Below are 142,775 nucleotides of genomic sequence, written 5' to 3'. Positions count from 1 at the left end.
CGCCGCCGCTCGAAAAACACTTCACAAACGCGTTCATTTCAGCCTCAAACCGTGAACACCCGTGTTTCAATCCGCTGTAATCTTTCGCTAACTTTTTACTTACCAAGCCTGTCGCCATTACCGAGTATCTCTAGCTAGCATTCTCCGAGGCAGGACTGATTACTTTTAGATCCGCTCGCTCATTGGTCGAGCCGCACGTCAATTATTGCGACTCGAGGCGTGATTGGCCAGTTCCCTCAGCACCGCAGAAGGCGTGCTTTGCTTTGTTATTGTAAACTTAATTGGTGGGTTTTTCTTGCCGTTACCTTCACAGTGTCATTCATTGGCTGTTTCTTCATATTTCCCCCACTGTCTACTTCTCCTTTGTTGCTGGACTCAAGCTTTTGTTTTGCTTTCAGGTTGAACACTCACTGACTCACTCACTCACCAAGAAGAACCCAACAGCACTGTTTTTTCTCTTTCCCCCTTAAAATTACAATTTCAGTTCATCATATAGCTCTTTCCGGACTGGATAAGTTTGTCAGGGGGACCTGGGGTAATTTTCTCTTTTATGGGGGTCCCTCTGTGATTTTATTTCTATTCGGAACTACCATGTATGTGTTTTTCTCAGAGGTCCTCTGAGAAAATTACAGGCTGAATTACCTACTGTTTTTGCTGAACTCCGGTATTTAAAGTCCCGTCCGGACGCACATCTCTAAGTTTCGTCACCTTGCATTAAATAAAATAGCTATTTGTCCACTGCCACGCACCGCAATTACACTTCGGGCGTCTGTTTAAACGGAGATCCACATAAACACAACAGTGAATGGAAATGGAGGAGCTACTCAACGCAATGTCAGGTGACCGTGAAAGCCAAAAAAACTCACTGGTCCTCCTGTTTTGTCAATTGCAGTCCGGATGCAAGTTTTACTTAATAGAAGTGTAAAATATTTTTCACAGACGTCCCCCCCAAAAAACGAATCCTATCCGGATAGGGCTTAAATTTTCTGATACAGTCAGTCCCAAACACAGTCTTCTCCTCTGCATGAAATGAATGAACAACCAATCCAGATTTAATACAAAAGTGTATTTTATTTTGATGGAAAGTCAAATATCACTGACAATAATACTGTGGATACTCTGGCGAGAGTCAAGAGTCTGTAGACCTTAAATCTGAATTTCATGGAATAGTAGTAGAGAGTACTGGCAACACAAAGAGCTACTTGCAGAGGTGGTGAAATCAGACACAGTAACTGATGTTAATAAATATATAAAACACAGGTCAACATTATTCGCAATTGAAAGTCTCTAACAGGTGTACAAGCTGAATTTTATAAAAAATGATGGACCTACACAAACAGCCTACACTAAAAGCGCTCAGTAGAGGCCAGCTACTAGGAAAGGGAGGCTGCAGGCTCCCGCGTGGAGTAATGTTGTGATGTTTGTGTGTGGAGGTAGACAGTAATAAATAAATAATCTTATCAAATGTCATCGGAAGAAAAAGTTCTATAATGGTTAACTTGCCGGTGGAGTAAAGACACTATGATATAAATACAGAGAAAGGGATAGATACAGTAAAACATAATAGCAAAACATGACTGAAAGTGGTGAAGCATATTGCAGATCAGAGGCAAAATATAGAATTTGTAGGGGCAAAATAGCCTAATCGTGTAGATAAAGCGATATGTGCATTTGATCGTGATTATTCTTATTAGTTTTACCAAAAGCAACCACACCCTGGTTTGTAGAAAACAATGGCTAAAAGATGACTCTTTCACAAATGTCAAATACTGTATGTCTAACACTACAGTGATACACTGAGACTGAAAATGTCAAAATTTAAGTATCAAGGTGTAAAATAAATAAGCTACCTTTTTAAAGTATGAATATAAAATGACAACATATTTATGACAGTGACTAAAAACTAAATTTTAAAATACTGTGTACAATATAATGTTTAAATGTGTGCAATTACTTTTTCCCTTCACAGCTAGCTTCAAAGTGCAATATCAGTATACACACACTTTTGTTTCCTTTGTTCTCTTTTACCTCATATTATAAAGCCATCGCATGTTTCCATCAATATCACACTGCTAGCTTTTATTAACACAAATTAACATGTTATGTTTTGGTTTCTATCCCAGTCTTGTGCTCAAATGCAGGGCCCTTTCAAATTTCTTTGTGATTTGCTCATTCTCTGTAGGTACACTACAGAGTTTAAATCATTGACAAGTGCACAAAAAAAATTACAAAATTTAAATAATTTCAAAATATATGAAAAATGATTATAGCAGACTGCAAATGTTCGCTGTTAAATACTGAGAGAGAAAGTAAAATTCACTGTAAAAATAATTCCATCCCAATACGAGTGAACAAAACACAAAACACAAAAGAGAAACTGACATTTTACCCAGTAACTGGATAAATACAGTATAATCCCAGCGTGATAAAACACTGTACTCATGGGAAAAAAACTTTTTTTATAAACCATGTGTAACCTGTTAAGGATCTCCTACATGTTTGGCTTGTCATTTGTAAAAATCACTATCACTGACACACCAGAGCTTCACTTCTGTGAATGCAAAACAAGAACTCAAAACTTCAAAAGTTATGATCATATGGCATCTGAACAAAGGCCTGTAGAAAGGCCTGTACTCACCATTATTTCAACTTTTCTTTATGTTGCATTTCAGTTTTTAAATGTATTTTTTGTTTAATTTCATGCACTTGGCTCCTCTATTTCTGTTTGACTCCCAAAGAGGGTGACCAACTGCTCTTCATAGTTTGCGATGTTGCGTTTCATGATATCCATGCAGGGTCCCAATAACCTCTCGAAAGCCTGGACATCCATTACTGTGACAGACAGCACACACAAAAGTCAATATGACAGGCTGTAAGATGTGCATTGTTCCATAAACAAAGTGAAAAGTTTTGCCATATAATACTATTCAGTTTCAAAAAGTGAAAATAGATAGGTAGATAGGTTTTTGCGATACAGTAATGCATACTATATACACAACAATATTTTGGACATATGACAGATGTAAGGTGCTTCCAACAATTAAATTTATTCTAATACAAATCTTTAATATGTGCATTACCTAAGCACTTGACATTCTCCACAGCATATGCAGAAGCTGCCCTTGGTTTGTTGGTGACAAGAGCTAACTCTCCAAAGTACTGCCCTCTAGTGCACGTGGCGATGTCCACCTCTTCTTCCTCAGAATCTGTTTTCAACTGTAAAAATTCATCACAATAAGAATTATCCTCATCGTTGTTTAAAGACTTATTCAGCTGTTTATGAGCTCAGTATGTATTATGATAAAGAGTGGAATTGGAACTAGGTAGTAATTTTACAACAAGTATAATCAGAAACCTAGACAAAACACCAGGATAATATTGAGCTTTCAAAGCGTTTACTGCAGTTTATGAGAGTAAATTTGACTTAAAAAACTGATATTGGTTATCAAAATTAAATTTATATAAAAAGACTTTGAACAAATACACAATATAATAATAATTTTATTATATATTAATCACTACACTGAGAGCTTTGGAGTTTTTGTTGGAATTTAAAAATGAAAGAAAATGCCACCGTGGTGAAATAATAGACAAATATTGCAGAAGACTTATTGATGAGCAAAAAGACAAGTAACATTAGCAAGATATTTTCTTCTGCTTATCTTACTTACCCGGTTTCTCTTCATGGTGATTCTAACCTCACCTGATTCTACAATGTAGAAAGAGTCTGCTAGGTCACCCTATTAAGAAAACACAGTGTAAGGCACAGTATTTTAGCAGATTTGGTCAAGCAGTTCTGTGCTACTCAATAAAGTAAGCCAGACACTAAATTGTTAATGCAAAGAGCAGGGCTAACCTGTGCAATTATTTGCTCTCCTTTACTGTACACTTTCGATGACAAGACATCCACCACTTTCATTCTTTCTGAAACCTAAAAAGGATTCAAATGGTTAAAAGCTAGCTTGTTGTTGCTGTTGGTAAAGTTTAAATGTGGAAAAGAAGAGAGAATTTTTCAGACCTCCAGAGATGTTAGCAGTGGAAGGGTCTCGATGAAAGCCTCATACATTTTCCTCTTTTTTGCATTGTTTTTTACAATGATCCTTCGAAATGTCAATCGGTCCTGCGACCAAAAACAGCTATTCAGTTATAAAGGCCAGTAATACCTATATATTTGATGAAATATAGAATTTGCTATATGGATCCTTTGTTTCTTTTTATTGTGGTATTTTCTCTTATTACGGCCATTAGGCAACTTTCACTGGCATCATACAGCAATTAATTTTTATAAATGCAACAAAAAATGTTTATTAGTATGAATTTTAGAGATAAGACTAAACACACATTAAATACTACCTTCTAGAAAACTGGAACAAAAACAAATCATTGCAGCAGCCTGTTTTGTGTGGGAGTATGTTAGCACTTAATTTAATAAAACAGTAGAGGGCACTATAATGCAAAACTAACAGAGAAAAAGAGAAGTACTAATCAAAGAATGCAAATACATAACATACATGTTCTAATCAGGTAAATATTTCAGTATATCATTTAAAGGATATGCTACATTATTTTTGAGAACTTTATAGCTTGACTTACTCATTTTTTTACAATGCTGCTAAGTTAGGATATAGGATGCCATAGTTTCAGTCTTTTCATTTTTTGTAATTACAGGGCTTTATTAGGAAAATCTAATAAAATTAATCATAAATCATAGAGTCACTCACTAGGCACCACAGGGCTCCAGGTGAGGTAGCAACAATGGTGGCTGCACGTGGGGTGTTATACATCAGGGCAAGTTCCCCAAAACTCCCACGGTTATCATATGAGCCAACTGTTCTGCTGGTGCCATCTGACTTCACAAGGATGTCAAAAGTCCCTCTGCAAAAATGAAAGAATGAGCAGATTCTGTTTTTAGTTTTCAAAATAATCACAGAAATAGAGGAAACTGATTTTTTTATTAAAATATTTGAATACATTTATTTAGATCAAAATGTTTGTACCGCTCAATGACATAAAAGTTGTCTCCATCGTCATCTTGATCAATGATGTGTTCACCAGAAGTTACTGCCTTATCAAACATGGCATCCAATACTTGGGACATTTGCTCCTAAAATGTTAAAACAGTGGATACTATTACAAATACCAGGAAACTGAAAATTGTTTCAGGAGAAAAAACCTAGAAGAACACATGAACTATATAATTTCCTTGACACTTAACATGCACAGTGATACATTTATAAACGTATATTTCATAAATAATTAGTATACTTTTTACATAAGGATTCTGTTGTGGTAAATGTACAGGATGAATAGATGATTAATACATGCTTCTTCTTGCTTTACAAGTAGACATCAGAACGCCAGTTATGCTAGACTGACTCCTATAACTAGGCAGCAGTCATTGGTTTCATTGTCAGTACTGGATGTAAAAATGACAGCTTTCAAGTTACAGTTTAAAGTGTTTCCAGTGAAAGAAAAAGTAAGTGAAACCCTTTATGAATTATTTGTATTTCTGTATTGGTTACTAATAAACAGTAGGTAGATAACTATGTTATCTATCGTATCTTGTCACAATTTAACTAGACTAATAACCCACAAATAGTGGTACTATTCATGTCTTCTGTTTGTGACATTGAGCAAACATCCACATTGCAGGCAAGAAAAAGTTAGTCAATCTCTTTAATATGAGTTCTTCAAAATCTAGTTGTTTTAATACAGAAAACGAAATTGGAAGCGTGGGTTTTACAAGAAAAATTCCATTTAAAGAGGAACACAATGCCTGTTCTTAAGAAAACATATACGTTTAAAGCATGCCTTGGTGCAAGCAATGTTTATAACACCCATGGGTGGAAAATTCAATGAAAATATTGTTAAGATCATTGCAAGAGCACAACAGGCAATGCAGAATGGGGTAAGAAAGTGTAAGAAAGGAAAATACCTAAAGAAAACTCCAGAAACCTTTGTTCATGTGTCCACTATTAGAAAAACACTGAAGGTGAACAGTGTTCTTAGAAGGACACCACAAAGGCCCATTTTAGGGTTGGGCCAGTCTCAGATTTGCCAAAATCCCACAATTTTCTGTAAAAATGTTTTTGGATTTACTTGTAGCACAAATGCACAACCTTCCATTCGAAGGCAAAAGATCTCTCCACAACAACACCAAAACCTGATCACAAATCTGAAGCATGGTGGAGAGAGCATCATAGATTGGGTTGCATTGCTTTGTTTAGATACAGTACTTCGCAGTCACTGAGATAACAATGAACTCAAATGTGTTTAAAAGCATATTACAGAAAAATGTAATACCAAGTCCTTGAGATGTCAGATGATAAACAAAGGACAATGACCCAAAGCAAATAGTTGAATCAACGTAACAGCATCCAAGAGAAGATTTGTATTTTAGATTACTGTTAAATTAGATAATTAAAGAGTTTGCTTACTTTTTTCTAGCCTGCACTGTGGCTGTTTACTCAGTGTGCTCAATAAAAAGACATAACCGGTATTGTCTGTGTTTCACACATAATGGATAAATGATTAAATAAAGAGTCTTTTACAATTAAAGATTTATGTGATGGGATAAATATGCTGAATGTTTCAAAAGTATGGAAACCCCTTGATTGTTAGGCAGAGCACATTGTATTAGCAATAATTTTTAAATAATTAAGTTAATGCAAAAAAAATCTACAACAAAAAAGACGAATAATAGAGAAAGCACAATATCTATACCTGGTCAAGATTCTTGAAAAGAAGAATGTCTTTGCAGGCCTCTTGTAGTCTGTGCCTCTGTTCATCTGTTTTCGGGTGAGTCACCTGCAAAATACTCCAAGGTCATTTGGGGATACAGGGAAAAGTACAATGACAGAAATGCACAACACAAAAAATATAACAGAGTGGACAAGAGGAAAAACCTGAAACGAATGTCAGATTAACACATAATTAATCCCTCACCCTGGGCTCTTTGTCCTCATCATCCTCATCAGGGTTGAACGCCTCAGCACACACTGTAAACAGAAAAAAAAGAAATATACACTGATACAGCTGCAAATTAAAAAAAAGATTGGACTACCGGCTATGTGGTGGGAAAAAGACATACAACATGGGTCACAGGGTTTCTTGGACAAGCCTATTCATAGAATATATTTTCCCTTCAATAATCCTTAGTTGCTGAATGCATTTACATTTACATTTAAGGTATTTAACAGAAGCCCTTATCCAGAGGGCCTTACAACAGTGCTTTGTTATTTACTTCAAAATATATTAATGCAATCAATTCCTTACAGCAATGCTCCAAAGTCTAGTAAAAAGCCAGCCTTCCCTGAACAGTAGAGACTGTTACTCCAACAAAAATGGGATAAACAAAAACAAACAATCATTTTGCCTATGTATCTATTTTCCAGTGAAAATCATTCAACCAAAATGGTCCAGAGAAAAAAACATTAAGTACGCAACTTATCTGACTGTGCTCACAAATTTGTTCTTAAAATATTAAAGATATCTGCCTAATCCCTTTATTCATATCTATACCCCTAGCTACCTTGATTTTTTTTTCTCTCTCTCTTTTGTCTCCCTCTTTTCTACCATTAAGCTCACAGAGTTGAGATGAGAGGCCCATTTGCACTGCTCTGCCACACGCCCCCGGTGTTCCTACTATTAATACCAGCACAGAGGATGACAGGAGCATCCACTGTCTGGATCGATACCCCTCCCACGGCCGGGCCCGAGTGTGTGCCCCACAGCCAAATCTATACTAAACTCAACCTCACTTCTACAGTTCTCATCCCGCTGCAGCCTGTTTAACTCCAAAGGTCAGTTCAATGAGAGATCCACGTCTTGTGTACACCAATCATTGATTCAGGATAAAAATCCACATTCTACAGATACTCTCAGCACAAGTTCCCAGCGTGGCCATGAATCCAAGAGCTAATCAATCCAGAAATGCTTTAACATGACATGAGGCTCAGAAATAACAAAACTATTCTTACTTAAAACTTTTCTTGCTTAAAAAAAACCTTTAGGATTCGGTTGTGACATCCTAAAACAGTCACTTTTTCTTTAAAAAATCAATTTCATAAGTGAATCCTAGAGAGTTTAGTTCTACTTCATGTGGTATAAAATTCAGGTGGTGTATTACTGCATTGCTCAATACCATTATACTATGGCAAAAATGAGATGCTAAAACTTTTTTATTACATTTTAATGTGCTGAGTTTAACAACCCAGCTAACAATTGTAGGTTAGTTTTCTGAACATTACAGTTAATGTTCTTAGAATGGTTAATCTGTCAAGTTTTTTGGATGTTCGTTTCATATTTTTTTTAACAATCTGCTAATGCACTGCAACATCACTTGTATCATGGTTTTCTTTTTAGTTTTGGGAATGTTACTTTTATTGTTTGCATGTCTGTATTTGTATAGCTGGAAATGTTATGTGAGAAACATTACAATAACTTTGTGATGCAAACCTCTTTTAAAAATGTTAATAAATAAATAAATAAATACGTTTTTTACCTTCTTAACTTGACAGTAGTAATGTTGTTTTTACAACAATAAATAAAAACACTAATATGGCACCAGACTCTGTAAAAAAGCTCAAAATACAGAAGGAAGTTCGCTGCTGCTTTAGTTTTTTTTTTTAAAGATGGCATTGTGCATCGTCACACAGACACTGGGCACTAATTATTTACCACGCGCAAGCAGCATTTTGACGGAACTAAATTATAATTAAGCCATATTGAGACCAAAGAAAACCACAGTGAGCCACATGTACATTAAGAGAAATGTAAAAGTAGTTAAATTACTATGGCTGGGTTACCTCATACTGTGACTATCCTAGCTCTGTACGGCTTATATCTTTTAAGCTACGGGCTGGGTGGAGTGTGGGCCTTCAGCCAGTGATGAAAAAAAAACTACAGGAAACAGCAAGCAAAAGCAAAAGCACAAATTCAAAAACAGGAATCTAGAACATTAGGCCTTCAGAAGTCTTCATTGTAAACGTGCCGTCACTCTAAAGATAAGATATTAATACTTTCACAATATAACCACCTACATTTCAAGGGGGTGAGCTGAGGTAGTGGAAAACATATCAGGTACCATGTACTAAAAAATGACTAAAGTCAAACAGCGTCAAGAAGTGGCAGCACTGCCGAAAGGTGTCTTGGCAACACCTATACCTGGTCTGTTTAAACCGGGTCTGATTCAGTTTTACTGAACGCAAGCGCCTGATGGAGCAATGGAGACTTCAGAAGGGCTCATTCACCGGTAGTAAAAACAAAGAAAAAAAGGAGTAAAGCAAGCTCTGAAGCCAAACAGGAGCACTTTAGAGTCTGCGCTAAAACTACAATTAATTTTGGATTGGCGTTTAAATGGTGGAGAGAGCGCCGTGATAGCGCTCTCTCTCTCTCTCTCTCTGACTGAACATAACCTGGAATCATATTCATCTGCTCTGAAAGGAGGCCGCATCACACCCGCCCAGTTTAAAAAGATTCTTCCGCATGCTCTGTGCAATTATCCATTCTCACCAGAGAGGGCCCTAAATCCCCCAAATCCCAAAACTTATGGACATCAGCTTTAAAAAGAGAAACACCAACAGCTTTTCACAGGCTTCCTTTTCAAAACTAAATATTTTAAATAGTTCCATAAACACACAAAAACCTCCTCTCCAGTATACCTAATCGACCGGTACACGGCCCAGCACAATTTATTGTACAATACATTGTTTTATTTCTGGTTTAATTTATTTAGAATTACTTAAATATTTTAATATGCCAATTTTAACGTATTAATATAGTTACATGGTCTTAACAATGACAATTTTTTTTTAAACACGATTATTGATACCAGATTTTTGTTATGCTTTTGAGACAACTTCAGTTGAAAACAGGGCATTCTAAATACATCTGATTTTATTAGAATATATTATCCAAAAAATGTGTGGGTGATATGCCTAGCCTGGATACACTTAATGTTAATGCCCAAGTAAAGAACTGATTTATGAATAGTTTTCGGAACAATGTAACTGCTGATAAGAAATCGATGTTTGGCATTAGATTGGAAAATCTGTGGATTGTAGATCTGTATTTTTTTTTTAACTACAGTACTGTATGAAGGTTGTGGCAATATCATAGCAATGCTTGAAAATTAAAAGACACTGCAGTCCATGGCTCAATTAATGCCCAACAAGCATGAAAAGCCATGAAATTCCACCTGTTTACCATTTTCTCTCATTTTCATAGCTTGTACTGAGGTCACTGTGGTGCTACTGTGTCAGACTCTGATTGGGGCAGACTGTTTATTAAGACTTGTCAGAGTGGAAGTGTTTAGCTGTACAGTACTGTAAAGACTAAGTGAGGTCTCAGATGGGGGGACTTTTTTCTTTTTTTTTTTACAGTGGAGTAGGCAGTCGCTTGTTTCTGTTTAAGAAGAGCTGTTACATTTATTTAAACCTGACTGTTATAAATTGTACACGCTTGGCAGCTGGGCAAAAACTGGGTTACATTTTTTCTCTAATTGTGGCATGTGCAAACATTTCAGTTTTAAGTTCCATTAACTTAATAATTCATTTGTTGTTAGGTCTTAACTGACTTGTTAAATCAGGCTAGACAGGTTTGATGACAATCCCAGAGTGTAACAAAATCTCTGACACCTTTAAATCTTGTAACAACATAAAAAAATAATGAGCTCCTCTAAGCAGCTGGATAAGGATCTAAAAATAAAGCTAAGTGATGCCTACCAATCAGGGGAGAGCAATATGAAGATCTGTTAAGACCAAGTAAGTTTTCAGATAGAACTGCAGCAGATCAAAATGTCATAAGAAGAAAACCATACCTAAGAATACAAAAAATACGTACAGGTATGCTTATACTGACTATATGGACAAAGTACTAAGACCTGGTTATTCAGTGTTTCTTAGATGGAGCAGTTCCACTGCTCTACAGCTCAGTGCTGGGGGGATTACATCCCTCTATCCCATGGCTGACATTAGGCATAGTGCCAATAGGCCCAGTTTATGGTTAGCACCTCTATACAGTTGCTCACATGCTAAGTGCAGTGTCAACAATGTGTAACAAAGTAAAGGTTAAGTAGCTTTTATTAAAATCTGTGTCCACATACATCATGCAATATAGTGGAAGCAATACTGCACATTGGAATGGTGAAGCACCTTCTTCTGACCTAAAATTACATGACAGTCATACAGAAGGTTTTGATTTGGCTGTTTTACCAGCATATGAGATCAATCACTTTCATTTTCAGATCTTTAGACAGTTGTTTAGAAGAACTAAACAACTAAATTGTGTTAGTATAAGATTACAAGAGTTTATAGTACACAGAATAAAGCTTGAACATTTGATTCAGCTCAGAATTCCTTGTTAAAATTAAAACTTAGCCTTAACTATGCTCAGCGTGTCAATGGCTACAGACTCATTTGGCCAACATAAATCAGTTTTGGGGTTAAAACATTTTTACATCTTTTCATTTAAAATCAAGAAAATATGTAATTTAGCCAGAGATCTTCAAACACATTTACAAAAAGTCTTGAACATTTCTCATTACGTTTTTCTTTCATCTTGCTCTAATGGACAAAGCTTTCTTTTATTGTGACCAAGAGTCTGACACAGGACTGCCCTTCTTGTGGATAACAGATGACTGAGGGAAACTCTTTTAAACACAAGCTTCCCCTGCTGGTTTATGTCATTCCATCGCTTGTGTGTAATAAATGTCAATCTCCTCCGTCTCGTCCTGCAGCTAAAGATGAAGCACTTACTAGGCAGCCCATTCAGGCCCTAGTGATGCGAGATTATATCAGGCCTGAAGTTTGAACTTACGAATCCGCTGTGCTCCTCTCACAGACTGCACAAATCAAGGCTTGATTAAACAACACTTCAGTGTCAGCCAGATCAGTAAACACACATGAACATGACCCAAACCCAATCTTTTCTTTCCAGAAACGTATCTGAAAATAGTGTCATGAATTACACCTCCACTTATTATGTGTATGTGTAATGTGTTGAACAGATACAGATGGTCTTTGTCTCTGAGCGTTGTAGTGTAAAAGTGCTCCACACTATTGGCCAAACACTGAAAATTAAACTAAAATGTCTGTGAATATATTTATGTTTTTTATGTGAGCTGCATGGTGATGGGGATACAGGAGAATATTTGTGTATATTTACAATAACTGGAATTCTCCCAAACTGCCTAAGAGCAAGAATGTAAATAATAAGTGTTTAAACAGAAAAAATCTTGTATTACTTACCAGAGGCTCGTCTTATGAACCTGTTTATCACTGGGGCTGTAAAAAGAGGGCAAAAGTGTTCATAGCAATTAGAGGCATGTTATTAGCAACGAAATGTATTTAAACAACACAGAAACAGAGGCCTGTTTTATTTAGTCTGGAATATATTTTGTAATATTCACATTTTAACCTGGATTCAGAAAGCTTTGAAGTTGGTCTTGCTTTTATTGCCACTCAAATTTAGAGAAATAATAATAAGCATCCTCCCTGGCAATCAAAAGCACCTTGTTCTCACACAATGTACCCTCATGAAAATTGCATGAGGAGGTTTAGCCACCATGCTATTCAGCTAGCTACCTTTGTCCTGAAGAGACTAAACCAGCATCTGGCAATCTTCTCTACTAGCAGTTTACTAACATGAAGAACTACGCTACATGAATCACATGATTTAGCAAGGATTCTATATTTGAGCTGCTTGTGGAGTGTTAGGCCTGTTATGATAGTTATGATAAAGTATGTAAATTACCTCAAGCGTTTTTGCTGACCTCCAAATTGCCTCCATTGTGCTTACTTGTAGTTTTTTTTCATGTCAGAATGGAGATTAGTTATGTTTAGCTAGTTGCACTGGCTAAAATAAGCAGCATTTAAAATATACTGTGAACTTTTTTTTGCAAGCAATACAAATTCCCAAATAGCATGCATTTACCAAACTATTATTAATTAAAAGTTAGGCTGTGTATTGGCAAGAATATGATATGCACCATGATACAAAGGTGATATATTGTGATCTTTTTATCAAATTTTAGGGAAAAAATGTTGGGACTTAAACACAACACGAAATGAACCACTGTCTGCCACCAATTTTTACATCAACAAACTGTGATATGCTGCGATATTGAGGTTTTCTTACAACCCTACTGATAGCTATTGTATATTCTCCGCAAAAAATAATGAGTTAATCGTGACAGGCCTAAGGACGCGTCTAAGGTTCTGCCAAATGTTTCCTAATGAAAAAGGAAAGCAGGATGAGCACAGGACGAGGCTGGGCTGGGCTAAAAAGAGGAGCAGGCCAGGAGGAGCTGGGTGCCTTTTAGCAAGCTCATTCACTCAAAAAGGCCTCAACTCATGATTCATGAATGTGGGCTCTTTATTCGTTAAAGGCCAAAGCTCTTTTGAGGCAGAATAGATGCAGGGCGAGATCAGCATCGTTCAGCGTGTTAGAAGAGGAGATGCTGCTGCTGCTGCTGCCTGTAGTAGCCTTCACCCCCTCCTCTGTCTCTGTCTCTCTCTCTCTCTTCTGTCCCCTCCCTCCCTCCCTCCCTCCATCCCTCCCTCCCTCCATCCCCTCCCCCACCACCACCACCACCACCTCTGCAGAGTGAACACGGTGAGCGCTGCATTTGCCACTCATCATATTTTTTACGCCCTCGACCACCAAACCGGGAACCAGGTGCACTCTGTGCTTTTCACCGGCGTCGACATACAGCGAGCTATCATTATTAAATCAGCAGCCGCCCACCATGAGGCCTGACGGAGGCCATTTGTGCAGTCTAGCCTGTGTGATTCAGTGCCATCCTGCATGGCTGCATTATTAACGTTAGCTACACCTTTAGGTTAGATAGCTAACAATTAGCTAGCTAGCAAGCAAGCTAGAGCATCACCCTGTGTCTATAATGAGCCAACATTTAGCTAAGTTAGCTAGCCTAGCTGACCAACTAGCTAGCATTAGCTAGCTACAAATCACGTGTCAGTGTGTTAGATATTGAGTTTGTATGAATGATAATGGGAATGAATGACATTCTGATATTTTGTTGCCTGATGTAGCTTGTAAATATTTTAGATATTGTAATAATCTAATATTTATACACGAATTTTCATCATATTTCTCTATAAGTCACACTGAGTGATACAGGTCACGTTTTCTGGCTGTTTTAGGCTAAATGCAAAAATAGAGATTTTGATGTAAAAAACTAAATGTTTTTATGTAGTGCAGTATACAAGAAATAAGTTTTCATCCATTTTTCCAATTTTAGTTTTCTTTTTTTTTCTGATTTTTCAGTTTTTGCATTTTGCAAGTTGGATTATACCATCAGATTTGTGTTGTAAGATACAAAACTGGACAAATCTGAAAACGAGAGAAGATTCAACTTTTCATTTTTCTCAAAGTTCTGTTTGCGAAAGGCTGAAATTTAAAACGAGATAATTTAAAAAAGTGGATAAAAACACATTTTGTCTTCACTATACTGAATGGAAAAACTATTAAGCAACAATTAAGTTTTATACCCAATTTTCTATTTTCAAATTTAGCTAGACACGGTCGGAAAATTTAACTGATATGTTGTACTGACTGATCTCATGATATGACTGAATAAATACTAGCTAACGCTCTGGTATATTGAAGATTGCAGTGAAATACATTTTATAATATATAATATATAATCTGCCTCTGGGAAAAGCTAGTATGATATATTGTGATACTCTGATATTTCATTTTTTTAAGATTTTAATCATATTTCTCCATAAGTCATGAGTAATGCAGTTATAACGTTTTATGATATGATTGAATGAATACTAGCTAATGCTCTCTGTTTATTGAAAATTACAGTAAAAATGAATGGTATTTGCCTCTGTTAAAAAGCTAGTATAAAATATCCAACATAGTAAGATAGCTCTATATCATATAACATACACACTTTACTTTTGTAGCTATCAATTAACTTGTGTGCATGTTCTGTATGGTTTAGCTAATTTGCCTTATGTGACATTGCACGTCCTGAGATGTGACTACCGCGCATGCGCACATTGATGCGATGCTGATGCTGAAACGATATATTGTGCAGCCCTCTTCTATGGATATTGTAGCTGCTAGCTAACTACCTAGCTGGATCTATAGCAGACTATAGTATTCCCCCATGTGTGAATGAATGGTAACCAAAAATGAATATATTTCAATGAGCCCAAATCTGTTACCTACGAATTCCTCATCGTCATCCTCATCCTCTTCGTTCTCCGAGTCGATCTGCATGGCCTCCTCGATGAAGTTGACGGCTTTCCCTGCTCGCACGGCCGAGTTTTGCTCATTGCCAAACGCGCCCCCCCTGCTCTCGTTCTCCTTCAGCTGGGTGAAATACTGCAGGGCGAACTCCAACAGATCCCGGGGTTGATTCCTCAGCACCTCCACGGTAAAGCTCTGCAAAAGCTCCGTCAACCCCTCGGGGATTTCTATACTCATTCCTGATACCAGGGCTCCGGAGAAAGCGGTGCAAAACTGCAGTAGTACCGGGGATCACAACCGTCTTGGCAACGTCAGCTGAAATGAACGGTGACCTGCGCTGGATGAACTGGAAACTCAGCCAAAAAAACCAGCAAACACACACATACGAGCAGAGGATCTCTCACAACTCCATGGCAGAGACTTCCATCCGTACTGACAGCGTCCCTAATTTTGAGGCACGAAAATGGCAGAAAATTCAACAGCTCGCATCTTTTTGCTGCTGGCTACAGGAAACGCGCCGTTTATTTATTTAATTGTTTAATTTCGCTTTCCGCCCGCTTCCCCACAAGCCCCGCCCCCTCTGCACCGACTGGCTATTAGCTTATACCCCCGCCCTCGCGAGCCCCTTGCCCACCGCGATTGAGCGCCAGCATGAGTCCCCAACCAATCGTAGCACAGCAGTAGCACAGTGGGCGTGGCCTTCTCCAAAACGGGTGTGTGAAAAAAGAGAATAACGCACAGCAAACCCACGCATGTGACCTGAGAAACCATGGCAACCACCATCCGTGGCTTGCGTATGCAGCAGAAGCAGAGGAAGAGGAGCTCTGTATGGCAACTACCGTGAATCCAATTCAGCTCTCAAAACCTACGAGTTCCTTTAATTATGATCTGCTACAAAGACTGGAGCTGTTGCTGCTGCTGCTGCTGCTGCTGCTGTACATGCACCACCTTATACAAAGCAGTCTGGCCTGTGCATTAAAGTCTCACCTATAGAGAATATGCAGCATTTTAGGGCCTGGAGGAATGTGCACTACACGGCCATTCATGGCCTGAAGTAAAATGTACTATACAGCAGTTCAGTGTCTGGAGGAATATGGACTATATAGTATTTCATAAGAAGTATAGAAATATGGACTGTATATATAACAGTTTGGCACCAGGAGTAATAGGGACACAGTTTAAAGCCTTGTGGAATATGGAGTATATATCAGTTTAAAGTCTGGAGGAATATGGACTATATAGCAGTTTAGAGTCTGGAGGAATATGGACTATATAGCAGTTTAGATTCTGGAGGAATATGAACTCTATAGCAGTTTGAAGTTTATGTCCAATATGGACTAAATAGCAGTTTAGAGTCTGGTCCAATATAGACTATATAGCAGTTTAGAATCTGGTGAAATATGGACTATATAGCAGTTTAGAGTCTGGTGAAATATGGACTATATAGCAGTTTAAGGTCTGTGGGATATGGACTATATTGCACTTTATAACCTGGAGAAATATGGGCTATATAGCAGTTTATCGTCTGGTGCAATATGGACTATATAGCAGTTTAGTGTCTGGTGACACATGGACTAAATAGCAGTTTAAAGTCTGGTGGAATATGGACTTCATAGCAGTTCAGAACCTGGAGGAATATTGACTATATAGTAGTGTAGTGTCTGGTGGAATATGGACTATATAGCAGTTTGAATTCGAGTTCAATATAGACTATATAGCAGTTTAGAGTCTGGTGGAATATGGACTATATATCAGTTTAGAGTCTGGTGGACTATGGACTATATAGCAGTTAAGAGTCTGGTGGAATATGGACTATATAGCAGTTTAGTGTCTGGTGAAATATGGACTATATAGCAGTTTAGTGTCTGGTGAAATATGGACTATATAGCAGTTTAGTGTCTGGTGAAATATGGACTATATAGCAGTTTAGTGTATGGTGGAATGTGAACAATAAAGCTGTAAACAACCAGCAGGGGCATTAACTATATACAAGTATTAGGCTGGAATATTGACTGTATAGCAGTTTGGATCATGGAAAGATGTGTAATGTGGACAAATATGACTGTATAGTACTTTATATCCTAGAGGAATGTGCACTATACAACAGTTTAGATCCTGAAGTAGAATGTACTTTACAGCAATTTAGGGCGTATGGATATGGGTTATACAATCATTTAGAGACAGTGAGAATATGGACTATATAGCAGTTTAGATCCTGAAAGGAATATGAATTGTACATATAGCAGTTTAGATCCTGGATGAATGTAAACCATATAGTGGCTTATACCCTGTAGAACTATGGGTTACATAGTTGTTTAGGACCTGAAGGAATATGTGCTATATACAGTTTAGATCCTGGAGGAATATGGACTATACAGCCATGGTCTGAAATGAATATGTAGATTGCAGCCTGGAGGGTTATGGACTATACAGCAGTTTAGTGTCTAGATAAAATGACCTAAATAGCAGTTTAGATCCTGAACTAGAGAAATGTAGACTATATACATACCTGTCAAGTTTTAGATTTAAAAATAAGGGATATTTTCCTCTGTCCGCATAAAGTCGTCCCACCAGCCCAACGAAGGTTCAGTATCCCTTACATTTTAAGACACATGTGAACCACTTACACACTACAATTAGATTATCAGAATCTGAAATGTTGTGGACATTCCTACATATTTCGTTCTTTTAATACAGCCAAATAAAAAATCCTTTTCTAGATATTAAAAAAAGTTAAGATTTCATGTCTTTTTTGCCATAAATGCACTCTTTTAGATTGTATATCTATTTATTTATTTAATAGATTTAAAATTGAACAAAGGGTGCACAAATTCTGCAAAATGACTGTTATACACCTTCTAAGATGTTGGATGGATTCTAGGAAACTTGGTCTTCACGGTGGATCTGGATGGTGGCTATTGCTGGAATTTTATACTGATTTTAATCACAATTTGTTTTTATTAACATAATCAAGTCAAACGTGTAGGCCTGGGTATGGAAACTGAAGGCCTATTTGTCTGGATGTAATCTATTTTTGGAGATTTTGGAAGGATTCTAGGAAGTAAGGCCTACTGCTGCATGGTGACTATTGTTGAATTTTATATTGGTTTTAATTCAATTTGTTTTTTTTAAATACTCAATTAAGTCAAAACCTTGCAGGCCTGGGTATGGAATTTGAATGCCAATATGCCTGGATGTAATCTATTTTTGGAGATTTTGGATGGATTCTAGGAAACAAGGCCTACTTCTGCATGGAGACCATTGCTGATCTTTACACTGTTTTTTTAACACTGTTTCTGGGACAATGGCTCAGTTTGATTATAGCACTGAAAATTATTTTCTAAAAAGCTTAAGGAAATCTGCTACACCCTTGCCCTCGGATGTTAAGTCTATACTTAAGTATCTGGGAATACTGAGACTAAGATCTCGCCCTAGGGGTAAGAAAGCTGGAAAGAATGTTATTCGACCAATAAAGTCAATTGTGGGGAACCGTCCAAACGACTGTGTAACCGTAATTGGCACCAAGCCGGAGCTGACTTGTCAAAAATTGGTTACATCTACTGGATTCTCTCACCCTAGGAACTTAGTCCACATAAAAATGGCTCATAGTAACCCAAAGCCATCTTTGCCTGGATTTCTTCTATCTAATGTGCGCTCACTGCGCCACAAATGTGACGAGTTGTATACGGTATCAGTAAACAACAATTCAGCTGTTGTTGCTGTATCTGAAACTTGGTTGAATCCTGACATTCCAGACTCTATTATCACTTTGCCTGGATATACTTTACATCGGCGGGATAGGGAGAGCAGTAGGGGAGGGGGGGTAGCCCTGTATGCTAGGAGTGACATCTTACAGAAGAGATTGTCTCACTTGGAGGAAGAGGAGTTTGAAGCCTTATGGGTCTGGATGCGACCTAGGCGTCTACCTCGAGGGCTAAATTGCATCATTGCTGCAGTGTTATATATTCCACCTCACTCTTCAACATCTGCAAAACCAGATTCGTTGATTACATCATATCTTGATCGTTGTCTTGGGAATATTGAATGCCAATATCAGAATGCTGCAGTTGTCATTCTTGGGGACACTAACAGGTATAGGTCCGAAACCATCTGTGTCAGACATGGATTGAAGCAAGTGGTGGCTGGGGCAACAAGGAAGGCCAGCCAGCTTGATGCAATTTTTACCAACATTCCTTCCATGTATGATCTACCAGTGCACTTGCCCCCAGTTGGCACTTCTGACCATCAAACCATCTTGTGGAATGCTGGTGAATGGCCCTCTCAGCCCACGCAGTCCATCATATGCCGTAAACGTACTCCTGAGGCATTGAGGCAGTTGGGCCTTCTCATGAACACTACTGATTTCTCTCCCATTTTTGAGGCCTCAGACCCAGAGGTAAAGGTTAAAGCTTTTTCCTCCATGATTTCCTCTATTCTGGATACAGCTGTCCCACTAAAGAAGGTGGCGATTACTAATAAAGACAAGCCGTGGATGACCGTGCAAATTAAACATCTGATAAAAAAGAGACAGTTTGAGTTTTGCTCTGGAAATAAAACTGCTTATAGAAATCTACAATCAGTCATCGTAAAAAAGATCAAGACAGCAAAGCAGGAGTACTACAAGAAAGAGGTGGAGGAACTGCGGTTTTCCAGTTCTAAACAGTGGTTCAAATCTATTTCAGCACTAATGGGAAAAGAGAATTCTAAGCAGGCTATAATATCACAAGATCCCGAGTCTTTGCAGCAGGAATGTGATATTTTGGTCAACCACTTCACGTCAGTATGGGACCAAGTGGCTCATACTACTCCCTCTGAGGAGGATATTTCCAACAAACTCTTGAATGGCTCCATACCCTTTCTGAGTATTGGTCAGGTCAAAGGTAGACTCCGTAGAGTCAAAGGGGGAAAGGCAGCTGGACCTGACGGTATACCCTCTTGGGTTTTAAAGTCCTTTCATGAAGAATTGGCACCGGTGCTGTGTGATATATTCAATGCATGTATCCAACACAATACATTTCCTAAGCCATGGAAAGAAGCACTGGTCAAAGCTGTGCCTAAAAAAGCTAGGCCTAGCTTTCCAGTTGACTATCGTCAGATATCCTTAGTCAGCTGTGTTGGCAAAGTATATGAAGGAATTCTGAGAGATGTCCTTTTGGAGGACACAGCTTCTAAAATTGCCTCTTCCCAGCATGGTTTCATGACAAAAAGATCAACTGTGACTGCTCTGATTCAGATTCTGCAAAGCTGGCATGAAGCACTTAACAACCAACCTAAGATGGATGTTCATGCTGTGTTTGTTGATTTCTCACGTGCATTTGATACCATAAAGCACTGTCAACTGCTACAGTTACTTGCTAATATGGCTATCAGACGCCCCCTTTGGCTCACTGTGAGGAGTTATCTGACTGACAGAGTGCAGAGGATTCAGTGGGGTTCTTGTATATCTGAGCCCTATGCAATACCTTCTGGTGTCCCACAAGGGGGTCTGTTATCTCCATTGCTCTTTGTTATTTGTATCAACAGCCTGGATTCTCGTCTACCTACTTCTCTTCTTCCGGTGAAATATGCAGATGATCTTACAATCACAGAGCTTCTGATGGGGTCTCTACCAGGCTTGACTCAGAAAGCCCTAGACTCAGTGGCTGACTGGGGACAGGAGTTCTCACTGACAATGAATGGAGCTAAGACCAAGGATATGGTAATCAGTGCTAGACGTCAGGACAATATCCCTTCTCCACCTTCTCCGATCATTTCTGGCCAAAACATTAGTAGAGTCACCACTTTCAAATTGCTTGGAGTTCAGATCTCGTCTGATCTATCCTGGGATGCTCACATTAACTATTTGATTTTAAAGACAAGACCCAGGATACATTATCTTGCTGTTGCCAAAAGAGCTGGTCTTCCTTGTGACGTGCTACAACAGATATACGTGACTTTCATACGCCCAATCCTTGAATATGCTAGCCCAGTTTGGGGTGGGCTGACAAAAAAACTCTCAGAAGAGTTGGAAAGGGTTCAAAAACGGTGCTGCAGAATTATTGGCATCCCATCATCATTTCTTCCACCACTCAGTGAAAGGCGTGATGAGGCTACCCTGCGCGTCCTCACCGACATTCTTAAGGATGAATCATCCCCTCTACATGACTTTTTGCCTTTAGCCCCAACATCTACTTACTCACTTCGTCGGCAGCGGGAATTAGTAGTACCTGTGAGCAAAACTAAAAGACATGAACTCTCTTTTATTCCTCGTGCTCTTAAATTGTATTATAAGTGACTTACTTAGTTTTATGTATTAGACTTTTTATGGTATTGTTCTAAAGTTAATATGTTTCTGTTTTTATACTGATTGTTGAATATTTGACACATTTCAGGTCCCACTGCTTAAAAAATAGTTTTTATGCTGTTGTGTCCTGCCTTGTCAAATTTAATAAATGAAATGAAATGAAAGGTTCAGTATCCCTTACATTTTAAGACACATGTGAACCACTTACACACTACAATTAGATTATCAGAATCTGAAATGTTGTGGACATTCCTACATATTTCGTTCTTTTAATACAGCCAAATAAAAAATCCTTTTCTAGATATTAAAAAAAGTTAAGATTTCATGTCTTTTTTGCCATAAATGCACTCTTTTAGATTGTATATCTATTTATTTATTTAATAGATTTAAAATTGAACAAAGGGTGCACAAATTCTGCAAAATGACTGTAGGTGACCTAAAATAGTATTATGAGCTTTTACTAAAAGGACATGGACCAGATATATTCCATCTGTAAAAATTAGTCCTAAGTGGCCTACACAATTAATAATTTTTAATTAATACTTCTTTCTTTTGATCACTCCACCCCTGATTAGTTCAGTTAATTTCGGTCCTCTCCACATTCCTGGTTAAACTCAAGCTGTAATTGTTTTTATTTTAAAAGGTTTAATCTGTTTGTTTTATTTCGGAGACGAGTATTTTTAAGCAGCTATCAGAAAAATCTCATCACAGTTTCCATGATTAGCCTACCGTTACCTTTCTTTAAGAAAAATCGCTGAATATCCAGATATGTTTTAACCTCTGCTCCGACTAGCTGCCTGAACTCACAGCGACGGGAGGCTTCACCCCACTGACTCTCTCCTTTGCAAGCTGATTGGCTGTTTCTCCTGAAAGGCGGGACTTTCTCCTTGAACCGGCTCCTCGATTGGTTAAGAGACACAGAGCGGTCAGTGCCCTGTCTCCTCAATAATATATATTTTTAATTTTAATATAATACGGGAAATTTACGGGAAAATACTAATACGGGAGGACGGCGGGAAAGAGGAGTAAAATACGGTAGTTTCCCGGCCAAAATGGGAGACTTGACAGGTATGACTATATATCAGTTTAGATTATGGATGAATGTGGAATTTAAGCAGTTTAGATCCTGGAAGAATATGGACTAGCAGTTTTAATCCTGAAGTAATGTAGACTATGTAGCAGTCTAGAGCCTGCAAAAATGTTGACTATATAGCAGTTTAGTTCCTGGAGGGATGTAGACTATATAGCATTTCAAAGGCTTAAGGAATAATGATTATATAGCAGTTTAGGACCAAGAGAAAATAAGCATTGGGTCATGTTTGTAGCCAATGCATTCAAAGTATACGGTTGCTGAAGTAAGGTAGGAGATTCCCGGTAGTAGATCTAAAAGGACAGTAAAAATGCCCTCTACTTCTCTGCCTTTCTCACTCACTGTCCTACAAATGTCAACAGTCATCCTGCAGACCAGGAAGGAAATGGACATGCTGTTTAGATCATGGAGAAAATGGACTATATATCAGTTAAAGCCTGGTGGAAAGGAGGATATATAGAAATGTGGAGCCTGGAGAAAGATGGAATTTACAGCAGTTAAGAACTTGGGGTATAATGGACTATATACCAGTTTAGTGTCTGGAAGAATATGGTTTATATACAGTAGCATAGCCCATGGACTTTATAGTGCCTGGAGTATTGTGGAATATATCGTAGTTTATGTTTAGTGCCAAGATAAATATGGGCTACATAGCAGTTTAGAACCTAGAGGAATGTAAACTAGTTAACTAGTAGTTTAAATTTCTGAGGCAATATGGACTATGTATTAGTTTGGGAGCAAGAGAATTGTAAACATTTTGGAGCTTTATATATGTAATGCATTGATACAGGATGAGGTTACTATAAAAACAGCTGGGGGTTCCTGATGCATCTAATGGATGCTAAAAAAATGCCATTTCTGTCTCTCTTTCTCTTACTAATAATCACGTAATACTAATAATGTCTGGCATAATGTCACTGTAATGATACAATTTGTTCAAAGAGAGTACATAGAGTTGAGAGCAAGAGCAGGGGTCTATTTGTGCATTCACAGTAATAAAAAACATGCTTTATTTCAGCTGATGCAGACTTCCTGACTCAGCAAAAATGAGTGAGAGAGTGATGCTGAATCTCTGTGACAGCTGAGCTTTCATAACCTTGGCAGTGGTCATACTGCTAATCTACAGTGACCTACTATTTCATCATCATTAGGATCCTCCCAGTGAAAAATTGTGCTGATAATATTGCTCCAGATTTGATAATTATAGGGACATTTACAAGGGTGACCTAGAAAGTCCAGAGACATTTAAACACAAACGTTTGGACTGCCATCTGCTGTTCAGAATGAGAATATTCAGAATAAAAGTGGAAACTCCCAAAAAAGCCTTTGTATAGTATTTTTGAATGTAGAAAATAAGCATCATTTTATAGCATGTTTAAACAATGTATTGTCTAATTAATCATTTGCTTAAACATATCTTATGAAGTCTATCAGTGCTCTACTTTAGGCCATATGAATCTATGAAAGTAATTATGGTGATAATGTAGTCAGTAAGGGTGCAGATGTGATGTGCAAGTTTAAATACAGGGTCTAAAGACTTAAACAAAACAAAAAGGTCTGACTGCAGATTTACAAACGTACTGCAGCAGTTAGAGAGTCTACAAATAAAAAAGATTATGTAGCTATAATTGATATAAACACATTATGAACTGTTTTATCTGTTTTGTTCAGTTTTGTTCAATTTAACTTTCATTGCATGGCAGAACTGTTGCTTAGTGGTTAGTAAACTGTTTCAGACCACCTGAAGAAATAACAGTAGAAAACATGAACATGCTATTTCATTGTCTGCTGTTCTTTAGAAATTAAACCCAAATTTTCCACCATGTCCTCAAATTTGCAACTAGAGTGTGTATACTAAAGACCAGAGGTGGAACCAGACTAGACCCAATTTCCTCTGGCCAATCGTAGCCTATGTCAGATCACCTTCACTAAATTTACAATGGAGCCAATAACTAGAACAAAGTGATTTTTTTCTATTAGATACCTAGTTTGTCCAATATATGTTAAAATGTTTTAACAGTAATAGCTCTCTTCCGAACATGGCTGCTAATCACTTTATTCCTAAATTAACCCCACCTTCCTAAAATATGACAGAATAATTTTTAACAAATTCTGCAGGAACAAAAACTATCAATATTTACAGTAAGTAAATTAGAATTAGATACTGGATATTTTTCTGTATGATTTTGAAATATTATATAATTATATAATTATATAATATAATTATAAATATTTTTTTTTCTAGTAATTCCACTTCAGCTTACATACTGAACGAATGTGAAAGAAGAACTGAAATCTCCTATTCTGATGTGAAAGCATGAGCTTGGTGATCTTGCTTGGCTGATTTGACGATCTGATTCCTCATAACTCCCTGCATACAGATTTAATCAGAGCCACTGTAAGGTTGCATGCTTGCTTGTGATTGGACAGAGCTTGCTTGAATGCTTCCATCTGATTGGGCAGAGCGTACTGATGACTCAGCATTAGCCGCTTTGCCAGAAATGACCAGAGTGCTGCTCTCAGGCTGAGTCAGAGCAGGCTCAGACACAATGATGGCGTCCTTCCAGAGCCGAGTTCCAGTTCTGCTGTTGTACTCGTACATCATGTTTTGTGACTAAACAAAAATGAAAAAGCAGAAGAGACTGAAAAAGTCACCATAGATAATTAGATGCCCATGGTTAACATGGCCATGGCCAAGTGCAGTCTCAAGTAGTCTACATTCCAAGCTATGAAAACTCATCTCAGAGAGGCACCCTGCTGCACAACCAAGGAGAGGCCAATCAAGATGCTCTGTATGTCAGACTCACTACATCCATCACTCACTGACTATGTGCGAGCTGTCCGATATACAATGTCCTGATATAGATACTATAAACAGAAGTATGTTACATATATGATGTGTGGCAATGCCACACTGTGTGAACAGCCAGGAATTCTTTGACTTTTATACATCAAGGAGAAGGGAAAAAAGCTGTAAGGAAAAGGAAAATGCCCATGAGTGGACAAGGAAATGGACGACAGTAGTGAATTATCTCTATGGGTAACTGATAAGGCACCTATGCCTCTGTTACAATATATTAGAAGGTTTGTGTCACAACTGCTGTGTTTCTAATAAAATATCATATGCAGTCATATGCGGTCACAGTGTCATGCATATGCAAAAAAAATTGGAAGCTTAAAAATAAAGATTCTAAAGAAGGGACAGAAGATGTTGCAGTAATTCTGGCAGGGATGAAACTGAAACTTGTTTTTACACAAGTGTTATTCACACAGCACAACTGTTCAGACAAATTTCTAATTTAGGTCACATTAAAAATGTTGTGTGAAAAAATCTTTTTCAACCTACAGTGGCTGCGGTGTTGGCTGTGGTCAGGTGTGGGTCCACTACTTGCACATTAATAATGGCCGTGCCAGTCTGAACTGGGGCTGACCCCAGGTTGGCATCAGTAATGAAAGCAGTGAGTGTGTAGCTCCACTGTTTTTCCAGCCCGCTGCTGTCGTCAAACGATTCCCTCAGGATCAGGTGGCTCATGTTTGAGCCTGCACACGGTGTGAAGCCAAAATGATTTGTGATTGTTCACATTACTGGCTCCTAATGCATGAATTGAAGCAAGATAATTACTATAGAGATCCAGACAAATACATAAACCCAGAAGGCACAGGCAAATGCTGATGATAATCTTCAAACATGATAATGAAGCATGTAATTTTGCAGTCCATTTTTTAACCTAATCTGTAGCTGTATCTCTAGCATACAGCTGATTACCACCGACAATAATTTCAGTGCCTTTTTCTGCATTCACTTTATTGACACCTTAATTAATTTTTAGACTGTTTCTATACAGTGACAAATAAGTGGTTTGGGCACCAATTGGTCCAGCGGGCTAAGCGCTGCATCTATGATCGGGAGATCGCTGATTCAAATCCCAGTTATGCAGCTTGCCATTTGCTGCCGGAGCCCTGAGAGAGCACAATTGGTCTTGCTCTCTCTGGGTAGGTAGATTGCGCTCTTTTCCTCAATATCAATCAGCACAAGCGTCTGTGAGTTGATGTATTGGAATTGAGTCACTGCGTTTTCCTACGAGCACACTGTGATGCCACATGGCAATGGTGCATCAGCAGCAGTTCAAAAAAGGGGGTGGCTGACTTCTTATATGTCTGAGGAGGCATGTGCTAGTCTTCACCCTTCTTGTGTTATGGCATCACTAGTGATGGGGAATATACAGCTGACTAGCAGTTGAATGGTGGGACAATTGTCCTAACTAAATTGTTAAATATATATAAAATTATATATATATATTTTATATATATATATATATATATATATATATATATATATATATATATATATATATATATATATATATATATATTTAAAAAAGTATTTCATGGTTTTCTGTATAAATGTGTTATGCTCTGTTCTGCTCATGTCTTCTTTAAGAACAACAATAAAAACCTCATAGTGCTAGTGGAAAAAGAATGTGAACCCCTGTGTGGACTTTCGCAAGCCGTCCCTTGAAGTAACTTCACACTTCAGGATCAGTTTACATGGTGATGTCCCGTGACGTTGGGCATGTCAGTGGAATGTCTATTTCTAAAACCTTTGATTGGCAGTCAAACAAATAGGTGAATTATCATAGATGTCATTAACAGTAACAGTGATGTTGATGGAGTTGGATAAAGGGGGTCCAGGGGAGCTAAAACTGAACATTACAGTCAATGTGGTACTTGCGTTTTCTCCTAGTGGTGCGGAACCCGGACCATTCTGCTTGCAGAGGAGACTAATCCAGTGTCTACACACAGATAAAGATGAATAGGAAAGTTTCACACTCCTGAGCACAAAACACTTAAAAATAAAGGTGCTTTAACAACTTAAATAGACTTCCGATTCACAAATCTCAACACAAACATAGATCTCTAGGGAACCAAAAGTGTTTCTTTTTATGTATCATTCAAAGAACCATTTTAATCCATCCTTAAGCAATTAAAGCTTGGCATCATGCCAAGCCAGGATTTGCTGCCCTACTTTGGATAAGAAATGTAAAAAATGACAACAGATAAAACATACATTTTACACTGTCATCATCATCACCTAGTAGCATGTCCCATGACTTTTGCCTTTCCCATGAAAACTAAAGAATGTTGCACTGACCTGCAAGATATGCATGTGGGGCCTCCTGCATTAAATGTGGAGGTGATTTCTGCCAGAGTCACTTTTCTCTTTGCACAGACAATTCCAGCCAGACACCACAGGCCACAATCATTACCACCCACTGCACTGTTAACTCTGGGAGGTAATGCTATCTATTACATATTCCTAGTACACACATGACACTGTGAGGAATGTTAAATTTCCCAGCAACTTCAGAAATGGAATCTCCCATCCACCTGGCACCCACTGTCAGGCTTGTTTAAAGTGCAATAATTCACTTCCTCTTGACATGAGCATGCTGACCAGTTTTCAACCTCATTTACGCAATAGCACCTCACAACTTAAACAGGTGTGAGATTTTACAAGCAGTAACACTTTCAGATGAACTCACTGTACATATTGTTATCCCATGGCTTTTGTGTAATTTATGCATTTTCTCAACATGTCACCATTTGAACTTCTCACATAATGACACAGAGATAATCCATCTTACATCGCTGATTGAGTAGAAGACGAACTAACTATAAAGAGAGTCATTTGGTACAACTGCACTGATATTGGCCACTGGTCAGGGCTCAGCTCTTCAGGGACTATAAAAGATTTAATGGTGCTGTAAAAAAATATCATTAGGCTGCTGAGACAATAAAGACAAATGTTACAGCCCACCTCACACTGAATGTAAAGTGTGACATGCAAATCACAGTGGGTACAGAACAAGTATGCTAATTTTGCAGATAGGATCTGTAATAATGCTACATGAACTTACCATAGCCAAACATTTTTAAATGATAAGAAAAATAGAAAAAAGTATTGGTATCTTACTCCTCAAATTGTGATTTCTTATCATTGAGGTTCACTATGCTCATGAAGACAGGTTTGGAAGAGGTGTTTTTCTACGGTGGCCGAGAAAGCCCAGCGCAGTGCAAATTGAAAAGCGCTGCAAAAGCACAAAACACATCCATCAAAATTACAACACAGGCGCAGCAAATAGAAAAACGCGCTGCAAATAGAAAAACGCGCTGCAAATAGAACCACAACACAACGGAAGTGAGTCACAACACAACGGAATTTTCCCGGGGGACCTTAAAAGATGCTGTACCAGCTGTATACAAAGGACAATAAGTAGCAAACAAGCTTCTGAAAAGTAAGTTATGTTTATTACCTGTGATTACCACAGTTGTGTGCATATTATTAAAAGTTCTGCTTCACAAAACGCCTTGTTTGCCACTTATTGTCCTTTGTACACATAGTGAAGTCCGAGACGTTACTGAAGACGCAGCTTAGCTGGTACAGCATCTTTTAAGGTCCCCCGGGAAAATTCCGTTGTGTTGTGACTCACTTCCGTTGTGTTGTGGTTCTATTTGCAGCGCGTTTTTCTAGTTGCAGCGCGTTTTTCTATTTGCTGCGCCTGTGTTGTAATTTTGATGGATGTGTTTTGTGCTTTTGCAGCGCTTTTCAATTTGCACTGCGTTGGGCTTTCTCGGCCACCGTATTTTTCTCATGGCTTACAGAGATATTAAAGAAATATCTACACATTGAAGAAATAGTAAAGGAGTAAAAGTCTCTAGTTTGTTATTTAAACTTTAAAGGAAAATACATAAACTTCATGTTTGTGGACATCCCTTCTAATGGGTGCATTCAGCCACTTTAAATTGCACTAAATAATGATGCAAATGAAGAAATTCCCTGTAAAGAAGTACAGACAATAGAATATAAGTTTTTGGATAAAGTCCTTCTCTTTAACATAATAAGCCAATCAGCTTGCTGCTTGTGTGGACAGCGGAGGAAAGTCAGCGTGCTGGTGGGAAAACTCTTCCACTTTCTTGGTGGAGATGTGCACAGGCACAGTAGTTATTAGAAATCGAGGCAAATGTTACAAATTGTTAGTGAGTTTTTTGTCAGATCTTATCAGTGATGTAAAATATGTTTTTGGAAATTGCGATTAGACGTTCAGTTTAGAATATTTTGTTCTCTCCCTATTCAAATAGATGGGAAGCTAGTCTTGCCTGAGGGTATATAAGTGCCAGGCCGTGTTGCCAAGATGGCTGCGGAGTGAACTAACTTAACTATAATACTTGGGAGCCTGACCCTTGATTAGTCTTTAGTCTATTAGATAAGTCTTTTGTCCATTTAGAGTCCGTTTGACATGCCTCACACTACCACACAATTTTTTGTTTCTAAAATGAGTAAAACTGTAGTATTTGATTGGCACTGTATTTTTTTAGTACTTTATGCTGTCAATAGGGAATCCCATATAAAACAAGGTCTTTCCTTCTGGGATTGGTTACATAATCAAACCCTTTGGTTGTAAAAAGAGAGCCCTTGCTGCTTTCAATGCTGAATGCTGCATTAAGGGGATTCAAAGTGAGCTGTAAACAGTTACACATGAAATTACAGTTACATACAAGAGACTTATTAGAAGATACAATCTTTTTAGTGGCTATCATTAAATATGCTAAAAATAAAATCTATAAAACACAAACACAAAAATATTATAAAAATCTGGATATTTCTGTGACCCAGTATTAAGAAACATTGGACATTGTACAGGGAGGTAGAGTCTAAAGGGAGAGAGAGAGAGTACATTAATTTGTAATGTCAAATTATATGTAAATTTAAACAGAGCTAAATGTCTGCATTTACATACAGTCAGGGGCTTGTTTTCAGGATCAAAAACAACAGGCATGTAGATCCAGCCTGATGGAGATCTCTCTATTATGTACCCGATTGAGTCTATAAAGAATGTAAACTGTGCTGACATTTGTTCATTAACTGGACTACAAACACACCAATGAAGAAAAACAAATGCCATACTTTCATAAAAAAAAAAAAAAAACGGGGGCTAGTAATAACACTTAAAATCTGTAGATCCAATAGGCCATTTGTGCCCACCATAAGAATTTGCAAACAAAGTGATCCAGTGACATTTTTGGAGAAATCTTCTACTTCCACTAATTGAATGTATTTTGATGTAATATTGCACTTAATTTTCTGTATAAAACAAAGAATATTCTGTTCCCAATATTCTGTGGTTTCATGTTGGCCACACATATGGATGTAGGCTCCTTCAGAGTGAGTGTTGGAACCAGGACATACTCAACAACGGCCCCAAATAGGTTATACAGTGTACATTCAGCTTTGATGAGACCAATGTGAGTTAAGCTGTAATGATGTAAAAACACACATAGAGCCTCTGCCCTCCTGGAACCGGCCTAACCCATGTTCCACCCATGCAAGCCACAAGAGCATGTTTGCTTGGAGACATACAGTAGATATCTAATGTAAGACTTAATTAATCATCTTGGCTGTTCTGAAACTAAACTAACTTCATTCCCAAATGACAGAGTGAATTAAAAGCACCTTGGTGTGCGTTAAATTCGCTATAGACACCATGAAATCCTGAGTAAGGGGATTAGAATTGAATATCAGAGGGAAGCCGGAGGCTATGCTTGTTACTGTGGCGAGATCAATCTTAAAAGTGTAGACTTCTGTCCCTGCTGAGCTGTTCTCCCTCAGTCTCACTGTAGTGGACATTCCTTCCAGCTTTATGCCAAAAACTGGGTTTAAAACCAACAACCTTATTGAGCAAGGCATGACCAGTAATAAAACAATTAAACATATTGATACTAAATTAATAAACGAAAAAATATTGATAATCTCCAAAATAGATTTTATTTTTACTTAATAAAAATTATATTAATTATATATAATTAATCATTTCTGTTGGTTCATTTATCATGAAATTTGTTTACAATGTGAAGAACAACACTTAAAAATAGCTAAATCAGAGATACAATTTTATTTAACAGCAACATTACATAAATGTATTATAGAGTCTTACCACAAATCACCCATATTACTAAGAAAATCATTTTGTGCAGGTTAAAAATATCCATAGCCAGCATCTCCAGACTTATGTATGTCTTTAGACGTACATGTCAGAACACAGAGCTGGTATATTCAAATTCACAAGTTCTATGATGTAAATGACTTTGACTTTGCCTTATTGTGACTTTGCCTTATTGTGTTGCCTAGTCTCTGTTGGTTGAGGCCTTTAAAGGTCTTTATGGTAATAAATAAAATAAAAAACATGTCAAAACATGCAGTCTGTTAGAATTTTGTGTCTTACTTGATAGCAAACAACACAGTAAAAGCTTACACAGATTAACCACCAAGTATACAGTCCTTTGGAAACCAGTAGCCGAATAAAGGATTTATTTTTTTTAAGTGTTTAAACCTAAAGGTAAAATTCTTACTTTCCAAATAACCTAAATGAGTTATTGATATAAACACTAAGGTGTAATATTGTGTATTTCATCTATTAAATCTGTTTTAAATCCTATTTTGTTGCAATTAAATTGAGGATAACTCTGGTGGATTAATATAACCAACTACTAACTACTATCTGTGTATCTAACACAAACATGCTGCATTAAAACAACTTTTCCAAATAGCAGCGTGAAATTATTAATTATCTTGACTTTTTTTTTTATAGTTTTATAGTATTTTTACTTTTAGACCCCCCCTAGTTAAAGCTTAGCCCCCTGTTTATATATCTGTAGTGACGGCTCTGTTTAATGAACACCCGGCTCTGTCTCAAATGGTCCCTAATCGGGAGATTCGGAGTTCGAGTGCACTTCGTGGAGTATGTAACCTAGCTAGTGTGCAGTGTGCGAAAGGAACAACCCCAAACGAGCTCTGTCGCTTATTGGTGACGACAACTAGGAACCTGGAGTTAAACACGCGTGTTCACTGCAGCCGTACAGAGAAGTGTTTTGATGCCGGTGAGTAATTTTTACATGTTTAAATAGAGGCTGAAGATAGAATTGGTGTTACCAGACTGATAACATGTTTAACTGTCTGAATTCAGATAGATTTCATGATTATTTATGGTGTCTAGTGGCTGTAGCGTTAACCTAACTGACATAACCTAGCCAACGTTAACTATCTACATTAAATATTATATGATCTCGAGTGAAGTAATCAAAAGTGATATGTCGACTGTGTTGTACTGATATCATTTAAATGTTTTCTGAGTTTCATTTGCCATACAGACTCATTTTTAAATGAAAACAGCATACAGAGTATGAAAAAGAAAGACCACAAAACACAAGAGACACATTTTAATAGTTTTCCACACTAAACACATTACAAGTATTGTATTGTGTATTATTATTTAAAGCTTATTTAAGTAATAAATAGTCTTGTCTGGTAAATCCTGCACCTAAAGTCTGGGTTTACACATAGGGCCCATTTCCTGCCCCTAAACTCTACACTCCTACTCATTCACTATTACCTGAACAACACTGGTAACCTTCTCCTCCTCACAGCTAGGTTCCTGCAGCCATTTACAGGGGTCATCAGACAGGCCCCTCCCATTGTCAGTGTTTCGCTAAATTAGACCCAGAAAAACTCCAGAATGCTCTGCAGTGAATTCTGGCCTCCCAGATTCACTCCCCTCCGAGCTTGCTACATAGTTTTACCCACAAACTTGGTACTACTATTCCAACATCACACACACAAAACAGCCTAAATCTACACTCTTAAACACATTGTGGTCATTCCCAACTCATTCCTTCATTCCCTACTACTTCTTACAGTTCCTTCATGACTGCCCTCAGTACACGGCCTCTACATACCATATTTGGGATCATTGTGTAGTCTAGCTTAGTGTTGTGTATTAAAGTAGTTACCTTCTTCATCCAGTGGCATGAAAATAAGTTGACTAAATGTAGGTGAACATCAAACGCTTACTGGAACAGTGCTGTGTAGGGTTTCTGTAGAACTAGCTTATTTATAATAACGCTGAACAGGTAGATCAGTAATTACTGTAAATAAATGAACATCTTTCCATTCCCAGGGGTAAACAAGGCAACACCATGGCCAACACTTTGGGAAAGCTGAGTTTCAACAATAAGATCATTCTAGCCCCAATGGTGCGGGTGGGCACTCTACCTATGAGGCTCTTGGCACTGGACTATGGTGCAGATATTGTCTACTGTGAGGTGAGGGATGATAAACTGGTATACTATCAACAGTTGCTGTGCTGTGTATACTGTCAACAAACACTGAGTGGATAATATACACTAATGTCTCAAGATGTTTTTTTTTATAGATATTTTTCTCTATAGTGGAGAGCAGGGCACAAACTTACAGAGGATAGAATGTATATTAACTTTGCTTTTGTTTATTTACTAGAGGTTTTAGTTAATGTTATTGGAGAAATTTAGAGACCTGCTGACACACAATGCACCCTGATTGGCCTTAGTTCTAAAAGAGTCTCTTTTGTGTTAGCGTAGCACTCAGTATCACTCCTAGACTGAAAAAAGTCCATTAGATTGGACTAAGAATAGTACTGTGGCCACTGATGAAGATTTAAAGGGCGACCAACATAAACTGTGCAGCAAAAATGACCTACCACCCAAATATGGAAATTTTAGCTAAATTGTTCATAAACACAATTTGATTTCTTTGAGATATGTTTTGTTTTTAGATATTGCTGAAATGCATTCAAAAGTATTAAGCTCACCTACTTTACATATGACACATTTCATTCACTAGTATAAAACAATTCCGTTGTGTTTGTATTGACATTGGATGTGTCTTGATTTGTTGAAGGAACTAATTGACATCAAAATGGCTCAGTGTGAAAGGGTAGTGAATGGTAAGTCTTTATATATCACATTCATCACATAATCTTTACATATAATAAAATGTAAATATCTGTAATCACTACTTTAAACTGTGTGCTGTGTCATTGATAGATGTTTTGGACACGGTGGATTTCATTGCTCCAGATGAGAGGGTGATGTTTCGAACCTGCAGTAAAGAAAAGGACAGGGTCGTCTTTCAGATGGTTAGTTTTAGCACAGAAAATCTTCTGTTGCATTCTCTATACATTGTTTATATTTGCTTTTATACACTGTACATTGGCATTTCTTTTAATTCAGGGGACTGCAGATCCAGATAGAGCCCTGGCAGTGGCCCAACTTGTGTGAGTTGTAATGAATATATAAGTTACTGTGTTAGTAGTATGCATTTACAATATAGTTTAGTGGTTAATTATTATTTGCTTTCACTATTTTAATCATAAAAATATAATGTTTACTCACAGTGTACATAATTCTTTGTTTTGTCATTTAATAGCTAAATAATTAATAAATCCCTGCCTTATTTCTAAACAGTGAGAATGATGTGGCAGCTATTGATGTCAATATGGGCTGTCCAAAAGAGTACTCCACCAAGGTGAGCTGGCTAGTACTAGATTTCAGACTGCAGGGACTATTCTACTCTTCTTATATTTACATTTCAGAAATATGTGTAAAATGTGGAAGTGTAAAATATTTGTATAGCAGTTTCTGATATTTCTCTTGTATGCAGGGCGGAATGGGATCTGCTCTCCTCTCTGATCCTGAAAAAATTGAGACTGTAAGTAATCTCTAATCTCCAACTCCAGATGTACGTTACATGAAATATGTTTTAGTCCAGCATGCACAGTGCTCGTCATGTGCTGAAGACTTTGTTGTATTTTGCAGATTCTTACCACTCTTGTGAGAGGAGTTTCAAAGCCTGTAACCTGTAAAATCCGAATTCTTCCCACTGTAAGTATTGTTAAATGAAAAAAATAAATAAATAAATAATAATTAAAAAAAAAAAAAAAAAATATATATATATATATATATTAATTATTATTATTACATGAGCTCATTTATACTAAAATATATTAAATATTTAAAATGTTTCCTCAGCTGGAAGAGACTGTGAGTTTGGTGAAGAGAATTGAAAAAACAGGGGTGGCAGCAATAGCTGTCCATGGCAGGTGAACAAATTTATTTCAGTGTAGTCATGCTATCTGTAGGATGTTATATTGTGATTAACCAGTTGGTCAGTCAGTGTATCCCATGCTTTTCAGGATGAAAGATGAGAGACAGAGACACCCTGTTCACTGTGACTACATTCAAGCGGTAGCTGAAAATGTTTCAATACCTGTCATAGCAAAGTAAGCTTTTTTCTGCTCTTTTTTTATAGAGGAAATTCTCAGTGAACTGCATAACTTAAACCTCTTAGAAATGAGAACTCACCAGTGGGAAAATATTAATTGAAAAAAAAGTCAACAAACAGGCTGCCGTCCCAAATACTTCACACGCTGAATCCGCAATAGACAATCCATAAATAAAGAGGATCGGACAGCACTCGTATGATGTCCAGTATATTTATTTGACTCACAGATAAAACATAAACGTTGCGGCCCTTAGGCCTTCCTCAGCATGCTTACCAGAAACACCAGACCCACTACTAAATATAATTCACTTGAGTATTGTGTTATCATGTTTTACAATACTGTATTTATTTTAAATAAAACACTATAGATACTTAAATAATAGGTTAGTAGGTAAATTCTATACATGCAGTTGTACATTTTTTTACATGGACAAACATATATCATATATCAAACATATCTGCGCACCAGTTTATGTTTGTGCTTCAGAGTGTTCTATTCTATTGGCTATACTATTCTCTCTGTGTATTTTTGCACATTGGTGTCAACAATGGGTGTAACTAAATGCATAGATGCATTAGAAGAGTGCCCACAAACATTTTGACTTATTTCACCTCTCTCTTTTTTTCATCTCTACAGCGGTGGCTCCCAGGATCATGTAAAAACTTATCAGGATATTGAGAAATTCCGAGAAGCATCTGGAGCATCCTCTGTCATGTTGGCTCGAGCTGCAATGTGGAACCCTTCAATCTTCCGCAGCCAGGGGGCGCTGCCAGTGGACGAAGCTATAGAGGAATACATCAAATATGTGAGTGTCAGAAACTTGTGTAATGAACTTTGCCTACAGTTAAATGTTCTTTTCTTTAATCTCTCCATGACGTGGCCTCTCCATGACACTGTTCCCACTCATGGTTCCACAACAATGCATTGAACAGTATTTACAATAGTCTTTTTGTCTCTGTGGTTCTGCAGGCTGTTCGGTATGATAACAACACATTCAACACCAAATACTGTGTGTGCCAGATGTTGAAGGACAGAGTGGAATCCCCAATGGGCAAACAGCTCCATGCTGCACAGACTAACGCAGAAATTTGGTAAAGTATTATAAAGCATGAATGCATTTTTTTAGAAGTATAAATTTATCATAGTTTGATTTGTTTATATTCAAACGAAACTATTTTCTCTGATACATAATCAGTAAATATGTGGCTTTGCAGTGGGTTACAAAAGTGCTCAGAAATAATTTATTAAGCGTTTTTTACCAGCCTGTTATTTTGCATCAGATTAAAAGAAGCTGATTTTACTTGTTTGATGGGCTCACTGGGAAAAGAAAACAACAAAGAAAAAAGATTAAGGGCTGTATTCACAGGCAGCTTTACATCCTTTGTGTATGACAGTCACATAGTTTTCCAAGTAATTTTTATTGATTGTCAACAAAAATAAAAAACTAGAGCTAAAATACTAACATTGTCGTATCAGTTTAAATTTATCACGAACAGATTGAGGAACATCATTAACATTGGATTATAATGTGCTTTTGTTATTATTGGCAAACACTGAGACCTAAAGGTGAGTCAGAAGGAAATTGAACCCCATGAATGAAACATACTATCACGCACAAGAACACTATAGACAAGCTGTTTCACACACAAAGCTTTTTATGACCCTACATGCTAAATCCATGGGTGTTCAGGCTTTATCTGGTGTTTTTTTTTTTTTTTTTTTTTTTAAATAATTAATTTTTTTTTTTTTGATGTCTTAAAAAAACTAAAATTTGACTTTTCATGCAGTGTGATTAGTTATATGCAGAAGTTTTGGGATACCTGCTCATTCATCAAAAGTGTTTGTTAGTTTCTCTTGCTTTTTCTGGAGTTACTACTGTAAAGGGATGGATATTTCATAATATTCTGGTGTATTTTGCGATAATAGTATTCTTGGTGATATATATGTTTTTATCATATTTTTTATTAATTTCAACAATATACTACTGCAACAAAATATTATAACAGTTTAAAGCTCACCTTCCGTCGTTTTTTTTTTCATTTTAAAATGTCTAGTTGTGGTCTCTAGTATGAATGAATGACATGTGAGCCATTTTTGTAAAAAAAAAGTGCTCAGGTGTCTCTGTATAGCTCTTTTTTTAATGGACTGTTTTAGGGGTGTGTCCAAAATGACCGGATTCCAGCTTTGCTCATGAATATTCATACATGCAAACAGCATGCAAATATCTCTCCTCTGATTGGCTAGGAGCACTGCGACGCCCCTCCACCGCTCTGCCGCTCACTGCCTCCCACCTCCTGACTGATGAGCGGTGATGTTGCGTCGCTTCAGCTCCGCCTCTGGGAGTTTCTCGAGCCAAGGTGGGCTGGTCTGTGAGTTTCTGCCTACGTAGGCAGAAAGATAATTCAAAATTCACCCGTTTTTCGGAGGGGGGGGGGGGGGATTTCTTTGCTTAGCTCCTGCAGACAATGGGGGCTGCAAAACAGTTTAATGTGCAGGTGTACACATTCAACTCGGAGAGACCTACTGTATTCCACAAAAAACAAGAAAAATCGGATTTTCGCGGAAGGTGAGCTTTAAAACATTTTGCACAAATCAAAAAACCTCTAAACTTTTGTCTATTTTGTGAACAACAATAACTTAAAGATTTTGTATAAAATAATAATAACGTAACAAATTAAATAATGTAGCCAAGTAAATTTACAATGCATGCATATAAACTGCAAACATAAACAATTATATAAAAAAACTTTAATCTTCAAAACTGAATGCTGCTATTATCATTATTTGAAATCACAATATTACTACATTACAATAAATCGTGTACGATATGAGATGGCTTTCCCCTTTTTCAGAGATCATAGTTGCATGGCTTCACATCTCAGTACTGGTTTAAGTCTTTCTAACACTGCATCCAATTTCTACAGACGTAAAAAAAAATTCACATGAAGTTTAATAAGCTAATTTCTAAGTACATCTGCATCAGAAGGTTAAGTTGAATGCGTTAATTTAAAGTGTTGACCACAAATACACTGAGTGTATTTTTGCTGAAAACAGTGGCTGCAATTGACATGTCAGAGGCATGTAGTTGCTCACCTGCTGAGGGAAATGTGTGAGTGCTTTAATGAGCTTTCAGACTGAGGCCCATTTCAACAAGCAAGGCACAGCTGGGTTCCACCAGTGTGTCCAGGACAGTTAATCTGTCAAGCTTTTGTTGGATTTGTTTTAATCCAAAACATTTTATTGTAAAATGTGCACCTGCTACAGTAAAAAAAAAAACGTATCTTGTGTTTTGCAGTGAGGTGTTTGGAATGACTGATTTCTACAAAAAGGCCCAGGCTGATCTGGAGAGCCGGAAAAAGGACCTTCAGCAGAGCAGCAGCAGTGACCTTTTTGATCAGCCTATGCTGGATGGTGATGTCATCACCATGGCTGTGAAGTTTGAAAGGTTGGTCTTAGAATCTATATATTGACAGAAGAAGTATCTTGCAATTTTTACTGCGTTAATGGGACAGTAGTATGTAAATTGATTCTGTAGTGTTCTCACAAGAGAAGGGGATTGCTTCCCATGACCCTCAGTGTCGTCAGTACTGGGAATATGTTATAGAGTCATTACCACCCATGGTGGACAGTGCAGTGGGTGGTAATGACTCTATAACGTATTTCCCTTACAGAGGACACTAAGGGTTTTGGGAAGCCATCCCCTAAAATAACACTTCATCAATATAAAGTTGTGAAATTCTAGCAGCTTCTGGCTAGAATTGTCAGTGTGATTAGACAAGCGACATTAGAAGAAATCACATCCACATTTTATGCTGGAGGCTTCACCCACATATCCTAAAGGCTACTAGTCCCACGATGTGTGGCTTATTAATGTAAGTTTATGGTTCTAGCAATTTAGGTTAAAGAAAAGTGTCTGTGTGTCTGTCTGTGTTTGGCACAGGAGAGAATATCCCCCACAGATCACACCAAAGATGTATTTGCTGGAATGGAGTCGAAAAGAGAAGATGGAGCAGCCAGTGTATGAAACGGTAAGACTTCAAACTCTTTCTTGTCCTTCAGGCACTCTCTTAAATTAAAAGGTATTAGTTTTTTATTCTTTGAGTAATGCCCTAAAATAACCATTTTGGTTCCATTAATGTTTTTTTTTTTCATATATAAATAAAGTAATATAATTGCATCACTCTTTCAAAATGGTTCTTATGGCATTCCTTTGTAGTACCTTTATTTTTAACATCGCATATCAGAGTGTAACTTAAAACTAGTGCTGGTGTAATAGAGCACTTCAGATGCTGAGTGGCATTACATTGAAAGTATCTTTTGTTCAGCTTCCAGTACAATAAAACAATGAAAGCATTTTATTATACTCTGATTTTAGTAGTATAATCCACGTATTTTCCCCAAATAATCGGTAAACTTGTTATTTCTGTTTGTTTTACTGTAAATCTTGACACATACTTAACAATTATTAATCCCATTGCATTATACTCATGTAAAATATGATTTGTTGAAGTAATATATATCAGGGCATATTTATTCATTAATTTATACATTAATTTGATACTCTATTTTTATTCTCAGGAGCAACGTGTCCAAGACAGAGCTTTTCAGTCCACAGTGTTGGTGGCGAATAAAAAATATCGCTCCACCTTGTGGTGAGTGTTGTTTTGATAAACTACATTTTGCTTGTAGGATATTAAGAATTTGCTTATTTTAGATGTGATTTTTTTTTTTTTCCCTCACCCCAGGGAGAAGTCAAAGAAGTTTGCTGAACAAGCTGCTGCTATCGTATGTCTGCGTACGCTTGGGTTGCCCGAGGGCCGTATCGGAGAAGAGAACTCAGGACTAGTGAACAAAAGAAAGAGAGAGCAGAGAAGCCGTGACGTTTCACAGGACAGTGGTATTACAGACTCAACAAACAGGAAGCGACGGAGCACTGAGCCATCACAGAAAGAGGAACAGGAGTCAAATGACAAGATAACTGTGGTGAATGGCTCCTGTGGTCAGACTGTACCGTGACCATGACGAGACAATCCTTGCTCACTTTATGGACTTATTTTGAGGATCGTGCCTGCTGCTAAGTGGCAGCATTCCATTTACAAGTAATGCAGTATATAGTTTCTGTACACACAGAACCCTACGGTTCTTTTTCTTTTAATAGGGAAACTTATTTGTGTAACTTATGCATGAAAGAGAGATTTTAAAGCATATGTTTAAAAAAAGGACAAAAATGCCTTATTTTTAATCAGATTCTGGCATCTCAGACATTATTCTGAGCCAGCCCATGTTCATGTGGAGCTTGTGTGGGGTGTAACTTGGGCCCCAGGTGGGCATGGGCTTTGAGTGGGTTTGTACATGTGTTGTTGGGTCCCCCATCGTTATAGCCCACCATAACCTCATATGGATCCCATCTAGGCCCCATGAGGAGTGTACTCCATAAATGGCGGGCATCCCTGGGCTAACACGGAACCTGTGGACAAATGTTTTGGTTGCCAGCTGGGCTACCTATAAAGGTCATATATGGGCACTGTATCTGGAAGATATCTGGGTGGGTTCTCATTTCTGGAAAGAGTCTAAAAAGTAAAGGACAGTAGTACTCAGCACCAGATTATATAAACCATTCTTTATAACTAACACAGCTGCTTTTTCATTGACCAAAAGAGGGCAATCAACTAACTTGATTACTCAGCCACTGTGTCTGTATTGTAAAAGCCAAAAATAATTGCCAAAATGTGACTTAGAGAATACTTTTCATCTAATTGTAACTGAGCTAATTTACTATTTTATTTTGAGGGTGATGGAATTGCTTTTTATTTTAATTAAATCTATTTTCAGGCTCACTATTTTGAGAGCCCTTACAGATTATCTACAGATGCTTAAATCATTAGCACATTGTCTGTTTTTTTTTTTTTAATACATCAGGGTAAGGCTTGGTTTCAGGGGTACCCATTCTTGGACCAGATTAAATGCAGCCTTCAGCTTCAACCCTCAACTAATGCCTAACCCCAAGGTTACCACTGCAGGTAATGAAGGCTTTCAGGGGCATCAGAATATTAGAGACAGGTGTTTTGGAGCTGAAAGCTGCAAGGTGGTATATCTCCAGGATCAGGATCTTGCTTTTGGATTCAATTTAGGATTTGACTAAATATAAATGGAGTTCATCTTTGGTCCTGTCCACACATATATGGACATTTTTAGGAACTGTATTGTTTTTGGCAGCCCATCCACAATTTTTTTTTTTTTTTTTTGTTAAACTTCAAAATGTTTTATGTCTCTGAAGTACTATCACACTATAAGGCTTGCATATTTATGCAATAATTTCCATCTCGGTGTGGACAAGATTTTTTTCAAAATCAGAAGGAGGGAAATGTTTTAAAAATATTTGGACAGGACCTTAAAAACAGAATAAAAAAAAAAGAATAGTGTTGATTTGGAAAGTATATTCAAGTGACTTTTTTTCATTGCTGACAAAAAGTGTTGTCAAGAGCTCAGATGTTCCTTTAAAATATTATGCTATTGCAGGTATCTGTATTTAATATAAAGTTTAATACAGACCATACAAATAAATCAATTCTGACATCACAAGTCAATGTTTTAATAATTGGTGTAAAATGAATAATTCAAAATCCTTTTGCTATCTGGGCTCGTCATATTCTTCCCAAAATGATTTTTAGTTGAATCTCAATTATTACCATATTTGTATCTTTTTTTTTCCATTTTCAGCTAAGAATGGAAAATATGCTTCTATGAATGTTCTGTGAATGAGTAATCAGAAACATTTTTTAATTAATTAGATGCCATTTCCTGCATTCTGATGTATTTTAACAGGTTGGTAAAAACCTAATTATCTTAAAATGAGACTTAATTCAATGAATATGTTAGGGTCAGTCGCAGCTCCCATGTCAGCAGCTCTAGCTCTGTGCAGCACACTGGGCTCTCCAAAAACAATGTTTGTGTCTTTACACAGCTAAGCTTAGCCAACCAAAACTTTTATATTTCAAACCACAAGCAGCTAGACATCATACTTTAGCCCTGCTGAGTTAGCTAGCATTTATATGTGTGATCAGAAACACAATTTACCTCATCAAAAATGTTTTAAAATATCACACAGGTCGTTCTCTTTTTTTTCTCGTTCTCTGGCTGCGTCCAGGATCTTTTGTTACTCCTCCTCTCCTACCCTGCAAGAAGGGTAGGAGCAGGACTACATTATATTTTATGTTTACCTTTTGTGGTCACAGATTTTATTTATTTTATGAAAGGAAATAGCACCCACCAATGCTTTAGCATTATTCAAAGAATTTTTTTCTAGTTCCACAATGTTGACTTTGTGTGTAGTAAAACATGATAGAGTATTAACCTTTGTTAAATAGCCCACCTCCGCTCTCCTGCAGTTTTCTGAGATCCAGTAATTTTGTGCTTTGTGCCCAGCACTCTTTACAACAGCTGCTTCGTGGCATATTTTGCCCCTGATAAATCACTTTTTACACTGTTATCCAGGCTCAAAGTAGCTTCACACCTCATTGGTAGAATCTGGAGAGCCCTGATATTTAAAATGAGGTATTAATAACTTAAAAAGTGCACAAGAAGCTTATTAAAAACAACTGTTTACATCCTATAGCGCTAGCTTCAGCTCCAGCTGCCTCCATCACGGTCATGATCATGATTGCATTTAGTAGTACTGAGGAAAGTGTTTAATACACCCATAATAATCACAACTCTACCATTTTCACCGGTTTTTACATGGTTTGGTTTGTTACAAATGAATGTAGTAATGATACAGGACGCTTTTACACATTACAAATATGTGCTTTCATGTGAAATACTTTGTATTATGCTCTTTAACAGAGTCAGGCATATGATATGGCATATTAATAATAATCATAATTATATTATGTTTATGTGTGTATGTATGTACACAGTTATATAAAATCCATTTTTTATACACTTATTAATATGTCATACCATATGTTTGTCTTTGTTAAAGACGTGATACAAGGTATTTCAGCATAGAAACGGTTTGTAAACAGTGGTTTGTAATAAGCCTCTTGTGCACTCTTAAAGTTCTTATTGCCTAGTTTTAAATGTCAGAGCTCTCTCGATTCTACCAATGAGTTGTGGAGCTACTTTGAGTTTGGATAACGGTGTAAACAGTGATTTATCAAGGGCAAAATATGCCCTGAAGTTGCCATTGTAAAGAGTGCTGGGCGAAAAGGGACAGAATAACTGGATCCCGGAAAGCTGCGGGAGAGCGGCGTTTTGTTTTTTTGTTTTTATCAATGGTTAGTACTATTTATCATGTTTTACTACTCCCAAAGTCAATTTTACACCCGAGTTCTCCTTTAAAGAGATGTTACAGTGGGAGTGAAGCGGTGTCTCTCTCTGGTATCTTCTGATCGATAAGAATAGTTTGCTAGAGTTCGTGTGTAGTGTTTCCTTCTCGCGCGCTGTCGGTGTTGAGTGACGGTTGGTAGTTGAAAGTGCGCGCGGGGCCCCGAAAAACGGCAAACAGTGACATTCCCACGTCCGCAGACCGAGTGTACGGCCTGTGTGTGTGTGTGTGTGTGTGAGAAAGCGAAAGGGCTGCAGATGCGGGTGAGCTCCCTGAGAGGAGGCGCTGGGTAGGAGGAGGTGGCGGGGGGGAGGAGGAGGAGGAGTGTGTTCCGGGTTTTCACGCTGGCACCATGTCCGCTGCCCTGCAGCGCTGAACTGCTGCACTTCAGAAACACACACAGAAAAGTTACGTCGAGTGAACTGACGTATGCCGCGGCGGCTCGACTAGTCGGTTCGGTTCCGGTGTTAAACTCAGCCTTACCGAGCGGGTCTGCCCTCCCTACATGCGATGACCACCGCGAACTACGGCGGCAGCGAGGAGCTCGACTTCAGACTGGTGTTTGGGGAGGACACTCAGCTGACGTCGTTAGGCCACACAGGTCAGTCAAACAGTTGTAAAAGTCAGAGCTAGCCTAGCTACTATATCAGTGCGGTTTTCTGTAAACATTGCTGCCTCTGCACTGCTCTAACTCACCAACCAACCAAATAACTTCATTTGTTTCTGCCTTACACGAGTACAAGATATTCTACAGCTCTAAAAGACCATTAAAAACAACAAGCCCTGCTCATATAGTTAACTATGTAGCTGTTTAAGACCAGGGGTATGTAGGAAAAGTAGCTAGTTAAGTTGCCTGTCTACCTTATCTTGATAATTTGCTTCCAAAATTATGCAGGGTCCCTCCCTCAGTGCCTCTTCACTGGCTTCACTGTGGACTCAGACTGTCTGACAAGCAGGGAAATATTTTATATGGTGTTTATCAAAATTCTATCTTATTTGTTTTAATGGTTCCTTACATTAAATATGCATTTATAGTGTCATGCTTCTTTCCGTTATTATTTATCTTAGGGCTGAAAGGTTAATCGAAATAAGTTACTGTTATAATGCGATTTTTAAAATGAGAGAAAATGGAGATTGTACATCTTTACATATAGAAGCAGCCAGTGATTAGTGAGTCAGTAGATAGACATCTCTTCTGTAAAGAAAACATTTATGTGGCAGAAATTTCTAAATTTTACATTTTTTTTCTGAACTGAAAAAAAGGTTTTGTTTGCACTGTGTTTAAAATTAAAAGCTGCATGTAAGGTTAGTAAAGGGGGCTACAAACTAAAAAATGTGAAATTAAATGTAAAGAAAACAATAGCTTGTGCATCACTGTTTACAAATAAAAAAAATAAGTTATGTAAGAACTAAAAATAGTAATTGAGAATCGCTGATATATTTGTAGAATATTGAGATATTTTTAAATATCGCCCAGACCTAATTTATCCTGGTAAAAAATGTGCTACCACAGAGCTAGTTTTACTACTAGAAGTACCATAAGACCATATAACTGAAAAAGGTGGCTTTCTGACCTACACACAGTTCCTACTAATTTTAGAAACCAGAATATTTGAATACAGAATATTATAAATCATGAAAAGTATAAAAAGGTTGCAGTTTTCAACTTTTTTTTAAGTGCAAGATACATTTAATATTTTATGAAATCTTCAGCAATACATAAACATGCTTAATTTTTTTGTCCAGTTACAATGCCTTAAGTCTGATTTGACAGAATAGTAGTAGGAACTTGTTGTAAAACAACTATTCTTCTTATAACCATATTATTATTACTTTATTATTATTATTATTAGTAGTAGTAGTAGTAGTAGTAATAGCAATAGTAATTTGGAGCATTTTATTGTCCCATTCATCCTGAAAAAGTGAGAAAAATGAACAATGATATTATCTGACAGCAATAATTTATAGCCACTGACAAACAAATTAATCTCAGGTTGATATGTAACTGATTACAGACATGGTCTGTCTGATTTAGACACTGCCCCATAAAAAGGCTCTCAGAGGCTACTTTTAGGTAGTCTACCTTCTGGTATTGACTGCTAGACAAGCCTCTATGAGACATATTGCCTAGTTGCCTTGATGCCTGATTTATCTCCAATCATGCAGCTGGGGTACCAGCTAAAGCAATTAAGTGTGCAGGATCTACAGGCCTGGTTAGAGCATCTCTGGAGCATCTGCAGTATACTATACCGTTATATAGAAAGGCTATTCAGAGCCTCTGTTTGACTTTAAAAGACCTTCTGGTAGATTTAGTAGACCCTAGAGTACTTGTGCATGATTCGACAACACTGACAGAGTAGGTTGATCATGATTTGGGCTTGTACTGCAGCCGGTAATATGAGGAACATTTCACTTCTAGAGGGAAGAATTGATTCAAATGAGCAGAAAATTCAGGAAGACTTCAAAAGAGCATGCATGCAATATTGCCCAAAATAGATTTAATGTCTCAGTTATATGAGCACTTCATTAGCTATGTCCAGGTGTCCATGACCAACTAAACTAATACATTTGTAAATGGTGGCAATATAAAGTCCCAAGCAGGTGTTAGTCAAGTGAAGGAGGCCATCGTTAGAAACAATTGTACAATATTGATTCTAACGATGGCCTCCTTGGTGAAGATTTTTTTTTTTTTACATCAACTCAGGTAGTGCTGGACGATATGGCCAAAATTCATATCACGATATATTCCTTAATTTCGGTCGATATGATATAATTTCGATATCGATATAAATACTTAGAAGGCCACAGAAAACTGCGAAGAATCCCTGCAATGGAAATATGTACCTACTACTGTCTGAAAATTTAATTTAAGTCTTTGAAACCTCCTTTCACGAAAACATTATAATATTTAAGAAATAAAAAATAGTCAAGATAAATCAATGCTCAATTTTATTTGCATATAGCAAAATAAAAACATGACATCCCTGTCAAACATAAGCCTATATAACTATTACCAATAAAAATAACTTTAAATTAGGATAGAAGCAGAGCTTCTTATTCTTTTGTAAACAAATTTAACAGATCAAAACAAAAGTGTTTCAACTAGGATAAAGAATAAAAGAAGCCTTTATACACATAAAAGCAACAAGATTTTCCAGTCAAATAAACAAACCTATAGGCTTTATCAACTATAAATAACTTAGTTACAATATAAGCTACAAAAGTGCTTCAGCCAAAATACAACTCTTTATAAACATAAAAGGAACATGATATCCCCGTCAAATAAACAAACCTAAAGGATTCATAAACTTTAAATAACTTAAATAACTTACAACATACGCTATAAAAGTGATTCAGCCAGTATAAGGAAAATATTGTATGTAGTGGAACTGACTGAGGTGGTGGAACAGATTAGATGTTTTAACGTTACCGCTGCTAACCTGCTCCACTCTCCGGCACAATTTGCAGCAAACTGAAGTTTAGCAGACCTTCCGAGAGTTGAACCAAATCCTCACCACTGAATTAGACCTCCCTCCTTCAATTGATCACTTGTGGAAGCGGCAGGGGCATTCATTTTGCATCAAAAATGTCCCGTGCTGGGAGCCAAGAGGACCCGCGGCTGACCGAGAGGACCCGCGACTGACCGCTGACCGAGCGGTTAAAAGTCTTAACAAACCATACAAAAACGGTAGGATAGCACATCAATGGACAAATGGATAGTGACCCAATAATACAGAGGAAGAATCCTGGAATTGAATGTTTTTAATTGCAGATACCTGACCTCGACTCAATAGAGCACAATTTTATGAATTGAAGATAAACCCGAAGGACTGGAGGATATGCGTGATGATGCCTGCAGCACTGAACCTAGATATGACCTCTTCCTGAGTTGCTTGTCTGTTTTCACGGACAGTTCAGGTCAGACCCTGACAATCATGATCATTACTACCCACTGCACTGTCCACTGTGGGTGGTAATGTCTTTCGTGACATATTCCTAGTATACACATGACACCATGGCTTAAAGGATGATAAATGCCCACACATCTAAGGAAATGGAATTTTCCATCATCAAAAGCCTACTATCTATCAGGCGTCACTCAAACTCTGATAATTTGTCATTTTGCTGTTAGCACTGTGCCTAGTATTCAGTCTCACTCACAACTAATACAGGTGTGGGCATTCCCAAGCTGTCCACTGAGGAAACACAGAAAACTCAATCTCAAAATACATACTGCTATCTCATGACTTTTGGCATGTCAGTGTAGTTACATCTTGATTGCATAATTTTAAATCCATTAAGGTGAATGGTACAGAGGCTAGATGAAAAGACAAATATGGTCACTCTTGAAAAATGTATACCTGACCTGATAGACTATCTATGTATGTATAATTACATACAAATATATATATATATATATATATATATATATATATATATATATATATATATATATATATATATATATATATATATATATAGTAATATTTCTGTTTCTAAAGTACAGCAGGTTCTCTTGGGCTCAACAGAGATCTGATGCAAGAGTAGTTTCTCACTACTCTTTCCTCCACAGTATCAGTTTGATCTGAAGTTTTTCTGTCTTCTCACCCAGCATCCTGTGTTTGGTGATGTGTGTATGTGTGGTTATTTATAGTGCTGCTGTTGCACTGTTGACAGTATTGAGTTTGCTCAGTTGTCTCCATTGACTTAATAAGAGTCACTCTTGATAGAATGGCCATTTGACCTGCTATTTATATTGTGGGTATTAAGTGTGTTATAGTATCCGTTGCTTATGCTTGTTTACCTTAGACATGATCCTGGTGAATGAACCAAAACTATTTTTTGTTTTTTGTCAGCATTTTGTCACAACACAAGCATGTTTCTAGCTGAATATCAAATACCTAGTTGTATAGTGAACTGCATAAGTGCTAAAAATACTCAAGTGTACACACAAAAAAGCACTAGATCTCAGTTTTTGACAAATTTAATTCAGTACTTTTTGTAAAATCTGTCTTTTTCAGGAAGTAGACTACATAGGAAGTAGTGTGCAATTTGGAATTAAATATTTGATGTCTCTCATTATGAGGTACTGTTGTTTCATACAGGGGTAGCAAGCTCATGCAAGCAATTTTGTATTTGTGTAAAAAAAATCTCAAAAATATTTTTTGATGGGGCCTAATTGTTTTTTAAATAAGTAGTTTTATGTTCTTATTTAAATAGGGGGAGATGATCTCTTTTAGTAATGACCGATATGCTAAAGATGCAGCAGATATTAGTTTGGAGAGAACAAAATAGTCTTATTTTTGCCTCCTTTCTCTGTTTTGCTGTAGATGCGAGAGCAGATAATGGTGCGGCTTGCTACCCCATGCCTGTGTTCCAGGACCAACCCATTGTTCAGCCGCCTCCAGGTCCGCAGGGTGGCCAACTTCCCTCCAGCTGTGCTGCTCCCAGTTCCAGCTACAGCTCCGTGGATTCCCCCAGCCGTGTGTTTGACTGCCCTAGCATCCAGATCACCTCCATCCCAGCCAGCTTCCAGCATGACCCCCTGAATGTCATCCAGGATGGAGGGGTTCTGGAGCAACAAGGAGCTTCCGCACCTCTGGTTTCCCGCGACCAGCTGTACCTGCCTTTGGATGCGTCCTACAGGGATGCACTCTGCCCAAGTCCTTGCAGCAGTCTGTCGTCCCGCAGCTGGCTCTCAGATGCCTCCTCATGTGAGTCTTTCTCCCACATATATGATGATGTAGATGCGGAGCTGAATGAAGCGGCATCCCGTGTCCGCTTGGGTTCACCACTCGTGTCTCCCCTGGGGTCTCCACTGCCTTCTCCACTCACATCGCCCCAGGCATCCCCACAGGTGTCTCCAATGGTGTCACCCTTCGGTTCACCCAGCTGTGCCTACGCTGAAGATCCTTGGTTCAGATACCAGCAGCAGCAGCTACAACAGCGCCTGTACACTCGTTCACTATCACCTCACCAGTCACCCTACCAATCACCAAGTGCTAGTGTTACTGAAGAAACCTGGCTCAGCCCACAACCACGTGCCTCCTCACCCTCCAGGCCTTCCTCTCGTCCCACTTCACCATGTGGGAAGAGGCCGTATTCTAGAGCCGATGCTGTGCCGGGGTCATCCTCGCCTCATCTTTCTCCCAGCCCAAGTCCGTCTCACTCTCCACGGGGCAGTGTGACTGAAGAGACCTGGTTGGGAAGTCCAGGAGCAATGGCTGCCTCCTTCCAGGCCTGTTCATCTGAGATGGACATCCCAACTAAAACCAGAAGGACTTACCACACTCAGGAGCCCACGTACCTACTTCTTGGACAGGGGGATTCAGGGCTAGAAGACTACAGCCACATCACATCTCCATCTTTGGATTCAAGCATAGAAGGGTCACTGTCCACCCTGAAGAAAGAGGACATAGGGGAACACTACTTATCTGTTCCTCTGGCCTTCGCATGGCGAAAACCTAAACAAACGCAAACTCCTTTATTCAGGTAGAGGACAAATGCTTTTTTAAATGCTAACACATACTTCTTGATCAAGCCTTAGATTGTTTTCACACCTATGGTTGTTTTGTTTTGGTCTGAATTAGTTAAGGAGTTTGTAAAAGTTGTGCTTTTCCCCCTTGGTTAGGGTGTTTTCACACAGGGGAAAAATACAAATGCACCGAAATGTGTCACCACAAACCATGCTAGAATGTACTTGCTGCTTATTAGTCAGGGCTTTCTAGAGCGGGAACAAGAACGTAAATACAGGAAAAATTCCTATGTTCTGAACTAGTGCATATTTCATTTAGCATTCCATTTAACTTGAACTTGCAGAACCAATCAAGGTCTGATTAAGTTCTTACCACAAATTAACCAGTGTGAAAACACCCTTAAATACAAAAGTGTTTGTTAAAAGGGTTTGTTAGAGCTTAGCCAGGGTCGTTTGAAACTGTGATCTACTTAACTAGCAGAGTTTAGCTCCAGCCTTAATTTAATACCCTGGATTTAATTAATTAAAGCTGGCAAGAACATGTAAATTTGCATGTGTTAAATTAGGCTGTAACTATCTTTTGTAGGACAGTGTATCGCACAATATAAAGGTGGACAGAGCATCCTTTGTTTGATTGTTAATAAATTATCTGGTAGATTATCAGTGGTACTATGATTATTGTTAGGACCAGATTTAGAGATACATTTTGTATTTTGGGCTTATGTTAAGGTTAGAGTACAGTGAATATTACATTTACCACTGTTTCTTTAGTGATTAAGACAATTCCCAAACAACTCACAGTTTTTCACAGTGGAGATTTTCTCCTCAAGGGAAATTATAGACCATGACTAGGCATAATCCATGACTGGAAAACTGACCTTAAGTGATATGGGAAATTAATAGATACATTTAATAAATACTTTTCTGTGTTAAAATCTGGTGAAGATATAATAGATTGTTGTTAGAAAAACTTATTTTCTTTCTTTTTTTTGTTTGTCTCTTAGGTCTACATCTTTACCCTCACTGGAAAGCCCTTTGCCCAGTCAGTTTGGGCAGTTTGAGCTAAAGTTGGAAATACAGCCTAAACCCCACCACAGAGCCCATTATGAAACAGAAGGCAGTCGAGGAGCAATAAAATCTCCTTGTGGAAGACACCCTGTTGTAAAGGTATATCTCTTTTTCTCCCACAGACCCAGACTGACCCCACATTAGAGCCTAAAGGCACAATGTGGCTTCTTCCTACAGTGGATAATACATAATGCTCTAATTCATCTTTTAAAGTTAGTCTGTATTTCCTGTGCAGAGCACTGTATGTAAATATTTACAAATATATGCAAATATGATTCTGGCTTATATTGGACACTGGATAAGTAGTGCTGATGTTGACGTCTGAAGTCTGTCAAAAAGTAAAATGCCCTATATTAATAGTTCTTCTGTTGGTGATTAAAGTCTACCTTTAGGTCCTAGAAATGGTCTGCAAGGAGTCTTAATTACTAGTGCTGCTATTAGCTATTATTCAAAGAAATTGTTTTTAAATGGCTATATCGGGTACTAGATTATTAGTGGTGTTATTAACAACTTAAATGCAATACAATTGTCTGGAAAATGGCACAGTGGTTTGAAACTCTTATGGTGTGCTGAGTTGAATGTGTTGTGGTGAGGCTTTGAGGGGATTATTTTTTGTTTTGTTTTTTGAGGGTGTGTGATAGTACCTTCAGGATGTAGGGTGCACTCAAACATGTTATGTTTAATACATTTATTCAATATAAACATATTATCACTGTCACATGAAAGCCTTGTATTTACCAAGTAGCAACATTTATAGGAGAAGGAAAAAAACTTCCAATGGATGTCAACATAAATTATCCAGATTATTGTGGAGCATTGGTATTTTAATCATCCTTATTGTAATAAGAAAAGGTTTGGGCACCCCAGAACATTTTCATGATTTTCCTTAATCATTGGTTGTTCAGATCAGCAGTTTAAGTTAAATAATATATTTTTTAAACAAAATGTGGCAGGTACATAAATTTGGGCACCCTGTCGTTTTTTTATTTTGAATACCTTTAGCACTAATTATTGGAACACAATAATTGGTAAGCTTGTTAACCCTTGACCTACATACACAGGTGAATCCAATTATGAGAAAGGGTTAAGGAGCCAATTGCAAGTTTTTCTCCTCTTTGCATCTTCTCTGAAGAGTGGCAACATGAGAGCCTCAAAACAAAACTCTCAAATGACCTGAAAACAAAGATTATTCAACATAATGGTTTAGAGGAAGGATACAAAAAGCTATCTCAGAGATTTCAGCTGTCGGTTTCCACTGCTGAGGAACATAGTGAGGAAATGGAGAATCACAGGCACAGTTTGAGTTAAGGCCCAGAGTGGCAAGCCAAGAAAAAACTCAGATAATCAGAGGAGAAGGATGGTGAGAACAGTCATAGTCAACCCACAGTCCAGCTTCAAAGACCTACATCATCATCTTGCTGCAGATGGAGTCACTGTGCATCGTTAACTATTCAGCGCACTTTGCACAAGGAGAGGCTGTATGGGAGAGTAATGCAGAAGAAGCCATTTCTGAGCACACGCCACAAACATGCTTGGGGTATGCAAAAGCACATTAAGACAAGCCAGCTTCATTTTGGAATAGGTGCTGTGGACTAATGAAACTAAAATTGATTATTTGAAGGGAGGTAAGTATGGTGAAAATAGAACACAACATTTCAAGACAAACACTTGCTACCCACAGTAAAATTTGATGGGGCTGTGGGGCTGTGTGTGTCTGAACAACCAATGATTGAGCCCAAACTTTTTCATACCACTGTATGTGAAAAAATGGCAAACATGGAGATAAAAGGTATAGTATAAATAATGGTTAACAATCTAAGTTTTTACATTTGATGGGCATGCCTGCAGTTTACTATGGTATAAATGTTTATCCTGGTGACAGTCCTATTATAGTCTAACAGTAGAGTGAATTTTAATGCATAGCAGGCAAGATGGAACTTGTATATTTAATTACACTTGGGGGCATTCGTTTCAACGCTGTCAGCTAGTTTTCTGTGACTTCCTCTTATAACACCAGCAGAAATATCAGATTTGCATTAGTTCATTGTGCCAATAGAGAATGTTTCTGTATGCCAAGTTCCCAATTATAAATATATGTGTCTAACTTTTTCCTTTTGTGCTTATTCACACCTTATTTTCTCAGCAATGCACTCCACTACATTATGAATCACTGAACCACACAATCACCCTGTGGTGTACTCTAGTTCAGCTATTTTTAACTTGTGCCTCAGAAGTGCTAATATTGCATTTGTTGTCCAGTTTATTTACCCTTGTTACCAACGAAGAACCGATGCTTGCCAGTAGTGGAACAGATGAGATGCTCATACATAACACAACTCTGGTCTCAGAGCAACTATATTTTAAAACTTATGGTGATCAGTTCATGCATTTGTCTTGACGGATATATTATTACATACTTAATTAGCAGATATAAGTCTTATTTTTTATTAGTCTTATTTTTTTGTCTTTTTTTTTAAATGAGCGTAAGCTTTTGTAGGGTTATGGTGATTTTACACTTCATGGTACGTACACTATTGACTTTTCTTTTTTGGTATTTGTTACTTGGTACATTTTCTCTACCCCAACCCCAACTTTTCTCCTAGCTAAAGATCTCCTGGCAATAACGGCATCTGGCATTTGACACTTGTCTCCTATAAAGACTTTGTAATTTTTAGGTAAATAAAAGAATGTCAGACCATTAAAACCTCCTTCATAATTGGCCTAGGGCCTAAAAGTTAAGCTGTCAAAGTGCAGTAAAACATACATTGGAATGGAAGCCTCACCAACAGGAAGCTTAAATGGTGGGCATGACAAAAAAGATGGTTGACTAATCGAAATCGAAAAAGTATTAGACAAATAAGTCAACTACTAAAATAGTAATTAGTTGTAGCCCTAATGTTGACGTTGCAGATCCTGCTGAATTATGTAGTTGGTCATTAACCGAAGAGACGGTTGTACCCCTTTTAAAGACCACAGCGTAATTTTACGAGAACGTTTGAACCTCTTTTTACTACACTCAAGCAAACCCTAAAAAACAAATTGAATTTAATTTGTAATGAAAAAAACTAAAAGCTGAATATAGTGGAGAAGGGTAGTTAACATGTGGTGGGAAAGTCTTAGCAGCAATTTGGCATTTTTTAATTATGTTTTTTTCTGCATCCGTATGTTCACAGCTTATCGGTTACAGTGAGAAACAAGTCAGCGTACAGATGTTCATTGGCACAGCAGATGATCGTCACGTGCGACCACATCCATTCTATCAGGTGCACAGGATTACTGGCAAAACAGTGGCCACTCCAAGCCAGGAGATGATAATTGGCGGCACCAAAATTCTTGAAATTCCCCTGCTCCCTGAAAACAGCATGTCTGCCAGGTACGAGTCATACACAATAATGATTTACATTGAGCCTGCCTTGCAAAGATCTAAAATAGAATGTTTGATGTAAGTGATTTATAGGGAGGGAGGGTGTTCCTTTAGTTTTTCCCCCTTAGATCAATACCATGGCATGAGCAAGTGGAAAATATTCCATATTTATGACACACCTAAAATAATATTCATCTGGGCTAAGATGCAGTCTCTTTGTGCACCCTTTTATTTTTGTTCAGCCAGTATGATCATTCACTCTCCAGTGTTTGACCTCCTGTATTCTTTTTGCCTTAAAGCATTGACTGTGCTGGGATACTGAAGCTAAGAAACTCTGACATTGAGTTACGGAAGGGAGAGACAGACATCGGGCGCAAGAACACACGTGTGCGAATTGTGTTTCGTGTCCATATTCCTCAGGCCAATGGAAAAATGCTGTCATTGCAGGCAGCCTCCATACCTATAGAGTGCTGTGAGTATACCACTAAAACACCACAAGAAACATGTCTGGCACCTCAGGCGTTAAGAAGAATGTTCATAGACACACAGATACTTGATACCTACGTTTGCTTATTGCATTGCTGAGATGTAAAAATGGCAGAAGTATTAAGATCACAGTCAATCACTATATCTTAGCTATTATGCAAATCATTCTATCTCCAAAATATCAACTTAACAGAAGAAAGGAAAAAAAAACTGTGTAACTTTCAGTGGAAGTCTATAAGTGCATTTACATGCACACAATCATCTTAAAACTACAACCAGCCAAAAACCCCATTGTTGTGGATTGTTATCACAAATACTTCAAGCTTGTCTTTTTGAACAAGTGTCCTGCCATGACCGGGTATATTTGTATGCATGTGCAGGTTCAGCGGAAGTGTATGCATGTGCATGACAACAAGTATACATGCAGTGCTTCCCTTTTTCTAAAATCTATGTTGCGATATGTACTCATGTAAGGAAGGTGGATATAACCTTCCACTTACTGTTTGCTGACTTTCTTTGTTACAGCTCAGCGGTCAGCCCAGGAACTCCCTCAGATAGATAACGTCAGTCCTACCTGTGGTTCTGTGATTGGTGGTCAGGAGATGCTGATCACAGGCCCAAACATCACTCCAGAGTCAAAGGTCATCTTTCTAGAAAAAGGCCCTGGTAAGAGGCAAACTGGTTGAGAAGACATTAAGTATTCATACACAGCTTGTTTTACTTTCCATTCAGGTGTTGTTTTCAAACTAAAGGTTTTGTCTCTATAAAAGGTTTCATGTTCTTTTTTTCCCCCCATTCCAGATGGCAAAACTCAGTGGGAGGTGGATGCTAGAACAGTATGTGAAAAGAGTAAAGATGTAAGAGCTTTTTGATTTAATTTTTTTTGGTACCTTTTATTTTTTCAGTACAAATGTTGCACTATAGGTATACAATGTCTATGATGACATTTGTTTCCAGATATCATATCAAGTTGGAACTTGGATTTTTAATCATGACTATTTATCTTTGTAGATGAGTATTGTGGTGAAAATCCCTCCATATCATAAGAGGATCTTGGCATCCTCCACTCAGGTACAGTTTTACATCAGCAATGGCAAGAGAAAGAGGAGCCCTCCTCATCGCTTTACCTACGTCACAGGTAAAGACCGTCTCAAAGATACAGCCAGTAATGTTTCTTATTTAACATGCATGTATAGACAACAAATAAATCTTAATAGAATATTTGCTAAATTGTTTTGCATTACAGTGTGGTTTATGATTTGTTAGAGAAAAGTTTAAGCTAAGCATTACTTCTCCACCATTACACTGTAGAAGATTACAGATTGAAAGATACTTTACAGAATTTTGTACAGAGAATGCAAATCAAACAGATTATAACTGAGCTTTGCCTTTCTAAGCAGTGCAAGTAAAGCAGGAATTTGACAGTGTTGGAGAGAATGCTGTCTGTGATCCGGCTCAGTTCATCGGTGCTGAGGCCCAGCTGCCCTCCGACCAGGTCCACCCTCTGGAGCAATGGCTCTACTCTGAAGGCCCAGTTTGTGTTCCATCGTCAACTCAGCTTAGCTACTCTCCAGGGGGTTCTTCATATCTTAACCGGCATTATCCTCCAGATGGTAATCTCAGCGCTGGACCTGAGCTTCACTCCATATTCCACTCACCCTCACTGGATTTCTCCAAGCCCTCATTCCAGTCACCTCAGCAGAACATATCATACAATGGCCAGCCCAATGTTCACAGTGACATAGTCAGTGGGGGGAAATCTTCACCTCTGATGTCTAATCAAGCAAAGTCTCTTCTGGTTATTGGACATCACAGCTCTCCTGGAGGTGCTCATTCTTTGAATCCTTTTCCTTCTCCGAGATATAATGAGGGCTATATAAGCCCTACTTCAGGTTCAAACCAACCTGATCTAAGTAGCCTGAATCACCATAGTTCCAGTAATGATCATGTGGACTTGCAGGGGCTGTCAAAGTCCTGTTTGGCCTGTTTGGAGTCACCTGTCTCCCAGCAGCCTTTAGCTTATACTGTAGTGCCTTCTACCTCAGCCTTAACCCTTATAGACACAAACTCCACCAAAACATCTCCCATCTCCCTGCCGGAATCTGGGGCAAGTGGGCCCAAGACCTCCACAGTTCCTAAAGTTTCACAAGATCATAAGGATGGTACAAAGCCTAATATAAAAGAGGAACCTGAAGAAAAGGAGCTTACTTTCCAGTCTCTTGGGCTACAGGATATAACTCTCGATGATGGTAAGAGTCCTGTTTATTGTGGCAAACGGTGATTTGTTTAGCAAAAAGGTTAATATTACAGTCCTCCATATGGCAGAAAGGTCTTTAATTTTCTGCCCAGGCATAAACTCCATGAAACAATAAGTGTCCCCAGGCAAACTGCTAACTGTACATTGACCTACTTTTGTAACACCGATAAATTGTAAGCCTCTAATGATGATATACATTAGTGCTGGGCGGTATACCGGTTTATCCAGTATACCGGAGGGTAAATTAAAACTGGCGTGTAGAACAGCACCACAGAAGAAGCAAACTGGCGCAGCTCCCTAACGCTAACCAGTTAGCATAACAAGCTAACACACTCGAGTAAATGTAGCTCAGCCCTGTGGAGCCAAACACTCATCTCACTCTGTCCTACCTGAAAAGAAATGAAAACACCACTTTATCTGAGGAACTTCTGTTGCTATTCCTTGCAATATGAGTGTTTTTTTTTATTCCAACTTAAATAGAAAAGCAGCAGCAAACAGCAATTATTTATTCAGAAAGAGACGAATGAAATTGCGTAGTCAATCCACGGCTCAAAAAAAGTTTCTCTCGTCTCCCAGATGAGCTCAGAATCGGTCCTGGGTGCAGAATCATTTATTCAGCACAAGTGCTAAAACTCTGGAAACAATGTGAAAAAAAGCTTCAAGAGCAGTAACTATAGCCCTGTTTAAATATAATAGTACTATAGCTTAAAGGATACCTTTTTATGCAAACTGAATTTAATTTATTTGTTAACAAAAGAAAGAAGGTAACTCTGGCTGATTTTAAAACTGTAATGTCTTGGTTTCAGGGTTAACATTGTAAATAGATTTTAAACTTGTGTCTCACTTTTGGGAAATATCTCTTTTGAAAACATTTTAGGTCCATTTATAGTGTTTATGGAACTATTTAAAATATTTTACTTTGAAAAGAAGCCGTGTTAAAGTTGTTAAAATCTTTTTTTAAGGTCTATTTTTTGCCTTCTTCAACTGTTTTTCTGCTAATGCAGCATATATGATTCCTTCATATATTGTGTAATTTTGTGGGACAAAGTAAACCCTATAGTAATCAAAGCCTCATTTTAAAGCCTTAGTGTTTTATATTATATGTAATCTTTACAGGAACGTAAGTCACAAACCTATATAAAAGCCGTCTTTAAAAAAAAAATACTATGATAAAAAAAAATGCCATGATATACGGTGAAACTGTCAAAACCTTGAATACAGTGATTTACATTTGCACTGCAGTGACACTAACATTGTGAAAGTATGCTGTGTTGGTACAAGTGGATCAGACAGGCTGCTGGAGTTCTTAAACACCACAATGTTGCTGCTTGACTGAGAACATTGTCCTGTGGGCTATTGTCCTGTGGGCTGTGTTCTGTGGGCAGCGTTCTCTAGTCACTGATGAAGGACTAGCAGTTTACTCACTGTGCAGCAATGGATGAGCTTCTGATTTTACATCTACAGGGTAGCTATGTAGGAGTGCCTAATTGAGTGGACAGTGAGTAGACACAGTGTTTAAGCTGCTCTGTTTTGGTCCTGACCAGTTGAAATGCAGGGTAATAGGAGGATAATAAAGTAATAAATGCACAGGAACAGAAGGACTGTAGTCTGTAATTGTAGGGCTGTAATTGGTTTAAATAAAGTGATCGGTTGGTTGGTTGGTGGATATACTGTCACTGAAGGACAAACAATCTTGCATTTCTAAATTACTGGTTCACAGGAGATGAAACATTAAAGTTAGTAAATGTGAAATGATTTTATTGCAGATCATTTTTGGAGCATATGCAAATGCATTTATCTTCGGTAATTGGAGGTAATTGAGACTGAGACAGTTAATTAGGACAACAATTAATAAACTTTGTTCATATAAATTTACGTCAAACATAAGCCAGGGGCCCGTTTGACTTTTGTTTTACTCTCAATAGAAGACCAGGAGGTACTACCCCACAGTTTGTGGAAACCTGTTTGGTTTGAGTCTAATTATAGTCCTCAGTCCTGCAGCATAGTGGGAAAGAGGATACAGGCCTGTACGTAGCATTGCATCAGAGTCAGTGAGGGAGCTAAATATACTGCGGAGCTTAATCTTCTGTAGTTACTAGCGCACAGCTGTTAAGCCACTGTAGTGATAGACATGCGTGGTTCATACAAAACATTCTTGTGCTTAGCATTAAATGAGATCCTTACATAGCAGAGGATATTGGCACCCTACTGTGTAGCCTGACAAATCTGTGGCCTTCAGGGGTTTGAGCTTTATTTGTTTATACTGTTACTTTCTTAGCTTGTGTATTTTAAGGGAACAGCACATTTAAAGTGAAAGATGTTCTGACCTACCTCTAAGGCGGACAGGAAAATATATTTCCTCATCTTTCTATCTGAAGTGTAACCTTGCATTTAAATGGCTAAATTTGGACTGGGAATCCTACAAGCTCAAATATAATTCTGTTAAATGTTTTCTCGTACTCCCTAGCCTGCTTCTGTGTTTTCAAAAGAGAGTAGGCACCCATCCAACCTGGCCTTCTGCCACCATGTCTCAGCTCCACTTTTGTGTGTTGGAGAGGACAGGTGCAGTGGACTGCTATGCCCCCCTGATGACTGAGTACTGTTGTTTCTCATCATAGGGCCTTTCATTGCCAAGAGTGTAACCCTGCAAATGTGTTGCCGTTTCCATTCTCTGCAACAGACCCTACTGAAAATATACATTTGCTGTTGCTCAAGTGTATTTATAATGAATTGACACGTATGTATTATATTTGAATTATATATTATGTTTGGTATTTCTAGAGAAGTTTAGCAGGACGAAATACAGACAAACATCTAAAAGCTTTAAAAGGAAAATCAGATCAGATATTGGTCAGACAGTAGATAATATACATGCTGTATTTCCCATGATGTGTAGGTGTTTTGTTTGATGCTAAAAATAGCCCCCTTTGAGTTCTGTTTTGAGAACCATATCTGACTAATTTTAGGTGTTTGACATTTGATCTATTGAATCAAGAAGATTGTACAAATATGACTGTGTTGCAGTAAAAGGTGTGTTGTTAAGCACAAAAAAAAAAAAAAAAATTTTAGCATGATTGCGTTTTCACACTCTCTATACCAGCTGTGGTTGTTTGGTGATGCACACAGCGTTGTGCTTGCACTGAACAACAGGAGGATATACAGATACCCAGCTGAGCCCAAATATAGGAACAACACTGCCCTCAAATGGTTCTAAAATCATTTCCTCTACACGGGATAAGCCCAGTCCTAAGATTTTAACTGAGACTAAAAATACTTTACTGGACATTCCATGCAGTCTTAGACTTTAATCTGTGCTCAGAAAACTGCTATTAGGAGCTTTGGGAATTTAAATGTAAAAAAAGGTGACTTAACAATACTGGCCTAATATTAGGGATATACTGAAATGGAACATTTTTGACCAAAACCAAACAACAAGTCTGAATACAGAATATAAAGTGTTTTTTTATTATTAGTATTACCATTTTAACATAGATAAGTTCAGTTGTCAAATATTTGGTGCATTGTCATTTGTCATCTACTACATCTACATCTACATTAATTCATTATTTGTGGGTTTCAGATAAAAAAAGAAAATCTGGTTAAAATTCAGATTCAGACAAAAAAAAACATTAAAATGTGTTTAAAAGACATTTAAAAAAAATACATAACAGAATATTGTACAGGCAAGAAAACAATTATTTGAAATAAAAGTACTATGTAAAAGGGAATCATTTTTTATGAGAATGCAAAATGTGCTAAAGGCTTTGTGCCCTATTTACATACCTAATACTTAATATTTTATTAACTATTGTTTGTTACCATTATAAAAAAGTTAATGGTATGTTTGTTTTTAACTTGTGTTTTTTCTTTCTTCTCTTTTCAGTGAGCGAGATCATTGTCAGAGACTTGTTCCAGAGTCCAGATCCTGCAGGGGATTCTTATAGCTTGCCATAGCAGCACTGTTACTGAGTCAGATCCTCTGACATGATCAAGTTGTACTGTACATACTGTAATGTATTTTATCTGCCTTATACTTTTAAAAGGGCTTCATAAAGAAAACTTATCATACATTTTGTATTTGCAATAATCAAATGTGTTTATAAGCAGTTGCTGCATAGTATGGGTTCGAGCTTTACTAGGATTGCTAGGTACTATCTTTTGAATTGTTCTTTGAACTGGACTTATGAAATGTGAATGTTCAAGCTGAGACCTGAGACTAGATGTGCCTTTTGCTGAGGTGCCTTGAATGTGACATTCAGTTTAAAATCAACTCTTCACAAAATGTTGACTGTGAAGGGTGTTTATGACTCTATGCAATATTGTTTTTATGAATCTAAATATTTTGGGGTGGCTGTATAGGACATTTTACACTATTACAGTGTAACCTAGGTGTGATAGTTGAAGCTGCCACTGGAACTGTAGTTTGTAATTGTGTAATTTGGCATGATTGATTTGTGATTTGCTGAGAACACACTGATTTGTAACATTTTCTGTTAGACGACTTGTTACGTGACAGACACTTTTTATCTGAAACTTTTTCAGATTCCATATTCTATTTATGAAATTGTATGGAACATTAAGGTATGTGACCTTTTCCTATGCACTGAAATTTTGCCTGTGTAGAAAGCTTTGGAATTAAATATTGTTTTTCAACTATATTAAACAAACACTTTCTCCTATTTCTTTTATCTCTATTTCAAGATAAAAGCCATGTTTATGACAAAGACACTTATAGAAGGCCTTAAACTACAGTAGCCTTAAGACTTTAAAAACTTTAGGTATTTTTTTATATTTGACCTCTTGTGTTTTCGAAGTCTGCTGTCCAGATTTGTTTGTTTATTTATTTGTTTGTTTATTGCTGCCAAAAACTCATTAACACATTAATATGGAAAACACTTTGGGTTGTTAATAAGACTAGTCATAGACTATATTTTTGTCATAGACTATATCTTACTCTAAAAGTCTCAAAGTCTTCTTCTTTTATGTATGTGCCAGTAAACTAAACCAATACACTAAAGTGTCACTATGCAGAGTGCATCCAAAACTGCATTCATTAGCATACAATGTCTTCCAAACATGTCTAATAGTAACAGAAGTCTTCATGAACAGAGATACAGAGTCTACAGTGTAAGGTTTAACTCACTGGTTTGCCACACAACAGTTATTGTTTGCTAAAAATATTTAAAAACAGTTTGCAAAAAAAAGTTTGTGGAGAGATTAAATCAAAAATAACTAATAAAAACAATGACAAGGCAAGTATAGAGGGAAATCTAAAGAAGTGGTTTTTAAACGTTGTGGATGGGGCTACTGCAGCCCCCGACCACACAAACATATTTTAAACTAAAATATGTTTTATACTTTAGCCACATTTAGCGTTGAGGACAGATTTGCACACTCTTGGTATTGTCTCAGTGTCTTCATGAGGTATTCACCTGCAATAGTTTTCTAAGCATCTTGTATTAGTTGCTTATGAACTAGTAGAATAGCTGTTTTATTCTATAAACTACAGACATTTCTCCCAAATTCCAAATAAAAATACTGTTATTTAGAGATTTTATTTGCAGAAAATGAGAAATGGCAGAAATAACAAAAAATATGCAGAGCTTTCAGACCTCAAATAATGCAAAGAAAACAAATTCATATTCATAAAGTTTTTAAGAGTTCAGAAATCAATATTTGGTGGCATCTTGGCATCTTGGCATGTTCTCCTCCACCAATCTTACACACTGCTTTTGGATAACTTTATGGCACTCCTGGTGCAAAAATCCAAGCAGTTTAGCTTGGTTTGATGGCTTGTGATCACCCATCTTCCTCTTGATTATATTCCAGAGGTTTTCAATTTGGTAAAGTCAAAGAAACCCATAATTTTTAAGTGGTGTATATGGCCAGGACTTATATCTCGTTCCCATGCCTTAATAGGTCGTGGCAACGCATTATTATTATTTTTTTTACTTCACCATAGGGGCTTGTAGGTTACCTTTCTACAGCTATACTGGGGAGAGTTCAGTAATGGATTGGTAGACTTTTTTTAGCACTCTGAAGTCGATAGTTTAACTAATGATTTTTTTTACACACTTCCCAGCAATTAAATGCTGTATAACTAGAACTACAACAATCCCCCATCAGCGCCTTCCGCAGCAATAGTACAGTGGCGGAGTGATACGCGCCATGTTCTCTTGTGTAAACAGCGGAAGAGGCTCGGGTTGCGTCAGCAGCGCCGGAAAAGCTGAGAGAGAGAGAAACTCCGAGAAACAACTGGAAGACTGGAGCAGACACACACAGAGACGAACACAGCGGACCCCGGGAGTCCTGTAGTTGTAACACAGCCTGCACTACAAGTTCTGTTCGGACATTTGTGGGCGAACTCGGCCTGAAATAGTCACTGACGGCATTTCCCCCTGACTGCCTGAGTTCGTATTAATCCGCTTAAGAATATTACTGACATTACTGAGAGGCGAGGCTTCAGCTGGAGCGGTGAGCTATAGCCCTGCTGGCTTTAGCCTGTTAGCTTCTCTAGCTAACTAACCTGTCTTGCTGGAGACCACAGGCACTGCCAGTGAAACTGTAGCTATTGTTAAAACATTTGCCCGCCCTGAGATCTGTAGTAATGGAATTTAAAACCGAGAAAAGCAGAAAAATGCATGTAACCTAGCGTTAAATAGTCTAGTCTAGCTAACGTTAGTCGTTTTCACTGGTGTCTTGTGTTGTTTACACGTAATGCTAAACCAACTAGCTTAGCTTAGCTAACAGACAACACGTAAGCTAACCTAGATTTTGATAGCTAGCTGTCAGGCTAAGCTAGCTAGGTTAGCTTTCCCAATTCTAAGTTCTAAGGACTTGTGACAGCACAGAAACGAATTTTCAACTTGCTAGCTAATTATTTAGCTAGCTAAGGTTACCTAGTGTCTAGGTAACCTATCTAACGTTAACTTACCTTACCTGTCTAACTTATATATCTATTTAACCTGGTAGCTATCCAGCTTCACAGGGTTCGTGCCGTGACCTGAATCCTAAATAAAGCTTGTTAAATAGCCAACTAGGCCTGCTAAATAACTTGGTTAACTAATTAACTATTTAGCTAAACTATATCTAACGTTATAGAAGACGGGAGCTCACAGTACTGCTCCCACCCCATTTCATCATCAGTGTAAACATTTCAGTGTAAACACAGAAAGCCTCTCTGTAGATCCCTCTCTTTATCTGAAGACGTGCACACTGGACAGTCTCGCCATGCCCCTGTTGTTTCTGGAGAGGTTCCCCTGGCCCAGCCTGCAGACCTACACTGCGCTTAGCACAGTCCTGCTCGCTGGTTCGATCCTCAGTGCCTACACCGCTGTAACCCAGATCCCAGAGCCCGCAGCTCCGGTAGCAGAGGACGCCCGGACCGAGCCCATCGAGGACAGTAAAGCTGATCAAGGAGAGGCCATTGAACATGTTGCCTCTAACGTGTTGCTGTATCTCATCGCCGACAACTTATTCGTCTGGGTAAGTGCTCTTACTAATGGTCCACTGTGACAGCAAACAGCGTCCTTATAGATTATTTAGCTTATTTTGTCCCTGTGTTTATGAAGATCAACGAGTAATCACCCCCCAAAGCAAACTGCACTGTCCTATCTCTTCAGGTGATGGTGAATACAGCATGCTGTGTCCTCATGCTAATCGCCAAGGTGATCCAGTGCATTGTTTTTGGTCCTCTGCGGGTCAGTGAGAAACAGGTGAGCGCAAAAGCTTGCATAGGGCTTGGCCCTGATTATTGAAGAAGCATTTTATTCAATGATGCACAAAATATTCTCAGACTGAAGTTATTCAGCCAAAAATAAAAAAAAAGCATATTAATATTAATGAATATTTTCACAATAAGACTACTGAACATTGCAGTTTTTGTAGTTGTTATTTGCCAGAATGTTTAACCTTTTGCTTTATGAAGCTTCCTCTTAGCTACACCTCTGTGTTCTAACAACAGAGTTTGGGGATTTTTTTGTTTTCTTATGAAACCCCTATGTCTCTGTGCTACCTCTATCCCAACAGCACTTGAAGGACAAGTTCTGGAACTTTATCTTCTATAAATTTATCTTCATCTTTGGAGTGCTGAATGTGCAAACAGTGGACGAGGTAGTGCTGTGGTGTTTGTGGTTTGCTGTACTTATCTTCCTTCATCTCATGGTTCAGCTCTGTAAAGATCGGTTTGAATATGTGAGTACTCCTATAAGCACTTAGAAAGAATTCTTGGTTGTTTTTGAATTTAACTAAGTATATAGCTCTTTTATCTACTGTTTCATGTGGAATTGTGAATTTAAAAGGAAATCACACTCAGATATTCATTCATTCTGTTTCCCCCCCCCCCCTAGCTGTCATTCTCCCCAACCACCCCCATGAGCAGTCATGTGCGAGTACTGGCCTTGCTAGTGTCCATGCTGTTGTGCTGTGGAGGCCTAGCTGCGCTCTGTGGCCTGGTCGGACATCTTCATGGCATGCATACTGTTGCATTTATGACAGCTGAGGTAGGGATTTTTCAGTTTCCGAGCTTCTCTGTAACACTAGAGAGGAAATTGATAGTTGTTTTATGAATGGAAAAACAGAATCCTTTTCTATTTTGCAGTGTTTACTTGTTACGGTGCGCACTGGACATGTTATTATAAGGTAAGCATTTTGTCAGTCCAGTATCAATTACGAGTGTACCGCCGTTTATGCTGTCACTTGCAGGCAAAGAAACCTGAGCTGTTAAGTGCTTCGAAAAATATATCACTGAGGTTTTGCTTGTACTGTTTTTTTAGGTACTCTATTCACCTGTGGGACCTGAATCATGAGGGGACTTGGGAGAGCAAAGGCTCTTATGTCTACTACACTGATTTCATTATGGAGCTTGCTCTTCTCTGTCTTGACCTGATGCATCATATTCACATGTTGGTGAGTGGCATGTGGTTATTGATTTGAAAGCAGCTTATTTTATGTAATGCTAAGCATTTAATTGAATCATTCTTGCAGTCCGATGAGTCTACCTTTTGGACTAGGACTACAGTGCAGCCACAGATCATTTAGATCAAGAGTATTATTAGGATAAAAAAAAATCTTCTTTAGAGCATGGTTGTATTTTATCTTTAATTTATTCTTTCAAATATGAGTAATTGCTTGCTCATTAGAACTGGATCTGAACCAGACTGCTCTTGACAGATTGCTACAACTTTAGCTCTGTGCTTGCTTAAAGAGGAGGTGACTGCTGTAATTGGACAGATTGAGCTCATATGCTTAAGGTATAAGAGCTGGACTGAATAACTTCACAACATCAGGGCCTCTAAGTGATCAGACATGGTTTAGAAGTACAGCCATTATATATTAGCTTAGTATTAGCCTATAATACATGTGACCTGTAACAAATGATCGTCATTCTGTTTTTGTTTATTTCTTAAGGTTAGATGTTATGTATACTGTAAAATGTCAGATACAGTATTTATTTATTTCCTTTTCATTCTTTCTGTCTGTTTGTTCAAAAGCTACACTTCGCCTTTTCATTCATATGAAAAGTAGCATGTGACCTGTCAATTTATCTTCTTGTCTCAGCTCTTTGGGAATATCTGGCTGTCTATGGCCAGTCTGGTGATCTTCATGCAGCTGCGCTACCTCTTCCATGAGGTGCAGAGGAGAATCCGCCGCCACAAAAACTACTTGCGTGTTATTGACAACATGGAGTCCAGGTTAGAAGGCTGTGCATGATGTAACCTTTGCTGTTTGTTCAGGTCGGAAAACCACTGACATGAACGCTGTGTTTAGTCGTTGTACTGAAACGTGTGCTTTTACCTGTTTTTTGTTGTGTAGGTTTGCAGTGGCAACCCCAGATGAGCTGGTTGCCAATAACGATGACTGTGCAATCTGCTGGGATTCAATGACCTCAGCACGGAAACTGCCCTGTGGACACCTCTTCCACAAGTAAGCCATATGCAGTTTTGCAGTTGGTTAAAATGGCATGGCTTTTTGTGAGTATGGTATACTTTCATAGAGGTGTGAATAAGTGTACCATGCACAGAAAAGTGTTTGCCCCTTTAAATATTTTCTCATGCAATATTTATTTTATTACTATAGTTATTGTAGTGGATTTGTGGATTATATTAAAGGTGAATTAATTCAGAAGTCCAGACAAAAGGCAGACACGTTTTCTCCTATTTTATGGAATAATTTAGGTTAAAGAGGATGGAATGTGCACACCATTAAAATCTCATCACTGTAGACACACAGTGAACCTCTGCTTCAGGCAAACAATAATGGGCTGTCTGGAAGTGTTTTTAGTGGGATGAAACAGTGCTAGAACAAAATTAATCAGTTAAAGAATTAATTGTCAGAAAAATGTGTAGAACATAAATGTTTACAAAAACAAGGAAGTGAAAAACACAAGACACTTTTCTTTTTAAGTTTTGTGTTCTGTTTTGGGTGCATGCATATTATATGTGAGCGTGTCGGCAGAGAGAAATACAGAAATGTAATTCAGCCTTAAGATGTACACGTCACTCATGAAACTCATGAAAAGATGTAGGCCACAGCATAAAACTGAATACAATGGTTATACTATATCAGAACAATGAACATTATTGACAGTTTCAGTGCTGCAGAATTGTTAGCAGTGAGTTTCATTGATTAGTTGGCTTGACATTTGTAAATCTCATTTTCATCGCATGACTGAAAGAGGGGAAAACTGAGGTGGTCTGCACAAACCAAAGAATGAAAAATATGGAACAATTTCACTCCATTAATCAGATCTGACAGCACCCACTAGCTGTTTTAGGTCACAAGAAATTGCAAGATGCTATCTGTTATACATATTTTTGGTTCTGTGTTTCTGTGTGGACTTTTTATCATTAGACATTATTTGTTTTGTGTCTTGTAAAATAGATTTATTTTTATTTTACACCTTTCATACTGAATAGAGAGCTTTCACAAGAAAATTCAGAAACCTTAGTTGGGATTTTTTATTTAAATGGCTTTGAAGGAGCAAAATGTGTAGTCGTTTACAGATCATTCAGAAATAATAGGTTTTAATAGAAATGTACATTTGTGTATGCTTGTACGTAATTTGTTTTGTGTTAATTGTAATGTATGCTTGTTCACTTTGTATATCCTTGTGTGCTTGTTTACCTATATATCCTTGTGCTTGTGTGTGTCTAGTTCATGTCTGCGCTCATGGCTGGAGCAGGACACCTCCTGTCCAACGTGTCGTATGTCACTGAATATCAATGAGGGTGGAAGAGAGAGAGAAGAGGGCCAGAGAGCGCAAATAGATGACAACATGGCTGCAGGACCTGGGGCTGATGCCAGGCCTCACCTCAACCAGCATAACCATTTCTTTCATTTTGATGGTAAGATGTAGTCATTGTACCAATCCTGGCACAGTTCTGAGTATTAAAGAAACACAATGTTTTGCTACCAATGTTCTTGATGTTCGTTTCATAAGTATAGTGTTTCTAATGTGTTTAAAGGTTCTCGAATTGCTAGCTGGCTTCCAAGCTTCTCTGTGGAGGTCATGCATACAACCAACATCCTGGGCATTGCACAGGCCAACAACTCTCAGCTCAACACCATGGTGAGCATACTCAAATAGTTATTATAATCTTGTGAAACCTCCAATAACTTAAGATAGTTGCTGTAAAGCTGGTTCTTTTTGGGTTCAATAGGCACATCAGATCCAGGAGATGTTTCCCCAGGTTCCTTATCACTTGGTCCTGCAAGATCTGCAGCTTACCCGCTCTGTGGAAGTCACCACAGATAACATATTGGAGGGCAGAATCCAGGTGCCCTTCCCTGCTCAGGTAATTTCCACAACCCCTGGTAACGCAACAGACAACACAACTTTTATCTCTTGCTGAGGAAGAACAAGTATGATCTTTGGGAACATGTTTCAGCTAAATCCATGTCTTTATATAGACAAGGAAGTGTGTGAGTGTGTGTGGTAGGTTCACAAAATCAGGATCTCAATGATTTCAATACTACTTATAATATATATTTATTCACTTAGCCTATCTGTTTGCCCCTGGGAGAGACCCAGCACTATCTTAAGGGCATTTCTGTTGCTTTTACTTTTATTTGCTTTAGAAAAGTTGGATATATTAGCCTTTGGAGGGACAAACACCCTTTTTAAACCCAATATATGGTTTATATAGCTGTTAATCCACTGCAGCAAACTATTACAGTATATGATAAAACAACAAAGTAAGGGCACCATTTGTTATTAATGGTTTCAGCTTCAGCTTTTCAGTTGCTGATAATTAGGTATCTAATGCTTTTGTCCATATATGTTTTCCATTTAATGTTCAGACTTGGGACTGTACAGTGGGACTAATTAAACTGAGGTCTTTATTAGAACTCCTACTTCCTCCTTTTGCTTTTAATGGTCACTTTTGTAAATATATTTATAATATTTGTGTCAGGGGTGATTAAATGTTGTTGATGGAATGTTGAATATTCCTTGCTTTTAGCTTCACACTGCTAACGGTTTGGACAAGTTAATTAGCCTGCTTCTTTTTTGTGAAGTGTTGGTCTATGTAACATATTGACTGCCAAAAGCTTAGCATAAGACATGAATTTATGCATTGTCAAACGTGAATGTAAAAAAAAAAAAAAAAGATAAAGTTTATATTTCTTTCTTATTTATTCATATTGAGCAGCCCCCTAAACCAGGGCCTCAGCCAAGCCGAGTTGTGAGATACCAGGTGAATCTTGTCATCGTTGACCCAATGTAACCCATACTGTTTTTCCACCAGTATACTTTAATTTTGGAGTGATCCCAAGCTATAAATTTGCCAGGCTATTCCAGGGGACAGCAAGCACAAGCATGTGTTGAGTTCCAGTCTCCATGCCACAGACAGCTTTCGTGTACCCGCAGCTTCAAATAGTATCAGTGACACACAAGATGATAATGGTCAAACTCCTTAATATATTTTTATTTGATAAAATTGACTCAAGTTTCAAAGTTAACAATTAGTAGCATGGTGATCATGGAAAGCGGGCATTTCATTAATCTGTGTATCATACTGTTGCTTTTAGCCTGTGGAGCGGACATCCATACAGTTAAACTCATCCCCAGATGAGTCAGGAGGTGCCAGTGGTGGTCCAGAGGTTCCAGCTGCAGAGACCGAGGATTTTGAAGTGCGCGGAAGTCGCTTTTCCAAGTCTGCTGATGAGAGACAGAGGATGCTACTGCAAAGAAAGGAGGAACTGCTGCAGAGAGCACGCAGGTAATTTTCTAGTCTTTGTGCTTGTCTAAAATCTAAACTTAGTATTATGTATTTTTTTTATACAATTTATTAAATAACAAGTAGATGGTATTGACTAAGTGCATTTTCACACCAGCACTATTTGGTCTGGTAAAACAGGCGCTGGCACGTTTTTACTTTTGGGTGCGGTTAATTTCAGCTGGTGTGAAATTAGTGATCGCAATCAGGTTTGGACCAAAACAACCGCGCTGAACCCCGCTAGAGGTGGAAATCCCGGTCCTGTAAATGCTGTGTGTGAAGTGATTGCTGCGTGACATGCAGCATTACCATGAACAGTCAAATCTTATGTAATGCATCTGTTTGCCTGTATAAATGTGCTAAATGCTTTTGGTGATGCTGAGACTAATATACTTAAAATAATTAACAAAAGTACATTGACCCTGTTTATGGACAGGTCACTTGCATTTATAAAGGTGAACTTGGAGGATTGCCAAATCTGATCTGAACATTGATAATTAAATAGAGCTTATAAAGTAACAATTCCCTAAGTGGTTTAGGACACCAAGTTTTGTAATAGCCAAGTTCTTTAACCTGCCCATTTTTTTTTTGTAGACGCTATCTGAACAAAAGTTCTGGAGAAGTAGTCACCTTTAATTCAGCTGCTGACACTGCCTTTGAGGGTGACGATACCTTACCCTCCCTGGAGGATGAAGACTCCACCTCGGACTTTGTGACCGTGCGCCGCAGGATGCTAGCAGCTGCAGCTGAGCGGCGCATGCAGAGGCAGCCAGACACGCCACTCTGAAGTGGGACAGCACCTTTGTGCACATCCAGCTCTGCCTCGCTCAACCCTGTCAAGGCTGACATGGAAAAGAACTCCTGGTCACCCTCATCTCAAGTCAAGCAAAATTGTGCATGACACTTGCTTGTGCCGTGATACAGCCGAGCCCAGCAAGCTAGGTAAACTTCAGCAGCTCGGTTGTTTCTCAGATAAGTTTCAGTGTCTACTCAGTCTTAACACTTATCTATATTGCACAATGTTAATACGTGACACACCAGCTTCGCTGTGCTCTGCAAAAAAGTCTATGCATGTGTCATTTTAACCTTTTCCAACGTTCAGTCTATTATCTGCCCAATCATGGGCTTATTGCTGTACATTCCTTTATATGTAAATATAAAGGAACTTGGTGAACCTTGGGACAGAATTGTAAACCCAAATCCTGGCGGTTCTTCAGAGTCCGCTTGAAGAGTCTTGTCTAAAGTGGGCTATCTGAATAGCAGGCAGCAAACGCTTTTGGTGTAGGTCCTCAGTAATGCAAGCATTACATTGTATTTGTTTTAATTTAGCAATGTTTCATATAAATTATTTTTAGAATCAAAAATGTATTAAATTCACCTTTGATTATTTTAATCTAAAGCAATATCTCATGCTATCATTTTAAAGAGCTAGTTTTATTAGACATGGGCTGTATTCAATGGTCAGCTTCCTCCATGTCCAAGTACATGCTGAAATGATGACTTGTTATTCACCTCCAGAATTGTTGTGATTTTTCATGATTCAGATCCTTAAAGCTTGTGGACTTCTGGGCCAGAATTAGAAACGTAATTTGCTTTATGGATTAGGCTTTACTAATACTACCAGCACATTATAGAGCTGTAGGCATTGGTGTGCTGTTTTAAAGACTACTGAAATTATTTGAATGCCTTTAGTCTGATCGCAGTGCAAATTTCTGGTGTTATGAAGATGCAGACCGGCAGTTACAGACAGTTAAGGCTTATCGTCTTGACTAGCCTTGCTCTTTTTCTTCTTGGAAACGTGTGCAAAAAAACTTTTACTTTACTTTCTCTAACTGTTTGTCAATGTTACACTATTCAGATGTATTTTGGCATTTATAATTGCATTTGTTTGTGTTCCCTTCAATTATTTGTTGTACTGTAGACATAATTGGGTGGAATGTTTCTGTGCTCCACGTTAGTGCTGTTTGTTTTGTGGTACATTTAAAGATAAAGTGAGGCAAGATGCACACAGTTGATTGGAATGTTTGGAGGTGAGTTATGAAAAACATAATGCTTTTGAAGAAAATCCCATTTAATTTGGATTTTTCTTCAACAATTGCTACAGATGGCAGTTTTCTCACTTAACTTCATGCCTAAAAATGCTTATGTTTTTTGCTTCTTAATGAGCATTAATTCAGTTATTCTAACTTAATAATAACCTTAAGCAATACTGAATGTTAAATCAAATCAGATTGAAGGTTTATTCTAAGGTCATTTTGCATGTTTTCAGTCGCAGTGAGTTGAGTTATGCAGGTTAGTGTTATAACTTTAAGAGCAGCTCAAAGGTAGAAAAAGCCCAATTTTCATAATACTAGTATATTAAATTATTATTGTTTTAAACTGAGTGAAAATATTTACTGGGTGATGCAAGATGCAGAGTCACTAACCAGCTACACTTAACAAGAAATGCTGACTACAGCATTGTTTTCTTTTGTTTTGTTTCAGAATGAGTAGAGAATTTTAAACTGGTCTTGTCTGTGTAGTGATGTGCAGTCACTACTGTTTTACACTGTGAACCTATTTTATCAAATGTGTTTTTTTGTTTTTCTCATTTCACAATTACCAGCCACTTTCTGTTCTTTCTTTCAATTTGTTCTTTTCTTTCTTTCAATTTGTTCATCTTGCTGCCTCTCTTCTATGCATGGAATATCACTGTTTGTGATGTATCTGTCTTATCTTTCTTAAAGTATTCCCAAAGACTGTGTTGGTACCTGAGGTAGGAGGTTGTGATAAGTGTTTCTAACGAGTTCATGCAGCTCTTTCATTCCAGGTCACATCTTCTGGAGCTATATGCTGTGGTTGCACAGCTGCACCTTTTGATCAGTATTTCTGCAACTGATTCAGATGATTCACTTTGTATCACTATTTAATGAAAATGTGATTCACATCTGTTAAAAATCTAAAAGAACTATCTTTTTTTTTTAGATTTTTTTTTTTTAATTTGTGCCTAAATTCAACAGTGGATCAAGGATTGTTTGAAATGTGTAAATAATTTTGTAATGAAGACTGTATTATAAATGTGAAATGACCCTGTACAAAATAAAATTCTGAGCTACTATAGAGGCTTTTAATCAAGTATTTTGTTGTGCGTCATTGTTGCGTCTCAGTTGTTCATTTACAGACACATTAAAATCATGTTCAATTCAAAAACTTGTTAGGCTTTAGTAGGATGGAGATCACATGAAGTGTTTAGATAGAATCTGTGGAGTCTACAGAAGGATATGACTCATTCTTGAGTTTTGCACACATCTGTTCTGCATGAAGTTCAAATTTATTAATATAGTGCTTTTTACAAAGCAGCTTTATATAAGTTTAATAGCAGGACTTGATTTATGGAGAACAGAGAAAATGTAGCGTCAGTGTCTGGCTAATGACTACTGCAAATGTAGAAAACACCAAAAATATTTTATTTGACATACAGATTTAGCCATCAAAAATATTTTTTACTCAACATTTTGGTGCTGAGGTGCACCAGAAGAGAAACATTGAAAATGTCCACAAGTATAAACACACAATAATAAAATAAAATATACACAAGTATAAACAAAATGTCTAATTTTAGTTTATTAAAAAAATTGAATGCACAAACTGTCTCTTACACTCTGTCAAAATTTTCTAATGAACGGACCAGTAAAAACTTTCCAAAATTATCTGAAATAAATTCTTTTTACACGGAAGCTAAAGTAAAGTAAAGCACTAATCACAAAGGGGCAGTCCAACCCAACAGTGTGACCTGAAGAAAGACAACAGAGATGGGATTGTTTGAACAGGATTTGGTCATATATATATATATATATATATATATATATATATATATATATATATATATATATATATATATATATATATATATATATATATAATTAATATTAGCCTTTTCATTATCATGATCTTTATTATTTTAACAAAATAATAAAATAATGATATATATGATGGAACAGGAACTAGTATAATATCCTGTCACTTGGACATGATTATCATCACCCACTGCACCACTGTCCAATTAATATATAGGCTGTAGGACATAAAATAAAAAAAGTAAATTAGCATTTAAATATATGGGTAAAGCTTTTATTTATTTTCTCAAAAAATAAAAATAAAGAAACGTAAAAATATAGACATAAAAAGAATATATAGAATATATGCATAAAAAACAATAACAGCAAATAATTCAGAAATAAATCGATGGAGGAATATATAAATGGAGAAAGCAAACGAAAACACTGTAAAGCAATTCAAACAGATGTTTGAATTTTAATGTTTAGATTTAACTTTTTATTTATTAATTAAGTTTATTTTATGTACCATCTAAAATAATTATTTTATTTAGTTGTTCAACTTTTAGCCAATCCATATACAGCTCTGGAAAAAAATAAAAGACCACTTTAGTTTCTGAATCCGTTTCTCTGATTTTGCTATTTATTGGTATATGTTTGAGTAAAATTAGCATTGTTGTTTTATTCTGTAACCTACGGACAACATTTCTCCCAAATTCCAAATAAATATAAATAATTGTCATTTAGAGCATTTATTTGCAGAAAATGAGAATGCAAAGAAAACAATGCAAAGAAAACAAGTTCATTTTTAGACAGAAATTAATATTTGGTGGAATAACCCTGTTTTTAATCACAGTTTTCATGTATCTTGGCATGTTCTCCTCCACCAGTCTTACACACTGCTTTTGGATAACTTTATGCCACTCCTGGTGCAAAAATTCAAGTAGTTTAGCTTGGTTTGGTTGCTCGTGATTATCTATCTATTGATTATTTTCCAGAGGTTTTCAATTTGGCAAAATAAAATAAACTCATCATTTTTAAGTTGTCTTTTATTTTTCCAGAGATTACAGATCCACACAGTAGTCAGTGAACTGCAGCTGGATGTGGAGATGCTGCTGCTGCTGCTGCTGGCGGGGATTAGGAGCTAAAACGGCTTGCCCTCGTGACGCCACTTCCCTGAGCTGGGCTGAAAATGAAGGCGGCCATGTTGTAGCTAGTGGAGAAGCGGGGCAGTGACTGTGTGAAAATCCTTCTTATTTAATGAAGTGAACCAGCTCTGCTGCTGAGCCTTGTCTGACACCCGAACCGGACCGGACGGGGTCTAGGGACGGAGATCTGTTCACTTTAGCTGTAATCTCGCCGACCTCTGGGCCAGAATGAGCGGAGGGACCCCGTACATCGGGAGCAAAATCAGCCTGATCTCCAAGGCCGAGATCCGCTATGAGGGCATCCTCTACACCATCGACACAGAGAACTCCACGGTCGCCCTGGCTAAGGGTAGGTCCCTCTCGCTGCGAGACTTTTAGACCAGCTAATGTTCGTGTTTTCTGCGTCGTTTTTACTGTAGCACAACAGCAAATTGGAGCTAGTTGAGGTCAAGAAAGTAGAAATCCACTCCAGGATTTAGTTCCAGCTGCCTCGGGGGCTCAGTGTATAGTTTAGCCGCAGCAGAGCCGCCATAGCAGTTGGAACAAAATCCTGGGGTGGATTTCTACTTTCTAGACCTTAACTAGCGCCATTTGTATGCTAGCTAGCTTGTTAGTTAAGTGACGTGTATAGCTAACTAAATAAACAAGTGTAAGCCAGCTAAATAGATAGAGGTTGTTACTTTATATTATTATTAGCTGTTACTGTAATTTAACTATTAGCTTAGCTGTTACACTCTACACACACAGTTAAACACGCGTGTGTCTATTTATTTATGTTGCTAGTTAGTTAGCTAACTTAACTATAAAGCTTGGTACGTAACTTGGCTCTTAGCTCTAACCAGTAACGTTAGTTAACCTAACAACTACACAAAAAAGTTTAATGTATTTTTTTAACCTTTAAAGTTTAACATCAGCTAAACATCACGATCTCAGGGTTTTAAAACAGGGTTTACAAAATGTCAGCATTATTTAATGGATGGGGTGTACAATAAGTATTTCTGCCTGTGTAGTAGGTGTGGGTAAAATGGCCCTAAAATAATATATGATATGATATGATTTAATTTTATTTTATTTCATTCATTTTCTACCTAATTTACACTGCCAATTACTCAACCAACTCATTAGGACTCCCCCTATCACTATCAATGATGCCCCAACACCAGGAGGGTGAAGACTAGCACATGCCTCCTCAGATAAACGTGAAGTCAGCCACTGCTTTATTTTGAACTGATGCTGATGCAGCATCGCCGAGTAGTATCACAGTGCACTGAGAAAAGGGCAGCGACTCTTTTCCAATACATCAGCTCACAGACGCCTTGTGCTAAACATCACCCTCGGAGTGATGTAGGGAGAGAGCGTCATCTACCTACCCAGAGAGAGCAAGGCCAATTGTGCACTCTCAGGGCTCCGGCAGCTGATGGCAAGCTACATGATCGGGATTCGAACAATCTCCCGATCATAGTGGCAGCACTTTGCCCGCTTGACCACTCTGAGTGCCCATCCTGATATTTCTTGGTATTATTGCGATAACGATACTCTTGGCAATATGACGAAACACTGAATAAAAAAAATCAACACTACGGCAAAGAAGTAAAAAATGTATTCTATTATTGCATATAACATATGGCATACCCTTACCTGAGATATTAAAAAATCCAATGATTGTATCATATTTGTAACAGAACTCAAAATGTCATGATAATAATATATTGCACTTGAGATATAATCTGTCTCTAGTAGATATCATGAGAAATGAGAACAGTGTGAATTTTCCTTTTGCTGAAAACAGAAAAAAAGTAGTACCCTGATGTGATAATTAGGGGTGAGTGATATGGCACGACATTTTGGGGTATAATATCGTTTACAATATTTAAAAAAATGTTGTCAATTTTGTTTTGTATGATATGATATGGCACACCCCTACAGACACATCACAATATGCAGTGCAGATCAGTGCATCAGTAATATCGCACTTATAGATTTAATGATGATAAATTACTATACATTTATCTTTGAGAGTTGTTGTTTACATTTTAACCATTTAATTTCACAGAACTTTGGGGAAATCAGTTGTTTTCTCCTTTAAGTTGATTAGAGTGAGTGAGCAGACAGTCAGCTAAGCTACAGTGTACTTGGTTACATCAGCAGCTTATGACTGATCGTGACAGTTTGCAGCCAGCTAAAGCTCAATACACACTGAAGAGATGGCCAGACTTTATACTCTGCTTTTAGCTACTCTGTGCCCATGTCATGAAAAGTGAGCTAGGTGGTTGGAGAGAATATACACACTTTGTGTAAAAAATGAATAGCTTGTGACATATGATGGGCAAATTTGGTTCTTAAGCTCTGCGTTTTCTTTTTAGTGCGCTCCTTTGGAACCGAGGATCGCCCCACAGACAGACCTATACTGCCTAGGGATGAGACCTATGAGTACATCATCTTCAGAGGCAGTGACATAAAAGATCTGACAGTTTGTGAACCTCCCAAACCAACTTTGCCTCAGGACCCAGCCATTGTTCAGGTATGTTGGCCAAGAATTTATTGCTAAGTTATGTACTTAAGTGCAGTAGCATATATTAGAATTGTGAGAGCTGGACTTGCGCACACAGTATTTACACAGTTATAGTGTGATATGATTCAACAACAGAACATTTTAAATAAAGAATTCTTATGATATGGTGTATAATACCGTATTATACCTTGTGCTTTTTTTTCAGTCATCTATGGGATCTTCTTCCGCTCCATCTTCTTTCCATTCTGGAAACTCGTACGGGCTGTTTAAAAGGGCTCCAGTCTCCCCATATAGCCAGTTCACTGCCAGCCCATTGGTTTCACCCCCATTTGGTGCTGTTGGAGGTAGGTGTTTTTAAGTAAAAAAAAAATCAAGCTTAAATTGTTTGTGTCACGGAATCCCTGAGATTTCTGTGGTTTATTCAGTGTTATCATATTGACTACTGGCATCTATTCAGAATCAGTGATGTGTGTTGTGTGAAATGTCCTGTTCTTATGTGCAGCTCGCAGCAGTCCTCCACTGGAGTCCTTGCCGAAGAGCCCCCCGCTGGAATCTGCTGCACCATCAGCCGCTTCTGTCAGCGCCACTGCACCTGCACTGGTTGGCCGAAGGAGCCCCATTGCAGCACGCCTCACTGCACCTGGTAGCCAGAAGCCCCTGGACATCCCAGAGCAGAGGAGGGGTGAGGGCCAGCCTAGGCTATGGTCAGGACTCAGGCATGCTGCAGGAAATGAGGCTAGTGTAGTTCGCTCAAGCTATCATTCAGCAGGTGAGGTCAGAGGTGAACTGGTCATTTTAAGATAAGCCAGTTGTCTTATTTTATGTCATTTGATGTGTGCTCTGTTATGAATTTCTGAATTCTTATGTATGAACTGTGAAAAATGTTAAGCCAAATAGTTGGCCCAAACATTCTCAAAGAGATTTAAAGTTATGATCTTCAGATGTGTCGCACTTGTTCGAACAAGGTTCTGAAGATTTCAAGGTTTTTAAGATTGACGTACCTTCTCAGGCACTGATGCGCCAAAAGTGGCCCCCCGACAAGAGTCTGATCAGTCCAGAGCTGAAAACAAGGATGCCTCTAAGCGGCAAGCAGGTTGTTAAGTTTGCCATAATGGTCTTCATGCAGCCATACCGTCAGACTGCATGCCAGATTTCTACATCTTCTGCTTTTTTATGTTGTTCATAACACTCATGTTCCTGCTGATCAAGCTCCGGCCCCCTTCACAGAGAAAAGCGTTTTTCAAGTGAAAAGTTTAACAGTATTGAAAAATGTCATGTTTGTCTTATTCTGTTAATCAAAAGTTGAAGAACATTAATACACTATTTAAACAGGATATTTTAGACTAATAAACATGTCGGAATCTATAAAAGTGCTTTGCTACATCATAAGGAAATGATCTTCTTTTCCAAACCACTTTTCATAGTTTTGATTGTTGTTTGTATGCCTCTCATTTAAGTCACAGGCCTATTTGAAGATAGATAATATGAAAAACTGGGGGTGGTATGTAGTGGTTTACAGTGCAGTAGTTTAATGTCTTGCATTAAACTACTGCACTTGAGGAGTATTCTTTACTTATTATTGACAAAGACTCCTAATAGCTGTTGTTAATGTGGAGTTAACAGATCTTTGTGAAAGGGGCTTTGATTTTTGTCTTTTGTGTGGAATCTTGAACTGATCTGTTAACATGTAATTCTGTAGAGTGATTTCTCATAGATTGCTTTCTCTCATCAGCTATTTGTCTGCATGTCATCTTCAAATTAATGACATTTGTCATGTAGATACCAACAGTGTCTATATTATGATTTAATTGTATCGGTTCTAGGGGTGGGATTCACAGGACATCTTGTGATATGATATCACGATACGTTGTCCACGATAATGATGATATCACAGTGCTGTGATTCTGCACTTCATAGTTTATTTCAAGGCAATTCTGAAGAATACTTTAAACCATCTATGATACTGAGGCGGATAAAATATTCCTAAACAGAAAAAGTTTGAGAACCAATATTTCTCACTGCAGGTTTACTTTATTCATTGGATTAGTGCCACCGTGTGGAGTAAGTTTAAATCAAATTGGTGGGCAAGTCTTTATATTTATAGTTTATAGTGTGCATGTTCCAATAAAATATTAATATTTGATGCATAACATTTGATATATTGCAAACAAAAATGGTACAATATATCGCCATATCATTATTATATCGTCCCACCCCTAGTCTGTTGCTAGTTTCAGTACTTTTTCATTTTCTTTGTACATGTTGACTTGTGTCTAAACCTGCCTAATATAATCAGCATGTTTCCCTTTAGTATTTTATACATTTTTATGATTTATAATTTATATGTTTTTTTAGTTTTCTAGCCAGGCTTCTGTAGTTTTTGTTGCAGATGGAAGTTTGTGTGTGTCCTGAAACAAATGTCTGTCATTTAGCTACAGGCCCTCCAGCTCCCCGTCGTGGTCGTGGAGGAGGACATCGTGGGAGAGGGCGTTTCCCTGTGAGAAGAGACGGACCAATGAAGTTTGAGAAAGATTTTGACTTTGAAAGCGCTAATGCCCAGTTTAACAAGGAGGAGATTGACAAGGAATTTCAGAGCAAACTGAAGTTGAAGGGTAAAGTTTATTATTTATTTATTTAAGACACATCTGATTAGTATTCTGTCTACCTGTCAATTAAAAGGCATGTTGTTGAAGAAAAGCCAATATCAGTTACATTTATACATTTGTTTTTCTCATGTTTAGCTTTGTGTAAGGACTGCAGTGTTGGTTTATGCTGTAGTGATAACTATGGCAAAACTATTGTTAATTACCGGGAATACCAAAAGAGTACTGTGCTTCATGCTCTCATTGCCAGAGCAACAGTGACCATAAAACTGCCTTTCTTTCTGACAAAGAGTGGGCCTCATATTTTGAAGTCATTGGAAAATAACTGAAAAATCATCCCCTGCCTCTTTTAATAAGATTATCATTTCAGTCTGTTTAATTAAGCATAGTGAGCAATCATGGCTGTAAACAGGGTCAGTTTTTTGGCACTGCATTTTGTGCTAGGTAAACAAAATGCAAAGTCTGAGTCCTTACTTAGCTGAAACACGTAACATGCAGATTTTACTCATTTATTTATTGCAGTGGTATAAATTAAGGGGGATATAAGGGGGATACTGATATTTTATCTTATACTGCCGAAGTTATATATTATTTTCCTGTATGTGTTAAGATGAAAAGACTGAGAAAGCTGTAAACGGGGAAGATAAAGGTGACTCTGGGGTGGATACTCAGAATAGTGAAGGCAATGCTGAAGAGGAGGATCCACTAGGCCCCAACTGCTATTATGACAAGTCCAAGTCGTTCTTTGACAACATCTCCTGTGACGACATTAGGTTGGTACTTCTTTATTTTATCCGTTTTCCTTTTTTGCTCAAGGAAAAAATAATGTTCAAGTGTACCTTATTTAATGTTGAGATGTGTGGGTTTTCTCATGATTTGTTAACTGTACATTTCTTATATATAGCATGAAGCCCCAAAAATTAGTTTTTTTTTTTTTTTTTTTTTTTGATTTTTTGATTATTATTTTTCCTCAGGGAGAGGAGGCAGACCTGGGCAGAGGAAAGGCGGATGAATGCTGAGACGTTTGGGCTCCCGCTACGTCATGGTAGAGGGCGCGGAGGGTACAGAGGTCGTGGAGGCATGGGCTTCCGCAACAACCGCGGTCGTGGAGCTGGACGGGGGTCGTTTGGCGGCTCGCACATGGGTGGTGGCGGCTACAGAGGCGGGTTCAGAGGAGGACAAGGAGGAAGGGAGTTCTCAGATTTTGAATACAGGGTAATGTATTCCCTTTGTATATTTATATTTATCAATACAATTTAAAGGTTGTTTTTTCCCATTTGATTTATTTTGTAATTATTGGTACTACATAGTTTGTTTAAGCCCACAAACACAATCATGCCACTTTCAAAATCACTGATTTTTCCTGAGTGTAATTGTTAGTGTTAAGACTAAAGCTGCTGGCATGTCATTGAATTGATTTTATGAATTTCACTGCATTTGGCTAATTAGGTAACAACATTAAATAAAGAAGAGGTGTATGTCTTTCAAACAAAGTGCTAGGTTTGGCCACACTGCCCCTAGTGACTTGGTGGAAACTATAAACGGGTCTTTTCAGTGTGAATACATGTCTTGGCTGCAGCTGATTTAAGGTTTGTAGATCATTTTGTAGGCTTGTTCAGCTGTGGCTGGAACATGTGTTCTCTGTTTCTGAGATACAAAAACGTGGTGCTTGTGTATCTTTTGAGATCTTCTGTTTCTTCAGGGAGGAGGATCATTTGTATACCAGTGTTTGTAAGGGTTTTCCTTCCTCAGCTGCAGCCAAGGCTTAGAGAAAGATGAAGTTGATAATGTGGCTTATGTTGATTCTAATATACTGTTTTTCATGTTATAAATAAGTCATATGTGAGACATGAGTATCATTTGTTTTATGGGACTTTATGGGGCTGTGGTCTGACCTTTGTTTTGTTTCTCATGCTTTTCCCAGAAGGACAACAAAGTAGCTGCATAGTGCAAATGGGAGCTGGGTCCACCAGAAGATTGAACTACGTTTTTGGTCACTACTTTTGACAACAGGAATGAATAAAAATTTGTAGATGTATATTTGTCACCAGCACTGGTATAGACCACTTAAAAGGTGGATGTAAATGCAAGTTTTTCCATGTCTTCTTAAGAATTGGAAATGTTTCTGCCTTTTGAAATGTTAATCTGACAAGAATAGTTCCAGATGGTTGAATTTGAGTATATGCATGTTTCAGAGGGACGTAAGGTTTTCTTTTTGTTTATTTGTTTATTTTTGGGTTTTTCACTACTAAACTTGTAATAGCTGTATAGTAAAAGTGTACATATGCCCACATACTGTGAGTACTTTGATCACTGAAATAGCTTTATATTATTATTATTATTATTATTATTAATTATTATTTTTATTATTAGTCTAAATATAAGTTCCCACTTTAGCACCAAAATAGCCAGTTTGGGTCTCAGTTACAGCTTTTTACTGTATTTTTCTACTTACTCACAATATTCTCCCAGGTTAGGTAGTCAGTGTCATTACACTTCACCTGTGCGATCAGCTTGCATGTTGTTGGATTTCGGTGAGAGGGGTTTATTTTTGTTGGATATCTTTTCAAAAGTCCGTGTGTGAGATTCATAGTTTAACAAAAACATTTATCATCTGTGTGAGCTGGTAGACATGGGCAACAGAACTCAACTCTGTTGAATAGGCATTTCTTATTGTAAAACATCAAAGTGTTCCTTTCCTTAATTATTTGCTTTGCCTCTGGAAAAAGCGCAGTCTCAAACATAAATATAAAATATAGTGAATATACTCTTGCTGCCCACTGTACTAGGCATACATGTGTTGTGACTTTGTTTGATGGACTGTGTTTATTTTAATTACAGTCAGTTTTAAGCTGTAACCCATGCATTTTTGACACCACTGTTTGTAAGTTAGATGACTGATGGTAGCATGTCTAAAGTGATGTTTGGCCGTAATTTTACAGGAACAGAAAAAAACTTTTTTAAATCTTGTTGATTTTGATTTTGGATTTTGAAGATACCTGTTTTTTGCATGATTGGGACAGTATATATTTAGAAACTATAGAAAATATATTTTATAAATGTTCACATTTGGCTCAGAGTGGCTTAGGAGACTAAGACGCTGACAGAGTTGCCCAGAATCATGAGGTCAAATTCCAGGTCAGTGCTGTGTTGCCTTTAGCAGCCAGAGAGCAAAATTGGCCATGTTCCTCTGGGGTGGGTAGATGGCGCTCTCTCCCCACATCTCTCCTCTGTTACTGTTACGGTACTTCTATTTAACTGAATAATTAAATAAATAAATAACATAAATACAAACATTGCTTTTGAGTTTTGATAGTGTCCTATTCCTTTAGATTAACACTGAGAGTGATTATATATATATATATATATATATATATATATATATATATATATATATATATTATTATTATTATTATTATTATTTTTTTTTTTTTTATATATATATATACATATACATATATATATATTTATATATATGTATATGTATATATATATGTATATGTATGTATGTTTGTGTTCACTCTTGGCATGGTTTAGGTACGTTTTGTAAGTATTTGCCTGTTCAGATTTTTTAAATGCACTTGGGACAGCAACAGATACAAAAACTGGTACCTGGCAATATAGTCAAGCGAATATGACTACCAGTCTATATGATCTGGATATGCTACAGTTATCTTCTGACTTTTACGGTGGTGTCAATATCTGCAAACCATAACTACTGGTCATGTTTGACTAGCTGTGGGCTTTAAATGTCCTGATAAAATTGGCCACTAGTGGCGCTATATTGCATATAACTTACCAGAGTATTTGCTGCTGATGCGTTAATCTGCTGTTGTAATAAAGTATTACAGTGGTCTGTGTATCGATCGGCACAGAAGCTACACTAGCTGCCAGTGTAGTGAGTAGGTGAATGTAATGTATAGTGAGGCTGTATTTGTGCTATCCTCCACTGCAGAAAGCTGTTTACTTTAGTTATGATATTTAGTCATGAACTAATTTTGCATTGCCTGTTGTATAGCTGTGTGGAGCTGGGAGGTGCCGCTGTATATTTTATAATATCAGTCACCAAATGTAGAGCTAATGCATCCTGCCGATTCAAGTTTCACTAGCATGCTCACTTGTTGAAATTATAACTGGATATCATAGTGTTTGACTAGTGACTTAAAACTGTTGGGAGTGTATTTACACGTTGTACGTTTTTTGTCTACACCTGTAGTTGGTGTGCATTATGTGCAATCTGTTCCTAGTCCCACTAGGAGCTCCAACCCCAATTGGATGTTTCACTGTGTGTGATGTCATATACTGCATCTGAAGTCCCTATTGTCCCTGCTTATCAGAAGCTCTGCTTATCAAACACTTTATGGTTTTTTGAGTTGCAGATTAGTTCTGCTTACGATCACTCTGACTTGGTAATAGAAGACTTAACATTTTAAATTGTAATACAGACATAGATAAAATGATGTCATAAATGGCAATCACTGCAAATGTATTGATGATAATTTGCACTAAAGTGTCTGCCATGTTTAACCTTAATCTACACCCTTTAACTCAAGCTTGTGTTGCTTAAAGCTTGTGGCAAGACAACCCAATAAAACACACACTCACTCTAAACCCACTACACCCAGAGCAAACACTACACTTGTACACTCAATCATATATAAGCACATTTAAAGACCTTTCATAAACTAATCTTGTATTTAGAGTGAATTTCAGCTGCTGAAAATAATTGCGTAAAGAATTGTAAAAATATGGTTTAAGTTAAAGTAGAGATTTGTGCAGTACTCTTATCTTATTTACTATAATGCTGGCACACAAGTAAATGAATTGGGCTTATTAAAAGCTCTATGTGAAACACAAATAACCAGGGCCCAGTCTTGGAGATAAAACCTCTTGACAGGAAGATAGTGTTCAGTATGATGCTCACTTGATTTTGACATTTAAATAATTCTACAGATGCTAAGACTCTGCTCACACCGGATCATTTCGTGAGACTAGTATCTGGATTATATTTTGATTAGAGATTAGAATTTGGCCAAATCATTTACGTTTAGTTGTCGACTTCTGTTAGTCTGACTGCTTTGTGGGGCAGAACATTCAAATTCACTCATTGCACAGCTAAGGTTTGTTTCAGTTGTTGAATGAGTGTTTGAGATACTAAAGCATTTACACTGCTCTAACATTTGGCCCAAATGCATCTCAGACCACTTCTGAGGTGGTTTGTGTAACTGGATTTGTACCTTTTTGTCTTTTTGTGTGTTTACACTTGCGTTTTCATGTGGATTAGCCTCTTTCAGATATAATCCTGATACTCATAATGCATGAAGTGACCAGATGCTTTTACGAAACGTAAAACACTCTACTAATTTTGCAGTCCCACTGACTGACATGTAGAAGATACAGCCCACAGGTTTTAGAATTTATATATAAAAAAGCCTTTATTGTGCTCACTAATTTTGACCATTTGATTCATTCAAATTTGATTTTGTGCTCCTATGTCACATTCTTGTTTGATTTAACTTTCACTGGCTAGAAATGTGATTTTGTGTGATGTATTCTCAGGCCATTTCTTATTGAGGGGAAAATGTAATTTTTGTTGTCTGTTCAGTCCTTTTATATAATTTGTTATTGTTATGTTGTTATTGGGTCTAAAGAGGTCAACCACAGAACCGATTGTTGAACTTCTGTGTGGAAATGCGAGACAAAAATACTTAAATGTTGTTTAGTAGATTTGTTTTGTGGATTAATTGTCATTTAAGTGAGATGCAACCTTGCCAGATAATTAGGTTCTCCTCATTTTCTCACTTCCCACTAACTGCAGATCAGTTTGGTGCATTTCTAGTTGGACTTTCGCAGCACAGCTATAATTTTGTCATTGTCCTGTTTGAACATTGAACAACTGATAAGATTCCTGGGTGCTATAAAAGGCCAATAGCATATTAAAGTGAAAGTAGCTACTTGTAGAGCCGGATATGGTTTGATTTGGGGAAGATTAGTTACACTTCTTCTAATCCAGTTTCTCAGTCCTTAACAGCTTTAATGTACGTTAAGCATGGCTAACCTTACATAGTTCTTCTGGATGTGAGCAGCATTTATAATGGAATAATCAAGACTTCCGTCTTAAAAACATTAAGATGTCATTCTCATTAATAGATGCTAATTTACCTTTTTTTGCACACTGCCTGAAAAAGTAATGGTTATAGTGGAATGTCCACTTAAGATTTTATCACAAGTGTAAGAATGTTGTAATGAAACAATTCAAGAGATTCAGCTTTACCATTGTAATCAATACAATTGTTCATTTAGTTTTGACATATTCAGTCATGTTGGGCATGTCTTTTGATTTCTGTTGGAGCTAATATAAAATCCAGCTTTCTCACAGGTACACAACATCTATCTGAATACTTTACTAAGCATATGAAAGCAGAATCAGGTCCTGCTGATCCACGATCAACCTGTTTAATTTAGAAATGTGTGGTACACAGATACATGCAGACATTCATTTTCTTCATATATACGCTTGGACCTGTAACACACACACAGGCAGCATGCTGGGATTGTCAGAATCAACAGAATTGTGATGACTTATGGCAAATGCTGTTACTGACATGCCCTGTGAATTGAGTGTCACCAGATTCTTTCAGTGTTGATTTAACTTTGCATTTCTTTCTTTATGTACATCTACAGTAACATCTATGTTCATTCTCAGCCCCAGCACGGGGGATGTACCTCAGTGTAAAAGGGTTTTATTCTAAGACAAGAATAATAAACAGTTGTCCTTAATTATGTTTGCTTCTCTTTGTACTTCTTGAAATATTTTGTGGGTAAATCAGGGAAAATAATTTGGTAACTTTACAGATGAATGCAAAAATGTTTTTAACTTTGAATGTAAGTTCAACGTGTGTTCAATGTAAGCTGCTCTTAAGCAGAGCATCAGATAAAAGCTAAAAATGTATGTAAATGTACATCTGAACTGTACATCTGGTTATATTGGTAGGCAAATGCAGCATTAGGAGACTTGCTCAAGAGACTTAAACTAAACTAATGAAGTCAACACATTCATGCTGGTTAGAAACTTTTAGATTTTATCCAGCATCAGCAGAGGCTCATTTCTTTTTTATAAGTTAGTTAGAAATTGGAAATGCATATATTCAGTGATAGACAGACATTTGGGCACACATACTTATTAATAGTTGTTATTTATTTGTATTATTTACTACATTATAAATTAATGTTGTAGACTTAAACACTATAAAGGAACAAAGGCAATTAGGTAGACAAAAATGTGTGCTACTTTGAAGAATTAGAAGTTAGAATTAGAATTAGAAGAACATTTTGCATTGTTTACCACTTACTTTTTTTGTTTACGTCAATTGAATATGCGTTTATTTGTTGTTTTGAGTAATTCAATATTAATCTACATTGTAGAAATGAAATGACAATAAATGAGAAGGGGTGTGTCCAAACCTCTTCTCTCTCTTCCTCGGCTATGTTTTTGTGTTGATCTTTGTTTTTGAAATTTTGACAAAGTATAGTGACTAATGAATGTACTATAGTGCTATTGTTGTGCAAAAATAGTCAATAAAAAAAGTTGAAAAAAATCTTCATAAGTTAAAATGATAGATGAAGCACTGTAAGGAACTTTACACAGCTTTTCAAGGCTCTTTGACGTTACTATGAGCTCTTTTGGGTTGTATTTTAAAAAAAAAATACAAGAAAAAGTGTACGTATTAGGTGGTGATTATAAAGTTTTTAACTCTGGTTTGAGTGCGAAGCACGTGTTGGGTAAAGCTCTATGAGTGAGTGGGTGGGGTTTCTTTTCATATTGTCGTAGTGGGCGGGGCCAGTGCTGAGGTTACCTCCCACTGAGGCTGCACTGCCATCTCTCTCACTTCATCCGAGTGAATTTAGTGGGTGAGCAGACAGCTGGACTGAGCTTAGGACCACCGACCATCTCTGAACCGCCACAACCACCCTCACCATCATGGGGCTAACCAACGATCCCAACTACCGAAAACTGGAGCAATGGTACAAATCAAACGCTGGAGGTCTGAACATGAGGCAGATGTTCGACGGAGACAAGGACAGGTTCTCCAAATTCAGGTACAAATAAGCAGGACTTGGGCTGTAAATGAGTGAATCAATCACCTGCAACTAAAAACAGTGGATGAAGGAAGTATAGTACCGTAGATGTCTTTCAGAGTGAGGACAGTGTTTGTAATCTATCTAACGCTAATTTAGACACTCACACTATGTAGTTATCTAGTTATTTAGCTAGTTAGTTAAATCCACTGGTTTGGTGTGGTGTAATGTTATTCTAGCCTTGAACGTCTCTGTTGGTTGCCAGGATATTGCAACACGACCACTTGTGGCAACGTCCTATTGCTCTCAACTGATAACACTTTACTGTTCACTGATTTAGCTTCAGCGTCTGCCCTTATTTGTATGTTAGCATAGTACTTCGCAGTGTTTTAACCCAACTGAGGCGCCTTTCTCATGTTCATTTTGGCTCAAAATGCTCAAAAAGGCCTCCTGTCGAACGTTAGATGTAGGCAACCCAGGTCCAGAAAGTAAAAATCCTCGCCAGGGTTTTGTAACAACTGCCTGCTGTGCTGCCCGGGCAGTTGGTACAAAACCCTGGGATGGATTTTTACTTTCTGGACTTGAGTTACCCACCTCTAAGCTACTGTAGATAGACAGCTAGAAGATGCTAAGCTAAGCTAAGCTAAAAGACAGGAACTAGCCTGCTAAAGCTAGCTGCACTGCACTGCACTGGATACAAGGTCACTGATCATCGATTGGGCATATCTACCTATCTACAGGCCTAACTGAGCCTTTAAATGGCTATATAACTAGCTATATTTATGATAAATTTCGTGCACTACAATCACACACGCTGTTATGCACGTTATTCCCATTAATTCACTATAATAAAGTGTCATACCGTCTCTTTAAATGTGTAGTTAAAGGTGAGGCTAGGTTAAGGTTAAGTTAGGTGTAGTCGGGCTGTAAGGTTAGCTGATGTAACGTTAGTGGAAGAAATCTTTTATTTTGGTTGTAGCCACGTTTAGTGGAAACTGTAGCTAAATGAGTCACGAAGCCAGTGTAACGCAACCTACACCACAGGGCGCACGCGTCCTCCTCCTCCTGTAGTGAAGCTACGTGATGTCCAGCACACACACTCCCAGTGTTTAGCTATATGATGGGGTGATGGATGGCAGCATGGTAGATCTGGGCAAAACCTCCAAATATAGGCTAGATTACATCCCAGCTAGAGCTATGCAAGCTGTCGATATTTCTATAGTTCTGAAAAAAAAGAGATCACTTAAGTTTCTAAATCAGTTTCTACGATTTTGCTATTTATAGATATATGTTTGAGTAAAAAGAACATTGTTGTTTTATTCTGTAAACTATGGAAACATTTCTCCTAAATTCCAAATAAAATATTGTAATTGAATTGTTATCTATCTATCTATCTATCTATCTATCTATCTATCTATCTATCTATCTATCTATCTATCTATCTATGGTATTGTTGTTCCATTGCGTTACACTGTGTACCTGTGTTCAGATGTAATGACAATAAATGCCTCTTCACTTGATCTAGCTATCTATCTAGCTATCTATCTAGCTATCTATAATTCTGTCTGTTTATATTCTTACTATATTTCTTGTTGTAAACTTACTTACAGTTAGCCTGCTTTTGTTTAACTAATCATGATGAAGCAGTGAGTCTCTCTCTCATCTCTGGTCCTGGAGTTCTCGTTCTCCTCCCCCACATGTGTTGGGTGCTTCCTTGCTCTAAAAAACCTGATTCAAATGATCAGCTTGTTATCAAATATCAGAATATAAAATTAAGTTGGCTATATCCACAGGGACTCCAGTGCTTCCAAGAAATATAATTTATGCCATAGAGGGTTAAAGAAAACCAAACTGTACATTGCATTACAGAGAGTGTAAAAAACACCCTGTTTATTTGGTTTAAGGTGGGCAGAAATTAAATAAGAATTACTGTACTATACACAAAAGAGCCTTTGAAATGTCTTTAAATATTGTGATATTATATTTTACCATATCATCCAGATTTATAAGTGCATGATAATGTACACTAGGGGTGGTGGCTTTTATACTGTTCCTTTCAATATCAGAATTCTATTGTATCAACGGAAATTAAGAAATATATTGTGTTATCGATTTTTGCTATGTCATCCGGCTCTAATCCCAGCTATGCATTACAGTGGTCAGTCTGTTATCAGTTTGTCTAGCTACATTGTCTGTGGACTCGACCTTGATCAGTGTGTCTGTCCTACACTGCTTTTAATATAAAACTAAAGTCATTGAGGCCTTAATTATTATTATTTATTTGTTTTTTTACAGTTTAACCCTCAATACAGATGATGGAGACCTACTTCTGGATTATTCAAAGAACCTCATCAATGAAGATGTGATGAAGATGCTGTTTGCCATGGTACTCTACAAACTCTACTTATGGTCAGGAAGACCTTGACAGAATGGATAATTTACCACCATGACAGATGCCAACTTTATATCGCATCTACGATAAAAGACATCTTAAATTAAAGCAGAATTAGAATACTGATCAAGATTTTTGTCGAGTACTGAAGTAAAGGCATGAATAACATTAACATTATACAACAAAACTGCTCCTGCCAGACAAATTGCAAATGACCTGTAATTTGTAATTGTGAGCTTTATTAGAAATCAGTGTCTTGCAGTGAGAAAAGGGCCCCACGGCTCATTTTGCAGCATCAGGGTGGGGTGGGAAGGTGTTAGCTGTCAACTGTCATCTCTCATCAGTCCTAAACCCGTCTAGTAGCTACTTAATCCCTCCCCAGCACACTGCATGGATTTAAAGCTCATGCACAGATATTTATATACGTTGTCAAAGACTTCTGGGTAAAATGCTATATGTTTATAAAACTCTGTGGTTTCTATTGAATGATTAATCATCAGATTGAGCTTGGCTATTGTAACACGTTAAACAGCTCTGTTTGAATAAGCGTTTGGTGTGTGGCCACAGGTGTGCATCTTGCCTAGTCATCATGACTTCCAAAAAGTTAGTCCTCAATCTGAATGAGAAATCGTGTGTTGCGTAATGTCCCATTAATAAGTTAGTCTGTTATGAGATTTTCCTTAGCTGAGTCAGAGCATGAATGCTAAAAATTGTCTGCCCGTTTGTGTCCAGAATGGACTGATATTAGGTAACGCTGGCCTAGCTGCTCTAATAACACTTCCTTTTAATCAAGTCAAGAAGAGGAAGTGAGGCAGAATTTAGTCTGCTACCCATTATCACTCAGTACCTCTATGGATATAATAGTCAAAATGTTCTTCCTGCGAATTGTCATTTTTTGCACATAAACATGATTCTGTACATTCCTAGGCAAAGTCAATTGGTGTGGAAGAAGCCAGATCCCAGATGTTTGGTGGTGAGAAGATCAACTTTACTGAGGTACTGTCACCCTTCGTCTTTCTACAAACAATGTATCTATGACTATATATGGCATTTAGCCCACAGGGTCTCCCATACTGCTAAAGAAGTGATTAAGTTTCATTAAACTGGAATTACGTTTTCACACCCTTGCACTTGTATGTAATTGTATCAGCTACCTCAGCAGATAACCAGTCTTATTGTTGTCTGTGTCTGATTCTTGCCTTGAATAGTCTTCTGTTGATGATGCACACCAGGATGTAATTGCAGTAAACCACATGTTCTCTATTCTCTTAGCTGGTGTAACTGTTTTTGCAACATTTCCTTGTGGTGTACATGGTGCATTTCTGTGTTGTGTGTTTTATAAGAAAACTGCATAAAAGAAAGATTTGATTTAGAAATCATAAAACAGTAGGTCTGTGTGTTTGTGAGTAGGGCAGAGCTGTCCTCCATATTGCCCTGAGGAACCGATCTAACACTCCCATCATGGTGGATGGAAAAGATGTCATGCCTGAGGTGAACAGAGTTCTGAAGAAGATGAAAGACTTCTGTCATGTGAGTAAAGCTGTTAGATTGTATAATGAATGAGCTAAAAAAGAAAAGATTAGTCAAATTTATCCTGATTTGTATTGTCATGTTTTATGTTTTACAGAGAGTGCGCAGTGGAGAGTGGAAAGGCTTCAATGGTAAGACCATCACTGATGTGGTCAACATTGGCATTGGAGGATCTGATTTGGTAAGTGGTGGCACTGCAGATTACTTTAGTTTTTATTACTCTTGTGAAAAGGAAGTATACTTAAGAGCATTCAAAGTATGGTCACATTGGGTAACGAATACTAAAAGTACATTTTCAATTTGATATACTTTTTTTAAACACATAAAGTATATATATGTCTCGGCATTAAATACTGCTTAAAGTGCACTTTAGTGTTGTTTTTTTTTCCAGTACCAATAAGGTGTACACTATGTGCATCAATATGTAAAGTAGTATATTTAAAATTAAGTTGCTTTTATGTTGTATTTAAATATAGCTTAATTACAATTAAAATATACTTAAGTTGCCATAAGTTGTTCCAAAATTGTATGTACTTTTGCACATTATGCAGTTTTCTTTTACAAGGGTAGCCTTAACCAGTAACTGTTTGTTTTAATTTTTCACACAGTTGTTGACCAAAAAATAATGTTTTTTTAATAAAGCCATATTCTATAGCAGCAGACAATTTTGCCTGCCTATTTTGTTTAAATATTTATTGCACACTTTTTGTAAATCTTCATTTTACTTTTTAAATATCACTGTGTTCGTCTGCTATATAATATATAAAAATATCTAAAATGTTTTATAAAATGAATAGACCACTAGTCTTTGTCATTAGTAATGGTAGTAAAATTCTTTTGTGGTAATACATATGTATTGTATATTTAAATGTTTATTATTAAAAATATATTTATATCTATGTGAAGTTTGTAATTAAAGTTTATGTCTTTCCCAGGGTCCTTTGATGGTGACAGAAGCACTAAAGCCATACTCCAAAGGTGGTCCTAACGTCTGGTTCGTCTCCAACATCGACGGGACACACATGGCTAAGACATTAGCCCAGCTGAATGCGGAAACCACTCTCTTCATCATTGCATCCAAGGTTGGTGGCTGATCATGCTGATCCTTAACAGCCTAGGGCAACTGTAAGATTATGCTTTTAAGCTGTCACACAAACTAGGATTGAAATTGATTTTAAACATCAATAGATTGCAGCATTTACCAGAGTAAACAGATGAGTCATTTCAGCATTCAAACTGAAGGTTGACTGGAATTGGTTGCATGGTGTGTGGCCATATGCTGTGTCCTAACATAAATTCTCCTAAAAGTGTCAGTTTTTAAGCATATCAAGTGTAGTGAATATTATGAGCTGCATGCAAGTGTCTGGGTATATACTGTCCACAGTAAGACTGATTTAATATAAGGCGTGTCCTCTATTTTTGTTACACATAATGGTCTTATATCAGTCCCACTATTGTTTTATTGATAAAGAAAATAAGAGAAAGTAGCCAACACTTGAACAAAGGAAATGTTATAGAATAGGGTGGAGCATCACAAAGTAAACATGCTCCACATTGATATTAAAGCTCTACATGGCATGTATTAATTCATGGTTTTAAAAAATTAAGACTAAAGTTTACTGCCTTTTGGATTTTTTTTTTTTTTAGACATTCACTACCCAGGAGACAATTACTAATGCTGAGACCGCAAAGGAATGGTTCCTGCAGACAGCAAAGGATGTGAGTATTCTCATCAACAAGCTTTAAATCCGCTTGGCACAAACTGCATATATAATTGTCAGTTATTTATTTTTCTCTTTTTTTGTTTGTTTTTTTGTTTTTGTGTTTTTGTATAAACCATCTTTTAAACATTTCAATAAATTACATTAATAATGTAATACTCTTTTCAGCCGTCTGCAGTGGCCAAGCATTTTGTGGCTCTTTCCACCAATGCGGTAAGTCTGATTTTTGACCTCCCTATGTGCTTTATCTTTGTGTGTACAAAATATCATGGTTTGGCTCACCCCATGGTTTAGACCTTGGAGTTCATCATGATAAAATGTATGAAACAGACAATTACACAAGTTACAGTTTGTTCCACCTACTGTCGTTTAGTCCTTGGGGAAGCTGGTACTGCCTGTAGTGTGTTAAGCAGCAAATGTTTTTTTATGTTTAAGGTTTTTTTTAAATCATACACACACCTACTGTCCATGGTTTTATGCGTAAAATTCAGACAGTATTCAGACAAGCATGTCTTTTAATATATGAAAACACTTGTGAAGGCTCAATTATACACCCTTACGTATGAAAATTAAACCTCTGTTTCAAACTTTCAAACAGTCATATGTTTGAGTCTTAATACACTGGAAATACATCCACTAGAAAGCAGTTCAGAGTCTGGAAAAAAAGGTTGACACAACAAACATGGTGATAATGGAGGAGATAATGTGATAATGTGCTTACTTCAAAAAAGAAATGTCTTTTTTTTTTTTCGTGTCCATATGCAAGTGATCATGGTTTGCTTGAACTATTGGCTTTAATTCCCCCACCATTTTTAGTGGTACTCCTCTATTCAATCCATATCTATTTCATCCGTAAGCTCTCAGAAATTGTGCACATAAATGAAGTAATAATAGTAGAGTGCAGACAGAAATCTCTGTTCATGTCTGAATCAAGTGTTTCACCTTGAGCATAAATGAGCCTGTGGGACTGTGACCTTGGTAGACTTGGTAGTAGTGAATGGACTTTGTTATAAATATTGTAGATCATTTTATTTCTCTCTTATTTATTTTCTTCAGCCCAAAGTGAGCGAATTTGGGATCGACACTGAGAACATGTTCGAGTTCTGGGATGTGAGTATAGTCAGTTCAACATTAAACCTAGCATGAAAAAAAAAATGTGCATTTTATTTGTATAATTTGCAATAATGCCATCTTATGTTTTACCTTTTTATTGCATGGAATGTCTCCAACGTAGACGTTGTAGTCACAGTAAATGTGAAAATATGACCATTTTCAGAAATTTAATGAGTGGTGATGACCGTGTTGAGTGCATGAGGTCTTGAATGTCATGCCTGATAATAAAGGCTTGTTGAAATGTGGCAGTGTGTGCATTTCCTAACAGTGCGCTTGTTCTTTTTAGTGGGTTGGTGGGCGGTACTCGCTGTGGTCTGCTATTGGTTTGTCAATCGCTCTGCACGTAGGTATGTCTGCTCTGGAACAATGCTGTGATGCTTGTATAATGATAATGAATTGAATGTGTTTATGCAAAAAAGTGAATTTTTAGCACCTGCATTCGTAAATGTTTGCAATTCTGTTGCAACTCTAATGACCTTTTTTGATGACTAATTCATTCTTTTGTCTACAGGTTTCGATAACTTCGAGCAGCTTCTTGCTGGTGCCCACTGGATGGTATGCAGTCTATGTTTTTGTTGTCAGTCAAATGATTGGGGGAAAACATATTTTTATAGACTTGAAAACACACTTTTAAATGACATTTAGATTAATAAGAATTGACAGCACTGCTACAGCAAAGATAACATGGATATTAATAACCACTGTGGGGTCTTCAAATCTCAGATTCCTTCTTAGTTAACCCTTATAGAGCACACCCCTGTAGAAAAAAATGCTCTAATTATAGTACACTACATAGAGGCAACATATTTACCGATCTGTTCGACTTGTCTCCCTCTCATTCACAGGATAATCACTTCTGCTCAGCTCCACTGGAGCAGAACGCCCCTGTTCTGCTGGCTCTGCTGGGAATCTGGTATGTCAACTTCTTCCAGGCTGAGACTCACGCCTTGCTCCCCTACGACCAGTACATGCACCGCTTTGCAGCTTACTTCCAGCAGGTCAGTCATGAAAAAAGGGAAGCACCACACATGTATGCAGTTAGTCACATAAAAAAAAAAAGGAGCACAATTTGGTGGAATTTTACACAATATGCCGTTACTTAACTCTCTGAGGCAAGAATTCCCAAGTCCGGTTGTAGGAACGCAGTTTTTTGTATGCATCTAAATTTACTTAACATTGTTCTTGCAAAAAATCTTGTATCTCCAAAACGACAACTTGTAAAGAAGAAGTAAAAACCTTCATAACTTCCACATGTTGGAGCATTCCTATCAGTTCATTCATCATTAAATTCTGATTCACAATAGGAGATACAAGCTTTTTGGCCGACAGCAACTATATGTAGGAGTGTAGTTTGTGATAATTTGATTGTTTGATCTCCCTAGGGCGACATGGAGTCAAATGGAAAATATATCACCAAAAATGGCACGCGTGTGAACTACCACACTGGACCCATCGTATGGGGAGAACCAGGGACCAATGGACAGCATGCATTCTACCAGCTCATTCACCAAGGTACATAAACTCTTTCCTGAGCACATAGATTTCAGACTTACAGCTGTTGTTCAGCAGTGTTTTCTCTTCTTGAGAGAAAATGCACATAGTTCTGCCTGATTGTGAAGGGTTTCTGTAATGCTGTAATGAAGGGTTTTCCAGGTTTGCCTGGAAAAGTTTAACGTGGTATCACGATTGGCCCTCGATCGATATGGTGATTGACCAATTATACTGACTTGTGCTAAAAAAAAGAACAACACGATCAAACAAAACCAATATAAGTGTTTGTTTATTTTGATCTGATCATATTGAAGATTATTACTAAGAGAAATTGGAATACTGAGTAAAAGAAAAGTGGAGGAGAGTCTTAGCATGAATGCTTGTAAACCTGTTTCTTAAGCTGTATGCCATTAGCAAGTTAGCAGCATGCCATGCTATGCTTAGCGTAAGTGGACTGATGAACGAAATAAGAATGCAAGTAAATGAAAAGATGCCTTTTTTTTGCATATATGGTAAATGTAGTCTTTTACCCCTTTGTGTGGAACCTAAATCAAACTCTGACGTATGTTTGCTGTCAGACCCCTATGTTTGACCCAACGGTTCTAAAACTTTTGCTTTTCTCATATGTAGGAACGCGTATGATTCCTGCTGACTTCCTCATTCCTGCACAGACTCAACATCCAATCAGAGATAATCTGCATCACAAGGTAAGTTGGACAGTGGACTGCTGCTATTTTTGTAGGTATTTGTAAAGTTTTGGGTAAATTCCTATGCAAAATATAGATTTTTATTATTGTTATTATTAAACAATAATTTTGAATGTATTTATTTGAGGTCCTAAATGTCAATTGAGGATTAAGTGATATGATAAGAAAATTCACAATAATTAAAATCATTTACAACAGTGTGCAAGAGGGTTATTTATCAAGACTACAATGTGGTTTTATTGAAAGAGCTCCATCATAACTTTAATGGCATTACCCACATGCAGCAACAGAGGGAGCTCTTCCCCTTGCAAACTGTGCTCACATGACACAAATAGGCTGATGGCAAAACAAGATAGAGTTCCACAATGAACACAGAGCTCAACCTTCAAGGAGTTTCACCTAATTAAGGATCTTATCATGTTAATCATGTTCCATATCAATAAATATTGGGATATAAAGCATTAAGGCACATCACATTTCTAGCCTATATTGTGCACTACTAGTTGCAACATAACATTGTTGTTATTAGTTATGGAATTGTATTATGTAACCATTTATCACTCATTACACTATGGGTTTACCATGTGGTATAATCAGTTTCTTTTCTACTGATTTCAGATACTGATGGCGAACTTCCTGGCTCAGACCGAGGCACTGATGAAGGGTAAGACTTCAGATGAGGCCAGAAAAGAGCTTGAGGCAGCTGGCAAGAGTGGAGAAGCTCTTGAGAAACTCCTTCCTCATAAAGTATTTGAAGGAAACAAGCCAAGCAACTCAATCATTTTCAAGAAACTCAGTCCTTTCATGCTGGGGGCACTGGTTGGTAAGTGGAGAACAGTTTGCATATTCCAGTCTGTACATTATTTGCTAATTCACTAGAACATAATATAATTCCTTTATAAAACAGCAGAGCATTTATTGTCTTTCTTCTTTTTTAAGCCATGTATGAGCACAAGATCTTTGTGCAAGGCGTAATGTGGAACATCAACAGCTATGACCAGTGGGGGTAAGTAGCAATATTGCTCAGATTTACTCCAGATCCTGTAAAGGTATCCCATTTTCAGACCCAACCCAGTAAAGCCCCCCATATTAAAAACACAAAAAGTTATTTCTTAGACAGTTTAATAGTTGCAAGATCTGGCCACTAGTGGTCACTGAACACTATTGTGAACACTGTTGTCTGTCTTTAGTGTGGAGCTGGGGAAACAGCTGGCTAAGAAGATTGAGCCTGAGCTGCAGGATGATTCTGAAGTCCATTCTCACGATTCTTCCACCAATGGGCTCATCAGCTTCTTCAAGAAAAACCGCGCTTGAATTACCTGATCCCTCTCCTTACTGCCTCACTTCTCTGATGGGAACAATGGATTACGTATTATGCCCCGACATAGTCCAGGCTTGGTAGGCCTAACTGAAGAGGAAGAGCACTTTACATATGTCACCATTTATTGTGTACTTGAGTGTCTTTGTGCATTGTGAGATTTGACTGTAAAAGTAGACCTAATAACCAGTAAGGGAATCCCCATTACTGTATGTGCTGCAAGTTCTGGAATGCTGTAACCCTTCTCAACACGTTTACCCTTTGCTTAGTCAACACTGACTGACCAAAATAAATGTCTAATTTGTCACCTAAAATTGTGTTTGTGCATTTTCACAGACAATACCAGTTAAAGAAACTGAAATTCTAGACAAGTTGTCTTTTTTTCCCACCTCATGTATTTATTTTTTACTTTATTATTTTAGGGCAGTGGGAAAATTAATCAAAATTATTCTTTGTTTTTCGAAACATAACTATGTTCCAATCAGATGATATTAAGGTGTGCATTAAAAGTGCTAGGGAAATGTCTATGTTGAAAATTGTAAATAGTATTCGATGTTTAAATATTAAAAGAGAAGTTTGCTTGGGTAGAAAACCTTTGAATGCAGTTCTACAAGCCTATTTACAACCATGTCATTTTTGCCTCATAATGGCACGATAAGTCTTTAAACACTAGAACACTAACGTTAAAATTAGTAACACCATCAGTAACATTGAGTATACACTGTATGACAAGTTTTGGAAGCCTTCTTTAATTTTACAACATGCATCATCACATAAATTAAAAAAGGTACCATAGATGGAAATTATTGGAAATTTGGGTAATTCTTAACAGGTAATGTCCTAAAAAGGAAAAAAAAACTTGCTCTTTGCTCCACCCGTTCCTGGCACATGTGAGCACCTGATTTAAACACACAAACACTAACATCAGGTAAATTGCATCCATAAAATGTTACTCTCTATCATTAACGTCGGATGATATGCATGCCTCTTGAAAAAAACAGATGGGAAGAGGGATTCAACCATAACATTAATGACATCAATGAGCTCCCTGAAGCTACCCGAAGTCCCAAGAAACACAATGAAAATCACATGAAAAAATTGCATACCTGTCAAGTCTCCCGTTTTGGCCGGGAAACTACCGTATTTTACTCCTCTTTCCCGCCGTCCTCCCGTATTAGTATTTTCCCGTAAATTTCCCGTATTATATTAAAATAAAAAAAATATATTGTTGAGGAGACATGGCACTGACCGCTCTGTGTCTCTTAACCAATCGTGGAGCCGGTTCAAGGAGAAAGTCCCGCCTTTCAGGAGAAACAGCCAATCAGCTTGCAAAGGAGGGTCAGTGTGGGGAAGCCCCCCCCGTCGCTGTGAGTTCAGGCAGCTAGTCGGAGCAGCTGATGTTAAAACATATCTGGATATTCAGCGATTTTTCTTAAAGAAAGGTAACGGTAGGCTAATCATGGAAACTGTGATGAGATTTTTCTGATAGCTGCATAAAAATACTCGTCTCCGAAATAAAACACACAGATTAAACCTTTTAAAATAAACAAATTTACAGCTTGTGACTCAGTTTAACTAGAAATGTGGAGAGGACCGAAATTAACTGAACTGATCAGGGGTGGAGTGATCAAAAGAAAAAAGTATTAATTACAAATTATTGTGTAGGCCCCTTAGGACTAATTTTTACTGATGAAACATATCTGGTCCATGTCCTTTTAGTAAAAGCTCATGATACTATGTTTAGGTCACCAACAGTCATTTTGCAGAATTTGTGCACCCTTTGTTCAATTTTAAATCCATTAAATAAATAAAAAATAGATCATATAAAAGAGTGCATTTATTACAAAAAAGACATGAAATCTTTTTTTTTTTTTTTTTTTTTTTAAAGAAAAGGATTTTTAATTTGGCGGTATTAAAAGAATGACATGTAGGAATGTCCACAACATTTCAGATTCTTATAATCTAACTGTAGTGTGTAAGTGGTTCACTTGTGGTTATTTTAGATTTTTTTGTAAACCTGTCTTAAAATGTAAAGGATACTGAACCTTCGTTGGGCTGGTGGGACGGCTTTAAGCGTACAGAGGAAAATATCCCTTATTTTTAAATCTAAAACTTGACAGGTATGAAATTGTGGGTGAAAATCACCCGGCGTTAGGGTTCTAGGGTTAAATGTAAGTCGTGGGGAAAAATGTTGCTTTTATTTCCAGATCTAGAAAACCTATAGTAGTCAGTTTTAACATTAAAATAGACAGGGGGGGGGGGGGGGGGGTTGGGGGGGGGGTTGAGGGGGGAGGGGAACAACTGACACTAAAAAGTAAGTGGGGCTGTCCTCTTAGTGTGATATGCTGTTAGCAGGCTGAAGCCAATAGTATCTGTCTGCAGAGCCGCAGAGCCACGGATATACGGCAGCAGATTCACGCCAGCAGTTTCAAGCCAGTGGCATTCTGCGCATGCGTCAGCAGAACCGCGGATTTAAACCAGCACTTTCAGGCCGGTGGCATTCTGCGCATGCGTTGATACCTTCTTCGATTTTCTTAGCGTTAAACAACTGGTTTGACTTAGCTAGGGTTAGTTAAAAAGTTTTAGGAGGTATTCATATCATATTCTGACACATATTAGTCTTATGTGCCTCGATAGACTAATGGTCTATGTAGACATATTGTTCAATTACCCTTCAATTTAACCTCAACATTGATAGTTGGCTTACATGGGATTTACTTTTACATTTACTCATAACATGTATATGCCAGAATTAACTATTCACATCAAATATACAATACGTGATGTATATCATAATATAACTTTGGTGCAATGTTTTATATTTAGATTTATGGTTTCTATGCCAATAAAAATGATGAAGTTCTCCCATTTTTTATACTGATTGTCTTTTTTTTGGACACTTACATTTACATTCTTTTGTTCTGAGCTGTGAGTTAAAAGTGTCCCAAATGTGTGATGAACAAACCATTGATTTATCTTACCACATGTGCAGGAATTAAACTGAGCATAATGTTAAACACTGGGCTAAAACAAATACATATAGACATTTACATGGTAAATATTGCACACATGATTGTATAACCTAGCTAATGATTTATGTAAGCACCCTAAAATTGGACATGAATATGCCTAGGAATTAAATACCTTAATTAGCTATAATAATTAGAAGGACAAAATATCACTCATCTGCTTAATTCAAGCTCAAAGTTGAGCAATGGCTTTAATAATACATGGTCTGTATGTGTACAATTCCATGTGCAATACTTGAGTAAAATAAACGCTGCTGTTCTATTTTATAAATTACTGACACTGTTTCTCCCAAATTACAAATAAAAATGTAAATGAAAAATAAACAAAAAAAAATCAAATACTGCAAATAATGCAAAGAAAGTTCATATTAGAATTAATGTTTCTATATGAATATTAACTTTTTTTTGCATTATTTGAGGTCTGAAAGCATTGAATCTTATATATATATATATATATATATATTTTTTTTTTTAATTTACTTTCTGCAAATACATGGTCATACATAGTAAAATCAGACAAACTGATCATGATTTTGAAGTAGCCTATTTTATAAAGTATATTTTGTATATTGTGAAGTATACACACACACACATATATATATATATATATATATATACACATTATATACGTATATATACATACATATATACTCTATATAGTCTATAGTCTGATATTAATATAATAATATAACGATTCTGTAAAATACTTATTGTATTCACTGACTTACCTTCATGTTGGACTGCTCGGTTAAAATGGAGTTTTAGGTGACTCCTAAGTTTTGTGGCCGATGTTGGCTTATAATGCTGTATGGAGCACAACGGGCAGTGATATTTTTGGCAACATGTGCCACATTGCTCATATTTTGGCACGGAATTGCCTTTTCGGATTGAAACATGCATTTCAATCCCAGCAGAATCGCGTTGTCCTACTGCGCATGCGCAGAATGCCACCGGCTTGAATCTGCTGGCGTGAATCTGCTGGCGTATATCCGTGGCTCTGCGGCTCTGCAGACAGACCCTTCTCGGCTGAAGAGTCTGATTAGCCTTTATCTTTGCACCCATTCATTTGCCTGACTTTGGCTTTTTTGAGTTGTACTAGATAAACAAAAACAATTCAGTTATTTCTTTTTTTATTTGTGTTTAGCTCCAGGTAGGTTTACCTGAGGTGGCCCACTTCATTTTAGAAGAAGCAGACATTGGAAAAAAGAGATAAAAGTTAAAAGGTAGGCATTAGCTTTTAGCCTAGCCCCCTGCTTTGTGCTAAATCTCAAACAGAGTTTGAGTTAACTTACTGTTAAGTTGTTACTTACTGTGGGGTTCTCTTAGCAACCGGGTTTCACATAACTTGCTAAGCTAGTTTAGCTTGGTAGCTAATGTTGTCTGGTCTGGAGTCTGGTGGTGGTGAGCTGCTCTCCAGCATCAACACCATATTCTTTAATCGGATATAAGTTAGTGGTTGTAGTGTTGATTAAGGTTTTTTCTTGTGGACTTGTAAATTGTATGTTAATTTAGTTAGAACTGCTACAGGGGTTTTGAATGGTTGAAATTCCCAGTTTTTGAATGAGTTTTATCTACCAAAATCTTTATATTCAACTACTGATAAAGTAAAGCAGAAAGAAGTGTAAAGCAGAAAGTGTGTTTAAAAACACTGGAGACACTCTAGGTTAGAATCTGTCACAGAGAGCTCAGCTAGGATGATGATGGCTGAGGGTCTGCTTCGGCCACTTGCATGGATAATCCAAAACAGTTCTTAAAAATTACATTAAATTTCAGTAATGGACATTGGTAAATCTAAATATAAATAATGGGACACCTGTATCAGTCAGTTTGATTCAGTTCAGTACCAGTACTGAACTGGCATAAGCTGTACAGGCGAATGCTAGGGAGAGCCAGGCAGCCCCAGTTTGTTTACTAATACTGTCTATACTATTATTTCTAAATAGTTCACATCATAACTTTATAGTCTATTGACTTAAGCTCTAATACTTAAATATCTGTTTGATTTAACTGCATATTTTTTAAAACTTGGCTATATATGTATCACAATATAGGGCTTGCAATTTAATAGATCACAATATATTGCAATACTGCAAGCAAGGCAATGCATTGTGACTATTTAAATCAAATTTTAGGAAACCTCATAGTATAAAAACATACAGCTCTGTAAAAAATAAGGATTAGTTTCTTTGATTTTACCAAATTAAAAACCTCTGCAATATAATCAAGAGGAAGATGGATGATCACAAGCCATCAAACCAAGCTGAACTGCTTGAATATTTGCACCAGGAGTGGCATAAAGTTATCCAAAAGCAGTGTGTAAGACTGGTGGAGGAGAACATGCCAAGATGCATTAAAACTGTGAACTTGTTTTCTTTGCATTATTTGAGGTCTGAAAGCTCTGAATCTTTTTTGGTTATTTCAGCCATTTCTCATTTTCTGCAAATAAATACTTTAAACGACAATATTTGTATTTGGAATCTGGGAGAAATGTTGTCTGTAGTTTATAGAATAAAACATCAATGTTCATTTTACTCAAACATACATTTTTAAATAGCAAAATCAGAGAAACTGATTCAGAAACTGAAATGGTCTCATTTTTTTCCAGAGCTGTATTTAGCGTTATATTATCTGAATAAAATTTTGAGTTTTTATGCAATCATAACAGTGAAATCTAATGGCTGGGTTCAACACTGCTATGTAGTGGTTGTGGTTTAAACACAACACAAAATGAATCATTATCTGACACCAGCCTTTACATGTTACAGTTTTTCACAAATGTTTAAACGCATTTCTAAAAACTCGGCTCAGTTTCTCAAAACTCTAAACATTGAAACTCCACAAATCTCCAGCAAAACTGATTCCTTCCACCAAAACAACACACACAGTTATTTTATGCTTATCTCTCACAGAGCATCAAATAAACATTGACCAGATCAAATCAAAGCACTAATATCAGAAGTATTTAGTTATGTTTTTGACTTCATGAGGCGGCTGTACAAATTAAAATGCACACAAGTCCATGGAAATATGTTGGCTTTCTGTTGTTTTTATTTATTTGGTGTGGTGTAGGATCCCCCCATTTACAGTACTACAAAAATGTAAGCTATATTTACTGTATGTAATATGTTGCAAAACTGTAATTTTCACTTATGTAAGTACAATGAGAAACATGATGAGGAAAATCAGTTCACATACAAATAGGAAACAAAAATGTATTTATTGCAAAATGCAAAGAAACAGATCACTGTTCATCAGACCTCTGATCTCGATCAGGCAAGAAGACCTCATCTACATCAGCTGCAATATTCTCCCTCGCCAAACAGCGGAGGAAAACACCTTGCATGGCAAATCCATCTTTGACAATCATCTGCGCGGATGTCATCACATGCCTCCCCCATAACATGAAGTAGCGCCACACACTCTGGGGTCTGCGTTTGTACACTTTCCACCTCCATGCAGAAAAGAATTCCTCTATTGGATTGAGAAATGGGGAATATGGTGGAAGGTGCAGCACAACAAATTGTGGATGTAGTGAACCAGTCATTGACCAGAGCTGCCCGGTGGAAACTTACATTATTCCAGATGACAACATAGGAGGGCTGTATCAGTCACTTGAGGCCTCTTTTATATTCTGACAAATGATTGAAACGTTCTTCTAATGAAGTTTACATAGGTGCAACTTGTATGAGACTTCTTGGTAATTAGAGTTTTGTATCTGAAGGTCAGTGATTCTTAGGTGAGCAAGGTGTACTAAATGATGTAGTTTGTGTTTAATGATTTGCAAAGCTGTGATTTAGAATGATATTTGAGTGAGAACATGTGGAATTGTGTTTAGAGTTTAGCAGTTTGGAGTCACAATGTCGACACGAGCTTAATGTTTTTGGATTTGTGTGCATAGTTCCACATTTTGTATCTAAACAATGTGGAAAAACTGTAACTAATAATTAACAATCTATATTGTTTTTAAATTTAAATGTACAAAAAAAACACACACATATATATATATATATATATATATATATATATATATATATATATATATATATATATATATATATATATATATATATTAGCAAAATATTGCAGTAAGATAACATCAAGTTATCAAGTCTTTTATTTGTTGAATTATAAATATTTAAATAGTATTCTTAAAAGTAAAGGCCACCCAAAGCTTGGTGTAGTTAATTAACTCACAGTTAATCTTATCAGTTTAATATACAGTAACGCAGAATCAAGCCTTGTTTTAATGTCCTCTTGCTCAATAAGCTATCAGTTACTTATTTAATTACAAACAGGCAAAATAAAGAAAGTAAAACAAAGTGATAGATCAACCCTGCAATGGGGTACATGGATATATTTAATGATTACACTAAATTACATTAGAAAATGTTTTCATATGAATGACACAGGGCATTCACTGTTCCAGATCCACATTAAGACTATCCCTATACTCAAAAGAACTTACCATCACAATTGCAATTTACCCCACTAGAGTAGACTGTATTGTATTCCAGCCAATGTTAGGACCCCAAATCCAGTCAGCACTGGCCAAACTGAAAAACCTGTTTAAACCTGAAACTTATTTTCCTGTGTGAGAGGCGTGGTTCTTTAGTGATAACCTGGGCTATGAAACACTGGAGATCCTCCTGTTAAGCAGATAAGAGAAGAAGGAAAGGCAGACAGTCTGTGACTCATTACACTTTATTTACATACCAGCTCAACACACTTTCTTTTCCCTGCCCAGTGTTCTGCAGAGAATGGAGGCAGGTGGAGGGGAAGCATGGCTGTGTCCGCTGTGTGTGCTGGTAATAGCCACCAATACCTTACTGCTCTTGCTGTGGGGTAGAGGAGGGAGCTGGGTGGCATGGTCAGTGGCATTGCTCGGGCTCACACTGTGCTGTATGGCACCAGCTGGATGCCTGGTGTTGGCTTTGCTGAGTGTGTGCTACACTGTCTTTTACTTCACTTCAAGGAGAGAGGAGCATCTGCTGCCTGCACATAACAAATCAGTGCTGATTACAGGTATCTATGTTTTTTTTTGTTGCTCAAAATCATTTAGTGCTTCTTCAGTTAAAGTGTCATGGAGTTCATGGTTAATAATGAATCAGTATAAAATATTCCAGGTTTACTTATAAAAGCATTAAGAAAATGTGTTACAAAATGTGCAATAAAGCATGCCTTCAGATTAGGGGTAGGTTAAACTTTAGCTTTACCCTTTACCTTGTACAAGCTTTACGTAAAACACTTTACGTGACTTGCTTATCTGATCTACACTGTGAAAGCAAAAACTGGAACAGGTCAGACAATAATTTGAGCTGTTTTAAACTGTATCAAATATTGTTTTTATTATTCTTTACACTATGATTTATAATACTTAATTCAAAGTATTTTAATTCTTTTTTAACCACATACAATATTTTTGTACTGGTTTTATGCCTTTTATTAACTTCGTGTATGGCATATTTCTAATGGATGCTGATTTGTTTTTGGGTTCAAATACAATTCACAAATCATTTTTAAATGTTTTTTTTTATCTCCAGTGCAGATTATCTTAAATTGGGAATAGTATATAATAGTTATGGAGCAGTAATTCTTAAACACTTTGGACTTGGAGGACTTGCACACTACCTGTGAACAATTCTGTTTTGCAAGAACCAATTTAAAAAATGTATTAGGAAGATACTGTTGAAAGAATCCCAGTGTTACTACATAGCGTATAACCTGATCTGACAAGACAAGTTTTATGTCACTGCATGTGGTGAGAATCCTAATTTTAGCATTATGTTGCCCATGTGTGGAACAGGTTGTGATTCAGGGTTTGGCCACAGTCTTGCTAAGATTCTGGACAGTGCTGGAATAAAGGTATATGCTGGGGTGCTGAAGGAAAGTGGACCAGGAGCACAGGAGCTCAGGAGACTTTCATCTTCACAACTTACTGTCCTCCAACTGGACGTCACAGACACCAGCCAGATCTCTGCTGCCCTGCAGTTAATAAAGAGCCAGACAGGAGAGAGAGGTAACAAAATGTATGTAATGTATGTATGTCAATAGACTAAAGCAGTTGTAAGGTAGATTGAAAAGATTTATTCATACTGGAATTGCCTGTTTAGCTCTTGCCCGATGACCTACAAGTTTTGCAACGTTGCACGCGTAAAAACAAGCCTCCTGGAACTAGGCCAAAGGGTATAGAGCAGCTGTACATTCTCTCTCGAGGTTTGTGTTATAACATGTAATATTGGCACTGCTGTTCTGATCTACAGTGTGCCAATATTACACGTTATAGCACTCCTTCTCGTGTATTATTGCTTAAATATGCACTGGTCTGATTGGCTACCGAAGACTCTGAAAAAGTGTCCCAAGCTGGAATGCTATTTATAATTGGCTAAAATGTATCCATCCCAGTAAGGGATCCATGGAAATGCATAGGTTTTTACATCATTAAAACAGATTTGTTAAATGCAATATCAAATTTGCATTATGTTTTGTTCTCAGGTCTTTGGGGATTGGTAAACAATGCTGGAGTGATTGGATACCTGTGTGATGGGGAAATTCTTCCAATCAGAATACTTAGAAAAACCCTGGATGTCAATTTCATTGCCGGTGTGGAGATGACACAGACATTCCTGCCTTTGATACGACAATCTAAAGGGAGGATTGTGAACATATCCAGTCTGGCAGGTGCAGTTTTACGTCATCATTTTTATATGAATTTCAGAATTGTGGTCAAAATATCAATGTTGGAATATTATGGTAGCAAAATTTTGCATTTAAAAATGCTTTTAAAAAAAATCATAAAAATGAAAAATTTTAATCAATTTTTATATTATCTCTGTAATTTCAGAGCTTGAGCAATATACATTATATTGTAGTGTTCTCTTATTTAGTTCAAAGTGCTATGTTGTAAACACCATCTATGTGTAAACATAGCAAACCATTCACACTGCCCTGTAAACTCCAGTGCCATTTAACAAAGCTCAGGGCTCTTTTAGTATGAAGAACATGTTTTAACATGGTATGTTAGTACAAAGCGCGACAGTCTGCACTGTAGGATTTTTTTCCTCTTCTCATTTTTCTTAAGATTTTATGTAAAGATTCTGTTACTTCTGAGACATAGCAGTTGTTATCTTCATAGTAAGCCTGAAATGCCAGACAAAACAAAATCATAACATTGTCCATTATATGTCAGTGTACTGTAACAGATGCTATGCATACATTATAATTCAAAACATTAGAACCAATATATTAATGTAATTTTTACAGGAAAAAATAGTGCTTTGGAGTCCGTTCTGGACAGCCCTGAATATCATATTAAGATTCATACATGTAAAAAGACTAGTAAGATTTATTAAATTAAAATGATTGAAAGTGCTGGTTTAGTAGTCTGCAGGTAAACAGCACTGTACCGACCTTGACTAAAATACTACTATACAGTTCAATGACCTGGGTGACTGAAAACTAGGGCTGCATAATAAAGAAATAGGATATCACAATGGTGATATGAGAAGCAATAAAATGTGATTAAAATACTTTCACTCTGACTGAATGCAACATGTTTGCTCTTCCATTCAGTAGGAAGTTATAACGTTGATCAAACAGGAAAAATAGTGTTACTTTATTATTTAATCAAAGGATTTTACTATTTGTGTTCTGGGAGTCAATAATGTGTCTTCTCTGAGGTAAAATTTTATGATAGATTTGCATACTGCCAACCTAAGTGTTGTAGCATCAGGGTTCTTGATTACCTGTCTGAGAAAGACCCAGACTGCTTAGTTTGGGTGGGCAGCCTGATCCAGAAGAACTATTGATAGTTTGCATTCTTTCTAACAGTTTTGATGAATTTCTCAAATCATCAGTGTTACAGTAAGTTAGGTGTTAAAGTAAGTATACTGTATTACAGTACAGACTACATTGTAAGATTACACACCTGTTCTCTCTAAAAAAACGTTCGAATTATTTATTTCCTAACAATTAGCTGCACCCTTTATCCAGCCTCTGGCATTGTAAGGCCATGATTGATTGCATGTGGCTCTTATTTTATCCAGACAACTTCCCTTCATAAGTAAATGCCATAATTCACCTGACAGATAATTCTCAATTCAGAAACTAAAAAAAAAAAGTTAAATAGAAATTAAAACTCAACTTCACAGGTCTTGACAAACCAATTAACTAATTTGAATGACATTTAGTGAACTAATGTCTAGATGCTTTGGTTTGGTTGAGCAGAGTAAAGTTTAATACATTGTGATCTACAGTTTTGTGACTTTACTGTTTTGAGAAACACTGTAATTATACACATTAAATAGCCTAGACACAGGTGATTTAACACAATGTTAGGGGTTCTCTACTGAAAGTGATTACATAAAATCTCTGAACAATGGCACACTGTTAGATTTTAACCAAAAACTGCCAAAATAAAACATCTGGACAAATGTACCAGTTTTGGATGTTCATTCAGTATTTTATCAAACTTTTTCAGGGGAAGTTCCTTTTCCTGGTTTTGCTGCTTATGGATCATCTAAAGCAGCTGTGATTTCCTACTCCGGAGCTCTGAGACAAGAACTGTCCCAGTGGGGAGTGAGAGTGGCTGTTATTCAGCCTGGGGGTTTCAAGACTAGTAAGTATTGAACTGGATCAGAATTGAGAGCAACAGTAACACCACTTATCAGCCCTACAGTATAACAGCTTTACAGTGACATGCCAAATGTCATGGAAAAGGAACTCATACTGTGTCCCATTACAATTTCCATGTCCCATAGAACCTAAAGATTACTGCACATGCATCTGAGGTCTCCTGCATTGCATGTGGACGAGAATTCTGACAGTCACTTGTCAATTTGCACGGACAATGCAAGCCAGATGCTGCAAGTCACAATAATTATCGCAAACTGTGGTGTCCACTTTCCAACTATAGAAACGGGATGTCCCATACATATGCCACCTGCTATCAGGCTGAATTTACATACTGATGTCCCATGACTTTTGGCATGCCAGTGTCTTGTTATTGTCCTTTCTGTTGTCCTACATGTGTACATTTAAAATGTAACCACTCAAAGCACTGGTTTAGTACTGACTACAATCCTTCTGTTAATCCATCTCTTTCTTTTTTTATTAATCAACAAATTAATTTTCCTTTCACCTAACAGACATTCTGGGCAATCAACAGGAATGGATTCAAGTTCAGAAGGAGATCCTTAGCAGTCTGCCCCAAGAAGTAAGAGAGGCATATGGGGACGAGTACATTTGCTCCCTGCAACAGCGTTTAAGCTCTATGAATACACAGGGCAGCACTGATGTTGGGCCCGTTGTGGAAGCTATAAAGCATGCACTGCTCTCAGAAACACCCAGAGCCTTCTATCATCCAGGACCAGCTGCCTGGTCTGTTCCATTCATCCACAGGTTCTGCCCAACCTGGCTATTTGATATCATTTTTTCAAACATTTTTAAGTATTACAGTGTTCCACCAGCTGGAGTGGCTTCTAAAAAATGAACAACACACAGCTTGAGCATACTGTTAAACTTTATCATGTGACCTCATTCATTTTAAAGCAATACACAAATGTTGTACAATATGAACAAAACTGTTCAAATATATGCACTTATACCACATAAATAATAACCAAAGTGTATAGATTATTAACTGTGAATCTGCAATTGCATTACATTCATTAAGAGGACACTTGAACCAGACTGTTGGTAAAATATAATTAACATATTCTTTACACTCAAAAATAAGGATGTATGACATCCAGTTCCTTACTGTTATTTTACAGCACCTTTGTTACAACAAAACTACAGTCTTAAAATCCATTTCCTGTATATGTATAAAAAAATAACAATAAAAGACTACTTTGTATAACACCAGTAAAAACATATCAGTCCTTCGGCTTTAAGAAAGCTTTCTTTGGTTGTGATGGTTCAACATTATGGTTGAGGTCTTCCTCGCTGTCCTTGAGAGAAGAGCGTTCCCTTTTCTTGGCAAATCTTCTTTTCATGCTCTCAACCAAACTTCCATACCTGTTATAGAAGAGAAAACATTAACCAAAAACAGTTTATAAAAAAAATACCTGCTTAAAATTCTGTCACTATACTTTTACCACCCACCTTTTAGCCATGTCCTCATCTGTAATATCTGTGTCCATTCTGCCGACATCTTTCTCCTCTTCATCATCCTCCTCCTCTTTGGGAGCATTCATTAGAACCATCAGCTTCTGCAGAGCATTTGATATCAAACAATAATTAAAACATTTAATAAAAGTGTAAAATTCATATGTAAAATATAAGTGGGGGGAAATGTACACACAGTTTACCTCAACTTCAGGATTGAAACCCCTAAATGACATTCTTCCATAAACCAAGTCTTCACATGGCACATAACTCCTTTCTTCAACAATGCAGCTTCTGAATAAGTAGAAAATACAGGTAAAGTTAGAGGAGAAGGCTTGTTGTCAAAGTTACTTCTAATCGACCAGCAGGAGGTGGGGGTTGGGGAGGGAAGGAATAGTGCTTTTTTTTTCTTCCCTAAACATTCATATCTGGAACCCAAAATAAATTGCACCCTTGTGCAGTAGTATCTAATTGTGATTTAATTAAAATAGTCTCCACTGACACCAGCAAAAGCAGGCACACAAAACTTAGCTTGCTAGATAAATGTGTGACTAGAATAGCAAAGCTAAAGTAAATTAATGATTAAAATAGCACTACTGTCGTAAACGTATTATACTTTGTTGATGTGTCAGCTAGGGGACAAAAATGTTAGCTGTAAAATAGAAAATATTTTAAAGTATATTTTTGTTATTATTTTTTTTGTCTTTAAAAAGCAACATATACATTTAGGCTGTGATCTATATAGTAGAGAAAAAAATCAGTTTATTCCCTTTTTAATTTTAGACAAACTTTTTTTTGTGCATCCCTAAAGCATGTGTTTAGGTCTGGCAGTGCTTTTGACATTGAAATGTTAAATTTGTACAGGTTATGTTATCAAAATGACCTACTCTTCCAAGTTTAGATGATAAACTGATTAATTTCAGATAATCTATTAAATGATTAACAGTAAAGAATACCAGTATAGATTATCAGTGGTGATGGACCTTATGGGCTTCAGTCTATGTTCTGAAATGTATATGCTGCTCCTCGCTTTTGATTGTGCAGAGCATTTACATGGTTCAGGTGTGGCAGAGGAGGGCCATGAGTTGGTTTATTCATAGGAACTTTAAATATAATTATCCCTATCTCAAAAATAAAACATCAACTGCATAAGTAAGGCATGTATGGAAAAGTCAAAAGGAAAGCTTACTCTTTGGCTTTAAGCTCAGGCAGGTCCAGATACCAGTGCTCATCACTAATAATTCTCTTCTCATCTTCCTCCAACTGTTTCCTTGCCTCAGCATCAAGGCCTCTTTGCATAAACTGTGGGGACATAAAGCAAAATTATTTAAGAGATACAAAAAATAATCTGTAATTCTGCTGTTTACACCTATAGGCTTGCAAAGTGGACAGAGAGGTTGACTGCATCAACAGTTAATGTATTAATCTGAATGTTAACAAAATTGAATTTTAAAGGAAACACGTGTTAGCTAACTAATATTATTTTAATATTAATACCACACCAGCCACAAACATTTTCTTTTATGGGCAGAAGTGAGGTATTAAGTACTATAGGGCTGGGAGATTAATCAGATTAACTGAATTAGCGTTTGAATACGATTTTTCAAAATGGGATCATCAAGATTGTACACCTTTATATGAAGACATTTCAGTAGACAGACATTTGCTTCTGTCAGAAACTTGTAACTCTTATACTGCAGTCATTTTAATGTTTCAGACTTTTCTGTAACTGGAATACAAGCATGTTATGTTTGTACAGTGTTTAACATACAACTCTGGAAAAACAAATTAAGAGACCACCTAAAAAGGATAAATTTCTTAGATTTTACCGAATTACAAACCTCTGAAATATAATCAAGAGGAAGATGGGTGATCACAAGCCATCAAACCAAGCTGAACTGCTTGAATGTTTGCACCAGGAGTGCCATAAAGTTATCCAAAAGCGGTGTGTAAGACTGGTGGAGGAGAACATGCCAAGATGCATTTGGTTATTCCACCAAATATTGATTTCTGAACTATTAAAACTTTATGAATATGAAATTGTTTTCTTTGTATTATTTGAGGTCTGAAAGCTCTGCATTTTTTGTTATTTCAGCCATTTCTCATTTTCTGCTAAGAAGGTTTTCCATAGTTTATAGAATAAAACAACAAAGTTCATTTTACTCATTTATACCTATAAATAGCAAAATCAGAGAAATTCATTTAAAAACGGAAAAAGCTGTAAACCTACATGTTATGTTGAAGGAGGATGTTTAATATTAAACAAAAATAATAATACAAACGAAACTGAAATTAAATGTAAGTTCAAGGACACAATGGATTATGCAACACTTTAAATAGTGCTGTCTGCTTAAAATGAAAAATAACTAAAAATCATAACCGAGAATACCTTATAAATTTGAAAAATATAGATTTTTCCAGACCTAAAGTACTATATAGCTACGTTAATGTCACTTGTCCGTGCCATCCCATGGGCTTAACTAAAATAGTTTTCCCTTACGAGGAAAAGCATGGCAAAAGTAAGCCCAAGCCAAGAATGTATCTGCACAACTGTGGAGGAATATAATTTAGCTTAGCTTTTGTGTTTTATTACTTTTCTTTATGACTTTATTTTAATCATTTGCTTTATTTGAATATTTAGCACGATTGTGTTTGGGATAAAATGGAAATAGCACTGCTAGTTAAATGATAAGCGAAGTTTTGAACGACAAGAAATGCTGTTTCTTTTGTTTAGGGAGTTGTTATACATATTGAAAGTCTCATTAAAGGACATTAAATGGGAATAAGTGAGTTTTGGTGGTTAAACCAGGGCTTCTTCTGGTCAGTGAGGATCCACAGCTAACAGCACTCACCTTCATCCGCAGCAGGTTTTTAGATAACTTCGCTGAACCGTCGTTTGCCATTGTAATATTCTTGATTATGTTGTTGTTGTTGTTTAGCTCGGCTTCACTGCAAGGTCAGGTTTTATCAGTCAGTGTAAAAATCTTCAGGCTCTGATCTGTTTACTCCGCTAAGCTAACCGCTCTCATCTCAACACGCTGGATATAAATATGTGCGCATGCTCAGGACTGCAAAGAGACACGGTTAATCGCACGGTCGAGCCTGAAGCGACTAATCATGTCTGATCTCGAGTTCGTGAGCTACAGCACGTTTTTGGTTCACCCAAAGCCAAATACTATTCAATTAATAACTATTTTTGTTGAAGCAATGGCAGGAACACTTACTCTCCTTTCGTATTTCCCTGTTAAGTAAAACAAAAAAATATTAAGCAAAAAATAATAAAATAAAAAGTAAAATAAATACATAAATAAAAACAGAAATTAAGATGTAAATAAATTTTCAAGGCTGCATATCATGAAATATGAAATACTGGTCCATGCTCCATTGTAAATATCCTCATAATCAGTCATGTACACTATTTTATTTTTATTTTTTCTTGAAAATGTGAAAAAAGACTCAAGAACAACTTGCCTGTTTCAAATAGTCTACGCTGGTTTTAGAGAAGCTGGTTTTCAAGGTGAAAATTGAATAAAAAACAAGTCAAAAGTATTATTTTCTACATTATAGATTTATTTTGAAGACTTCAAAGATTAAAGAAACACATACCCCATCAAGAAAATTGTTAAACATGACAAAATATATTTTATACTTAATCAAAGCAGCACCTTTTGATTTTTTGGGTGTGTTGGGCCAAACACTTTTTTGTCTACTACCTAACTACATATGGCTTCCCTCATATTTTTATCATAGTTTTTATGCTTTAATATGAATCTACAATGTAGTAAATAATACAAATAAACAACAAATATTAATACGAATGTGTATCCACACTTTTGAATGGTACTCTATGTATGTATGTATGTATGTATGTATGTATGTATGTCTGTGTGTTACCCAGCTCTTGACCAGTGTATGCCGCCTTTGATTTTGTTCTTGCTGGTCACACAAGTCTAAGCTGTTCACACTTGGTTATACTGATGTTCTAGCTTTTTTAAGTTGATCATGCTTTGAAGACTAGCTGTTTATTAAGCCAAAAACATACTGTTTGATGGTCAACCGTCTTGGACTGGCCGTCAGACAGTATGGAAAATTCCCAAATCTTTCCATCTTTTTGATACCTGAAATGTACATGTACATAATTGAGCATGGCGCTACCAATTAAACTTTAACTTAACTTAAAGTAAAAAAAAAAAAATCTGTTTTTTATCAATAGCAAGTGATTTTATGATTATATCCAAGTTTAGTCTATAACCTTGTTGACTCTGACCTTGTATTTATATAAATAACAATATATAACAAAGTATAAAAGTCATAAGCACACTATAAAAATAAAATAAATCTTTGATCAGAAAATAAGAGACTATGAGTGATAAATAACTGCTATATGCAGAAACATCAAAAAATCTATTTGTGTGGTATGAGCAGTTGATTTGAGCAATGATCCCTTGTTGCTTTGAATAATTAATAACTAATTAATAATGATAAAAACCTTTTAATCTTTTCTGGCTCCCCCAAACTTCATATTCTGTAGATTTTGTATCTCAAGAAAAACACAAAAATATACAAAGTGAAAGTCAGTATCAATAGCATTTTTTTCCATTATAAATCTTTGGAATCATGTAAACTCTTGCACCACAAGCTCTTTTAGTGACACTAGTGATATTTGTTCACGTGGTGAGTTTTGAACTTTAATAAGTTCTGCTTGTAGCTGGGCCACGGGTTGCTCCATCTTATACCCAAGATCCACCATGGCTTCCAGCAGAGGGGCTCGATACTTGCTTAGGCCGTAGCGTCTCACTGCTGGCAGTGCCCTGTGGCCAGTCTTAAAAGCAGCATGAAAATCCTGCAGGTCCCTCTGGCATACCACCAGTGCACACAGGGTAGGCACCAGCAGAGTGGCATCATGGGTGGACAGCTTTTCTTGGAGCACTAAAGCGCTCTGTAGGATCTCAAGGGCTTGGGAGAAGCGACCTCCCCGGAGCAGATCATGGGCAGCCTTCAGCTCAGAGTGGGTGAAGAATGCTATGAAAGCAGGTGAGCGGCGGATATAGCGCAGGGAGTAGAGCTGGGTCAGGTAATCACACAGGGCCACACGTCTCTCAGCAATGTTCTCCTCTGAGAAGTTTCCCACCAGTTTCTTCCTGGGAAGGGAGATGTCTTCTAGTTCCTCGCTGAAGTCCTGAAGCAGCTGATGGTGGAGATGGAGGAAGTCTGAGTAGCGACGTTCAATGGCCACCCGCTCACCGTCATAACTGCCTGATCTGATCACCACTATTTTGTACACCTGTGATAAACAGTATAGATTAAGTAAGTCCAAAACATTTGAGTCACTATTTCTTATTAATTATCTAAACTTGATCGTGACACTATCAGAACTATTCATTTTTCCGAGCTGGCAACAAAAAGCACAGTTGTAGAGCGGTAGGTAATTATTAATTATTAAGGTATTATTAATTATTAAGTAGGTAATTATTGATGCTTTTCCCCAACAGTGTTCATACACAATATTGCCTAAAGTATTTGCTCACTCATTAAAAATAATTAAACTCCCGTTCCAATCACTTCCATGGCCACAGGTGTATAAAACCAAGTACATAGGCATGCAGACTGCTTCTACAAACATTAGTGAAAGAATGGGTTGCTGTCAGGAGATCAGTGAATTCCAGCGTTATATCGTGATAGGATTTCCAGTCGTGAAATTTCCTCGCTACTTAATATTCCTCAGTAAACTGTCAGTCTTATAATAGCAAAAAGAAAGAGACTGGGAATAAAAACGGCTCGCTCTGTTAATGTAAAATGACAGAGCGGAGTCAGCAGATGCTAACGTGCTTAGGGTGCAGAGGTCACTAACTTTCAATCACTACAGATCTCCAAAATTCATGTGGCCTTTAGATTAGCTCAAGAACAGTAGAGTGCAGAGAGCTTCCTATTATGGGTTTCCATGACAGAGCAGCTCCATTCAAGCCTTACATCACTAATAAGGCAGGTGAGTAGATACTTTTGACAATATAGTGTATTAACTTGACAAAATTGTGCAGGCTACAGATATGTACTATATAGCCAAAGAAATGCTGCCATTATTATTTTTAAAAAGAATTGTTTTAAAGACAAGAAACTCTTTCATAAACAATTATTAATTAAAATTAATTTTTAGAAGGGAGTAATTACATTATTACATCATATTATCAGGGGCATAAAATGATAATATAATTATCGTCCAAAGAAAATTGTAATTGTGACAGGCCAACTTTACAGGGGTTTATTAATTTACAATTTGCTGCACTTCATCGAAGTAAACAAGACTTTACACTAAACAAGAATTACACTAATTGCATTTATGATATTAAAACATGCCTTTGTTTAATGTTTGACATAACCTATGATATTTCAAGAAAAATATACTTTATATCACAATACCCAAATTGATCAAGATACAATAAAATATTGTTTTATTTCCCACCCCTAATATAAAATGTGTCCTTAATAATAAAATAAGAAAAAATCATCATAGTCTCTTTCACTTACCACATATCTAGAGGTGGCTTGCTCGATGGTGCGTGTAGAGGGGATCTCAAACAGCAGTTTAATACATCTGATCTCCTGTTTCACGGCCCTCCAGTGCTGCTGAAGCTCCGCTGTGGTCAGACAGGAGGCACTGAAGCCTGGAGATGCCTCCAGACCTATGACAAAACAGAAATTTGAATGAATGAAGTCCAAAATTTAACTCACAATTACATACTATAGAAAACAACACTAACCAGTATCAACTGATGTTTCTTGATGATGCTCAGACTCTTTAGGATGAGTGGTGCTGGTTCCTCTTTCATCACCAGTCCTCAGGTCTAGTAGACGGGCCTCTGAAGAATCCATGCTCAATTCACCAGACAGTGACTTGAGTGACCGGAGCTGCACTCTGCACAGAAGATGAAGAAAACATGATTAAAATGGATCTATGTCTGTGGGGTGACAGACTGCACTTCCTTGTCAGGAAGCTAAAATTGGCTGTGTTGGAGGAAGTGGCCTGAGAGCAGGACGCAGAAGCAGGCAGAAGACGACACAAATGGAAACCCACCATTTGTAACCGCACAGAGGGAGTTCAATAGTTCCACAACAACAAAAATAGGTGGCATTTTAGATAAAAAATTCTCATTACCTGTGTGTAGAAATGTTGGCTCATGCCCATGGTGACTGCTTCCCTCATTCTGTAGGCCCCAAGAGTCCCCTGCTGCAGTTACTACATCTACATAAAATGACTCATATAAACCCACATTTCACAAAATTACAATTGTTATACTATATGTATATAATGTCTACTAGACAAGTCCTTGTGTAAAGCTTAAATGTCTCCTTGGCAAATGCTGAAATTAGGCATGAAACCTAACTGAAAGGAGGAACTGAAACCTAAAAGAGGGAGTGTCTGTGCTCTTCTCAGCTTTCACAAATCACTCCATATATCACACACTGGTTTGCATACAAAAAAACTCCACAGTGTCAAAATTAGGACAAAAACATAAGTAAAATGAGAGATTTGTGGTACTACATTGATTTATTTATTATCTCTGTTTTAAACTCAGATTATCACTGCTGTCCACTAGATGGGGATGTTTACAGTAATTTTCCTCACAAGCGAAGTTCAGATAAGCATCTGTCTAGAAAGGCCTTCACTGTAAACACATGCAGACACGTGTGTGCGGTTCTTCACATTAGTAGTAGAAGCAGATTGGGCTGTTGACAGATGAATATTGCTCAATCCATTATCGTTATACAGTCTTTTATTAAGCGTTTTAAAGACAAGAAAATATCTCCTAAACAAATATTCATTAATATTATGCTCTTAAAAATGAAATTACATACCAGTGGCATCATTTATCATATTTTTTTTTCTGAGACTATTTATCACCCCCCAAAAAATATATTGTGACAGGCCTACTTTACAGTGATTTACTAATCTAAAATTAGCCTGCTGCTCATTCCCTAATGTTAACCCCTGAGATGGCCAGTACGCAACAGTGAGCGATCGGTGCTGCAGCATGGAAGCTAGCAAGCAGGCTGGTAAAAAGCCTTGGCATGTCTTAAAGAAGCTCAGTGACCAAAAAGAATAAAACAAGAGTAAATATTGGCAGTGAGTTAAAAAGTTTCTCTGCCTCTCCTACCAGCGGCACTTGCCCAGTCTTCACTGGCTTCGCTTGACAGCAGTAAGGGCAGGTCATAGCTAAGATCTACATCAGGCTGCAACAAGATAAAACGGTAGGCTACTCAAATATAAATTATATGTTATCTGTTAAACTAAGCAATATATAACTAGGTAACGTTACTGTAAAACAGTAACTCCAGCTCTGGAGTGTGTATGTTTGGAGCAGTGGGATTTTAACCGGTATGACTGGCTTGGTTTAGGCTAACACAGCTAGCGGTGCATAAAGCTATGTTAGCTAATTACGGATAAAGTTCACATGAGCCACTTTATAATGTACAAACAATAAAAAACACTCAAAATGTATTCATTAGCTGATTAACTTAGAGTATGATTCGTCGTTGCTTGCCATGGTAGAAGTTACTGAACTCGTCTTGCGCTGCATTGTGTAGATTTAGCCTCCTCAACTTGGCAACCCGAGCTAGCCTTGTGTCTGGGGAGGGGTGGGCGGGGTTAGACAACTCTCTGTGGTGTTTTGAAATTGAACTGCTGTAGCTATTTCACGCTAGCTCTCATTTCCTACTGAATGCTCTTTTAACTATTTATCATATTTATAAAACTATAGAGCACATACAAAGTTTCCTAAATCAATAATTTTACATTTTCACTTACATTCAAGTGAAATGCAGCTCTATTTAACCACAATTTTGTCAAATGCCCGTTTTCTTTAAGATTGTTTAACCTGTCTTAAAGCTTACCATAACAGTGTACACAATATTCGAGAAAACTGTCTTTTGACAAAATACTAGTTAACTAAAGCTGTGATCAGAATGGTTCAATCACTCCTTCACTATTCTGTATGTAGCAATTACTCTTACTTTACTGTCTAACCCAACACCACCACTCTGCATTATGGTCTACACTGGTATTTCTAGCGTACATCATCTGTACTCTACATTTACACAGTGCGATGCATTATGGGATCATTGAATTTCGAACAGCGCTACAAAATGGCTTACAAACTATAAAGTGCACTATGTCTGTAATACAGATTGATTCTGAATGCAGCTCAACAGTTGAAAACATTTTAAATTGTTCATGGTTGACCTTATTTTAAAATATATATTTTTTAATTACTTTGATATTTTACCATGACAGGGTGAAAAGCATTAAAGCACAACCTGTGCTCTGGCTACAGGGTTATGGACACCGTAGGCTCATTGATGTGATGCTCCAAGGCCCAACTTCACAACTTACAGGATTTAAAAATTAACAAAATATTTTAGTGCCAGATCCTCCTTAGAGCTCTTGTGGAGTTTATCTCTCAAATGGTCAGATCTTTTGTAGTGGCACAAGGGAAAGCTATCAGGTCTGTGCTGATTGCAGATGTGAGAGTGAGTGTGAATCATAGGGAGATGTGGGCATGCACCACTGTATCAGACAAGAGCATCTCTGTGATCAGGCCCGCTCATTCGTACGACCATAAGCACATAACCCGACCCTGCACAGAGAACAATGGCATCAAGCAACTATTTTTAATTCGCTCCATTGTTTGACGTGGCAGGCTGGTGCTTGGCATTTATTTATTACTTTTGATACATACATTTTCTTTTGTTCGGGGCATAATTCCTGTTTTGTTCTCCAGAGGCTGGCTAGAGCGCTCTGTCCGTGCCAGCTGTGAGATGCACTACTGTCTCATTGTGGTGCTTCGTCCTTCAGCTGAATTGCTAATAGGATTTATCATTCAAATGTACAGTAGTATTGCCACATGTAGGGGACAGGGCAGAGGGTGTTTGTAGCTCAAATAGTGGGCATGTGGAAATATATGTATAAAAAATAAATAATAATAATAGTAATAATAAAGTTCATGTTTTCAGTGAGGTATTAACATCTTACATTTGTTTTATTTAGAATGTTGGACTGGAAACAAATAAATCAAAGGGATTTTATATATACAGTAACAGGTAAACATTCTTTAACAGAAAAATAATCAAAAACAATAATACATGTACTTGATTAAGCACATTAAGCTTATCTGAATAATCTGTAAAAATATTCTTTTTTCACAATGCAAATAACTGCAGAGAAAACATGTCCAGAATCTTCTGCATCACTTAATTACAGCTGACTGCTGTAGAGAAAAAGAGCAACCTTCTAGTTAAAGAATTCTACTTTGAGCAACTGTTATTTCCGGTATATTAAGTATATTGGCAATGTTTTTAGTAATTTGTGAAGCCTGCCTTAGATTACTGTAGTGATTGGAGTAAATCTTACCAACATTTTCCAAAGTATTTGTTACATTTGGATAACAAAAAAAATGGAATATTGATTTGTCCAACCACAATACATATTTCCATTTTGTCAATCCTATCTCAGATGCCTCCAAGCTCAGATGATTCTGCACAGTAAAGTTTTAAGAGGCATAGGGGTGCTCGACAAAGCTCGACTCCTTAAGTTACCTCTTACGATTCTATGAGTTATTGATAAATGATAGCTTTAAATGCAGTGCTGTCTGGGAGATTAGAGATCACAGGTGTCAGGCTTAGGCTTGCACCTTTACACATTTACACATTTGAATCATTTTATGTAATTTAGAGAAAGACACACACATATTAGGTTTCTTCTTCTATACTAAATCAGGATTGTTTTGATTTATTTACCTATATATTAGCCCTTAATTGCCTTAAATCGTCACAGCTATTTTTTTTTAATTGTCCAGGCCTGAAATGCAGGAATGGATTTGACCAGACAAAAGTAAATGTAAGAAATGTCACTGTCCCAACTTTTTTTTCTGATTGTTGATTTTATACCATACAAATGCTATGCACCCTCTATTCCACTGTGGGTCTCTAGGTTAGTCTTGTGCTCATAGTTGCCGACTTAAAGGTAACAGACACCATTAAGAATGACGACACTGTCATCATCTTGCTGATAGGAAATAAGAGCCTGGAATAAGATGGCTTTGTAGCAATTCTACATGTAACAGAAACCAAATGATGTGTCATCCAGTGATATGACAGTAATTAACCAATGTAAGGCTTGACTGCTGCAGAACAAAGACAGCGTCTTCATGCTCTCCTGGCTCTATTGTTGACTGATACCTAATAAGCAGTTTTAACACTGTTGTATTATTGACCCTCAACCCCATATGTGATTTCCATCTGCAACTTTTGTTTGCTCTTCAAAAAGACAGAATAATTCAATACGGATGACAGTTCACTCTCAGCCCTTTATTTTTGTCTTCATTTGCTTTTCTGTCCCTCAAGAAAAACATTTTTACGTTTCTCTACACCTTTACTCTCTTTTGTTATGGAAATGTATTGTAGAGAGGTGGTGTGATTTGGAGTGCATATATGTTAGAACAATAACTCGTAAGTTTGATAGGCAGCTTGGATATAAAACACACACACACACACACACACACACACACACACACACCAATGAATACAAACACATACACTATGTGGACAAAAGTGTTGGGACACATGCTCATTCACTGTTTTTTCTAAATCAAGGTTTTTTTTAAATTAGTTTACCCTGTTGGAATAACTTTCTTTACAGTCCACAAAATATTGTGAAGCATTGGTGTGAACATTTGATTGAATTCAGTGACAAGAGCATTTCGTGAGGTCGGGATGTTTAATAGATGATTATTCAGAAGTAGTGGATGAAGCTCCATCATTCCAGAGAACACAATTTTACATCATACACCTGGTATTACCACCTTTCTATATAAGCTGTGTGAAAGTATAGCTCAGATTAGACAAATGCATTCATTAAAAGCGGTGCCCATAAACATTTGCACATACTATAGTGTAAGTTAGCCCTGTGCCACCTTTCTTGGAAAGACAAATCAATAGATTGTATTCATCAAACATATATGGTTCTTCTCCTGGCATCATGCTGAAGAACCCTTTCCATCCAGCATCTTCTCATTTAATTAGTGGTGTGCCGATCTAATACTCAGAATTGGTATCAGTTCAATACTGGCCAAAATCACAGGATGGAATAACACAAGAAAAAAATAGAATCAATGATTTTAAATATGATAATCTATTTGGAAGGTCACAATTACACATTCCCAGTACATGTGAACTCCTGTCATCAGAAGCATTGCCCCAAAATGAGGAGGGTGAAGACTATCCAATACAAAAAGGTTATTTCAGGTCATTTTTAAGTATTAAAAAAAAAAAAAAATTGGCACAGTGTAAGGGACAGTTTGTCTAATTAAATTATGTAGTAAACTAAAAAAAAAAGGCAAAAATGGAGATACTTGTTTTTCAGTGGACAGTGATGATATGCATCCTCCGGCTCAGGTGAAGCCAAACAGTGACTCTAATGAAACTGCCCCTAATTCAGCACCACTGGCCAGCCAACTTGCTCTAAGGAAAGCATCAGATACTCAGCTCTGATAAATCATCTAACAGACACCTGTTCTGACCAACATCACAACTATATGTGGGAAAGAAAAGCCGTCTACTCACCTCTGATCATAGTAACAGAACAGTTTTCAGTAAGGGGAAAAATTATATTGGACTGATATTGGTATTATCTGGCTTAATATCAATATTACATGCCTTTTGTGTCCTCAAAATAGTTGTGTGTGTGTGTGTGTGCGTGTGCGTAACAATTCCTTTTCTAAAGATTTTCTTTGAATAAACACATTATTGCACATATAGAGGAATGTAACTCTTCACTTTAAAGTACTATTTGTATATTTTATTCAGTTTTATTTGATGTTGGGGGTGGGCTTTTGTCATGCCCACATTGCTGGACAGTTAAGTTGAACATTCCTTAAGTATGTTTTCTTAAGTATGTTCCTTTTAATAATTTAGACAATTCAATTAATCATTTAGCTCATTTAGCTCATTAAGCTGGGAAAATATGATTTCTGTGTAGTAAAAAAATACTATAAATATGATAAATAGTATACATGTAGGATGCCACTATTAGTTTTTATGAGTGGTGAGATTTTTCTTTTTGTACACATAAGGTCTATCAGCCATACCCATTATCCAATGAGTACAAAGAGTAATGAACAAGTATATGCACAAGCTCTTTTTAATCACTTCACACTGACACGTATAAATATCAGTGTAAGGTTCTGCTCCACGCACTTTGTCTCTTTGTCACATACTTGCACACAAACAACACATGCAACCCCTGACCACACAAAGGCTCTTCAGTTAGCCTGGGATTTTCATAGCAACCAGCTGCTTTAGACATAATTTGTGAACAATAGTGTACCAGGGTGTGCAAGGTCTGACCATGAGGAGAATTCATAGATCATCTGCAGCATCTCCCGGAGTCCTGAGCTTCATGGCACAGCAGCCTGCCTGAGCTCGGCTCAGTGTGATATTCTCATGATGACATCACTGAGAATATGAGGTCAACACGCCAGTCTGAGGGCACAAACCAGCTGTGTGTTCGTTAAACACAGAAGAGAGAACAAACTGGGTAAAAGAGCATGGATAAAGGGTGGAAAGTGCTCAGCAATGTAACTTCTATTTATTTTCTGTAATGATTTGTGGAATTTGAGGCTTGAACATAATATAAATGCATAAAATACAACAGAGATTATTAGGAGGAATTTTACACCAGAATTATTTACAGTATAGTATATTTTATTCCAGATTAGATTTGTCTTCAGACAAACTAAATAACTGTGATTTAGTGAGAAGGCAAACTATAAATATATTGATTAAAAAGGGTTGAATTAATAACCACCAATTTGTCAAAAGTCTTAGTCTTGTTTTGCATATACTGTAAAAAAGTCAGTTCCAGTCCACTGTAATCAGCTTGGGAAAATTAAAGGCCAGATAGAAAGAGGTTGACAAGAACCACAAGGGAAGAATATAAACAGAGGATTCCTTAATAAGCTATTAATAAACCTGAAGAAAGATGCAATATCTGGAAAATACCACCATTCAAATTATACCATTCATATGATTTTTGTTTACTGTGTGAGCTTAATTCTGTTTATGAAATGATTGGACAATTCTCTTCTCATTATTAGTGTTTTTATTGCATTACAAAATAAACAAGACGAGATATAATGTTGCATTTGTGTCTAATGCTATTCTCAATGGTATTTTAGGAGAGACATCTGTGACAAAGCTGAACGAAACATAAGTGAGATCACAAATAATTCTATTATTTATTAAGAGTCTTCAAAGATCAATATTTCAAAAATAACATTTTCTCTGGGTCTTTATGGAACCAAAGGTGTTTCTTTTATTGCATTACATGTATTTGCAGTAACTAAGTACAAGTAGAGGTCAGGGTAAAAAGTGTTTTAAAGTATTTTAAACAAAAGTAGTTAATATGTCTATTTGTGTTTGGCTAAAATAGGGTCAGGAGTGAAAGTATTTCTGCATTTTCTTAATCGTAAAATGAATAACAATGTAATATAATACATATTAAATGCTTTTTGATGTGAAGGGTAAATGTTTTCATAGGCCCATGCTTTTTCAAGGTTGAAAGGGTGTTAGGTTAGAGCTAATGTATAATCCAATGAGCTGATATACATGAGTGTGTTGCATGGGGCTCTATATGATAAGAGTTGCCAGTGAGACTGTAATGAATTTATATCCTTTGTTGCGTTAAAATGTGAAAGTCTGGGTCAGCGTGGATTTGTACACCAGCTCTGCTACCGTGAATCATCAGGGCAGCATTACAACCAAACGCTTCGGGTGAAGCGGCCCCCGACACTAAAGTTGATTAATATTTGGTCTCAGAAATGACGTGCGAATGATGCATGGCTTCCTCTAGCCATGTAAATAAGTCCTGTAAGGAGATGAATAGCCCTGTGAGAAAGATGGTGAAGTTCAAGCTAAGTATATTTGCATGTTTATTTTAGCAGCATGCTGATAATAAGTATGTCAGGGATCTCGGGACGCTGTGCGTTTGTCATTGTAAGTCATCATGACTCTAAAGGATGACAAAGCAATGCAAAACCGTGCAAGATAAAAACTGAACGATCCTTTCCAAATGCTCATTATGATGATAAATCTCTGTGATTTATATTTAGTCATTCTGGCCTATTTATATACTTAAAATTACTGATTAATGATTTTTATTATCTGTAATGCTTTAGACAACAAATGTTACACTGAAATAAAAATCAGATAATTTATTAGTCTTTGTGAATGTTACTGTATTGGGTTTACGTGTGGAGGAGTGTAAGAACTGTAAGAGATGAGGTCCGAGGTAAGTGAAAAACTGTAAAAAATGAAAACAAACGAGTTTTAAGTTGTAAGTAATGAGGGATACATGACTATACATCAGCCAGTAAAGGGTTACAGCTGGCCTGCTGCGTAAAATCCCTACCTCCCTCTAACAACGCCATTATCAAATGAGTAATTCCTCTCTTTTAACGCTGTAGCTCCCCCCACCAAACAATTGGACTGTACAGTCATATGAAAAAGTTTGGGCACCCCTATTAATCTTACTCATTTTCAGTTCTAAATATTTGGGTGTTTGCAACAGCCATTTCAGTTTGATATGTCTAATAACTGATGGACACAGTAATATTTCAGGATTTAAATGAGGTTTATTGTACTAACAGAAAATGTGCAATATGCATGAAACCAAAATTTGACCGGTGCAAAAGTATGGGCACCCTTATCATTTTATTGATTTGAATACTCCTAACTACTTTTTACTGACTTACTGAAGCACAAAATTGGTTTGGTAACCTCATTGAGCTTTGAACTTCATAGCCAGGTGTATCTAATCATGAGAAAAGGTATTTAAGGTGGCCAATTGCAAGTTGTTCTCCTATTTGAATCTCCTCTGAAGAGTGGCATCATGGGCTCATCAAAACAACTCAAATGATCTAAAAACAAAGATTGTTCAAGATAGTTGTTCAGGGGAAAGATACAAAAAGTTGTCTTAATTTAACCTTTCAGTTTCCACTGTGAGGAACATAGTAGGGAAATGGAAGACCACAGGGACAGTTCTTGTTAAGCCCAGAAGTGGCAGGCCAAGAAAAATATCAGAAAGGCAGAAAAGAAGAATGGTGAGAACAGTCAAGGACAATCCACATACCACCTCCAAAGAGCTGCAGCATCATCTTGCTGCAGATGGTGTCACTGTGCATCGGTCAACAATACAGCGCACTTTGCACAAGGAGAAGCTGTATGGGAGAGTGATGCAAAAGAAGCCATTTCTGCAAGCATGCCACAAACAGAGTTGTGTGTGCTTTTGCATACCTCAGGCGACTCTGTTTGTGGCGTGCTTGCAGAAATGGCTTCTTTCGATACTGATACTAATTTGATACTGATATCAGTTATTTTCAGACACGTCTCGTTAAAAGTAGTGCACTTTACAGGTAAGTAAATTACTAATAACATTTCCCTTTTTTCCCCCACAGGTTTTATGGAGCAGCAGTCTCACCCCCTCCTTATGAATGAATTGAGGGCCCTTCGATCACCTGTAAGAGAACTGGGAGACTTAGATCTCCTAAAGAAAAATTATCAGGTACATTTTTACATATTAAAATTCATTATTAATACGCAATGTCCATAGTAATGTCTTAAAATGCACCGGTGATGGGTCAGGCCTATTGACATCATCACAGTCTTGTTTTAAATACAGCCTAAATTAGATCTTTCTGCATTAATAATACACCAATCAAGCACAACACTATGACCACCTGCTTGTTTCTACAGCAATTATCTATTTTATCAGCTCCACTGGGCATATAAGAGCACTTTGTAGTTCTATAATTATATATGTAGTCCTGTATCTGTTTCTCTACATACTTTACTATCCTCCTTCATCCTGTTTTTCAACGATCAGGACCCCACAGAGCAGTTATTATTTGGGTAGTGAGTCATTCTCAACACTAGTGTAGTGTATGTTCTGTTCGTACCAGTGGATCAGACACAGCAGTGCTGCTGGAGTTTTTAAACACTTTGTCTACACACTATTCACTATTGGAGACAGACTGTTGACGCAGTGCTAAGAATGCCCCACCACCCAAATAATACCTGCTTTAAGGGTGTTCTGACCATTGAAGAACAGGGTGAAATGATGATAAAGAATGCAGAGCAACAGAAGGACTGCAGTCTGTAATTATAGAACTACAGCATGATCTTATAATTCAGTGGAGTGGGTGTAGAAACAAAGAGGTGGTCATAATGTTATGTTTGATCTGTGTATGTTATTCTAATGTGGATGTACACATTTGAATAACACAGCTTAACAGTGGATGTTTTTGTTAATAACACAGTTTAACACATGATTTTTCCTCAGTGCATATGAACAGGCTACTGTACAGTGAGTCTTTGAGCTGCAGGTTCTGTACTCCTACTGAGCTTCATTTTTCAGGCCTTGATGCTCCAGCACCTTTTCCTGCACATTTCCTGACACTTGAAAAGTTGCTCTTTAGGCGCTTCTGGTTTAATTGATTTGGGACAAAACCCAGTGGTGTGTGGGATAACTAGAGCCACTGTCCTTCTCTACAGCCTCCCCTTACTCCAAGGAAGAGGAGCAGCAGGGTAACCCTGCCAAAGAAAAGGACAGGAAGGTAACAGTATGGGGAAATGGCTCAGGGCGTTTGCTCAGATGTGGCCTTTTCTGTGGAGTGTGTGTGGGATACCCACATCAGAGTATTTTTGAGGTGGTCTGTTCTGTCCTTTCCTGCTGAAAAAAAAAACAGTCTGGCCAGCACAAGTTGGTTAAGTTGGTTGACGAGATTAGTTTTTGCATATGGTTGTTTAAGTTTTTGTTTAAGTTTGATGGTTTAGCTGGTCTACAAGCATGATCAACTGGACCAAGTGAGATAACCATTATGATCTAGCTTGGTGACACCCATGACCAAGCTTCTTGTCTAGTATGGCCAGCGTGATGACCAGCTTAGTTTAGCTGGTAATGCTAATAGATCAGGTAGTCAACCAAGCCTGCATGAAACCTGCTTAGCTCTGAGCAGAAGCTAAACTAGTTAACCAGCCAGAGTATTGGCTGGATGACTAGCTTTTTAAACTCTCTACCCTTCTTTCAAGGGTGCTTTAAACAGTGCAACAGATGAACCAGTCAAGCTCCTCAGTCAACCCAGATAGTAAAAATCACTTGGGCTGTTTCTGGATCGAATATATGTTTAGCTGGTGTTGCATCAGTTTGAATCTAGGCCAGATTCTGGCCCAAATGCTTGGCTCGTATTTGGGCCAAGGGCATGTACAACACCCCGGCTGCTGAGTATAACATGGGCATCAGCCCAAGGCGCTTGTGCCAACACCTTATTGCTTAGTATAATATGTAAATCTGTTAACTCTCCGGTTGATGAGTGTACACCACGTTTTGCCCAATTCCGTGTGACCAGTAATGAGGTTCAGCCAGTGCTGCCATATATCAAGTCTTTTTAATGTTGAAACATACAATGCAAATTTCCTACACAAAATCGTGAAACAGTGTTTTTTGGACCACAGTGATTAGCATCAGCATTTTCTCTCACCTGACGCTGTGAATTCAATTCATGTAGGCCTTGCTAATTAGTTGGATCAGGTGTGTTTAATGAGGCAGAACCTTAAAGTCTGTAGTGCTGTGACCTGCCAGAACTAGAGTCTGACAGAACATGCCACCTGTGCAAATTAAAAGCACTGTCAAAACTGTCAAACACAGGGACCATTTAATTAATTTTTTTTCTAACATCAGTTCTGATTTGCCTGCCTGTTTTGTAATTGTGTTCCACATAAATCAGCCTGTCTTTAAAAAAATTATGACCTAATGTGACCCCCTCTATTAGGGCTTTTTTTTTTTTTTTCTTATGTACAAAACTTGATTGTGTCAGGGGTGTGGTTCTGCGGTTGAGGACCAAGGGAATGAGGGACAGGAGGGATGACAAATATATACTGTATATATATATATATATATATATATATATATATATATATATATATATATATATATATATATATATATATATATATAAAGCCAGTTACTGAGACAAACAAGTTCTACTGTTAGCAGGTATGAGAGGAAACCTGGAAAACTTAAGCTTCACAGGAGCAGAAATGATGTGTGTGTGTTTGTGTGTGTGTGTGTGTGTGTGTGTGTGTTTGGGGTATTTAACCCTTTATTTCAACATAAATAAAGCTCTATTCTACAGAATGTAGAATGTATTCCAGCATGTTTACATCACTAAATACAATTGTGAATATGTCACCAGGCTTGCAGTAATGTGTTAATTTTAACAGCTCTAATATATAGACAATTAATATATATTTTTCAGTGTTTAATCTTTGTCATTTTTGTTTTTCCAGTTCATTCGAAAGTTTTTTGTTTGAAACCCGAAACTTTGTATCCCATATAGAGAATGATGTGGTTTTTGAACACAAGAGACTTTTAGGCCCTTTATGTCTTTTAGGAATGTTTGTGCGTGTGTAACTGTGCTTTACCCATGACAACAAACTCTCTTTCTCAAGCCCCTCAAAAGTCCCAAAAAGCTCCACGTTTTATACCTGCATTAAATAATCCTCCAGCACTTTTGAGGCCTACAATACTTAATCCAAAATGAAAAGCAGTCACAGCAGTTTAGTCAAAGTCTGTGTGAAAATGTGGAGGTCTCCACACAAATCAACAGATGTGGTGGTGGAGGAACCCACCAGAATCGCAGGCAGGGTCGCAGTCCTGGCCACAGGCATATCATAAGGGTTTATTAACATGTATAGAGGCAGAGATCGTGTTGGTGTGGAAGAGGAGAGCAGGTGCGGAGTGTATGATATGAGAGCACGATGACAAAGGTTGAGTGTTATTGAGATGGACAGGAGCCCCACCATCCCCCGGAGGAAGGATCATCCACACATGCTTTACCGTCATTGTCAGGTGGGACCTGAGAGCTAAGACCACCTTTGGTCAAAGAAAGCCTCACTGTCCCTCCTGGGGATGTTTATATGAAAGCGAATCCTCATCGATATGGCAGTGTCACTTTGACAAAAGGAGAGATTTTTTCACACATATGATAATGTAGAGCTCTCAGACTCGGGGTGTCATACCAGGTAAGGCACGCTGTGTATTCTGCATTAGTGGTGCGCTTCCAATGAGCCGAGTACCTAAACACATCCATTGTTGTTGTTGACCTAAATAATGCAGAGTTTCAGTTTTCTGCCTCATGTGCAATTTCACAAGTTGAGTTCTCTTGTTGAAAATGCCTGCAAGATTTAATTATGATAAACTTTATGGCCATAATTCTGAAATATGTTGCTAACAGGGTGGTGTAAGAATGCATTGTGTCAGTCTATGGCCGCAGATGTTAACATGTGTAGGTCTGAGATGTGCTGCGTATTACAAACAGATTATTGACAGTGGTTTTGTTTTCAAGTTTTGAATTTAGAATACAGCTCAGGAAACAATTAAGAGACCACTTCAGTTTCTGAATCAGTTTCTCTGATTTTGCTATTTATAGGTATATGTTTGAGTAAAATTAACATCGTTGTTTTATTGTATAAACTACAGACAACATTTCTCCTTTGTGAGAAATGTACAGCATTTACAGCATTTATTCGCAGAAAATAAGAAATGGCTGAAATAACAAAAAAGATGCAGAGCTTTCAGACCTCAAATAATGCAAAGAAATCAAGTTCATATTCATAAAGTTTTAAGAGTTCAGAAATCAATATTTGGTGGAATAACCCTGGTTTTTAATCACAGTTTTCATGCATCTTGGCATGTTCTCCTCCACCAGTCTTACACACTGCTTTTGGATAACTTTATGCCACTCCTGGTGCAAACATTCAGGAAGTTCTGCTTGGTTTGATGGCTTGTGATCCTTTATCTTCCTCTTGATTATATTCTAGAGGTTTTCAAATTGGTAAATCAAAGAAAGTCATACTTTTTAAGTGGTCTTTTTTGTTCCAAAGCTGCATATCTATACTGAATACATGGGTGTGCCTTGTTCTGCTTTGCTATGCACTGTAAACCCTTAGGCTACTACAACAAAGGTCCCTATATTATTATTATTTCTGTCAATAATGACTCAAGTAAAAGTATCCTTAATAAAAACAAAACACCCCACATTATTACAAGTACAAACATGCTGTAGAACTTCTAAGTTTGGCATCAGTAAAGGCACAAAGGCTGACTGATCCAAAACTTAGTATCGAATTGGTCAAATGCTGCCAAAATCTCTGTATTAAAGAATACAAAAGTATACATTATCTTAAACTATCACTTTAAAGATTAGCCCCTGTTAGTCAATCCCACACATAGTCAGTCCTATATGCCAGTATACTTTAAGCCTTATAACATACAGATATAATACACTTGCTGTATTCTAAGACACTGCAAGACTTTTATTCTATTTTATTCTTCTCTGACCATATCAGTGTCATCAAGTATGAGTAAGTAATGTGTAGTAGACAGGGTTTGCCATAGTATAGAATTGTGCCTGTACACTTCTGTAATGTCAGCATTAATGCAAAACAGTACTTTGAGATCATATTTCAACATATATAGCCTTTAAGATGTTATCTTTTCTAGGGACTTCTGTTCACTTTTCAGTAAGACCTGGCAAAACCACATGCTGCACACATTACAAAAGCAATGCTGTGGAAAAGGAGGGTATGAATACTGAACTGGTCTCCCCACAGTTTTGACCTGTAACCAATAGAGAATGCATGAATAACTTAAAAAAGAAGAAGATTTCATGGCCAATCCTGCACTTTTGCACAGCTTAAGACATGTTTGCAGGAAGAATGGGACAAAATAACAATTCATTGGTATGTGTCAAAATGTTGTGAGAAGGAATGGAGACTGGAGGTAGATGTGTGAAAGGCATGAAATGAAACGATTGAAATTAATTTGACCAGAAAAAAATATGAAATATCTTGTATTTAAACTGTCTTAAATTGCATTATTCAGATTTGGGGTTGTAGAAATCTTGTTTTCCCTCAAGTTTTATGTGAGCAAATGTAACTATTTCCTACACTGGTTCATTGTCCATTAGCACATTGTTCATTAGGTCCCTATAAAGCTGGATCCAAACCGTCATCTGCTCGTCAGAATTATTAATGTTAAATGAAATTAAAGAGTTCACTTTCTAGAAGGATGATATCTATCAGCTGTCTATCTCCATCATCATCTCTGTGCAGTTGGAGATCATATCTCATGTCCTCCTCTCTCCCACTGAGCACCAGCTGTCATAACCTAATCAGCTTGGCCATTTAACACACATGAATAGGTCTCACCACACACACACACACACACACACACTGCTTTGTTTCTCCTTATAGTCGCTCCATGCCAGTCAAGCAGGTTCAAAACGTTATTTCAGTGTAATTGAGTGAATGTTACAGTCATTGTCCCACTGATAAGAGCATGTCAGCTCTGAAAGTGAAAGTTTTTCATTGTAATGTGAATGTGACCTTTATACAGGAGAGCTGGACTTCAATATATCGTATTGTGTAATAATTATCATACTTGTCTGTATGTATATGGAAGTTAGTTTAGAACAAAGAGATAAGATGATACACTTTCAGTTTTCATCCTTAAAAGTAGCATAATTGACAGAATATTAAACTTTTAGGTAGCATTTCTATATATTTGTACTGCATAATTCCAGGTTAGTGTTTGTGCATTATCATGAGTGATGAGTGTACATATTGTACATTACGGAGAGAGAGGGAGAATATAATAGAAGCAGTCTGTGGCATAATGAGGTTGTCTTAGCACAATAGTATTATTAATAAACTTCATTTTCCTGTTCTATTTCTCCTGAGAGATGCCAATAAATATATGTAGGTAATCTGTAGCAAAATGTCTAATTTTGTAGAGGTTTCTTTAAATGCTATAATTATTTGTGCTTTTGTAAGCATTTGTAAATTGTATTTGTCAAGCTGTTTATATAATCTATAAGCTTTTAAATAAACTTGTACCACACTGTATTGGTTACATCTTTGATGATGACTGGGTAAACATCCCATGTGCAGGCTAGAAAAAGTAAGTAAAAAAATTATTAAATTAATCAATTGGCAAAAGGTGTTTCCGTTAAAGAGTCATGTAAATTGATTCAGGAGACACTTTTCAGGTAAATATAAGGGCAGCAGTCCATGATCTCAGGCTGAAGAAAGTGATGCAACAAGTGCTCATGTACTTAAGTGCTAATGCTGTAGAGCTGTGTAGAGGCAAGAACTTGTGAAATGATATGTGTCAAGATACAGGGATTATGGTTCAATACATCACAAACTATTATAACACTTTATAAAAGGCCATTTATTGATAGTCTTTTAAATAACATTTTATAGAAATTATCATAGTATGAAAAATGCATATTTATAAAATCTGAATCAAAGAAAAGATCAATTTTTATGCAGTCGTAACAGTGGGATTTAATGAGTTTAAACACAACACAAAATGCACCACTGTCTAACACCCATCTTTACTTTAAAAAGCAATACTGTTAATAACTTAGTTAAAGGAAATAAAAATTAATAAACACATTTCTGCCATGACACAATGAGTTAAGTAACAAGTAATAAGGACAAGATAACATTGCTGTTTTGAGCAAATCAATAAGCTCAACAGTTGTCAGTCGGCTGATATGCTTGCTGGATGTGTGATGTGACAAAGCCGGCGCCGCCCCTACTCTCTCTGGAACTTTATTCTGTTATAAAGAGACACAGCCGACACACGCTGATCCCACACTCATCTAACAGTTGACTAGGCTTCTATGATCTGATATGATGTGAGGCATACGCACGCCCAGCACAAAGCCATAATCACTGTGTTATCAACAGTAGGGTTTGGAGTGGATAGGTTTAAGCTCTGCTGGAGATTTGGCCGTTCCTCTGTTATTGAATATTTCCATTGTCAGGCTAACAAAAGTGCGATGATCACAGGGAAAATGCTTACAAAGGAACTGCTTTCTTTGCATTGTAAACAGCACGCTGATATCAGCAGTTTTGAAGAGAAATATGTGATGATTGGAAAAGCGTTGTTTTGTTCGCCTGTAATGAGTTCTTAGAACGAGATGCCAGGACTGTGAAAAGTCAGGTCACATGTATCTGCTTCCCTTTAAATAAACAATACAATGGAAACGATGAACGTACATGACCTATTATTATCACTTTTACATTATTTACATTTTTACTACTTTTACGCCTTATATATTTTTATTTTAATATTGTTTATTCATAACAACAGTACACTGATTTACTTTCACACTGATGTGTAAACATATATTTAATATATTGTAGGCATGTTTAAATATTTAGAGGTATACTGTATAGATTTTTATTGTTCCTTTCTCATGAAGTTTTGATATAAAAAATAAACTAATGTTTAGTCTGAAGACTGATGTTTGGTTCCAGATTTTCCCTGGGTGCCCCAGTGGATGTGTTCTTTTCCTTTCTTTTTTAGCTCACCTCATTTAACACCAATAAACACATCAACACCATTACACACATCAACACCAAGCCACCTGTTGATGTGACATATTAACTAAATACAAATAATAATCCATGATGAGATATCCTTTGGAGATGTTTTAAAGAACACTGTGATGCAAAATCACTACTTTTGTTTAATTATCATTACATTTATTGCACATTATTAGTGTTTTACTTAGCTAATAAACACTTACTGCCTAGATAAGAAGCTTTTTTATTGTAACTTTCTTTCCTATGCCTTAATGTGGCTAAAACCTTGAAAAACATGCCAGTTTCTTTTTCAGTCATTCTGCTTTCAGACACTTTAGCCCTTAAGCTCGGCCTGCTGCAGGGCTTCCCATCTGTCTGAGTCAGATATGTATCTGATGCTCGGTGTGGATGTGTTTTGTACTCAAGCCCTTGTGCTTCATTCCAGCTGATTGCTCATTTTATAATGCTAATGGACGCAGGCTGGTGTTGGGTTTCCCCCCCGTCAGCTGGCCACTGCCACCGTGAGAGATGCTTAATGGGGGCTGACAGCTCATGGAGCAGAACTCATTCAGAGTGGGATTTGGTATGTGGGATTGGGCTGGTGTCATTCAATGGACATATTAGTGGCCTTTATGAGTCAGGACGGATCTGATGTTGGTAAGCTCTTCTCCAGGATGTATCACTATGGAGAATGGACTTGATGGGACACTCCACCCCACCGGCCCTCAGATCATAGGGGGGTTTGAACTTCACTAAAAAGCTGAAAAGGCTTGCTGCATGATTCACAGACTTTTAGAAATACGTTTTTTTATATTTATATTTAATATGAAAAAGGACTTTATGTGTTGTTTTACACTGTTATACACAGATGGAGAAGTTTTTGAACTTAAAAAAATGAGTAAAAAATTGAAGAAATTCCGCTTTCATTTTCTAAAAAAAAAAAGAGATAAAACAATGAATAAAAAAATAGATAAATAAACATTTTTTAAAAAAATGACATAATCCTCAGTAAAATTTGAAGTAATTTGTCTCAAACGACATCTGAATGATGTCAACGTATCACATTTCTATACAGCAAACTGCAGCAGACAGCACATTGTTCACTCAATTATGCAATACTATAGCTAACCATCTGTCCACATAGTTAATGTTATTTAAAGTCATGAGACAGTGTATCTGATATCTATGAATGGTACACCTTTCAAATGAATGGGCCCTTTTATTCTGTTAAGGTAGCAGGAGAGGTATCGCCTTCCATTGGCAAAGATCATTCAGTATAGCACAATGTGTTATTATTAGTGGGTTTATTGAAATGTAAATTCAGAGGACAAAGTGACCCAGATTTATATCAGAAGTGAAAGGGCATGAATTTTGTTGTGCAGGTGGAAACACAGGCAGCATTATGTTAAGTTATACACAAAAGCAGTTAACGGTTACTCTCCGGAAACTTATACAGACACACAGAGAGAGAAAGCAGGTTCTGACACACAGAGAGCCATTCTGAGCTCTATACTTTAAATAGAGAAATGGAGGCTTGAATACAGACTGTAAAAAAATCAGTTTATACAATTTGTCTAACAATAAGTCCAACACACACGCAGACACACACATAAACAAATAAACACGTGATTGTATAAAATGTACTATAGCACCAGATTTACACATGGATTCTGTCACAACATAAAAAATGTAAACTTTTTGTTCTGTGACTGCATGTAGTACTTAAAATATAGTACTGTAAAATATAAATAAACATAATGAACACAATTAGCACTATTAATTAGTGTACGTATTACTTTACTGAATCGGGTAAACTGTGGAATGTAACACTGATTGGGCCTACTTAGTTGAAAGTTCCAGTAACAGCAAAACAAATCTCAGTGTATACGTGTTGGTAACCGCATTAATAAATAGTATTAATAACAATAAATATTCAAAAGTGTTAATAATAAATATTAGCACACACTTGTAAAAAAGTAACATTTGAAACATGGTTTAAAAAATCGTATAGCTCAATGGTGTCTAACACAGTGTCTATTTTTATAAAAAATAATTACATATTAGTATGTCTATCTATACGTAAAGACCAGTGTATCTCCATCCTGGTCCTGGAGCCCCCTGCCCTGCACATTTTAGTGTTTTCCTTTCTTCAACTCTTTGCGGAACAGTGGTCATAGTAAGAATTTTTTGTTTTTTTTCTCATTTCTCACTTTGCAGTTGAGTTTAAAGAGGAATTCTCTACATTTTCAAAAAGATTTAACAATATAATCAACATCACTAACACATCGCAATAGTTACTCAGGTATGGTTTGTAATTTGCCCATAACAGTACATTAATAATTGTGAAAGTTAGAAATTTGCAGGGCAATGTGTCTCCAGGCCAGGTTTTAGAAATAAATAAAAAAAAAATCATTATTTTTAAAAAGTGAATGTTTGGAAACCTTAAAATTTATGAAAAGGATTTCTGACAATAATCAGAATAACTATTTTTGAATGGGGGCTTTTCACCTCATTAACAACAGGTACAAAACACAAAATACTATTCAGTTTTACTGTCTTCAGTCAACTGTGTAACGTGAAAACTCCTCCTGTTCTCTCCCAGTCGCTCGAGCCAGGGGAGAGCTCTTTTCAGTTCTACATTGTGCAGTTTTTCCAGACTTGCTGTGAGTCCGCTGATGGGTGAGTTTCCTCCATGGCCAACAGACACTGATAGGTGTGGTATGCCCCCATTTTGAATGACTGAGATCTCATTGGTTTTCATTGCTAGTCCATTAGTAAGAGCTGCTGTGGCATACTGGTTCCAGAGGCTGATGGACTCTCCGTTACTGGCATTGCCTACAGTATCTTTGGGGAGAGTCTCTGGAACTTTCACAGAGTTAGATTTAAGGAATGTCAAAGGACCATCGACAGAGAGCCTGCGACCTCGCCGGGCTGGAGAACTGTTCCACATGTGGGTTCCCATATGAACCTAGATGGATGAAGAATAAGAGCAAAAAATATACAAACGTAAGATACATACTGTAGTATACACAGAACAAACGTTTAGCACATTAGTTAAATAATGATAGTTGTTATATCCAATGTCTTCAATGTCCTGTAATGAACATCAGTCAGTGACAGATGCCGTAAATGGTGTAATAGTGCAATGCAGATGCTGTAAATAGTGCATGTCTCTTAGAACTCTAGGCCAGTTTTTGATAGTATAAATGACCTTTATTTTCCTAAAAATTACAAAGCATTTACAGGAAACGGTCACATGAGGTTATTTGTTAGTGAAATAATAGACTACTAAAATATACAATAAAATAGTCCAAACTAAATTAAAAACTGGACGGCCTTTATTATTAGTTAGAATATATTTTCAATAATTTGATCTGGCCCAAGGACTTGTGACTTTTTTATGAAGCCTACAATAGAGGATAAGCTATTGTAGGCTATTGTATTGTGGCTAATTGTTTTCCAAGCTGGATTACTTATTGATTACTGATATCAGGTCAGTGGCACTGTGCTGCTCAGACTGGGTAAGTTTTGCTGTTTGATATTATGTGTATTATGTTGACATACCTTTAAATTTCCTTTGGTGGTGAATGCACGCCCACAGATGGTGCAGGCAAAAGGCTTCTCTCCGGTGTGGGTCCTCTCATGTATCTGTAGAGCACTGGATGAAGAGAAAGTCTTCCCACAGGTGTGGCAGAAATGCTGTTTGGGGGTCCGCCGCGCTGGAGCTGGTGGTGCTGACAGTACCGGCAGCGTGGGCGGAGGTGTACGCATGCTTAATACAGAATCTTTCCCGTCTTTATTCAAGATGTTGCTCACTTCCATCTTTACCCTTGAGGATATGAAGTGGCCAGTAGGGGGGTAAGGTGGGTTTGGGGAAGATACAGGATTCTGGCTTGCTGGCTCAAACAAGCGTGAGGGCAGTTCTCGCATCTGGTGTGTGAGCATGTGCTGCTTTAAGTTGCCTTTGGTGGAAAATCCCCTGTTGCATGCAGTGCATATGAACGGTCGCTCTTTGGTGTGGCTGCGATAATGAATGTCCAAGGCACTCTGGCAGGCAAACGTCTTGTTGCAGATGTCACAAACATTGCTCCTAGAAGTTTCACGGTCCCGGAAAAGCAGGGTGGTTCCGTCATTGAAGATATCATCAGCAGTTGCTGAATCAGGTGGGCTGGAAGATGGGCTGGAACGTACAGTACAGTTTGACTGTATGAGGCCTGTGCTAGTCATGTCTAGAGAAGATGTTTTTCGGTTGTTCTCAGATGTAAGAGATCTATAAGTCTCCAATGCAGAGCTATTTGGAGACAAAGTGTCCCAGGAAAATGTCGTTTCAGACAAGGCAGGGCTTGTAGGCCTTTGGCTCATGTGGTCATCATTAGGAGATGATCTGAGGGCCAAATAGTTTCTTTCCTCTGACCTATTCTCCAATCTATCAATTAATACATCCCTCTCTTGTAAAACCTGGAATCTCTGACTCTCTGACACAGGAGTCTTTGTGGCTTGGGATGAAGAAGGTGAAGAACATAGGCTGTCTAGAGGAGATGAGTCTTTGGAATCTGAAGTACTCTCAGTTATTTCCATGTTTTCATCAGAGGGGTTCTCTTGATCATCCATGGTCTTCATTTCTGCGGAGCAGGCATCATCTTCCATGGACTCTGGGTAATTTTCTGAAGAGAAGACATTATTGGGGATTTCTCCAACCATGTGCATACGTATGTGTTGTTGTAAAACCATGGCATTAGTGAACTTCTCTTGGCATATGGGGCACGAATGCTGTATCCTCAGAGGTGGCATGGCACGATGGATGCTGTAGTGCGTTTTGAGGTTTCCTTTGGTTGTAAAGGCTCTTCCACATATTCTACACTTGAATGGCCTCTCACCTGTATGTGTGCGATAGTGCATTTTAAGAGCACTCTGGCAACTGAGTACTCGATGACAAATGATGCACTCGTTGGGCTCCATGCACTTTTTGTCGATTTTCTCTACCAGTTGCTGCAGCTTGGTGGTTTCTGAGGCTTCCATAGAGTCTGGGAGATTGCCAAACGGAAAGTTTGGTTTGAGATTCTCACACAGTAGTGAGGTTACTGAATTTGTTTTGATAGTAGAAGCATTCTTAATAAAAGGGTGTTCCTCTGAATCATCACATAAGGAGGAGTTCGCATAGGTTGCAAAGCTCTGGGATGTTTTGACCTCTTCATATTTTTCATTTAAAGTCCGAAAAGAGTCACTACCGAATTCCTCTTTGCTATTTCTTTTTTCAAAAGTCTTAAATCCATTTAAATCACTAAAGGCAGGACTAGAACTAGGAGCACTGGTAATTGAAACCACTTGCTCTTCGCGTTTAATTACGCTCGGAAGACTTGGCAAAGATGCGGGAAACAACAATGCAGGTAAGTTGGTCACAGATGGTTTGCTGTCCAACCAGTTGGACGCAGGTTTGTCTGGCGGCATAGACATACCATATGGAATGCCTGTACTCGTTGGAACATTATCTAAGTGCTCTGGAACTGGAAAAGGATTCATTTGTACATTGGGATATTTCTCCTTATGCCGTTGGAAGTGAACTTTTAGATTGCCACGTGTCGAAAAGCGATTCCCACATATGTTGCATTTGTATGGTCTTTCTCCTGTATGGGATCGCAAGTGTATCTGCAAAGCACTGTCACTTCCAAATATTTTGGCACAAAATCTGCATTTGTGCTTAAACAAACCTTCATCCAAACGCGCTTTTTGTTCAAATAAAGTCGTCATGTTGGGCAATTTGCCTTTCCTGTGCTGAGCTAAAGCA

At 37.3% G+C, this 142,775-nt stretch overlaps 11 protein-coding genes across 15 annotated transcripts in view; 6 read left to right on the top strand and 5 right to left on the bottom strand.

The window, feature by feature from the left end:
- The window catches only part of hbp1 (HMG-box transcription factor 1), an 8,746-nt gene extending 8,553 nt beyond the window's left edge, over positions 1–193 (bottom strand). The window contains exon 1 of the mRNA XM_007228180.4: positions 104–193. Within this exon, the coding sequence (XP_007228242.2) occupies positions 104–118 (15 nt within the window). The 5' untranslated portion in view covers positions 119–193. The remainder of the gene's footprint in view (positions 1–103) is intronic.
- An 858-nt stretch (positions 194–1,051) lies between these two features.
- On the bottom strand, positions 1,052–15,762 carry LOC103029925 (cAMP-dependent protein kinase type II-beta regulatory subunit). Its single transcript, XM_007228182.4, has 11 exons — positions 15,198–15,762; positions 12,249–12,284; positions 6,946–6,998; positions 6,724–6,807; positions 4,998–5,104; positions 4,722–4,875; positions 4,019–4,120; positions 3,857–3,931; positions 3,672–3,740; positions 3,081–3,216; positions 1,052–2,832 (listed from the first exon to the last, which is right to left on the bottom strand). The coding sequence occupies exons 1-11, from the start codon at positions 15,457–15,459 to the stop codon at positions 2,699–2,701; spliced, it is 1,212 nt and encodes a 403-aa protein (XP_007228244.1). The 5' UTR covers positions 15,460–15,762; the 3' UTR covers positions 1,052–2,698.
- A 16,635-nt stretch (positions 15,763–32,397) lies between these two features.
- Positions 32,398–43,096, top strand: dus2 (dihydrouridine synthase 2). Its single transcript, XM_007228185.4, has 16 exons — positions 32,398–32,531; positions 33,608–33,752; positions 34,366–34,411; positions 34,512–34,603; positions 34,698–34,741; positions 34,932–34,992; positions 35,128–35,175; positions 35,283–35,348; positions 35,496–35,566; positions 35,660–35,746; positions 36,386–36,554; positions 36,719–36,840; positions 39,045–39,194; positions 39,690–39,777; positions 40,328–40,401; positions 40,495–43,096. Exons 2-16 carry the CDS (start codon positions 33,627–33,629, stop codon positions 40,763–40,765), a joined length of 1,515 nt encoding a protein of 504 aa, XP_007228247.3. The 5' UTR covers positions 32,398–32,531; positions 33,608–33,626; the 3' UTR covers positions 40,766–43,096.
- Positions 43,097–44,379: 1,283 nt separating this feature from the next.
- Positions 44,380–62,390, top strand: nfatc3b (nuclear factor of activated T cells 3b). 2 transcript variants are annotated; one of them, XM_007228184.4, is made up of 10 exons: positions 44,380–44,676; positions 49,406–50,567; positions 51,555–51,717; positions 54,792–54,991; positions 55,282–55,454; positions 55,994–56,134; positions 56,270–56,325; positions 56,480–56,606; positions 56,869–57,717; positions 61,609–62,390. In XM_007228184.4, exons 1-10 carry the CDS (start codon positions 44,586–44,588, stop codon positions 61,677–61,679), a joined length of 3,033 nt encoding a protein of 1,010 aa, XP_007228246.3. In that variant the 5' UTR covers positions 44,380–44,585; the 3' UTR covers positions 61,680–62,390. The 2 variants fall into 2 exon arrangements, with proteins under 2 accessions (XP_007228246.3, XP_007228245.3); XM_007228183.4 differs by having other exon boundaries at positions 56,866–57,717.
- A 1,515-nt stretch (positions 62,391–63,905) lies between these two features.
- On the top strand, positions 63,906–74,056 carry amfra (autocrine motility factor receptor a). Its single transcript, XM_007228191.4, has 13 exons — positions 63,906–65,210; positions 65,348–65,440; positions 65,754–65,918; positions 66,074–66,226; positions 66,325–66,365; positions 66,500–66,632; positions 67,284–67,417; positions 67,539–67,649; positions 68,880–69,070; positions 69,191–69,294; positions 69,386–69,520; positions 70,755–70,945; positions 71,537–74,056. Exons 1-13 carry the CDS (start codon positions 64,956–64,958, stop codon positions 71,727–71,729), a joined length of 1,899 nt encoding a protein of 632 aa, XP_007228253.3. The 5' UTR covers positions 63,906–64,955; the 3' UTR covers positions 71,730–74,056.
- Positions 74,057–75,919: 1,863 nt separating this feature from the next.
- Positions 75,920–83,413, top strand: lsm14aa (LSM14A mRNA processing body assembly factor a). 4 transcript variants are annotated; one of them, XM_007228189.4, is made up of 9 exons: positions 75,920–76,254; positions 78,269–78,426; positions 78,623–78,761; positions 78,920–79,186; positions 79,427–79,510; positions 80,850–81,029; positions 81,631–81,793; positions 81,995–82,235; positions 82,948–83,413. In XM_007228189.4, the coding sequence occupies exons 1-9, from the start codon at positions 76,134–76,136 to the stop codon at positions 82,966–82,968; spliced, it is 1,374 nt and encodes a 457-aa protein (XP_007228251.3). In that variant the 5' UTR covers positions 75,920–76,133; the 3' UTR covers positions 82,969–83,413. The 4 variants fall into 4 exon arrangements, with proteins under 4 accessions (XP_007228251.3, XP_007228250.3, XP_022527896.2 ...); XM_007228188.4 differs by having other exon boundaries at positions 82,945–83,413; XM_022672175.2 differs by lacking the exon at positions 79,427–79,510 and having other exon boundaries at positions 75,921–76,254; positions 78,920–79,099; positions 82,945–83,413.
- Positions 83,414–88,893: 5,480 nt separating this feature from the next.
- Positions 88,894–99,685, top strand: gpia (glucose-6-phosphate isomerase a). Its single transcript, XM_007228187.4, has 17 exons — positions 88,894–89,120; positions 91,395–91,485; positions 92,419–92,487; positions 92,902–93,021; positions 93,119–93,202; positions 93,957–94,103; positions 94,669–94,740; positions 94,911–94,955; positions 95,799–95,852; positions 96,142–96,202; positions 96,367–96,410; positions 96,701–96,853; positions 97,238–97,367; positions 97,977–98,053; positions 98,672–98,876; positions 98,993–99,059; positions 99,244–99,685. The coding sequence occupies exons 1-17, from the start codon at positions 89,002–89,004 to the stop codon at positions 99,365–99,367; spliced, it is 1,662 nt and encodes a 553-aa protein (XP_007228249.2). The 5' UTR covers positions 88,894–89,001; the 3' UTR covers positions 99,368–99,685.
- A 3,439-nt stretch (positions 99,686–103,124) lies between these two features.
- Positions 103,125–112,256, top strand: hsd17b2 (hydroxysteroid (17-beta) dehydrogenase 2). Its single transcript, XM_007228193.4, has 6 exons — positions 103,125–103,623; positions 107,145–107,422; positions 108,204–108,416; positions 108,893–109,078; positions 110,877–111,014; positions 111,544–112,256. The coding sequence occupies exons 2-6, from the start codon at positions 107,158–107,160 to the stop codon at positions 111,885–111,887; spliced, it is 1,146 nt and encodes a 381-aa protein (XP_007228255.3). The 5' UTR covers positions 103,125–103,623; positions 107,145–107,157; the 3' UTR covers positions 111,888–112,256.
- Positions 111,900–115,569, bottom strand: mphosph6 (M-phase phosphoprotein 6). Its single transcript, XM_007228192.4, has 5 exons — positions 115,357–115,569; positions 113,694–113,806; positions 112,708–112,798; positions 112,502–112,608; positions 111,900–112,414 (listed from the first exon to the last, which is right to left on the bottom strand). Exons 1-5 carry the CDS (start codon positions 115,405–115,407, stop codon positions 112,273–112,275), a joined length of 504 nt encoding a protein of 167 aa, XP_007228254.1. The 5' UTR covers positions 115,408–115,569; the 3' UTR covers positions 111,900–112,272.
- A 451-nt stretch (positions 115,570–116,020) lies between these two features.
- On the bottom strand, positions 116,021–120,336 carry snx20 (sorting nexin 20). The gene is made up of 4 exons (XM_007228194.4): positions 119,658–120,336; positions 119,263–119,417; positions 119,030–119,184; positions 116,021–117,788 (listed from the first exon to the last, which is right to left on the bottom strand). Exons 2-4 carry the CDS (start codon positions 119,372–119,374, stop codon positions 117,120–117,122), a joined length of 936 nt encoding a protein of 311 aa, XP_007228256.2. The 5' UTR covers positions 119,375–119,417; positions 119,658–120,336; the 3' UTR covers positions 116,021–117,119.
- Positions 120,337–138,277: 17,941 nt separating this feature from the next.
- Positions 138,278–142,775, bottom strand: part of sall1b (spalt-like transcription factor 1b) — an 8,379-nt gene continuing 3,881 nt past the window's right edge. Inside the window, exons 3-4 of the mRNA XM_022672176.2 lie at positions 140,555–142,775; positions 138,278–139,958 (exon numbers count right to left, since the gene is read on the bottom strand). The exon at positions 140,555–142,775 is cut by the window's right edge and continues 1,183 nt beyond it. Coding sequence (XP_022527897.1) covers positions 139,530–139,958; positions 140,555–142,775 — 2,650 coding nt within the window. The 3' untranslated portion in view covers positions 138,278–139,529. The remainder of the gene's footprint in view (positions 139,959–140,554) is intronic.

This window comes from Astyanax mexicanus, chromosome 2, assembly GCF_023375975.1.
Source record: "Astyanax mexicanus isolate ESR-SI-001 chromosome 2, AstMex3_surface, whole genome shotgun sequence".
NCBI lineage: Eukaryota > Metazoa > Chordata > Actinopteri > Characiformes > Acestrorhamphidae > Astyanax > Astyanax mexicanus.
The sequence above is the reverse complement of the archived record's forward strand: the minus strand, read 5'-3'. Positions and strand labels throughout refer to the sequence as shown.

Excerpts from the sequence above, each read along its gene's own strand:
- LOC103029925 (XM_007228182.4), bottom strand. The coding sequence starts at position 15,459 with ATGAGTATAGAAATCCCCGAGGGGTTGACGGAGCTTTTGCAGAGCTTT. Across the intron at positions 3,741-3,856 it reads GAGAGCAAATAATTGCACAG|GGTGACCTAGCAGACTCTTT; the intron begins GTTAGCCCTGCT and ends TTTTCTTAATAG. Across the intron at positions 3,217-3,671 it reads TCACCATGAAGAGAAACCGG|TTGAAAACAGATTCTGAGGA; the intron begins GTAAGTAAGATA and ends GAATTTTTACAG.
- dus2 (XM_007228185.4), top strand. The coding sequence starts at position 33,627 with ATGGCCAACACTTTGGGAAAGCTGAGTTTCAACAATAAGATCATTCTA. Across the intron at positions 34,742-34,931 it reads CTGGCAGTGGCCCAACTTGT|TGAGAATGATGTGGCAGCTA; the intron begins GTGAGTTGTAAT and ends ATTTCTAAACAG. Across the intron at positions 35,567-35,659 it reads GCAATAGCTGTCCATGGCAG|GATGAAAGATGAGAGACAGA; the intron begins GTGAACAAATTT and ends CATGCTTTTCAG.
- nfatc3b (XM_007228183.4), top strand. The coding sequence starts at position 44,586 with ATGACCACCGCGAACTACGGCGGCAGCGAGGAGCTCGACTTCAGACTG. Across the intron at positions 56,135-56,269 it reads CTTTCTAGAAAAAGGCCCTG|ATGGCAAAACTCAGTGGGAG; the intron begins GTAAGAGGCAAA and ends CCCCCATTCCAG. Across the intron at positions 56,607-56,865 it reads TCGCTTTACCTACGTCACAG|CAGTGCAAGTAAAGCAGGAA; the intron begins GTAAAGACCGTC and ends TGCCTTTCTAAG.
- amfra (XM_007228191.4), top strand. The coding sequence starts at position 64,956 with ATGCCCCTGTTGTTTCTGGAGAGGTTCCCCTGGCCCAGCCTGCAGACC. Across the intron at positions 69,071-69,190 it reads CCATTTCTTTCATTTTGATG|GTTCTCGAATTGCTAGCTGG; the intron begins GTAAGATGTAGT and ends ATGTGTTTAAAG. Across the intron at positions 70,946-71,536 it reads CTGCTGCAGAGAGCACGCAG|ACGCTATCTGAACAAAAGTT; the intron begins GTAATTTTCTAG and ends TTTTTTTTGTAG.
- lsm14aa (XM_007228188.4), top strand. The coding sequence starts at position 76,134 with ATGAGCGGAGGGACCCCGTACATCGGGAGCAAAATCAGCCTGATCTCC. Across the intron at positions 79,511-80,849 it reads TGCCTCTAAGCGGCAAGCAG|CTACAGGCCCTCCAGCTCCC; the intron begins GTTGTTAAGTTT and ends TCTGTCATTTAG. Across the intron at positions 81,794-81,994 it reads ATCTCCTGTGACGACATTAG|GGAGAGGAGGCAGACCTGGG; the intron begins GTTGGTACTTCT and ends ATTTTTCCTCAG.
- gpia (XM_007228187.4), top strand. The coding sequence starts at position 89,002 with ATGGGGCTAACCAACGATCCCAACTACCGAAAACTGGAGCAATGGTAC. Across the intron at positions 93,022-93,118 it reads AGATGAAAGACTTCTGTCAT|AGAGTGCGCAGTGGAGAGTG; the intron begins GTGAGTAAAGCT and ends TATGTTTTACAG. Across the intron at positions 94,956-95,798 it reads TGGCTCTTTCCACCAATGCG|CCCAAAGTGAGCGAATTTGG; the intron begins GTAAGTCTGATT and ends TATTTTCTTCAG.
- hsd17b2 (XM_007228193.4), top strand. The coding sequence starts at position 107,158 with ATGGAGGCAGGTGGAGGGGAAGCATGGCTGTGTCCGCTGTGTGTGCTG. Across the intron at positions 107,423-108,203 it reads CAAATCAGTGCTGATTACAG|GTTGTGATTCAGGGTTTGGC; the intron begins GTATCTATGTTT and ends TGTGTGGAACAG. Across the intron at positions 111,015-111,543 it reads GCCTGGGGGTTTCAAGACTA|ACATTCTGGGCAATCAACAG; the intron begins GTAAGTATTGAA and ends TTCACCTAACAG.
- mphosph6 (XM_007228192.4), bottom strand. The coding sequence starts at position 115,407 with ATGGCAAACGACGGTTCAGCGAAGTTATCTAAAAACCTGCTGCGGATG. Across the intron at positions 113,807-115,356 it reads AAAACCTGCTGCGGATGAAG|TTTATGCAAAGAGGCCTTGA; the intron begins GTGAGTGCTGTT and ends ATGTCCCCACAG. Across the intron at positions 112,415-112,501 it reads GATGAGGACATGGCTAAAAG|GTATGGAAGTTTGGTTGAGA; the intron begins GTGGGTGGTAAA and ends CTTCTATAACAG.
- snx20 (XM_007228194.4), bottom strand. The coding sequence starts at position 119,374 with ATGGATTCTTCAGAGGCCCGTCTACTAGACCTGAGGACTGGTGATGAA. Across the intron at positions 119,185-119,262 it reads AGAAACATCAGTTGATACTG|GTCTGGAGGCATCTCCAGGC; the intron begins GTTAGTGTTGTT and ends GTTTTGTCATAG. Across the intron at positions 117,789-119,029 it reads AAGCCACCTCTAGATATGTG|GTGTACAAAATAGTGGTGAT; the intron begins GTAAGTGAAAGA and ends TGTTTATCACAG.